We start from the raw sequence: 114,077 nt of genomic DNA on the forward strand, positions 1-114,077 counted from the left end.
AATTTAAGAAATGAAGGGAAGAAGAAAGATCTCAAGATCCGAGGATCAGATGGTATGCTTATGCAAGAGAACAGGATGTATGTGCCTAATAATGAGGAACTGAAGAAAGAAATCTTGGATGAAGCACATTGTTCGGCTTATGCTATGCACCCAGGAGGAACTAAAATGTATCATACCATTCGACCATTCTATTATTGGCCGGGTATGAAGAGGGAGATTGCGGAGTATGTTAGTAGGTGTATTGTTTGCCAGCAGGTTAAGGCTGAAAGAAAGAAGCCGTTTGGGAGATTGCAACCACTTCCCGTTCCCCAGTGGAAATGGGAGAATATAACGATGGATTTTGTATAAGCTGCCACGTACACGAAATGGTTTTGATGGCATTTGGGTGGTTGTAGATCGACTTACCAAATCAGCACATTTTATTCCAGTAAGGGAGAAGTATTCTTTAAATAAGTTGGCTCAGTTATTCATATCGAAGGTTGTAAAGTATCATGGTGTCCCAGTGAATATTATTTCTGATCGAGATCCAAGATTTACTTCTAAGTTTTGGATAGCTTTTCAAGAAGCTTTGGGTACTAGATTGCTTTACAGTACAGCTTATCATCCACAGACAGATGGTCAGTCAGAGAGAACTATTCAGACACTCGAGGATATGTTGAGATCCTCTGTGATGCAATTTGGTGATTCTTGGCATGATCGTTTGGATTTGATGGAGTTTGCCTACAATAATAGTTTTCATTCGAGTATTGGAATGTCTCCATTTGAAGCACTTTATGGTAAAGCTTGTCGTACGCCATTATGTTGGTCAGAGGTCGGTGAAAGAATACTTGAAGGGCCAGAGATTGTGGATGAGACTACTCAGAATATTCAGATAATTAAATCTAACCTGAAAGTGGCCCAGGATAGACAAAAGAGCCTAGCGGATCGACATACCACGGACAGAATGTATAATGTGGGCGACTATGTTTTTCTGAAATTATCGCCTTGGAGAGGTGTGGTTCGCTTTGGGAAGAAAGGAAAGCTAAGTCCCAGGTACATTGGACCTTATGAGATCACTGAGAGGATTGGTGAAGTTGCTTACAGGTTGGAGCTACCTCCAGAGTTGTCTAAGGTACATAATGTGTTCCATGTCTCGATGCTTCGGCATTATGTGTCAGATCCTTCACATGTGATTCCTCCTCAACCATTGGAAATTAATCCGGATTTGACGTATGATGAGGAACCAGTGACTATACTGGATTGGAAAGATAAGACTTTGAGGAATAAGACCGTGAGCTTGGTAAAAGTATTGTGGAGAAACCATTCAGCTGAAGAAGCTACATGGGAAACAGAAGAACGAATGAGAGTTATGTATCCGAGGTTATTCTATGACTTTTGATGTTCTGGTTAGTGATTGGAATTTCGGGGACGAAATTCTATAAGGAGGGGAGATTGTCACAGCCCGTCCCAGAATTACTAAATACCGAGGACGTGAAATTACAAAAACGCCCTTAAACGGGATTAAGGTGCGTAAATTTGGTATTTGTTTTACACTAAGATCTTAAACTAGGGTTTAGATTTACATTTGTTTGGTCTAATAATTTTGTATTGGACTTAGGTGGGATCCCCACCTCCTGAAATCCTTCCCCAAAACCCGTAGGTTGTCTCTCTCCCTCTTTCTTCCTCATCTCTCCCTCAGAAACACTCTCTCTCTCTTACTCTCGAACTCTCTCAAGCTCTCGGACAAACACCAAGAACAACCACAAACGTGCACCAACGTCCAATCTAAGATCATCTTCGTGATCTTGGGAACTTCACGAGCACGGGGGTATAAGTTTCAGGTAAGTTTCATTTCTGAAATCCTAGTTTCAAAACACCCCGTGTAATGGCACTGTTCACGAACTTAATTTTGGTTGTGTTTTAGGTTAAACAAAGATCACCACGAGTCTTAGGAAGTCCTAAGGAGGCTCGGAGTGCCTCGTTTGAACAAAATGGACGTCGGGATCGTCGGGTTCGAGTTTGGCCGAAATTGAGGAATTTTGGAAGGTATGATCTAGTTGTTTTTAGGCCCTAAAACCCTTCCAACGTGATAGTACTTGTTAAATGCTTCATTTTGGTATAAAATGCGAAGAAATTGGTTGAAAAACGAAGGAGAATAGTAGATTTGAAATTTTTCCAGAAACCGGCGAACAGTCGCCGGCGACCGGTGACTCGCCGGAGAAGACAGGGAATCTTCCGTCAAGTTTGACGGAATATTCCGACGCCGTTAGTTAACTTTAACGGAAACCGTTAGTTTTTAACGGAATATACTAGGATTTGACGGAATATTCTCTAACGCCGTTCACTGTAGCCGTCAGTGTGCATGTCACGTGGCCGCGCGTAGGTCCGTGCCACGTCAGGCGCGTGGGGGCGCGTGAGGACTCCAAAAATTATTTTAAAAATTTGGGGATGATCCTGAGGTTGTGTAGGTCACTGTGGTATATTCATATACCCAATTTGAGCATCGTATGAAGAATTAATTACCTAGTTTGGTTTAGGTGCGTTAAATGTGCGTTAAATGATTGTTTTAAGTTATTTCACTTCTAGGTGGAACTTTTAACGAGGACGAGCACATCCAGGGGCGTCAAGGGGGTTACGACCCGGCGACATACCAGTGAGTGGGCATTTGTTTTTATATATACCTATATACTCGATTTCCCCAGAAATCAAATTTAAATGAAAAGTATATTGAAATGAAATGAAATATGATGTGATTGCCATGCATAGAATATTATGGATATTATGAACTGTCGTATGATGCATATATGTATGATGGTGCTGTGGAAGCACAGGTAAGTATTTAATTAATATTATGATGATGATGATGATATATTGAGCTCATATCCTGCACCATGGTTTAGTGCTTATAGTATTCACCGCATCGCACGCTCGCCTTGGATCCAAGTAGATGCTGGTCGTACAGTCCATGCGGAGTGGGTACGACGGGCCAGTCGTAGAGTGTTAGTGAGATTATGACTGGTGGGTGACCTTAGGTTATTGTATACAGATGATTGATGAGAGAAGCACTAGAGCGAATATTACCATGAGTCGTTCAAACTACATTAGGTAGTTCCGACTTATGTGCAGAAGGCCGGACAGGTCACGCGGAGTGACTCCGGCAGAGAGTGAGATTGATAGATGTTGAGCTCTAGGTTCAATCGTTCAGGGCTATTAGAGGGCCTACGATTGATTATTTCTTTTACCTGATTATATTATGTTAATGCATTCATACTAAACTGTTGAAATTGGCATGGTACATTCTTTATTGAATCTGTCATAAGATTGATGATTGAGACAGTTGAGATATATATGCTATATACTATTTTTCTGGGAAAGTATACAGGTTTTCCAAAAAGGGGTTATAATTGTGGATTTATGAAATGATTTGGAAAAGATTGATTTTCGCCCACTCACGTTTTCTGTTTTTCGCCCCTCCAGGTTCTAGTTGATAGTTGAGGCGTTGGTGGCCTACGAGGACTGCTTCGGCGTTCTGACAGACTAAATAAATGTAGGATTCACCCGAGGGTGTTGTAAAATAGTTATGTTCCTACTTGACTGCACCTAGATGCTTATGCTCTGTTTATGTGTGTTTAGTACACTCTTATGCACATAGAATGCTAGGTTGTAAATAACTGCAATTAGTGGTTTTTGTTGACTCGTATTTTATTATTAAATCGTTTCCGCTTGCGTTATGGTTACGTCACACTCACGTGACGGCCAGCACGTCCTAGTCTTCGGGTTAGGGTGTGTCACTCCACATTTTGTTGATTACACCCCAGGTTTTCATCCTTATTTTTACTACTCTATTGATTAAAACCTTATTACTTTTTAATTTTTGATTAAGGTCCTTTGTATTAATAATATAATTAATTATTTCAATAATAAAATATTTTTTATTTCTAAATATATTCATTTAATATTAAAAATGTTACAATTAGTATATTTATATTTATGACTAAATTTTTTATCATATATTTTTATTTTTAGTTTGTACCCATTTTTAATTTGCAACCCTTTTTTAATTTGTACCAATTTTCCTTTCAATTTTAATTTGTACCCATATATTAATTTCTTTTTGTGCCCATATTTTTTAAAGTTTTATTTGTATTGTACCCATATTTTTTTATTTATTTGTACCCATTTATTTTTGCTAAATGTACCCATTTTGAAGAATGTACCCATGTTTTGATACAATAATTTTTTGGTTATTTTTTATGAATGTACCCATGTTTACACACACACACACAAAATAGTATATTTATATTTTAATATTTTTAATCCCACAAATTATGTTTTTTATTTAAAATCTCATTACTATAAACAACTATAAATTTTAATTTTTAATTTAAAAAATATAGTAAAGTACATAGAAATAAATTATCAATTAATTTTAGGGACTTGGATCAAAAATTGAAAACCAACAAAGTTTTAGTCAAAGATTATTCATAACTAGGGACCGCATCCAAAGTTAATATTAAATAACTCATATATCTTGATATAAAATGACTGTTGAAGCCCTAAATAGTACACTCCCTAAGTTCTTTTAACTGCAAAACCTAATAATAATTCAAGAACATGTTGAGATTTTTTTTGTTTTCAAAGAGTTCAAATTTGAAAACATTTTTTGTAAATTCCGATATCACTTGTTTAAAGAAAATTTTCATAAGCTGGGGATGTAATCGCGATCGCAATCGCTAAGGTTGCAAGGAACCATGAGATTTTAATATATTGATGTTGATACATGCATAATCATTATGAATCAGAAACTGATTCTATTAGGCAATTAATAATGTATGGAAGAGAGAGTTTCATTTCTCTTTTTTTCTTTTTCTTTTTTTTATCAGTTGAAGGAAGAGACTTCAAGAAGAGAAAAGCTAGCTGAAGTTTGAAATCCGAAAGCAAAATAGGATAACAATGTAAGAGGTCAAGCAAGAACCAAACAAAAACAGGTAAATTATACAAATAGCAGTATACTAGAAGCGGCGTATTTTATTTCTTGGAATTCGACAAACAGAAGCAATTCTTTCTAAGACTGGATAAATCTCCCAACAAGGCAGCAACCACCTTTATTTCCTTATGTGGGGTGTAAGGGTAGTGAAGGAAATTAAGTAGGATGTATTAAGAGAATTTTTAATTTAAAAATTAAATATGGGGTGTTTTCAGTACATGGAGAATAATCAACAAAAATAGGGTGTTAAAATGCCATTCGAGTGTGGTAACTCTGGATTGGATGTTTATGAATACTTATTACGTTCACTTGTCTAGACACTCCCCCCCCCCCCCCCCCAACCCCCAGTCCAGGTATTGCTCTATATCTTCAGAAGAAACGATATGAAGGTACTTACCACCCAACTAGTTAATCGAAGAGTATGGTTAGGAAGATCAAATTTTTGAAACCAAACTAGTGATACATCATTTGATTTGCAAATTTAGTTTAAAATTTTGGTTTCTCTTGCTTATAGCTCCGTATCGTAGCGCAAGAAGCACTTGTTTTTTATCATTCCGTATATAATTTCAATATTCACATATTAGTGAGCCCTAAAACACCACTGCATCAACTACAAAGCTACCAAAAATGCCCAAAGTCTTGGCAACATCCAAAGCTTTGTAGACACTAATTCTAGGTTTATAAAAAAACCAAAACATCAAAGGCATGAATTCTTTTTAAGTCATTAACAAGGGAACATATTAGTAAGCTGGAAAGCAAAGCGCCGACGCCAGTGCCAAAGAACACGTATCTGTTACCTCCCCCAGCAAACATATTAGTGAGCACTACAAAAATAGAAATGATAATGAGTTCAATTCTCATTTTAAAGAAACGCGTCATAAATTTATTTCACCAAATATCTTATACTTATCGGTTATGAGTTATGACTCAAGACCTCTACTAAAAAGTGTTACTTTAATCAACATTTCCTCTCGCCTACACATAGAGAATAATTCAGTTGAGGATTCAAACTTGTGACGTCATTAATATTAGGAAGAGAAGCCACTTAATACTACGGTTTAGTGGTATTCCTCTTTACTTGTAAGTGAGAGGTCTTAGGTTCTATTATTACCAAAAGCGAATTTGAATCACATTATTGCTAGTTCATTGTGAGACTAAGCTCACTCTCTCCCCTTAGTGTAGATAATATCACTTGCTTGAAAAATAAAAAAAGATATTAAAAAAAAACATTAGGAAGAAAAGTATCACTAAATAAATAACTAGTTAGGAATAATAATTAATTCGAACTTCGATTTACATGGCATAAAACTACTGCCAATTGATAATTAACAACTTATGTGTATGACATTAACAGGTGTCGACAAAATCACATTTTCCAACCTGTTGGTATCACAAAGGTAATGACAGGATGCAAGGGAGGATGTATGTAAATAAAATAATATATACACATAGTAATTTACACGAAAATCTGGATTCACATTTTTTATGGATACAAAACAGATGACAGTATCAAGTGTAAAAGAATTAATATATAACAATATTTTCCTGATCCTCCTATGTGGACTGACATGGTGTTGATGGATGGTTATCATAGTGTGTATCAATAAGAAAATAATCCAAGTTTAATTTTTAATTAAAAGAATTAATCTGCAAAACAAATAAATACATGTAATGACAATGGTAAGACGGCATTAACAATAAGAAGGGATTTTAACTCAAACTTCAAGTGAAATGATACTATGATAGGCGTGTTGCCATGTCACGCCGTGCGTCCCTCCCAAATCAAGGTTTATGAGCTCGGAAAATGTTTTCATCCTTCATAACGATTCTGCCATGTCGTTCCTTGACGGCTTGAACCCTGCCAACCGAGGATTTGTTTGCTCATGTTTCCTGGAGCACCAAAATAACAACTTTAGACGTCAACTCTTTAGAGAATAATTGCATTAAGAAACTACTTCTCACGTTAACAATTCCCCTCAAGTCAGTGCATAGATATCACACATGCCAAACTTGATGATTGAGTCATCAAACTTCCTACTACACACGGCATGAGTAAGAACATCTGCCAATTGTTCTTCAGAGTTCACAAATGGTATTGACACAATCTTCTTCTCAAGTTTCTCTTTAATAAAATGCCTATCAACCTCCACATGCTTCGTCCTATCATGTTGCACTGAATTGTTTGCCATATTCCCTTGCAGACTTGTTATCACAATATAGTTTCATAGTCTCCTTCGGTTTGAACCCAAGTCCCCAAAGAACCTTCTGTAACCACAAAATCACATATTCCTTGTGCCAAAGCTTCAGCGGACAATCGCGATACCACTTTCTGTTTCTTGCTACGCCATGTGACTAAATTCCCTCCAACAAAAGTGAAACAATTAGATGTAGAACGCATGTCGATTACATCACCTGTCTAATCCACATCAGTAAATCCTTCAATTCTTAGATGTCCATGTCTTCCATACAAAATCCCTTTACCAGGTGCAGACTTCAAATATGCTAAAATACGCATGACAGCAACCATGTGATCTACACTTGGTGAGTGCATAAATTAACTCACAACACTTACCGCATAAAGCAATATCAGGATGAGTATGAGCCAAATAAATCAGCCTCCCTACAAGTCTTTGACATCTCCCTTTATCAACCGGTTTCTGATCCGGATACATGCCTAAATGATGCTTTTCCACAATAGGAGTATCCACAGGCTTACACCCCAGCATACCTATTTCCTTTAACAAATCCAAAACATATTTACACTGAGACAAGAAAAAACCTTTAGTTGAACAGGCAACTTCAACCCTAAGGAAATACTTCAAATCACCCAAGTTCTTCATCTCAAATTCTGCCGTAAGATTCTCTTGCAATTTCACAACTTCGTCGAAGTCATCTCCAGTGATAATCATGTCATCTACATAGATAGTCAGAGCAACTACTTTATTCAATCTCTGCTTCACAAATAACGTGTGATCGGAATGGCTTTGATGATATCCATTCCTCTTCATGACTTGAGTGAACCTATCAAACCATTCACGAGGTGGCTGTTTGAGCCCATACAGTGATTTTCGCAATCTATATAGTCCTGTTTTTCCCACCGGCATCATACCCAGAAGGAAAATCCATGTATACTTCTTCCTATAGATTTCCATAAAGGAAAACATTTTTCACATCAAACTGTTTTAGTGGCTAGTCCATATTTGCAGCTAAAGAAATAAGAACACGTATCATTTTGGCTATGGGGGAAAATATTTCTTGATAATCCACACCATACATCTAAGTATATCCTTTCGCCACTAATCTTGCTTTGTATATATCAATCTATTTGTTAGCTTTGTATTTAATTATGAACACCCAACGACATCCAACAAGCTTCTTCCCATTGGGCAACTTCATTACCTCCCAGGTCTTATTTTTCTACAATGCTAACATCTTCTCATCCATCGCTTTCACCCACTTTGGATCTTTCGAGGCTTCATCCACTCAGGTAGGGATTTCAATGGACTCCATATTATTCACCAAGGCTTAATGTTCAAGTGCAAGATTCATGCATGATACATAGTTAGCTATTGGATACTTCACTTTCCCTTCTGGAGAAAACCTGTTAAGAGGCACACCTCGATTTTGTCTTGGTGGAAACTTATACGTACTTACAATATTATTTGGATTAGTTGCATAATCATCTAAAATACTTACCTTAGGTATATTCAGATAAGATGTATTGGACAGCACTGTAGATCTAGAGAGAGGGTAATACATTGCTAAGCTCGGTATTGGATTCGGTTGTAACAAACTGTTCATGACTGTTCTCAGCATGAATCTGTTGAACTAAACTACCACTGTCAGTTGTTTCTTGCTGTTGTTAGGCATCACTGCTTTCGGCAGCAACTTGTCAAAACTCCCATATTCTATTCTCGGCAGAAACCTACTGGAACTCTTCCATGATGTTCTTGGCAGCAACTCTATTGACTCCCCCTGCATCCACAACCCCCCTATATCCAAACAATAAAGATCACCCATAATATTACTCTCTCATTGGTGATCTGAAGTCGAGTCGAGTGGAGCATAAAAATATTTAGATTTTGAAAATGTAACATCAATAGCACATACATATGGCAGGTGTCATGATGATAACACTTATACCCTTTCTGATGAGTGGAAAAACCAACAAATACACACCTAAGTGCACACAGACCAAGTTTAATTCGATGAATCGTTTGAATATGAACATACGCTACACACCCAAACACTCGAGTAGTGAGAGTATTCATGTCGACACTACCGGAGCATGTTGGGTGAGTACTTGAAGAGGTGTCTGAAAACCAACAACTCGGGATGGCATACGGTTGATTACATAAACTGCATAAGTGACTACTTCAGGCCAAAAACACTCAGGAACGGAAGCACCAATGAGCAAGACACGAATAGTTTCAAGAATATGGCAATTTTTCCTCTCCGTCATACCATTTTGTTGTGGAGTGTGAGGACACGTTGTTTCATGAATAGTTCCTTGAGTACGAAGAAATTCAGACACCTCAAAATTAATATATTCACCTCTATTATCAAAGCAAAAAACTTTAATAACTGATGAATAATGGGTCTGAATCATTTGAGAAAAAAACCGAACCACCATACTAACATCACTCTTATTTTTCAACACATACGACCAGGTCATACAAGTGCAATCATCAACGAACGTAACAAACCATTTAATTCCAAAAGAAATACTAACAGGGAATGGTCCCCAGACATCAGAATGCACAAGATCAAACGGAAACAATCTTGTATTCATACTTGGAGGAAACGAAGCACGATGCCTTTTAGCAAGAATACATACTTCACACTGTAAGTATAATTCATTTATTTCACAAAATAAACTAGGCAACACAGGTGGCCCAACTGGCGATGCATTAACCAAACTTCTTGCAAATTAATAACACGAGACGCTCGAACCGCATTAGCACTTCCATGAATGACGTCATCCATATAATACAGTCCCTCTCTCTTAGTGCCACGCCTAATTATCTCTTTAGTCTGAATATCTTGAAGTAGACAAAAGGACAGATGCATTAGTACAACACAATCCAACTGCTCAGTAACTTATGGTATAGATAATAGATGATGAGATAAGGATGGAACAAATAAACAGTGATGCAACAAAAGAAAAGATATGAGACACAATGTTTCCGCTCCAACAACCGGAGCATTAGTATCATTGGCAGTAGCTATGCACTTTCTATAAGATGTTATCATATATTGAAACAAAGTCTTATCGTAAGTCATATGACCAGTTGCACCAAAGTCGAGAATCCAACATGTATGATGATCAGTATTGAAGGCTAAAAGAACACGTCCACAATACATGCATTAGACGATGATTCACTAGTACAAGTCAATAGAGACTGGCTCGGATCACTAGAGAGCAGCTCGGCTTCCTTAGTACTTCTCGGTGTAGCAGCAGCCAAGGATGCACGTCCTCTGCTTGTTCCATTATTTGCACGCTCTTTTGCTCGCAAGCATTTCCGGAAACCATTCAAGTACTCCATGCTTCGCAAAACATGTATCCTCAGTGTGGCAGGTTTGACCACAGACAGTACACTTCAAATCATCTTTATTTTCTTTAGTAAAGGGACGAGAATTTATAGATGAATTTGAAGACCCATTGGAACAAAAACCCGCAGATGGCTAAGAAACCATAGCCACCGTAGGTACCCCTCCTTGGCTGATTGCGTTACTCTCACCCATCATGGTGGCATGGCGTTCTACCTCACACATAACCACATAGAACACCTCTTCAACAGATGGTAAAGGTTGAGTTCGTAGAACATCACTACGAACCTTATCAAAGATATCATCTAGACCTACTAGAAAAGCATAAACCCGATCCAGTTGAATCTCTTCTCGAAGTGTCTTCAAATTATGAGCACACTTCATCTTAATTGGCCTGCGTTGATCTAACTCCTGCCACACGTCAGCGTAGTAAAGACTAATGGGACGTTCGTCCTGACGAAGTCGGAATGACTTAACCTTCAGTTCATAAATATATGAGATGTTAGAGCCATCGTAATATGTTCGAGCAACCGCTTCCTATACTTCTTTGGTCGTGCAAATGTGAATGAAAAATCCCATGATAGTAGGATCCATAGAATTAATCAACCACCATTTCACAATTGCATTGCCCCGTCTCCCACATCTTATACTCAGCACTGCCTTCATTCAGTTCCTTGATACTTTCTGTCACGAACCTCTTCTTACCGCATCCAGTGATATGCATCTCCAACACTTTGGACCAAAGGGGATAGTTTGATCCATTGGGTTTGACAGCACTCGACGTAGCAGAAGCATCATTCTGAATTACCATAAAGTTGAGGACAGATTGACTAGTTGAACCAGTGATTCCACCCCCAAGTTTCTGTTTTGAGCCTCCCTCATTGTTGTTCACCATTGTTGTATTGCAGCAAACTCACGGTAGCACAGCAGCACACTCACGACAACACAACACGAACAGCTAACACAGTTCTTGCAAACACAACAGCAACACGATGAAAAAGTTTACAGTTAAGGTTACGGCAAACCAAGCTCGAATGCCAAATAGAATTATATGGCTGAATTACTTCATGTTATTCACAAGATTAACAATATATATACACGATCCTTGTTTCACAAGGAAACATAAAAGGACACAAAATATATCTTTCCTAATAAAGGACACCTAAAATATTTACATAAACTTTACATCTTTAATTAAGACTTACGTTAACAGTAAATACATATGAAGAATCGATACCTTGTTCTGAACAATGACTAAAATATCGATAATATCGACGAAATATCGCTAATATTATCGTTTTTCAGAGAGACCGATATTTTCCCTCGTATCCCTCTAATTATCGTCAAAATATCACGATATTATCGATAATATCGCGATATATTCGATATTATCGAAATAGTCGTCGTGGCTCCGTCGTCGGAAAGGCAACCGAGGCTGCGTCATCTCAGCTGCCCAGATCTCTCTCTGCAATCTAGGCTCAGACCCAAGATCTGCGCCTCAACGACGTCGATTCTGCCACCGTTGTCAAAGTCACGGCGAAAGAGGTCGCGGAACGGATCGCAGTTGTAAATCCAGAACCCGTGGTTTGTCCGAACGGTGAAGCAAGCGTGGTCTTGGTTGAAGCAGATGTGGAGCAGAGACGGAGGCGAGCGCGGCACCGGCGGGGCAGGTTCCGGGGGGAAAAGGAGAATGGGTGGTTGTTGTAGAGGTTGAGGTTGGGGTTTGGGGGTGATTGGGGGTCGTGGTGGTCATTGCTGAAGTCAACGACAGAGGTGGGGTTGTTGTCGGTGGGATCGGTGAGGAAGGCGGAGGCGGAGATGAAAGAGTGCGAAGAGAGAGAGAGAGAGAGAGAGAGAGTGTGTGTGTGTGTGTGTGTGTGTGAGTGAGTGAGAGCAGAGATGTGAGAGTGCGAAGAATATGTGGTGGTTGTGCAAGTTGAGGACTCAAAAAATTAGGTAATGTGAGATAGCAGATGAGGTTGACGTTTTGGATGGTTTAAAAATTGAAAACCATGGACTCTGAGATGGTTTTAATCATGAAAACCACCCAAGGTGGATGGGTGATGGGAAAGAGCAAGGTGAGGTGGACAGTTTATAAAGTGGAATATATATATATATATATATATATATATATATATATATATATATATATTGTGTGTGTGTGTGTATCTTATATAAATTATAAATTATTGTTTTCGATCACAATTTTACATAATTTAAGAGCATCTTCAATATAAATTTTAAATAAAACCCCCACAACCATATAATTCTTAAATAAAAAAAATTAAAGGGTAATAAGTCACTCATATATCTTACCATGCAATGTATAAAGTATAAAATATTGTACTAATTCATTATATATAAATGATTATGGTGTGTTTAAACTTATTTTATTAATTGCTACATATTTTCTACACTCACAATGATTGCTAGCTCGCTATATAATATAAAAATTTCCAAGTTTTTCTTACAATTTCCGTGGTTTTTATTCAATTTTTATCGATATCGATAATATCCCGATATTTCCATCGAAATTTCCGTATTTTTGAACTACCGATATTTCCAATATCATCGATATTTTATACCTGGTTCTGAACTGCCTTTTTATTGTGAATTTCATGACTCTTGGAAGACGATGGATAAAACGTTTCCCCATATGAGATGGGCATATTCTGGATGATCAACAAAAGGATTTCTATTGTGTTGATAAAACTTGTATACTCTTTCATTTCTCAACTGCTCTTCTCTTGAAGGTGGATCAGTATCATTCCACTTTAAAAATGTAGAAAGCAGTCCCATCTCACCGGTTGTCGCTGCATGCGCCCAAAATGTTCACGCTATCAAGATCCATGCTCAAAACAGTTATGAATTCTTGATTATATACTACAATATATGCATGCAAGTACGAACTAACAAAACCAAATATATATTGAATTCCTGCCCCACGTTTAGCCGCAAGGGCTCTTAATTCTCATATAAAATGGATTGTGTTTACATGGCTACAGAGATGCAACACTAAAATCATTTGATCTCAAACTAGTCAAAGATTATTTTTTTCCAATTATACTTACAAATTTTTGGAATCTGAAAGGCGGAGAGCTGGGCCAATGTACATCAGTGTCCTTGAAACATCTCCTCTATGCTTGAAGAAATAAATCAAGTTACAGCTCAAAAATCAAAGGTTCAGTCTTCAATGCCAAGCTAGAACTAGAAGCCTAGAACCTCAGTCAAACACTCATTTTGATCAAGGAGACAACGGATCCATACCTCAAACGGAACTACATCATTTGGCAATTCTCGTATCAATACGAACTCCGAATATCAAAAACAATCTTACACAATTGAGGGACAATAACAGAAGTAAGAGTAATGTAACAAGATATATATTTTATATGAGAGTATCATAATACTATAATCCTTGCTACCCTGAATAGACTTCCTCTTAATGTAACCAGATATATTTATATGACGGTCCCAGAATACTAGAATCCTTGCAACCATTGATAAGCCTCCTTTCAAGCGTAAACTCCTAATTGAGGGTACCAGAATACTATAATCCTTGCTACCATGAATATGCCTCCTCTCAACCCTTAACTGCTAAGGCATGCATGTCTAGAACATCCAAATTTAAGACTTGTGTGGCACATGTTGCGCAGTATTATAGATTAATACCCTGTTTGGTACCAGTACCACTGCTACCACTGCTTTTGGTATTTTCAGAATTTTCTTCTACTTGTGAAAGGACCTGCATAACTTCAACAAACCCAAATATGTGGGTTTTACTTTTGATTCTGCTTCCTAAGTTTCATCCTGCAATATTATTATTTGTGTTTTTCTAAATCTCTTATGGTTTTAACAACTTTAATTAGATTAAAGTTTATGATTTATATTTAAGTGCTGGGATAGGAACATGATAAGAGTTATGATGTGCCAAAATATAGCTAAAATACCTGTTTAGGTGATGCCCATATTTCCTTGTCAGTTTCCGTGTCCAAAACGTCTTTGTTTGCTGGCTTCAAATATTTAGCTGAGTTACCAGTGCATTCTCCATAGTATTTGTTCCCCCTGGTTGAATTGACTGTAGGAAACTGCAACTATTTTACACCAAAATACAGGAGCTCTGATTTTCACATACATACAGGCGGTGGCCCATCTTATCTGCTGGTTGTGTATATCTGTCAAAGACATTTAACATTTAACCCATAAGAACGAGGCCATAGAACCTCCCCTAGAAAACAGATGCATTAACATTTAATTTCTTCCAAACAGAAAAATGGAAAATAGACTTGGAGATTGATATATTTTGCAGAGCAAAAAATAAGCAACTGTAGTATAATAAGGATCACGCGTAGAAAGAAAAGCAACTTGAAAGAAGGCTATAAACATGTAAATTTCGTTGCATGCAAATGATGCATCACAAAGCTTAACATGGCATATGACTCATCACAAATGGACAAGTCATCAATGACATGTGGTACAAATCAAGCAAAGCAAGCTCAAAAACATTCCTAAAATTCAACAAAGGTGAAGAAATATCCTTAAAATCGGCAAGGGGTCCAAATTGCCCTCAAAACCGGAAAAAAAGCTAAAGTATCTTCACAAAACAAGCAAGAATTGAAGACCCTATAATTCGGCCAAGCAAGGGAAAGTGGTTGAAACAAAACACAAATCAAATCCAAATCCACCCAAAGGCATGGCTTTGGAAGTCTATAAATACAAGGTCCCAGGACAAACAAAAGGTCAACAATTTCTACATTCAAAGGCCGAAATTCTCACATTTATAAGAACCACTGCCAAATCTTTGAAGACTAATACGCTGCCAAAGCTCTCTTCAAAGAAAGCACAACCAAAGCCGAAGCTTTCTTTCGATCAAAGCCGAAGCACTCTCTTGAAAAATTAATAAGCACTCGTGCTGATTCCTTCAAGACTTTGTTGCAAGCTTAAAACTTGTAACGATGTTTGATTCAAGATCAACTCGTCAAAACCCTTGAATCAACATCACATTTGCTGCATGTCATACACAAACCTTGAGGTGAAGACTATCCATGCATTGTTTCAAGCTCCAAACTTGAACCAAATCGTTCAATCGTTCGTTCGAGATCAAGTCATCGCGACCCTTGGATCAACAATCTACGCATCTACATCAAATTTGAAGACTGAATCAGAGGAAAATTGTAAACAGAGATTGTAATCTTACAAATTCATCAATACAAATCTACTTTGTACACGTGTTCTCGTTTCATTCGTTACAAAATTTTCGTGTTTACAAATTTGGCACACCCAATGGGACATCTCTGCCTCTTATCTTTGTCTTCAAATCCGCAAGAAGCACAAATGGCATTAAGAAAGGATCAAGTTGTTCCCGCAACTAACGTGAAGAACAAGAACATCCTTGCGGCAAGTGGTGGCACTTTGGGTGTCACAACCCGAAGCAAGGCAAAAGCTCTTTCTACCCTGCCTTCCACTCTGCCAAATGAGTAAGAGCACCCGAGGCACAAGCCCGGGATCACCCTGGTCTCGTTAAGAGCGCCAACGGAAGAAAGCCTGAAAAGGCACTCTAAGTCGTTGACTTCTGATGTCTACTCAAGCAGTAGCTCGTATCCTGTAGCCATGCAAGACATGACTATTGGTGCGACTTCAATCAATGAGCAACTAGCACAAATAAGTGAAGCAATCACAAGGCTGACAAAGACCGTGGAAGAAAATGACTTACAGATTGCTACACACGTCAATCGTCTAAAGGTGTAGCATGATGAGAAAGCTGACCCAAAGGTTGATCCACCAAAAAAAGAAACCGACAAAGAAGATGAGCCTCTGGTGGAGAAAGCCAAAGAGAAGCTAGAGGTGGACCGAGCTACCATGCTCATGGGATCTCTCTCTATCCAACAACTGCAAGAGATTGTCACAAGCACCATTAAGGCGCAGTACGAAGGGAGCTTACATGATTCAATGATGTACTCAAAGCCATACTCTAAAAGGATTGACTCCTTGAGGATGCCAAGGGGTTATTAGCCGCTCAAATTCATGCAATTCGATGGAAAGGGCAATCCTAAGCAACATATTGCTCATTTCATTGAAACCTGCAACAATGTTGGGACGAAGGGAGACTACCTCGTCAAACAGCTCGTGCGGTCGCTAAAAGGTAACGTTTTTTACTGGTACACCAACCTCGAGCATGAGTCCATCAATAGCTGGGATCAGCTTGAAAGGGAATTCCTCAATCGCTTATACAACACCCGCCGCACCGTAAGCATGCTAGAGCTGACAAGTATGAAGCAGTGGAAAGATGAACCTGTCGTTAACTACATCAATAAATGGCATTCATTAAGACTAGATTACAAAGATCGGCTTTCTAAAACCTCCATGATTGAGATGTGCGTTTAAGGCATGCACTGAGGGCTACATTACATCCTTCATGGCATAAAACCAAGAACTTTTGAAGAATTGGCAACTCGATCCCATGAAATGGAGTTGAGTATTGCCAATCATGGGAAGAAAAAGTCGATCACCGACTTCAAAAAGGATAAGGTGTTCGCTCTAAAGATAGGACAAGACTGGGAAAAGCCCGCCAATGAAGCTTTTGTCATCTATACTACCCCTACTAAGACCTCAACCGCACCCCGTTAAGATTTCCTCTAAAAGCAAAACAAATGAGATGAAATGTAAGCCTTCTTACACCCAAGATAGGTACAAAAACACCTTGAGGGAACTGGAGTAGAAGACGTACCCTTTTCTTGACTCTGACGTGGCTGTAATGCTAGACGACTTGCTGGAAAAGAAGGTAATTGAGTTACCTGAATGCAAGCACCCTGAAGAGATGAATCGCGTTAACGATCCTAGGTGCAGCAAGTATCATCGTATCGTGAGTCATCATGTTGGCACGTGTTTCATCCTTAAGGAGTTCATTATGAAGCTAATACAACAAGGGCAAATTGAACTCGACCTAGAAAATACAACCGCAACACACACTACCACGATTGTGTTTGGATCCTTCGATCTCGTGCCTCTTCAAGTGACACTTGACCACTCACGTCCATGTTCAAGCTACACGGCACCTTTTACACAACCATCGCTTGGGGCAAGCGACCAAAATGCACCTACCGACGATGAAGAATGGTGGACATTGGTGACCTACAAAAAGACAAGGAAGCCATGACCACAAGCCACACGGCCAAAGGTGAAACAAGGGAGAAAGCACCACCACCTTAACAATAGGAAGCTCAAAATGAGCGTGAGAATTGCTAAGCCAACGTACGTAAAGGAACTTATGGAGTAAGAGCCACGCATTCTCGTCTCCTTGCACGAGTACTTCCTAAAGAACTTTTTCCAACAGTGCATTACCGCTACTTGTCACATGGTTAAAGTGGAGATAGAGGAACCCTCAAAAGGCAAAGTTATTGCCATCGAGGAAGAAAAGACCCTCATGTTCAAAGAAAGCATGCCGGCACACTTTAGCATCAATGAAGCATTGCTATTACCCAAGGAGATGTGAAAAGCACTAGTAGTGGTCTTGGCAAGTCCCGATGACCACGAAGTGCAAGTAAGCAAGGACGAATGCTTAAAACTTCGGCCACATGAGTATGCCAAGTGTTGTGCCGTCCATGATGCAATCAACTTCACTGACGAAGATTTGCTGCTGGGATCAAAGCCTCACAATCGTCCTCTCTTCATCTCTGGGATTGTAAGGAGCACAAAGTCAACCGCATGCTACATTGGATAGTGGATCGGCTATAAACATCATGCCAAAGTCAACAATGACCATAATCGGCATCAAGGTGGATGAACTATCCCTGAGCTGCCACCTAATCCAGGGTTTTAACCAATGAGGACAATGAGCGATGGGCATAATCCGAGTAGAGATGACCATTGGCGAACTCAAATCAAGCACGCTATTCCATGTGATTGATGTAAGAACTTCCTACAGCTTACTCTTAAGAAGGCATTGGATCCACAAGAATGGAGTGGTGTCATCCACCCTTCATCAATGATTGAAGTTCTATTGAGAATGAGTAAAGGTGATACAAGGCGACACCAAGCCCTTCACTGAAGTCGAATCACACTTTGCGGACGCCAAGTTCTACATGGATGAAGACATGGTGCCCGAAGCTCTTCCAAAAGAAATCAAATCCACAGGCAAAGCCGTACCTAAGAAACAAGAGTGGCAAGTCGTGCCCAAGAAACAAGAAGAGGAAACTGTGCCATCTTCAAGCAAAAACAACGATGAGCCTGCTAAGCCCGCAACAACCAAAGGAAGTGTGACGCCCTCAAAAAGATCAAACACACCCCGTCTTTTGATACATCCCCGTGTCAAGAAGAAAGAATGGGTAATCCCCATTCGAAACTGGAACAAGCAAAGCTGACATACAATTGCACAAGGACGATGTAAAGCTGCTCAAGACAAATGCATTTATACCTCTGATATAGCTAAGCGATGCTAAAATTTCAAAACCACCACAAGGTTTCGTAAAACCCCTGCCAAAGGGGGTGAAACCAAGCACTCTTCCACCTAAGAGAATCGAATAAGGTTTAGACCCAAACACTTACAAACTCATGTCAAAAGCTAGGTACGATTTCGCCTCCTCTTCAAACACCGTCAACGACAAATAACGTGACCTCACCGAAACTCAAAAGAATTTGAAGGAGCATGATTAAGAAGTTGACAACAACAAAGTTTGACTTGGCTTCACACTAAATACACCCGTGAAGATTTCAAGCAAAGCAAAAAATGTTAGCGCTCAACACATCAACGTGAGCGTTGAACAAAATTAAGAAGAGCCTAAACCCGCCCCTCAAACATCAGTCTTTAATAGGCTGAATCGTTCAAAACCCAGAATTTTGGCACTTGATCGTATTGGTGGTGAAGATCAAACTTCCATCTTCAAGCAACTTAACACACTAGCACCCCAAAGCTCTGTTTTTGAAAGGTTGTCAAAACCTAAGAAACAAAGCAACACAGCTTTCCTCCACGACTGTTGACCTTGGAAAGACTTGAAGAAAACAAGCAGCCTTCTAGAAAGAGGAAGACAACACCAAAAGGAGAAATGCTCGACAGTCTAGCAGCAAATGACAACATTTGATGCTCGATTCTTTCAAGGATGAAACGCTAAGCAACCTTGGAAGTTGACACAAAAGGACAACTGGCCCAAGATGATGGCACTGAACAGGAGGTCCAAGACATCTTCCACATCACAATCCAAAAAGACAAAAAAAATGAAATCCCAGAGGAAAACGGCACTACCACTCCATCACAGCTCGAGGATGAGTGGGCAAGCTATGGTTAATGATCTCAAGAAGCTCAACTTAGGCATAAGCAAGGAACTTAAACCTATTTTCGTAAGTGTACTACTAAGTGTGGACGAGATCAAGGAGCACTACCAACTGGAAATGCCCGACCTTGACCCTACCATTGTCGTGCATCGTCTTGTAGTCAAGCCTAGAACGTGACTGATAAAGCAAAGTTAAACCCGAGCTCATCCCATAAATTGAGGCCGAGATTGACAAGCTAATCGAAGCAGGCTTCATTCGAGAAGTGCAATACCCTATATGGATCTCCAACATCGTCATTGTCCTTAAGAAATTTGAACAACTAAATGTTTGCATAGATTTTTGCGACCTCAACAATGCTTGCCTGAAGGATGACTTTCCCATGCCAATCATCGAAATCATGGTGGACGCAACCACTAGCCATGAGGCACTATCATTCATGGACAGCTCCAATGGGTACAATCAAATCCGCATGGCTCCCGAAAATAAGGAACTAATAGCCTTACGCACTCCAAAAGGTATCTAATGCTACAAGATAATGCCCTTTGGCTTAAAGAACGATGGGGCTACATATCAACGCGTAATCTAAAAGAGCTTCAATGATATGCTACACAAAAACATAGTTGTAAAGACCAAAAAGAGATCCAATCACTTGAAGGATTTACTAATGGTGTTCAACAAACTACGGCACTACAATCTCAAAATGAACCCATTGATGTGTGCATTTGGCGTCACTTCTGGGAAGTTCTTCGACTTTATTGTCAAGCACCGTGGCATTGAAGTAGACCAATCGAAGATCAAGGTCATCCAAAGCATACCCGAACCAAGGAACATACACAAGCTGAAAAGTTTACAAGGGCGGCTAGCCTTCATCAAACGCTTCATCTCCAACATCGTTGGACGCTGTCAACCTTTCAATCAACTTATGAAGAATGACACTTCGTTCATATGGGATGACGCATGTCGCAATACCTTTGAGAGCATAAAAAGGTATCTGGCAAGCCCACCTATCTTAGGAGCTCATGTGCCTAAAAAGCCGCTCATCTCATCCTATACATTGCCGCACAAAAGGGTTTCGTTTGAGCATTCTTGGCACAAAAAATGAAGACCAAAAGGAAAAAGCACTCTACTACCTAAGTAGAACTCTCACTGGTGCCGAGTTCAACTACTTACCAATCGAGAAGATGTGTCTTGCCATAGTCTTCACCGTCCAAAAGCTAAGACACTACATGCATGCTTACATCATCCACTTAGTTGCTAAAGATGACCCAGTCAAGTACGTTATATCCAAACCCATTTTGATAAGGTGACTAGCTAAATGGGCGTTACTTCTCAACAATATGAGATCATCTACGTCCTAGCTAAAGTCGTCAAGGGACAAGCCCTAGCATATTTTCTTGCTGACCATCCAATCCCAACCGATTGGAAAATCTCAGACGACTTGCTTGACGAAAAGGTGTTCTACATCGACATCTTCCCGACATGGACAATGTTTTTCGACAGATCCGCATGAATGGACGGAGCAAAGGCAAGAGTAGTATTCATGTCGCCACAAAGATAAGTACTAGCCTATTCCTTTCGACTAAGCGAGCTATACTCCAACAACATCGCTAAGTACCAAACACTGATCATTAGGCTCCAAATGGCGATCGACATGGAAATCACAACGCTAGAAGTGTATGGCGACTCCAAGCTCATAATCAATCAACTCTTGACTGAATATAAAGTGAGGAAAGATGATCTCGTCCCATACTTTCGGCTAGTAACTCAATTTCTACAAAAGTTCGAGGTCGTGACACTAGAATATATGCTAAGAAAAGAAAATCACATGGTGGATTGGCCTTAAGTATGACGCTGGGAGAAGACGAAGTTGTGGACATGCCAGTTTTCCAAAGATGGGTGATCTCGCTCGTCATTAAAATACTACTGTATGATACAAACGTCATCTCAGTACTTCCAGTCGACACTAAAGAGTGGAGACAACCACTGATTAACTACTTTGAACATGGAAAGCTTCTAGACAATCCTAGACACTGCTCTAAAATACATCGACGAGCACCTCGTTTCCTTTACTACACAGAAACACTATATTGATGCTCTTTTGAAGAAGTACTTCTGACATGTCTAGGTGAGGAAGAAGCCAATCAAGCCATGGAAGAAGCATACTCAGGCGTATGCGGGGTGTATCAGTCTGGACCAAAGCTACATTTCTAGCTCAAAAGAATGGGTTACTACTGGCCAAGCATAGTGAAAGATCGTCTGGAGTATACCAAAAGGTGCCAAGCCTGCCAATTCCACACCAACTTCATACATTAACCACCTGAGCCATTACACCCTACAGTTGTTTCATGGTCGTTTGATGCATGGTGATTGGACGACATAAGATCAATCACACCAAAGTCATCTGCAGGAAAAGCTTACATCCTAACTGCAACAGATTACTTCTCCAAGTCGACTGAAGCCATACCCCTAAGAGAAGTCAAGAAGGAAATTGTTGTCCATTTCATCAAAAAGCATATCATCCATCGATATGGTGTGCCTCACTAAATCATCATCGACAATAGAAAACAGTTCTCCAACTGACTCATGGAGGAGCTTTGCAAGAAATACAAATTCAAGCAGCACAAGTCTTCCATGTATCATGCTCCGGCCAACGGTCTTGCGGAAGCATTCAACAAAATGATGTGCAACATCCTAAATAAGGTAATCGGCCGAACAAAGAAAAACTAGCACGAAAGAATAAGCGAAGCAATTTGGGCATATAGGATGACACATATAACTCCTACCCAAGCTACGCCTTATTCTCTCGTATATGGCGTGGAAGCTATTCTGCAGCTCGAAAGTCAAATCCCCTCACTAAAGATAGCTATACAGGAAGGCTTGACTAAATAGGAAAATGCAAAGCTACGACTTCAAGAGTTGGAAGCACTCGATGAAATGAGGCTCGAAGCTCAACAACACTTGGAATGTTACCAAGCACGGCTATCAAAGGCATTCAACAAGAAAGTCAGCCCAAGATCTTTCCAAACTGGAGATCTTGTCTTGCCATTACGAATGCCCATCATCACAACTCACAAAACAAAAAAGCAAGTTCACATCAAAGTGGGATGGACCTTACGTAATACAAAAGGTCTACACCAACGGCGCTTACTTAATCATGGTGAAAGACGGATTAAAGATCGGCCCCATCAATGACAGGTTCTTAAAGCGCTGCTACCCCTAAACTAAACACTCAATGTTCCTCGCCTGCATAAGCCTAAACTACACACGGCACAATGTTCCTCACCTACATGAGCCTAATCTGCACACGGCACAATGCTCCTTATTCACACGAGCTTAAAAGGCAACACTCAATACTTCTTGTTTGCACGAGCTTAAAAGGCAACACTCAATGCTCCTCACCTTCATGAGCCTAAACTGCACACGGCACAATGCTTCTTGTTCGCACAAGCTTAAAAGGCGACACTTAACTCTTCTGGCCCACAAGAGCGTAAACTGTGTACAGCAAAATCATCATCAAAACCATCAAAAACTAATCCATCGTTCCTTTGAACTACGTCATGACTTGATCTTTCCTCAACCAAGGGTACATAAGCAACTTGAAACTTCAAAACTTCAAGTATAGTCACATCACCAACAAAAAAAAATGCAAATACTTTGAAGAATAAGGAGCAAATTCAAAATGTGAATACCTTATTTCTTTAAAGGAAGAAGTCGGCTCCAAAGCCTTATTACAAAAAAAAAGGCTTAAAGTACAAAAAACGAACGACACTACTTGAAAGCTATGTCCCTAAAACTACGATGACGATCTTCAAGCAAGCTTTCCAAAGTCTTCAAAGTCTCCACATTGGTGGTAGACAAGATAGGCAACTCCAAAGCTATGCCTTTATCTTGCTCTAGTCGTGAAATCTCTTCTTGATGCTGAGAAAGTGTAGCTTCTTGCTCCAAGAGAACACCCTGAAGTCGTGATGCTTCGACTTCCAACTATTCTCGTTCTCGCACCAACGCTTCTAGAAGCGCCTGGACAGAAGCCAAAGAAGTCCATGTGGCTTGATAACCTTCCGAAACGGCTTGCTGCAAAGACCGAACCTGGGCAATTGATAAGTCTATTACCGCAAGTTGCTGAGCTTTAACCTCTAGATTCAATTTCTTCAAGGAAATAGCATACAAAGAAGAATATTCAATTGAGGTAGCCATAAGCTTGGCAATCTTGACTCTCAAAAATGAGGAATCAACATTAAGGTTGTCAATTGTAGAAACAAGCTTCAACAAGTCTTCCTTGAGCAATGCAAGGTCCTCAAAATGGCACTTTGAAATCTTCTTTTTAATATGGCTCTTGAAGACAATTTTCACTCAAGATCAAGACATCTTCAAGCCACTCCCAGTAAAACTCAGCAAAGACGACTTCTCCAATAATCGACAAGGTATTATTCCAAGTCATAGCTTTGCTATGGATGCGATCGCCAAGAAGCTCAAAGGAAGCCGGTGGATTGTCACGAACATGGTGCAAAGGATTCAAGATAAGAATCCTCGATGTACATGCCTTTTTCTTCGTATTTAGTCGACCAAAATTTGTCACTGCCCAAGATACTTCAGAAGACCACGACTTGACATGCATTAAGTTATCTTTCCCAAAAACAACAATCACCTTAGGGCCAATCAAACGGCGCACAAAGCTTCAACGTCGTTCCCCTATCTTGCGAATCATTTTCCTTTGCAAGAATGGTGATGGTATTACTCTTAAAGCACTTGAAAAATACCATTGCTACAACAAAACAAACAAGGCAATATAAGCATAAGAGTGGGGTGACAAGAAGAAAAAAAAATTGCTTCACTAAAGCAAACGACATGCGAGACAAACCTTGTGAGCGTTGAATGATGACGATGACAAAGAAACAACAACAAAAAGAAATCAATCACAAAAGTTTGAGCAGCATAGCAAAGAAGGCAACTACAAGACGATCCTTCAAAGCACGCTATAGTAGCAAAGAAAACCAAAATGCTACGTAATCACACTACGCAACCCCACAGTGATTACACAAACAGTTTCTTGCACTGCACAACAACATCACCACTGAGGGAAAACTGTGACCAAAAGGCACTACATAGCGTAACCCCACTACAGTCTTTTGCACAGCACCACGCGATAAAAAGTGATGCACTGTAATAAGCTTCAAGCAATTATAACTCACGGCAGTAAGCAGAGTCAATGTGCACAACAAGGATGTGTTGTGACAAGAACACACACCCAATTGTCCTATAAATAAGGGTCAATTGCTTCCTAATGCTATAAAGAGAATACATACCAAATAAAAAAAAGGAAAATCAAAAGAATGAAGCACATTCCAGCTGCAAGAATGAAGCAAATTCCAAGCAAAAAAAGGGCGAGCTGATTTCGGCACAAAGAAAAGAAAAAAAATGCTATTTTTGCAACAAAATCAGCAAAGAGAAGAAAATGAAACAAAGAAATAAGGAAAAAGCTTTAAAATTTCTAAAACATCAAAGGAAAGTACCTTTCCTTGCCAAAATACAAAAGGGAATCCCTCCAAGGCAAGGACAAGTCTTCAAGTTTCCCAAACCAAGAGGGAAAACACCCCCTTGGCCGAAAAAATGGAAAGGAAAAGGGAAAAAAAAATGCAAATCCTACTTATCCAAGGACAAGCATTAAATCTTTCCAAAACCTTGAAGGAATCACTAAAGCTTTCCAACATCTTGAAGGAAATCACCCTCATTACCAAAATTGAAGGAGATTCCTACCTAAGGGAGGAAAAGCATTTTTTCCCATACCCACAAGGAAAAAATTCAAGTCCCAAAATACACCAAATGTATTTTGTCAAAAATTATGGAAAATCAATACACACAATAAGTATGTGCTGATTTATCCATTTTCGAATTTTCTTTCAAGATCAAGCCATTTCGGCCCTTGAAGAAATTCATCATTTCAATTCAAGAAATACACCTCAACGGCCCTTGAAGGAATGTTTTCGTTCAAGAAATGCTCCTCTACGGCCCTTGAAAAAGCAAACTAATTCAAGACCAAGTCTCGAAGACCCTTGAGTTAGAACATTCGCATTGCAGGACTCAAGGTTCTAAAAGTCGCTAGGCGCTAGTCGGGCGGCGGGCTGGGGCCTAGCGCCTAGGCGGCTAGGCGGGCGCCTAGGCGGACTAGGCGGTTTAAGTAAATCTATCATATTTCAAGTAAATAAGTGTCTGCTTCTACTTGAAATATATATAATTTCATCATAAACTACAAAATAGAATGCATATATATCATGAAGTATTGGAACATAATGAAAACATGTGAAATAAGGATATAATGTTTGTTCATTCAAGTATGCAACAAGTCTCTTACAATTTATTGGAAAAAAAACAAAATGCAAAATGAAAGTTATGTATTTTCTATCTAAGTGAGTTGCAACCTAGGCGGGTCTAGGCGGGTGCCTAGGCGGGCTAGGCGGGTGCCTAGGTGGTCTAGGCGGTGGGCTGGGGCCTAGGCATTAATCGGGGCGGTGGGCTGGGGCCTAGCGCCTAGGCGGGGATTTTTAGAACAGTGGCAGGACTTCAAAACAAGTTTCCTTCACGTGACAAGCACATGCCTAAACGCGCTTTGAAGTGGGGGCATTTGTAGACATGTAAATTTTGTTGCATGCAAATTATGCATCACAAAGCTCCAAGTGATATATGATTCATCACAAATGGAAAGGTCATCAATGACATGTGGCACAAATCAAGCAAAGGCAACTCAAAAGCATTCCTAAAATTCGGCAAAGGGGAAGAAATATCCTTAAAATCGACAAGGGGTCCAAATTGCCCTCAAAACAAAAAAGAAAAAAGCATTGTCACAAAATAGGCAAGAAAGCCCTATAATTCGGCCAAGCAAGGGAAAGTGCCTAAAAGAAGTCATAAATCAAAGCCAAATCTACCCAAAGGCATGGCTTTGGAAGTCTATAAATATAAGGTCCCAGGACAAACAAAGGGTCGACAATTTCTACATTCAAAGGCCAAAATTCTCACATTGAGAAGAACCACTGACAAATCTTTGAAGACTAATACGCTGCCAAAGCTTTCTTCAAAGAATGCACAACCAAAGCCGAAGCTTTCTTTCGACCAAAGTCGAAGCACTCCCTTGAAGAATTAACAAGCACTCGTGCTAATTCCTTCAAGACTTTGTTGCATGCTCAAAACTTGTAACGATGTTCGATTCAAGATCAAGTCATCAAGACCCTTGAATCAATGAAATCCCACATCAACATCACCTTTGCCATAGCTCATACATAAATTTTGAAGTGAAGACTATCCATGCATTGTTTCAAGCTCAAAACTTGAAGCAAATCGTTCAATCGTTCGTCTGAGATAAAGTCACCGCGACCCTTGGATCAACAACCTACGCATCTACATCAAATTTGAAGACTGAATCAGAGGAAAATTGTAAACAAAGATTGTAACCCTACAAATTCATCAATACAAATCTACTTTGTACACGTGTTCTCGTTTCATTCGTTACAGAATTTTCATGTTTACAAAGGTTGCCAAAGAGAAACACTGCAAAACGTACAATAACTTCATTTCATTTGAATATGTCAATATGTCCACCTATACAGAAGATGTAACCAGTATCTAGACAGAAATTTTGAGCCAAAAATTGTGCTACTTAAACTTCATTCAGTTAGAGTAGTCAATGTCACATATATAAGTCGTTATACCTTCACTAATGTTCTTTATTTGATGTTGAAACATTTAAAACAATAAATATATGAAGTTTCTAAGTATATCTGTCTTAGAAACACGAATATCATGGAAGAGTGAACTACCAAATGTAGAGCTGCAGAAAAACTATTACCCTAACTACAAACCATTAGAATGCAAGAAACTAACATCAAAGTCATACAGTTGTAGAAAGTCTAGTTGATTAACTCACTATTCCATCTTTCAGGTTTTCTAGCTAACTTGGGTGCAACCCTCAAGGAGTAAATTTCAACTATGCATAAAAATGTCCATAGGTGAATTGTTAAAAGATGCAGGGTAAGTTTGATAGAACAAAAAACAATGCAAGAATCATTATTTAGCACATACATTCCTAATGAAGCTTCTGAGTTATCAACATATGAAGCATCAAGAATCTTGAGAGCATTCCACGCCTATTTCCATAGAAATTGACAATCTAGAATCATAATAAATTTATTAAAATGTAGCAGTACGGCAGAAGCGTGCGTGTGATTCAAGATATGACAATTGTAAACCATATAACAAGCTTCGCAGCCATGTAAGTTCGCAACATGTCCCCATCAAAACGAGTAATTGACCTTTGATTGAATAAAGCCAGTAGCTTTAACAGCTTCTGTAAATTTTGCAAACCATTGACACTTTGGATATGTGAAAACCACGCCAGCGGAAGATCACTTACACAAAAGGTGTTAACAGCTAGATACTACTGGCTTACCATGAGAAAAGACGCTTTGGATTGCACCCAAACTTGAGAGAAATGCCAAAGGTACGCATCCATGAACTATGAACATGCATATGAACTTAGCACTTTAATTGGGGCATGGCCTTTCATGCAATTGGTCATTGATCTTGTCATTCTATTAAAGAAAGCTCAAGGAACAAAGACTATATAATAGTGGCAACATACTATTTCTCCCACAGGATAGGCATAACCTCTGTCTAGAATCACAAGGCGGCGGTCAAGTTCTTCGTTTAGAAGAACATCATCTGTCGTTTCAAAATTTCCTACACCATACTCATAATCTAGAATCAACTAAGTGGAAGCTTTAAACTTTGACCCTGAGTACGATTACTTCTATCTCGGACTAGTGTGCTAAGTCAAGTACGCTCAACGACACCATGTGTCTAAACAGGTCCGAAAAAGACATCCTGACTAGGAAATCCTCAAAAGGAGTTTTATTCCAAAAGAACTTTGATATCCAAAAATATGCCTTAGCCAAGTCAACTAAATGTAGTCTGATTGGAAACACTCAGGTCCGATGCATAGGGTCTGGCAAAAGGATTCCAAAGGTGTTTCCGACCCATTTGCAGGCAACCAATTCTTTAATGAACTTTCGTTTAAGATTCACAAGGACGAACACATAATTTAGAATAGGAAGGAAACCCCTTTCTTGGCGACACAGTGCGACAATAAAAATCCTCATTCTGAGGGCAAGGTTAACAAACAAATAAACAACATATTAATTAAAGAGAAAATGACATATCCATTGAAATGCCGGAGGCCATTCCGAACAAATTTCTTCCCTTTCTAATCCTTCATTTGACAAATGCACTATGGCAAGTTCAGAGTAAAAGATTTTTATAGGCTTAGTACCCAGTGTCAGAGTAAGGTGATATTTTGATTATTGCAGTGAAAATCTTTACAAGTACCAAGTTTGAGAGGTGATGTTTCTCCGAATCAATGTTACCTAAGGGCTTTGCCCCGGCCCTACAAGCTTGCTCGTGTTTCACTTTGTTACTCATTACTCCGAAGCTAGATTACTTTGAAAAAATTAGTCGAATTAAAGTTTCATTTTGCCATTAAGAAGTAAACGATTAAAAGTTTCAAGTGCTTTATTCTAACAGGATCAATGACTTGAATAAAGTGGAATTTAATACAAAGGTGTAAACACATGTTTATTTCCAAAGTCCCATGAATAGGGCAAAAAGAGTAGAATTCTTAAGGAGAGACAATGCCCTTACCCCTGGCACAAAAAATTTCCTAAGGGTGCTACTTTCTACCAAGCAGTGGTGCTTATTATCCAGCTCGTTCGGACTTACCTTGAGAGAACACCAAGAGGGATCTAATAAAGAAGGACCTTCTCAAGAATTTCAACACTATGCTCAAGTTGAACCCATATGCGAAAATTGTGAGGAGTATATTGTTTTTGGTTATGGAGCAAAGTGTGGAAGCCTTAAGGGTAGAAAGGTCTATTATTGAAACGTTACAGTTCATCCCTGTTTCACTTAATATTTTTTGACAAAGGTAAACAAGGATGTGGCAAGTTGACACACCCCGACCCTAGGAGGTCAGAGCACGCTAGCAGTCACCGTGAGGTGACGTAACCATAAAGGCTAAGTGATGTGAAAAAGTGAATAAATTAAAACTAAACTAGAACTAATTTAAATTAAACAGTGAAAGAGTGTGCAGTCGTGGGAAAAACCCACTACAATTATTCAGAGCATAATAGACAGTAAGACTACAATGAAGTAGTCAAAGTAGCTAAAGTATACTTATTACACAACAGTGGATAAATTCATACTTCTAAACAGAGATAATGTCAAAACTGTCGAAGGTTCCTTGAACGCCACAAAGAGTACAGTTGTCCTGGAGGGGCGAAAAACAAAGTTGAGTGGGTCAGCAATACAACGTTTGTAAGAAAATTTTTATTTTCGAACATACTAATCCCTCACTGTAAAACAAGTATAGTTTTCTTAAAATATACTACGTAAGTATGTAAAGAACAGTATAACAACAATATAACTAGAAATATGCCAAGTCATGATATATCAAATGCCGCAGTTATACAATCATGTGATAATCAAGTATAATTAAGTCTTCATCCATCTAAGCTGACAAACGAGTTCGTACAAATAAATTTTGACACAAATATGACTGGGTGTAATCAATACGCTCTAGTACTACGATCACATGAAAGTTGGTGCAGAAGCACGGTCACATATGAGTCGCAGTTGCTTAATGCAATATGAATGATAGGACTAACACTAACTTGGATCCAAAGTGAGCAAACGGTGAGGATGTAAACATACACGTAAGGATTGGCCCTGGCCTTGGGGCGAGCACTAACACCGGGGTGCAACAAGATGAGCATGTACAAGTATGTATGAATGTCATAACAATAATATCCCAACCATATAGCAGCATTTATCACATTTAATATCACAATAACGATACGACAATATAAGCGTAAAAATGAAGTAAATACGCATTTATGGAAACTATAATTATGTATAGGTATAAAACAAACTGCCCACTCACAAATACGTCATCAGATTGTAGCCCCCAAGCCTTGCCTGACCCCTCAAGTCCTTGAGATACATTTCTTCTATATTTGAAATAATTATATTTAAATTAATTAAACACATACACAGAAACTTAAATAAAACCATCATAGTTTGCTCAAACCTAAGGTTTAAATATATGAAATCAATCTACTCGATGTCACGGACCTACACAAATTTTTAGAATAATTTTTGGACGCCGGATGTGCCGCCACGCTCAGGCAAAGCTGACGGAGGTCTAATGGCCGTTAGGAATATTTAGTGGAATATTCTGTTAAATCCTTAACAGAAGTTAACAATGTTACCTAACACCGTTAGAATATTCCATAAGGGTTGATGGAATATTTCATTGCCTTCTTCAGTGGTCCTCACCCGTCGCTGCCGTCTGGTTCGCCGGTTTCTGGGAAATTTTCAAACCTTCATATCTTCTTCATTTCTCAACCATTTTTTACAAAATTTATATGGAAATGAAGCTTATGAAGAGTAGAATCGCGTTATACCTTTTTGGAGTCCAAAAAATGGACGGAGATGGCCTGACAAGCCTCGAAAGGTACAGCTAAAACTCAACTCTTCAAAACCTCGTGTTTTTTACGTCAATTCCTCACCAAAACTAGTCTAGGAGTCTTAGGGAGTTGTAAGAGAGCTTCCCCGTACTTCAAAACTTCTCGACTCGGCCTGAAAATGTTGAACTCAAACTCACTGAGTTCGGACCTTTCGAGTTGGTGAGTCAAACCTTAACCAAATCATGATTTGGTTGCATGGCTATGCTCGTGGTGGTGAAGGGAACACAATGGGGTATTTTCAAGTCGTGTTTATGAAGTTTAATCGTCGAGTTTGCTTGTTGCAGAGAGAATGAGAGTTCGGGGAGAGAGAGTGTAGAGAGAGTTCTAAGTTTCTGATTGGTGACTTGTGTGAGTGTGAAGCTCACTAATTGGTTATGTAAAGGAAGGAAGAATCTAATTGGGTGGTGAGGAAAGAAACCAGGAAAAGGAATAGAGGAGGGTGATTTGTGAAAAGTGATTGGTTGATTGTGTGAGGTAGATGGAACACGGATCCCCTTTTTGTGGGATTGAATGACTATCAGAGTTTGTACAACCCTTAATGTATAAAGTCAGATTGCTTTAAATGTTTCAAACACTGTAAATCCATACGCGTGTGTACAAAATACCCGTTATTAATGTACTTTAACGAAGCGTAACTTTAACGTTGCAAGTCTGATTCGAGTCTAACGCGCGCTCACGAGTTCATATTGACGAGTACAATTTAATTACGATAGCGATAATAATAATTTAAGAACAATTAAACATGTCCACGTCACTTGCCAACAAGGGCAAAAAGTCACTTCACATACTCGGAGAGAAATTACATAGAAAATTAGGAACGGGTCGTCACACAAGTTCCTTGGCTACGTATCCTAATCATGTAAGGCTCAAAGTGGAGGTTGGGTATGAAAATTGAGGGACGGAATAAACAAAGGGGATCCATGTTGAAACTCAAAAGAAGGGACTTGGAAAAATAAAGTCAAGTCTAAGGTATTTAAAGAAGAGCTGCTGAGTAATCTCATCGTCAAATTTAGAAAGCCTCACTTAAAGATTTGCGTGTATGAAAGTCGAAGCTACTCGGAGATGCAAAGAGCCATCTCTTGTTATTTCATGCACAAGCAACATGAAGTCCCTCATCATTACTATCTATGTGCCACAATTCTCAAGGTTGCACGTCTGAATTTGGAATGTCAAAAGTGACGTGGGTTACGAAGTCGAGATGCCATGTCTTAGAAAAGTTTGAAACAGCACATATTCCAATTTACTCTGAAAGACATGGTCTTTGGATAACTATCAATTCTCAAGAAAAACAAGTCATTTTTAGATACATAATTATGGACAATTGTGAGACCATGATTTTTTAGGGTCAGAATAAGGCAAATCAGAATACAAATACTTCGAATGTCTGGTCATGAACTCAACAACTTCACCAGCAGAGTTGCTCAGACGGAGCATCGACGCCACCATCATCTTGTTTCAAAGCATTCGGCGAAGTCCGACGACTTTGCTGAGATTGACCATGTTTGTTCTGCAAGACACGAGAACCTAATCCAAAAAGGAATCAACAGGTTTCTATGTTCTTGGAGTCCTTACAATCTAAGAATTGGTATGCTCCACAAGTAATCATGCTCCTAAGAGGAAGTCGTATCTACTTTCTTGATATCATCTCGGATCCCTTCGGTTTAATATGGATTTCATATCCTAACAGGTTTCTATCTTAGCTAGTATGAATACACCCTTCTAAGGTTGATCTTTGGTAGCACAATTATTACTCACTTATACACTTGTTTACAGCTCGAGTCTTATAATATTGCTTACTAACTTGACTATCAGAGAGTCTTTGGCCCGCGCATACTACCGGTTATTTGTTCTTTTACAGGTAAACAGATTTATACATCTTCCACCATATATGGCGGTGCGTGAATTTGATTTCAACAGTCACCAATGGGAAGCACCGGAGAAAGAAAAATATAACATATCCAAAATTGGAGCAACTTCCGACGACTCTAAAATTTGCCTATACAACCTCCACTACATCCCAATATTGCAGATGCTTTAAGAGTACTATTTTCTTTAGAACTATTTTCGTGACGATTCAGATGGATAGACTCAAGAACACAATGTTGTCAGACTCTACTAACCAAGAAAATCTTTTGCCACGGGAAAAATTCATGAAATCCTAGACAAATATAATAATAATGATCAATATATAAATGAAATCCTAGACAATAAAGATAAGGACTGCTTCAAGTTTTTGTCCTCATATGTGCAACACAAATGGCTCACACTTTCACTAGAACTACTTCAACTTTAGGTTCCTACGGATTATTGCGAATCGATTTATTATTTGATGCAAAATAAGAATTTTGTTTTTTTAGAGCACTTCTTAAGAAGGTAGTAATTGGGTAGCAAAATTAGATTTGCTACGACACATAAGAAAACGCATTTGAAACGAAGGTAGCAATCCAATTAATAAATTAAAGAATTAACAACTAACCTTGTATATTTCTAACGCCAGTTGCTACTTTTCAAGTTAGCAAATTGATCTGCAATATATTTTAATAAGAAAATATTGTTTATAAAGAGTTGGAAATTAAAATATGGGCTCTAGAAGATTTTAACCTGAAAAAGAATTGAAGAGTTAATTGAAGTGTGAGTCGAAGAGAAAAAACTGTAAAACAGTATAAAAGTGTCAATGCGTTAGCAAATGATACATTTAAAAGAAATTTTGCTATGCCTTCATATAAAAGTTAATTAGTCATATAAAAGTTAATTAGTCAAAACAACTCCAACGATGAAGATTATTTAAAAATGCGCGCCCAACAAACCACAAGAACTTTAAGGGCTCGTGTAACATTTGTGATAAAAAGAAGCTTGCTATATATTCAGATCAAAAAGCAAAAACAAAAGAAACTACCAAGACTCCCGTATCACAAAAAGTGCACGTGTCATTTCGTTAACCCTGATTGTCTGGAATATCTATCCCTCTGCTCGTGTGTCTAGTCTAATGTCTTCCAGCGTTTCACACCCCCATCCCTTCTACTAATATAAAATAGAAAACGGAAAATTACAATTTCACACCAAAAAAAAAAAATAAATAAATATTTTGGAAGGTAGTGGACTGGCTTACCTTCAGTTCTCTCTACTTTCTAAGTTTTGGCGCCTTCCGAGTAACTTTATAAAAAAAATAAAAAAATAAAAAAACCTGAAAAAAGCTAGCAAATGGGCGGTGTAGTAGTGGGGGTGGGAATAGTAGTACGCTCCGTCCGTATTGCCGGTCGCGAGAGAGAAGAAACCCAGGCCAGCCACCTGGCCACAAGCTTGAGCTGTCGTTGTTGTTGTTGTTCCTGTTGGCTCTCATTGCCCCCCGTCGCTCTGTTCGAACCACCACAGCTCCATGATCTCCTCTTCCCATCAATCCCTCCGGGCCCTCCTCCTGCCGCGGGCCCCGCACTCGCCTGCTGCCCATTACTATTCTCATTCTGCTGCGCCCGCTGACGTGTCAAGCCCTCGCTCATTATCATTTCCGACCGTAGATACAGAAGATCCGACGGCAGTACGTCGCTCCATCTCTGCTGGAGCCCACCGGGACCAGACCCCGACCCGGTAGGGGACACGATGATCCGGTGCTCCAACCTCGTCCTGTCTTGGCCCAACAGGAGTCCATCTTTTCTGGGTCGGTCGAAGCATCCGACGGTGGCCGGCTCGCTCTTCATTCGGATTGCTGTCCAGCTGTCCAGCGACCTCCGAAACGACCACGTTTGGGCTTGATGATGCCCCGGTCTGTGTTCTCCGGCGAACGAGTGCCGCCCCGAAATCCGACGAAAAACCGGGTCGTTCTCGATCTCCAAAACGACATCGCTATTCTTCGGATGCAAGAGCTTTGCGGCGTCCTCGACTAAGAGGACGTCTTCGGGGTCGACCCGGTACCGGCAGAGGGGGCAGGTGGAGTGGGCGTCGAGCCACGTATCGACGCACTCGACGTGGAACGCGTGTTTGCATTTTGGCAGGAGACGGAGGACCTCGGTTTGGTCGAACCGGGTCAGGCAGACCGCGCACTCGAGCCCGTCCTTATGGCCGCGAAGGGACCTGAAGCGGAACACTGGTAGGGACTCGACGACGGAGCGGTCAATGCCTGAGTTTTTACGTGGGGCGGGTCCGGTGGGTCCGGAATTGGAGTTAGAGCCGACGATAACTAGAGCACCGCGCTTGCAGTGCTTGGCGTAGAGGAGAATAAGGAAGACGACTGAGAAGACGGTGGTGAGAACGGCGACGATTATGGCTATGCTCGGCCGGAGAGAGGAGGATCTGGTGGGGCCCGCGTTGTTGGGTTGAGGAGGATGGGGCGGTGAGGGAGATGGGTTGACAGAGCTGGCAATGTCGCCGAAGCCGGGGGTGGAGAGATGGGAATCTGCTGCTGCTGCGTGTGGGTGCGCGCGAGTGGTTTTGATGAGAAAAGAGAGGAGGAGGGTGGGGAGGAGGAGGAGGAAGAAGGTGGCGGGGGTGGTGGGCTTGAGAAAAAGAAAGAGGAGGCCCATTTTTCTGTAATTTTTTTTTATTGTGTATGAGGCGGGAGTGGCACCAGGAGGCGGAGGGAGGGAAGAATCTTGGCGGCGTGAGGGCGAGAGAGTTTGTAGTTTGTAGTTTTGTAGGCGCAAAAGGAGGAGGGGCTTCTTTCTTGAGGTTCTTGCCCAAACATACAAACAAAATTAAACCAAAAAATTGCATCTGTCGGTATCTATATCTCCATCATTTCCAACTAAAACTATATCATCATTAATGCATTTATTTCATTTTCCTCTCGTTAGATAATGCTAGAGATATTAAAATTTGAGTAATACTAAGGATATTCAATTTGTAGACTAAACTTTATACATTGAATGACATGGAAGTTGATGATTGAATTATTACTTAATCGTTGATAAACGTGCTCACTTTTTATTGATAACACCTCATTTGATTTGCTAATTTAGTATATGTTTATACCATATTTAAGGCCTCGTATTTAGATCTCGTACAAATACTCAGGGGACTTAAATGTAATTATGTGATAAAGGAAGGGGCAAATACTCAGGGGACTTAAATGTAATTATTTGATTTGCTAATTTAGTATACAAATGTAATCTCCTTAGCATTACTCTTAAAATTTCAGGAGTAATGCTAGAGAGATTAAATTTGTATATTAAATTTTGTAAAATAAATAACATGGAAGTTAATGATTAGTTTTGTCACATCCCTGCCCGGGGTCCACCACATCCCGAGCCCAGGCCCGCTCCACCACCGTAGAACGATATTGTCCGCCTTGGGCTTACCATTCCCTCACGGTTTTGTTTTTGGGAACTCACGAGCAACTTCCCAGTGGGTCACCCATCCTGGGAGTGCTCTGACCTCCTTCTCGCTTAACTTCGGAGTTCCTACGGAATCCGAAGCCAATGAGCTCCTAAAAAGCCTCGTGTTAGGTAGGGATGAAAATATACATTTAAGGATCACTTCCCTGGACGATGTGGGATGTTACAAATAAAAAAACACAAGTACGTTAGTCGACCTTAGTTAATAATCCAATCATCGATATAACCACATCATTTGGTTTGCAATTTAGTTTAAAAATTTTGATCTCTCAAGTATTACCCTTTCTTTTTATGAAATTTGATATTAGGAGACGAATTAGAACATAAATTCTCTTCATCATTGCAACTACAAATATTTTAAAGGGACTTTTAAAGATAAGGACTTGTCAAAGACGACTTTTTAAAATGCAATCAGAAAGGCTTTCAATATCTAAAAAATCCTTCATTTTAATGCATCATGACACATTACTTATAATACAACCACAAGTTTACCACTATTTATGCCATTTTTATTGTCTACCATCTAACATCCACCATCAAAGTTTGAAAAATATAATCGTATATTCATTATCAACCATAAAAGTAACCTCCATCTTCATTGTCTAAAAAATGCCATCTTTACGTCTATAACTACCTACCTCTTGTTTTTTTGTTTTTTGTTTTTATTTTTAATATTTATTCAAATTTGATATCGTGTGGAGGATGAACTAATTTAGGTCTAATAGTTTCGGTACGGTCAATTAGATATGTAATATAGTTTAGGTCCGATAGATTCGGTATAATCAATTTTGTACGATTTGTATTTTTTATTTTTCAGTTCACTAGTCCGATAAATTAGGTCCAATACATTATGTCCGATAAATTAAATACATTATATAGTTTAGGTCCGATAGATTCAGCATAATCAATTTGGTACGATTTGTATTTTTTTATGTTTTAGTCCATTAGGTCAGACTCAGTACTGTAAATTTGGTATAGTTCGTATTTTTTATGTTTAAGTCCATAAGGTCCAATCAATTTGGTACGGTTTGCATTTTTTACGTTTTTGTTCATTAGGTCCGGTAATTTTTGCATTATTCATTCGTTAGGCCTTATACATTAGTTATGATTTACAAAATGCTTTTCAAATTTTTTGTGTTTGATCCCTTAAAAGGAAATATATGCAAACTAAAAATACAATAAATTCATGAAAAAGTAATTAAATCTGACATGAAATATATAATTTGACATGTAATATATAACTTGACATGGACACAAGTCAAATGACTATTTTTAGTTTTTCATCTTACATACGGTATTATTAAAAACATGATTTTTTTAGCGATTAAAATGAAGTTTTTTATATTTTAAATTATAGTAATTTTTTTTCATTTTATGATGTAATAAATGTACAGATAACACTTTACCACAATATAGGAAAATACTTATACCTATGCAATTTGGTACTAGTTCGATCCCACCAATTCTCCTCTTTCCTAACTATCAACTATCTAACCCACTAACGCTATTATTTTTCCTATAACAAATGATGTGACATGTTTTTCTTTTGGGTCTACATGATGTGATGATGTTTGTTTAGGTAAGTTTGCAACAAATATGGATTCATTTATTTCTAACAAATAAGATGTGCTCACCATGAATCATGATAAGTATATAATACACCGAATTTATCCGATTTATGATCTTTTGTTTCGTTTTCCCTTTAATTTTTTAATATGAATCTACGAATTTTGAATTCAGTCACCTTCAAACGAAGCAAGGATAAAAATGTTACTACTACTAGACGAAATAGTCTTAGAAGCATTATTGAATCTTGATTTCAACCAGCTAGGGTTTAGGAAGATTTGCATTATTATAGCCATCGTTGCATTATTGTTCCTTAATTGGTTAGACAAAGACCTTACAGAAGAAGGAATAAATAAATAAATAAGAACGAGGACAAGAACGGAACAACAACAGCACTAAGCCAATAAGAATGGCTAGTTTTGATGTGGAAGATAGGATGTACTGTGGGCGAAGGAAATTCAACCCCGCGTGCGTCCAATGAAGTATATACCTAAACGAATCCAATCAATCACAATGATACGAAAGAGGAGATGGAACGAGTTTACAGTTAGGCAGCGTTCATGTTTAATAACATGTTGTCACATATAAATTTTGTATTCACGTGACAATGCGTTATTAGACTGAAACGCTATAATAATAGCGAATTCATTTTATATTGCTCATGTGATGTGAGCATTACACTGTATAAGAACAAGAAAACACTATAAAACGACACCATGGTGTAACAGAACACGTGATAGATGCTTGGGACTGAACTCAACAACGAACAGCGCACAAGGTTGGTACCCCGCTGTACCTGCGCCCTTCTTCTGGTTGATGATGGAATGTATTGGACTGGACTGCCAGGACTGGTCTAATTGTCCGTGTCTCGTGCGTTATTTCATGTTTGCTGCCAGGACTGGACTAACATAAGAAATTTTGTGAACTTTTGGTTACATATGAATCCAATTTCCAAACCAGCAATTTACCTTTTGAAACGGTGGTTTGCTTAAAAGCTATTTTATCTGAGCTCATCCACTACACAAGTAGTACAAGCTGCAGACATCTCCGTTCAAGATCCACCGTGCTTAAGTTAAAATTCAACTTTATCCCTTACAAATAACGATATCAATATTCTTGTAAAATATAGGATAAAAGAGGAGAATCTGACGGAAATTTATAAAAGAGTGCATTAAATGTGATGGAGCCTAATTTTTTACGATTTTAGTGGTAATTAGGGTGGTGCCTGTACAATGTTGTGGATTTTAAAATCATATAGAACATGTAGAAACTTTTAAGATATATACACATAAAAAATCTGTATACATATACAAGGTTTTAAAAGACGCTAGATGCTCAACTTAGTACTACAGTCTAGTGACACTTGTAATTGAGAAGTCTTAGGTTCAATTCTTGCCAAATAGGAGTTTAAACCACATTATTGGTAACCTATTGTGAGGCTAAGACTACGCGGTTAGGCGGAGACTAGGCCCTAGCGCCTAGACGGTTAGGCAGATACTAGGCGGACTAGGCATATTTAAGTAAATTCATTATATATTGTACAAATAAGTGTTATTTATATTTAAAAAAAAACATAATTGTATCGGGATATATAAATAAATAAATAAAATGATATATAAATTATAAAGTATTAAAACATATTGAAAATATAGAGAACAATCATAAAATGAGTGTTCATTCAAGCATCCAACAAATGTCTTACATTTTATTGACAAAATAAAATGCAAAATGATTATCAGTTTTTTGTCTAAGTGAGGGTTGCGACCTATGCGGGTTTAGGCACACCTTTTTGTTTTTTTTTTAAACGCCTAGGGACTAATTGAGATAGTGGCCAGCCGCCTAACTCCTAGGCAACGGTAGGCAGAGATTTTTAAAACAATGTACATATATGTAGAAATCTATTTAGACCAACTCTGTTAAAACCTTTAGCCCAAAAATTTAAGGCCAGAAATAGTTTTTTTCCTACAATGTTTTTGGCTTAAAATTTTAGCATGAAATTACTATAGAATGATTTTAGCCTAGTCGTTTTCGGTAATTTTTTTTTTTAAATAAAATTTATGTAGGTTATTCTATTTGTTTTTATGAACATTTAAACCTAAAATTATTTAAATTTTGATAAGTAATGAAAAACTAGTAAACTACCTCATTCATACACATATGAGTATACAAGTTCCAATTTTAATAACATGTTTATTGATACAAATTAGTATGAAATAAAAAGTTATAGCTCGTTTGAAAGTTCTTTTAAAATGACTAAAATCATTTTTAGTGAAAATATTTTTGGGTTTCCAAAGCACTTCAAGTGTTTTTCCAAAATTTATTGCATTTTTATTGAGGATTGGTTCCAAAAGCTTTTCATCAAAAGAGCTTTTAGCTATTCTAAAAGTACTTCCAAACGAGTGGCTCCAACTCATGTCTTCTATGAATCAAACAATATGTGAGTCTCACCTTAAATTCAGTAATATATTACCTTCAAGATCAAGAATTTAATCAACTAAAAATGGATAATCCGGTTCCCACTCCTTACTGCCTATATTCCTAACTTACGCAATTCGCCCATTCATTTATTCCTCAAATTTAAATAAGTAAACACGTTAATCCGTAGTTGAATACATACAAAACTAGGAATTAAATTAATTAGGATGCTAATTGGTCTCATACCTATTTAATACCCTTACTTATTGATGACTTATCTGATTTTGTGAATTCTACCATTCAACGTAAGTACAGACTCGTTTGAAAATACTTTTAAAATGATTGAAAACGTTTTTAATGCAAAAATATTTTTTGGAATCAAACCTTAATAAAAAGAGAAACCTTAGTAAAAAGACAAAAAAAAAAAATTAAAAAAAAAAACACGAAAATGAAAAATATTTTCTATAAAAACGTATTCCCAAAAAAATAAAAATTTCCCGACTGATAAATAGCAGCCCAATCTCAAGCAAAACAAGCCCATTCGTATTGAGCCAACTGTTAAAGCCTTTTGTTTCCTTTTCTCTTCTTTTGTCATTTTAATTTGTTTATTTAAATTATTTATGAAAAAATAGAAAAAGAGATAATAAAGAAGAAGGAAAGCCCCCTTATTGATTCAAGTAATTAACCCTCGGGCCTCGACGTCGCGATTCAGAAAGAAGGTGAGAAAGAGGCGAAGAGGGTTCGAAGCTGCTCAGCTGATCGTGAATTCGGCGGAAATTCCCCCAAATTGATTCAAGTAATTGGCTTTCCTTCCTCTAGGTTGTTCTTTGTAACCCTAACCCTAACCCTAGTCTCCAAATCCGCTGGCAGGGCAAATTATGAGTCTTTTTATTCTGTTTGTCGTTAATGTTGATAATGTTATGCTTATTTGAAACGCTGGTGTCGATAATTAAAGGTTTGAATTTTGCAGAAGCGTAGGCGTGGATGGAGGTACAGACATGCGGGAAACCAATTGACTCATTGCTCGAGAGGGTGCTTTGTATGAACATTCTATCTTCCGACTACTTCAAGGAGCTTTACCGGTTAAAGACGTACCATGAAGTCATTGATGAAATTTACAACCAAGTAGACCATGTCGAGCCATGGATGACCGGGAATTGCCGCGGTCCGTCCACTGCCTTCTGTCTGCTGTACAAGTTCTTCACCATGAAGCTCACCGTTAAGCAAATGCACGGTCTTTTAAAGCACGAGGATTCGCCTTACATAAGAGCGGTATGTATGTTAATCTGACATTATATACTCAACTTTATGTGTTGTTTTGAATTTGGAGATGACCGTGTTTCTCATTAATATGTTATGTGCTATATTTTTTCTTAATGGATAATCAGCTTACTTTTATTTGATTTTCAGGTGGGGTTCCTCTACTTGAGATATGCTGCAGACCCAAAGACTTTGTGGAATTGGGTTGAACCCTATATTAAAGATGATGAGGTAATGATAGATTATGTATTTCGGTTTTCAAGTTTCTTACCTTTTTATCATAGCTACGGAACTACTTTGAGACATTATCAAATGTGCCTGGCATGGACTTCTTTTATGTTATCGAATCATGTCGTCTTCAAAAGACTCTGGTGAAAGTAATAAAAACGGGCATGTGGTGTGTTGTTTATCCTGGAATGTTGCCACAAAGTAAAAATATTAGCTAATAGCTAATTTGAAGCGTGAACAAAAATTTATTTCACTCTGTAAATGGTTTCAGAGTTCATTTCAAGATTATACTTTTTGGCTTGGTGGGTATAATTTTGTAGTAGTCAAGGCTTGTCCATGGGGAAAGATGTTTCTCTCTGGGAAAAACAGAGGATTTCCTAACAAAGGGCAAACTCTGGTATTTGACGAAGATGTTTCTGTCATTAGATTGGATATACTGTTTGATATAGAAGGCATATATGATAATATAAAATATTAGGAGATGTTATATTTAACGCTTCATTTCTGTGAACCAACGAAAATATAAGTCATCTACAAATTTGGGTTCTCTTCCTTTTGGAACCTATGTTTACAGTTTACCAACTCTGAGTTTTGAATGATTCTTTGGCTCTTCTGCACGAATAGGGTTCTCAACATCCTTGCAAGTTTGTACAACAAAAAAAATGGATTATAAATTTTAAAGATTCTGGTCAAAGTCCTATGGTTCTTATAAGAGTTGTCCTTTGGTTCTTAAAATTCAAAAGCTGAAAATCACATTATTATTTTTTTCTTCCAATTTTGATGGATTGGAAACTCTTGAATTGTTAGCTGTTATATACCAATGATTGTGCTCTTCACAAAACATACTAACCATTTACTTGTGTCTCAATTTTCTTGGCATGAATTTGTGGTAGTGGCGGAGTTGCTATTACATGGAGTAGGTTCCTTTATCGGATGCTTTGTGTGTAAGTGTTAAATACGTTTCACTTGCAAATTTGAGACACAGGCGCTTCTTCAACTTAGTGAAGTAGTTCAATATGCTTTCGTTATGCCTTTGGCTGAAATGAAGTGATGTTAACCTACGTAGAAAATGTTACTAATTTAGATCCATGTAGTAAAGTTGTATGTGCTTGTGAAGTTCTTTTGAACTATCTTGGCCCGTGTTTTCTTAAGGTCTAGCTATTTATTGGCATAGATGGTCACACATATAGAGGGCGTTGGACATAAATTGCATTCGACACCAACTATTAGAATATAATATTAATCGTGTTCTGACACCTGTATGTCAGTATTTTCATAAGTTACAATATTACCATTGGATTTTCATCCAATGGGTAATAAAAAAAGGTTTAGAACAGTCATATTAGCCATCATTGGTTGAAAGGGTCTTATAAACATTCTAAGCAATGTTCTAAAAAGCAGTCTAGGCGGTAGGCGGCGGTGCTCCGCCGTGATTAACCCGAAATCGTTCATTAAATCGGCAAGGACATTAAGCGGTGTAAGGCGGCCGCCTGGGCGGGCTAGGCGTGCTCGACGGACGCTGGGCGGGCTGGTTTGGGCACAGCCTAGGAAAAAAATCTTCTGTCGCATGACTCACAACCTTCTTGTCTCCCCGAGTCTCGCCGTCTGCCTCTCTGTTTGCTTGTAGAAGGTATGTCTGCAATTGCAGAGATGGGTGCGGCGGCAGGTTGTAGAAGATGAGTTTGTAATTGCAGAGAGGTGCGACTGCTTTAGTTAGGGTTTTAGGCAATTAGTAACATTTTGCTTTAGCTAGCAATTGTTAGGTTTATTTAAACAACTAAGTCGGTGAAAGATTAATTAAAAAAAGAATGCAGGGCCAACCTTTTATTTTATTGAGAGGCCCAACAATATGGGCTTACAAAATGATACAACTTTGGAACTTTACATATACACTCATATTTAACATATATGGCTAGATATATTCTTTATTTTTATTTTTTTTTAAAATAACATAGTATCAATGTTTATTTATATATATTATGTAGTAAATTTAATTAATTTATATGATGTATTACTTAAATTTGCCTAGTCCGCCTAGGCCCTGCCTAGCCACCTAGGCGCTAGGCCGCAGCCCGCCGCCCGCCGCCCGACTAGCACCAAACGTTTTTTAGAACCTTGATTCTAAGTGGTAAGTGTCTAAGCCCTACTGATTAGGAGATAACTTTTATTAAAGTTTCTTTTCCAAATTTGTTGACTTGGCTTTGTCTCGATTCATACATTGACATGTAAGGATACATCTGGACATAATAAATTACACTGCCAAAGAGGGGTGTCACTGTTAAAGAGTTGGTGTAAATGGCTCTCTTTAACATTGAAAATTAGTTCACCAGAGGATCTGCAGTTAATGGTCAGAGTTGCCCATAGGATCCACAGTTGAGTGCATCATGGATTGGATATCTTGAATACTTTTTATTGTTCTCTTATGTTATTTTTTGTCACAAAGTCATTTGTATAACTCTTTGTATCCTGTGAATACCATCTGTTTCCACCTAATCTCATCTGTGTATAGTTCTGATATATTTCCCACCGATGCAACTTCTATGACAATGGTCACTTGTTTTTATTTTGTATTGTTATGTTAGCATATTGATTTTGCTCTCCCTTAGTTATTCATTTATGTGTTGGCTTTGGTTTCAGGAATTCTCTCCTGGTTCCAATGGACGGATGACAACTATGGGTGTATATGTGCGCGATTTGATGCTTGGGCAGGTTAGTTTCGTTGAAGAATGCACTATATTTGAATTTTTTTTGGTGAAAACAATTGTGTTCTCCATCTCTCTTCTCCCTCCCGTTCTCCCTCACTCTGGGGATCTGTTATGCCAGTTGTAATAGTCACAACAAAGCCACAGCCTAAGTATTTATTCTGTATGCATTTGCAACTGTACCATATCTAGAATGCTGATGTATCTAATTCTACTGCATACATGTCTAGCATTTAACCAGCCAAAAATACCATAACTTATTAATTTAGTCTGCCAACTGGGAGCTCTTTGTTCTCCAAGATATGCCTATTATCTCCCTCCAAAATCATGTTTCGATCAATTTTATCTGATTATTAGTTGGATAAGTTTATGCACTTTTTAACTGGAGAGGATATCTATAACAAAGTACACTAATGATAGTGATCCTTTTTTTTTTTTTTTCTAATGAAAGATAAAAGTCATGACTGGTGAGATTCGTGTACACCATATAGCAGAAATGTTGAACAAGTACCCTAAATATGAAGCTAGCTTCGCATTTAAACCAAGAATCAAGCTACAGTTTCTTTTGTTATCAAGTGACGGTACAGTTATTTACTTGTGTAGCGTGAGAGGGCTCTATGCACCTGCTTTTCGCTTCAAGAGTTCATCTGCTGAGATGCCACACCTAGTACTAAAGTGGGTAGGAGAAAGTTCACCAGCTAAAGTTGTTTGGAGTTATTGTCTAATAGAAAATAGTGGTTGACTAGAAAAAAGAAATGTACTTTCAATGTGTTTTTAATACACTTACGCACTCATATAGACTAGAAAGCATTGTGTAAAATACTTAGGGTTGGTTTGGTATTGCTGTGCTTTGAAAAAAAGCTGCTGTGAGAATAAGAGGCTATGTTGTGAGAATAAAGGGCTGTGAAATAAATCAGCAGAGTGTTTGGTAAACTTTTTTGTAAAAGTGCTTTTGGAAAAAAAAGCAGTCTGATAGTGGGCCTTTTCATTAAAGGAGCACTGTAGCTCCGTGTGCTTTGAAAAAAAGCCAGTTTTCCAAAACTGCAAATAGCAGCTTCAGCTTTTTCCTTTGATTTCAGCTTATTCTCATAGCAACTTCCAAAATAAGCCATTTTTTTCAGTTTACCAAACACCTAAAATCCTCACAGCTTTTTTTCATGGGTGCTTTTTTTTTTAAGCACCTCACTCCCAAACCACCCCTTAGTGATGCTTCTAGGACAGTAATTTAAAATCTTCTGTCTAATGCTCCGCCGATGCAGTCCTTTACAGTCACATCTACTGGTTTTCCAGATCACAGTGCGATTAAGGTCTGAATACATGTTCTTCTTGGAGTCTTGAAGCATGGTCTCAGAGTGCTACTATATAAGGTCTAAATTTAACACGTGAAAACAATACCATTTCTTCTGAATTTGAATTTCACCATGCTGAAATTGTCCAAGAGTGTTATGAATTGTTTGTTGGTTGGTGTTCAAAGCCGAAGTTAGATGATGATATATTTGCTTTGCGATTACAATATATGTAAATTTATATACATCGGTAGTTTCTGTAACTGATCATAGTTAATTTTTCACATTTTCTGTATAGTTTTTGATGCAGCTTATTTAGACAGCAATTGCTCTTAACATGCAGCACTATAAATACTGTTTTGCTGTCCACTTAACACTTTTCATTGCTATAGTTGCTAAAGTGATTAAACTTTGTTGTGCTATTGCAGTACTATTTTGATACCCTTTTCCCCCGCATCCCTGTTCCTGTTATGCGGCAGATTGTTGCTAATCTTGAGAAGATGAAACTCCCCACCAAACTATCTGGTATTACTGGAGAGGCTACCCGCCATGGATCTGATGACACAGCTCGTCGCCCACCTTCTGTGAAAGCCGCTCTTTCAGTTTCCTTTGGTCAACGTGCTCCGCATCGTGCTTCAACAAGGGACTCTTCACCTGTTCGTCGTACCTTACCGCCACCACCTTTTGACAAAGCCAGTAGTGATGATCAAACGACCCGTCGCAGTCAGAGCCGTGAATATTCTGACAGAGAATATTCAGACAGGGACAGGGGAAGGGACCGGGATCGCAATCGGGATAGGGACAGTGATCGGGATCGAGAAAGATACAAGGAACGAGAGCGGGACCGAGACAGAGCAAGGGATAGAGTTAGGGATAAGGAAAGAGAGCGAGAGAGAGATAGAGAAGGAAGTTGTGATTATGATCGGAGGTCCAAATATGGAGAGAGAGAAAGCCGAAGGGATCCATATGAGAGTAGCCGTGATGGCGGTAGGCATTCCCGTAGGAGTAGGAGTAGGAGTAGGAGTAGGAGTAGGAGTCGGAGTCGCAGTCGCAGTAGAAGCAGGAGTAGAAGTGGGAGCTTGCAAGCGGGCACCACACGTGATTGGAGCCAACAGAGAGATGTAACCAAGGATAGAACATGTGCATCTAGCAACCTGGCAAAACTTAGGGATCTTTATGGGGATGTAAGTGACCAAAAAGGTGATACCGGTATGGAGAGGATTCCCAGGGGAGATGGTGGTGGTGAAGAGGTGATTAGACTAGGCGGTTCTCGTTGGAAATAGCGCGGGGAGATTCTTGTCTTGGACCTGCTATCGGATCGGATGTGTCATTTGAGTCTTGTGGGCCGGACGGATACTGTTTTGATGATCATGAGCAAGGCAGAAAATGTTATGTTCCCAGGTGTTGTCTTTCGTTGCTCCATGTATACTAGACATTATTCGGAACTCGAGTCTTACAACTGATCCTCATGCGTTGGTTGTTGGGCATAATGTTAACTTTGTAACAGTAGTATGTAATGACTCAATTTTCAGTATCGTTTAAAGTCTCTGAAATTTTGTTTGTGTTAAAACATAGCCTACTTATCTGTCGGCAATTGACAAAGCCTGTAGGTCCCACCGCTGAGTGGACCGTCCTATTACTTTATCGCCTGCTTATCTGTCGAGATCGAGAATGAAAACCCACCATAAAAGAAAAGAAAGAGTTGAGTTTGACTGGTGCATTCTGCTCTAGGGAAGGCTTTATTCATGCACTCACAATTCTGTGTACCTCCCTAACAACTCCCCTCTTCATCTCAATCCCCACTCCAAGCCCCCAGATCACACATTACTACAATTCTCACTCCCTCTCAAATCTACACATGTCTTCACCTCTACCCGCTCAGCCACATCCCTTCTTTGCTGGTACGCTATTACTTACTCCTGTGCGATAATATTCTTTCATCCCACACTTCTCACTCTCTCTCAAATCTACAAATATCTCGACTGCTCTACATTTCACGGTTTGACAACGTAACTTAACGCAGTTTCCATCCACTCATCAAAATCTGATTTGGGTTTGTGAATTTTGCTTGGCAGATGGGGTTCAAGCAGCTACAGAGCACCTACTCACTGTGGACAATGGAGAAGCCCATGGCGACGTGAAATTCCGGATACGAAATCTGGCCAAGAAATCAGACACCACAGGAGCTTCCATACTCAATGGGTTGACCTTGGACATACCTAAGGGCGTCATCATGGGGGTCATTGGCCCCAGCGGCAGCGGCAAGTCCACGCTGCTCCGAGCTCTCAACCGCCTCTGGGAGCCCCCGTCCGGGACTGTCTTCTTGGACGGCCATGATATTCTGGACACGGACGTCCTCAGCCTCCGCCGCAAGGTCGGCATGCTCTTCCAGCTTCCTGTTCTTTTTGAAGGTAACCCATTTGATCATATGCCCCAACTAGCACTTTCTCTCTCTCTCTCTCTCACATATCAGATCAGAACATATCAGTTGCCAAATTGCTTTGCCAAATTAGGGAATTGATAACTTGTAACATGTGCTACACAGGTTGCTTAATTTATACGGTATTGACTTGGTTGCTAATTGATTGTGTTTTAGGTTGCTATATCCACCATTCCTCTTTCCCCTAAAGTATCTTGGTGTGTTCAGGGGGGACTCATATTTTTGGTCATTGTAATAGAGATTTATGGTGTGATTATAATATGATTAGAGAGTGATTATAATATGAAAACCGTGGTGGGTTGGATTAGTTATAAAGTATTTATGCATCTTTGTCACTGTTGATGTGAGCATTCTAATTATGGGCTTTTTATATTCTCTACTCTGGAGTTCACTAGAAAGTTTCGGAACAAAAATAAAACAAATTCCATGGTTCTCCGAATATGCCGAAGTTTTTACCCATTAGATTTTCATTTAAATATACAACAATGAAGATGTAATAGTTACAAATACTCTGAGACACCCTAAAATATTCTTTTCCCTTTAAGTTTATTGAGCCCGTTGCTGACTTTTCCTTTGGGGTGGGGTGGTTCATATCCAAAGCTTACTCTCTCACATTTAAAATTTAATACCCAATCAATTACTTTTAGGTATTGGCCTACCATGACCTAATTCTATAATAGCAGTGATTAAACCTACTTGTCCTATTGCTTGGATGGTGTTTTCCTTTTTTATTATTGAGGGTGACGGAATTCAAATACAAGACCTCTTCTAACATTGTGCAAGGAAAATACCACTAGAGTAATCGCTCGCTAGTTGGTTATTCTCTTTGTCTAAACTACGAAAAAGGGATTAACATGCCTGCACATGTTCAGAACAAGACCACTTTAGAAAATATCAAATTTGGATGATTGTAATGTCAATTATCCCCCTCTTTTGCCTCCTTTCTCTCAACAATCAAGATTAAAAGAATTTGATCTTGTGCATTTCAAATGCTGTTTGATATTTGTATTTGAATTTCTGGTATCAAGTCTACCTGGAAAGAATTTGGAGTGCAGTAGTATATGAATATCCGGAAATTCTCCCCCACACATTTTTTTTTTTTTTTTTTCGCGAGTAAACAGTTGAGATAACTCCGCCGTGTAAGTTTATCTTACATTGCCGGTCCCAAGCCCGGATAAAGGAGGAGGGGGAGGGCGTCAGGTAGTCGACAGCCGGCACTCCATGATCACGTCGAATCCTTATGAATATGAATCCAGAACGAAATCGCGCTAAAGCTAGGGCGTCACCCGTAAGTGGCGCGCTGTGTGGCCTGAGCACAATGATAAGTGAGCAAGGGTCGCTGTATCTCCATCGGCACCCGGATACAGTGTTAAATGAGCAAGGGGGCTATAGAAACTTCTTTTCGAACGACTCCACTCAAAGTTGTTTGAGAGCATATGCTCCTATCAACTTTACACGGGACACACAAAAGAAGTACTTTGATCCTATTAGACGGGGAAGGGTGAAGAAGCTAGGACAGAAGGGTAGAGTTCAAGAGAGCAAAATGCGTTTAGGAACGTGGAATATAGGAACCTTGACGGGAAAATCTATGGAAGTAGTAGAAGTTATGGTGAGGAGAAGGATAAATATTATGTGCCTACAAGAAACTAAGTGGGTTGGTCGTAAGGCAAAGGATCTAGAAAACTCAGGGTTTAAATTATGGTATTCGGGCACAAATAGAACGAGAAACGGTGTTGGCATCATCGTGGACAAGACCTTGACACAAGATGTTGTAGATGTCAAGAGGGTAGGAGACAGAATCATGGCAATCAAGATTGTAATAGGACAAGAACTTATCAATGTGATTAGTGCGTACGCACCTCAAGTAGGGTTGGATACGAGTTCGAAGGAGAAATTTTGGGAAGACCTTGGAGACTTGGTGCAAGGAATTGCTCAGACGGAGAAGTTATTTATAGGAGGAGATTTAAATGGACACGTGGGCAGGGAGACAGGCAACTATGGAGGTTTTCATGGTGGCCATGGTTTTGGGGAGAGAAACGAGGATGGGGAAGCTATCTTGGATTTTGCAATGGCATATGATCTCTTCTTAGCCAACACCTTCTTTAAGAAGAGAGAAGAACATGTGATCACCTACAAGAGTGGGTCGTCAAAAACACAAATAGATTTTCTTCTAATGAGGAAAGAGGATCGTATAACTTGTAAGGATTGCAAAGTTATACCAGGAGAGAGCGTGACTAATCAACATCGCTTGTTGGTGATGGATGTACATATCAAAAGAGTGAGAAAAAAGAACAAGACTTGGAAGTGCCCAAGGACTAGATGGTGGAATCTAAAAGAAGAAAAACAAGTCATTTTCAAAGAGAAAGTAATCACCCAGTGTGTGTGGGATAGAGAGGGGGAAGCTAACCAAATGTGGGATTCCATGGCTAGTTGTATCCGAAAAGTAGCAAAAGAGGTATTAGGAGAGTCCAAGGGCTTTGCCCCACACCAAAAGGAATCTTGGTGGTGGAATGAGGAGGTACAAGCAAAGGTGAAGGCTAAGAAGGAATGTTGTAAAGCCTTATACAAGGATAGGACCGATGAAAATGGTGAAAGGTATAGAAAGGCGAAGCAAGAGGCGAAGAAAGCTGTGAGAGAAGCTAAGTTAGCGGCTTATGACGATATGTATAAGCGACTAGATACCAAAGAAGGAGAGTTGGATATCTATAAACTAGCTAGAGCAAGGGAAAAGAAGACAAAGGACCTAAACCAAGTGAGGTGCATCAAGGATGAGGATGGAAAGGTTCTTGCTACAGAGAACGCGGTTAAAGACAGATGGAAAGGTTATTTCCATAATCTTTTCAATGAAGGACATGAAAGGAGTGCTTCTTTAGGGGAGTTGAGTAACTCAGAAGAGTGTAGAAACTACTCTTTTTATCGTAGAATCCGGAAGGAAGAAGTGGGTGTAGCTTTGAAGAAGATGAAGCTTAGAAAAGCAGTAGGCCCAGACGATATACCAATCGAAGTGTGGAAAGTTTTGGGAGAGACAGGTATAACATGGCTCACTGACCTTTTCAATAGGATTTTGAAAACGAAGAAGATGCCGAATGAGTGGCGAATGAGCACTTTGGTGCCTATCTACAAGAATAAGGGCGATGTACAAAATTGCATGAACTATAGGGGAATTAAGCTAATGAGTCATACAATGAAGCTCTGGGAGAGAGTCATTGAGCATAGATTGAGGCAAGAGACACGGGTTTCGGACAACCAATTCGGGTTCATGCCAGGGCGCTCAACCATGGAGGCAATCTATCTCTTACGAAGATTGATGGAAAGATATAGAGATGGGAAAAAGGATTTACACATGGTCTTTATAGATTTGGAAAAAGCGTATGATAGGGTCCCAAGAGACATTCTTTGGAGGATTTTAGAGAAGAAAGGAGTACGAGTAGCATATATCCAAGCTATACAGGATATGTATGAAGGAGCAAAGACTGCCGTAAGAACTCATGAAGGACAAACCGAAAGCTTTCCCATAACTGTAGGATTACATCAAGGCTCATCCTTAAGTCCTTACCTTTTTGCGTTGGTAATGGATGAGTTAACAGGACATATTCAAGGTGATATTCCTTGGTGTATGCTTTTCGCAGACGATATAGTGTTGATAGATGAAACTCAGGAAGGGGTAAATGCAAAGCTTAACCTTTGGAGAGAAGTGTTGGAATCTAAAGGTCTTCGCCTAAGCCGATCAAAGACAGAATATATGGAGTGCAAGTTCAGTGCAAATGGAGGCCAAAACGAGTTAGGGGTGAGGATCGGAGATCAAGAAATACCAAAGAGCGACCGTTTTCGTTACCTAGGATCTATCTTGCAAAAGAACGGAGAATTAGATGGAGATCTCAACCATAGAATACAAGCTGGATGGATGAAGTGGAAGAGTGCATCCGGCGTGTTGTGTGACCGCCGTATGCCACTGAAGCTCAAGGGAAAATTTTATAGGACGGCAATAAGGCCGGCGATGCTGTATGGCACAGAATGTTGGGCGGTGAAGCATCAACGTACACAAAATGGGTGTAGCGGAGATGAGGATGCTTCGTTGGATGTGTGGGCACACGAGAAAGGATAAGATTAGGAATGAGGATATCCGGGGTAAAGTAGGAGTAGCCGAAATTGAAGGAAAGATGAGAGAAAATCGGTTACGGTGGTTTGGACATGTGCAAAGAAGGCCTACTGACGCTCCGATTAGAAGATGCGACTATGGGACAGAGGTTCAGGGCCGAAGGGGCAGAGGAAGACCTAGGAAAACTTTGGAAGAGACCCTAAGAAAAGACTTAGAGTACTTGGATCTAACGGAGGACATGACACAGGACAGAACACAATGGCGTTCTAAGATTCATATAGCCGATCCCACTCAGTGACTTGGATTTTCCAAGTCTCCAACCGAGAAGTTTTCCTCACTCGGGAAATTAAGGGAACACTACCTCAACCTATATGCTCCACTCACAAAGCTTCAACATACAAGCTTCAACAAAAGAAAATTCAAAGAACTTAGCGAAGAAGGCTTTGGTGTATTTAACACAATACGTTGAAATGAAGGAAAGCTTATTTATTGATATTCCCGATAAGTTACAAATATGTACATATACTTGAGTCAAAATAAACAAACAAGAGGGAGCCTTCACAAAGGTTGCTTAGGAGAAGTCTCAGCAGTCGGTAGAGCCCCAGAAAGAGAAGGCACCGGAGGGGGATCATTCGGAGCCTCAATACTGGACAAAACCCTAGAAGGAGGAGGCATCAGAGATTGATCATTTGGAGCCTCATTACACGGTACAGCCCCAGAAGACGAAGGCAATAAATGCCTTTGGAACAAACCCACAAATCTCTGATGATCAAGTAAAACCTGACCATCAGATTCCTTCATCTGGTCAAGCTTCCTCTTCATGTTTGTAGCATAGTCATGCGCGAGCCGGTGCAACTGTTTATTCTCATGCTTGAGCCCTCTAATCTCCTGTTTGAGACTCATCACTTCAGCCGCCAATGATTCAACTTGGCGGGTTCGAGCAAATAGGCGTTGGGCCATATTAGACACAGAACCTGCACACTGAACACTGAGAGCCAGAGAATCCTTAACAGACAACTCATCAGACCGTTTGGAAAGTAGTCTGTTATCTTTGGGAGTGAGAAGGTTCCTGGCCACTACCGCAGCGGTCATATCATTCTTCATCACGGAATCCCCAACGGTAAGAGGACCAGTAGGGGAGACGAAGGATGGGCGCCATATGTTGTCTGGAGAAGGCGGGGCTGCCTCTTCAACAAGGTTCAAGTCAAAACGACGGTCGGAGGGGCCAGACATTTTCAAAGGTGTTGAAGAGAGAAGAGGTCGGACAAATCAAGATCTTAGAAGTGCAAGAATGGAGCTTCTACTGGTGGATATTCAAGTGTGCTTTGGAACTTAATGTCAGCCCCTATAAAAATCTGCACTCAACGAAGCTTCAGAAATCGAAGAGGCGTCTGCTCAGAAATCGAAGAGGCGTTTGCTTTCTCAAAAGCTGGGCTGCTCAGAGACCACGAGGGTCGATCTCAGAAATCGAAGAGGTGTTTGCTTTCTCAAAAGCTGGGCTGCTCAAAGACCACAAAGGCTGATCTCAGAAATCGAAGAGGCTTGCTTTCTCAAAAGCTGGGCTGCTCAGAGACCACGAGGGCCGATTTCAGAAATCGAAGAGGCACCTACTTTTCCAGCCTTGTCAGCACCTGTCACACGCACACTCAGCTTTGCGGAAATTATGGGCATTCTGTTGAAGATTTCTGGCGAAGTAGAAAGCACATGAATCGTACTGTTCAATCACCCACTTCCCACACGCAACAGTAGCTCATGGGTACCACAGATAACTTTGCCAAAGTTCTCTGACAAAGTTGAGACACGTGAAGCTTGCAGCTCCCACTACATCGCTCTGACCAAGAAGGGTAAAAGAATTGCAAAGAAACAACACTAACAAAGTTTAGACACATAAATTTTGAAGGTCTAGCTACCATATTATTACCCACAAGGGTAAAGGAACAGTACCACTGCTGGATAATTGGAAAGTCCCGGTGTGTCAACCTCTGTGCTTCGTGGCAAGGTAGACTAGCAAACATGCCCAACCTTTACTCACATTCGAGAAAACACTCCTAACAAGATTGCTTGCTCCAAAATCGAAGAGGCACCGCCCTCCGAATCTCGAGAGCCAGACTCCCAATATGATTACTTTCTCAAAAATCGAAGAGAGGGTAAAGGAACAGTACCACTGCTGGATAATTGGAAAGTCCCTGTGTGTCAACCTTTGTGCTTCGTGGCAAGGTAGACTAGCAAACATGCCCAACCTTTACTCACATTCGAGAAAACACTCCCAACAAGATTGCTTGCTCCAAAATCGAAGAGGCACCGCCCTCCGAATCTCGAGAGCCAGACTCCCAACATGATTACTTTCTCAAAATCGATGAGAGGGTAAAGGAACAGTACCACTGCTGGATAATTGGAAAGTCCCTGTGTGTCAACCTCTGTGCTTCGTGGCAAGGTAGACTAGCAAACATGCCCAACCTTTACTCACATTCGAGAAAACACTCCCAACAAGATTGCTTGCTCCAAAATCGAAGAGGCACGGCCCTCCGAATCTCGAGAGCCAGACTCCCAACATGATTACTTTCTCAAAAATTGAAGAGACACCACTCTCCGAATCTCGAGAGCCAGACCCCCAGCAGGATTGCTTTCTCAAAAATCGAAGAGGCATCGTTCTCCGAATCTCGAGAGCCAGACCCCCGACAGGTCTGTAATCTTCACACGCAACATCAGCTTTCCAGATACCACAAACCACTTTTTCAAAGTGCTCTGACAGAGTTAAAACATGTGAAGCTGGCAGCTCCCACTACGGTGCTATAACCAAGCAGGGTAAAGGAATAGCATTATTACTTGATGTTAGGGAGACTCCTATATATGTCGACTTCCATCCCTAACGGACAGGCAGACCTGCAAAAATGCTCAACCCTTTCTCTTATCTGAGAGGGCACTCCCAACAAAGCCTTTCGAAATATTCAGCTTTCTTTCCCCCCGATAATACCTCTGTAAACAAGCTATAGTAGAGCAAGAATATCTCATATCATCAGGGTTAAAAGCAAGAGTATCCCATATCATGCTTTTTCCCTGTCTTTTCCTTTGGCCTTGTTCTTACCTGCAAGACAAGGAGAAAGAGAGCAATCAGTCAGCACTTGGAATCAAGCTTCCAGCCAGGAACTGACTGCCTGGAACCCCTTACCTGATTACTTACCTGGCATTGCTCTCGAGTACTCATCTTCAACATCTTATGCTTCCAGGGAAGATACCGCATCTGCCTGAGGAACAGATAGGGCAAGTGAGAAGGATACAAGGAAGCATGTGGAGACAAGCGTAACAGCACACGTGCCGATACATCCACTACTCTATCAAAAGCAAAAGTATCCCATATCAGCAGGGTCGAACGTACTCTAGATTTGATGGACTTGTTTTGACCCTCAAATTCTTCAGTCGGCCTTATACTCTGGAGGAAACCAGAAAACCCTCCAGCCCAGTTCAAGAATAAGCCTGTGGAAAGTTACTTCTTCAAAAGCAAAAGTATCCCATATCATCTCTCCTCATTTTTCTTCTCTTTATCCTTCATGCTGCCTGCAAGATAGGGAGAATGTGAACAATCAGCCGGAACTCTGATTGCTTACCTTGTCTGTCACCTCTTTCAGCAGATCCCCCAACTCGGCGACTTGGGGGACTCCTACTACATGGTTTGTATCTCGCTTGACCAAGCATGAAACTACAAGTAAGCTTCAAGTGAAATTGATACATTACCTTGTGCATCTCCACCAGTTACAGATACCACCCCTGGATGGAGGAAGAGTACTTCCGGAGAAGATGCCACATCTACCTATGAGACAGATAAGGCAAGTCAAGACGATACCACACTCCGGTACTTAGAAGTTTCGTGGCTACGAGATCATTCTCCCACAATATTTCCTAATGTCATTTGTACTAAATCATTCACTTGTACTCACTCAAGGAGAGCTTGAACCTATGTACTTGTGTAAACCCTTCACAATTAATGAGAACTCCTCTATTCCGTGGACGTAGCCAATCTGGGTGAACCACGTACATCTTGTGTTTGCTTTCCTATCTCTATCCATTTATATACTTATCCACACTAATGACCGGAGCAATCTAGCGAAGATCACAAAAAGTGACCGTTTTCGCTACCTAGGATCTATCTTGCAAGAGAACGGAGAATTAGATGGAGATCTCAACCATAGAATACAAGCTGGATGGATGAAGTGTAAGAGTGCATCCGGCGTGTTGTGTGACCGTCGTAGGCCACTGAAACTCAAGGAAAATTTTATAGGACGGCAATAAGGCCAGCGATGTTGTATGGCACAGAATGTTGGGCGGTGAAGCATCAACGTACACAAAATGGGTGTAGCGGAGATGAGGATGCTTCGTGGGATGGATGGGCACACGAGAAAGGATAAAATTGGGAATTAGGATATCCGAGGTAAAGTAGGAGTAGACAAAATTGAAGGAAATATGAGAGAAAATCGGTTCCGGTGGTTTGGACATGTGCAAAGAAGGTCTACTGACGCTCCGGTTCGAAAATGTGACTACGGGACAGAGGTTCGGGGCCGAAGGAGTAGAGGAAGACCTAGGAAAACTTTGGAAGAGACTCTAAGAAAAGACTTGAATACTTGGATCTAACGGAGGACATGACACAAATGAGCGCAATGGCGTTCTAGGATTCATATAGCCGACCCCACTTAGTGGGAAAAGGCTTTGTTGTTGTTGTTGTTGTTGAGTAAACAGTTGAGATACCATTCTTTTTTTACTTTGATGCACAGGAGAGCAAAGCTCTACCAATATGTACTTGTGTATCTGTTTTCGATTGCAAATTAAGAATTGAGATCAATTCATTCTTCAGGCACAGTTGCAGACAATATACGTTATGGTCCTCAACTGAAGGGGAGGAAGCTTAGTGACGAGGACGTTCACAAGTTGCTAAACCTTGTAGACCTTGATTCATTCTTTGCCACCAAGACTGGTTCTGAAATGTCTGTGGGTCAATCCCAAAGAGTGGCACTTGCTAGGACCCTAGCCAATTCTCCTGAGGTAAAAACCCGTACATGATACCAGCAACTCCTTTTTATGTGAAAATACTTGACTCTCTACATTCAAGAAGTCATTCCTTCTCACAAACAAAATCACTGTTTGATACTTATCCAGACATTCCTCCGTTCATGATCTTAATGAGTTCATATGACATTTAAGGGGTCATTCTTTCGTGCAGACAAATTCCAGTTTGACATAGCATTTTTCTTATTGTGATCGTAATAAGTTACTTTTGCATATATCGGAATATGATTTAATGGTTAAAAAGGATGACTCCTTACATGTACCAAGCCAAACAATGTTCCTTTTTGTTACGTATGGCATTGTTGGTAATGTGTTGTATTATACTTTTGGGAAGGTTTTGCTGCTGGATGAGCCGACAAGTGCGTTGGATCCAATATCTACAGAGCACATAGAAGGTGCTTTAGTGAAGCTGAAGCAGAAACAGGGGATGACCATTGTAATGGTCTCTCACAGCATCAAACAAATCCAGAGGATTGCTGACATTGTTTGCCTCCTTGTGGATGGGGAGATCGTTGAAGTTCTCAAACCAGACCAACTCTCTCAAGCCAACCATCCCATGGCACTACGGTTCCTTCAGCTCAGCTCTTAAGTTCTCTCTCTCTCTCTCTCTCTCTCTCTCTAGATTGATTTGGGAATTTATATTGTTGTGTGCACAATATTTGCTTAGCATTTGCTTGATGATGCCTTCTGGAAAAGAAGAAACTTTTGCTAGTAACTACTCTGATATTTGTATTGGTTACAGTGATTCATATACATTTGAGAGGGGCCTAAGAACTATATTTACAGAATTTGTATTCCAACTCACATTTCTTTCTCTACTCCCGCATCACCATATATACACCACCATTACATATACACCACACATATACTTACACACACATATATAAACACTAATGTTTGGCTTTCTCTACTGAGCAAGTTTCCAATCTGACCAAAACTGGGGACTTTGCATGTCTTCGCTTCTTATTTGGCTTTGTTGTTGTCGTGGGTGATGACACGACAACCTCTTCGTGTTGCGCTTTGCTGAGCATGTTCCACATAATCTGTACATCTTCATATCCACACATTTGTACATCATCCTGAAGCTTTAGCAGACCACCTATTCCACCACCACGCTCGCCACCAACACCCCCTGCAACACCACCACCTGCTCATAAAGACAATGCAGCAGATATTCCTAATCCATAATTCACCTTACATTTTCTCTAGTAAAACGTCAAGAAAACTGTTATTAGTACTTTAAAAAGGTCGCAGCTGTAATGCACTCCTTGATGCAATTTCTATTCAACAAATAGTGCACGATGACTTTTCTGGAGTGCTAATAAAAGCTACGTAGAAATATAAATTCCTTTTCCATGGCTACAATAATCTGAGCCCACAAAGCCCAATTGCCATGAAAGGGTAGCAAGACTATATATGGCATTCGAATTTGATGGAGTACCAAAATGGCATGTTAACATAACAGTGGGAAAGAAAGCCAAGGGGAAAATTAGATGAAGTAGGTAGAGGGAAGAGGAAGAAGAACAAACCCAGAGATCTACGAAGTTTGAGGGTGGCAGAGAGAGCAATCAATGCCTTCCTTAACTTGTGCAGCCAATCCATCTTCAAGGTCCCAGCGCAGGTCAGCCCTGCCCTTCCACCAGACTCCACACTCACTCAGTCTCAACTCTCAACAACAACAGATCATCCTATCCTATCCTATCCTATCCTAGAGAGAGAGAGAGAGAGAGAGAGAGAGAGAGCAGATAAGTGGGTAATTGCCAAGTGGATTTCTGAATTTATACACAAACTATGAAGAAGAAGAAGAAATGGATTTGAATTTGGATTTGGAGAGAGAGGTGATGAGCGAGCTTGCGGCAAGAGAGGCACCGAATCCCCAAAACACGTTTCTTGATGAGCGTGCCAGGCGTCCATCTTCCAAGCCGCTCCATCAGCCACGACCCCCTTTTTAATTCCCTTCCTTCATTGTCTTCACTCTTGTTCTTCTCTCTCTCTCTCTCTCTCTCTCTCTCTCTACATTTCCCGTTCCAAGACCACTCTCAATACTCATCACAATCGGTTACTCTCTCGACTGACTGACTGATTGACTGAGTGGAATGCCTTGAAGTTGTTGGATTTGACTCCCTCGTTTTTGTTCATTGTTTGTTGAGAAATGCTAAGAGCCTCTCTTAAAGTAAGATTCTACGGGACTCTGGAGTCTTTGTGGACTTATTATTTTTTTATAATTCATCGTCAATTCTTGTGCTAACATTATAAAATATTATGCTAAAAGTACAAAGTAACAGAGAATTTACAAAGAATTTACAAAGTACACCATCGTCATCATATTATATACCTTTTTGATTCAGTTACATTCTTCCCTTCTGTTTACCATTCACTCTTTCTTTCATTCTTACGGTCCACCTCACTCTTCTAGTCAAAGTTCTTCCTAATATAAACTCTTCGAAAAAAAAGAAAACTAATAAAAAGGGATTGAAAACTTTGAGTTTTAATGATAAGGACAAAATAAAGGGTAAAGTGAATTGTAATATATTTGACTTTTTAGTGTAAAAATGTAGTTTTTCGTTAAAGTGAACAATACCGTGGACTTTTCGTTAAAACTCCCTTGAAAAACTTCATATGAGTCACTTAGCTTTTGCTTGTAAATAAGAAATGTTAAATTGAAATCTCATAAGACGGCAAATTCGATACAAAATTATTACATATGTAAAAACATCGTTATGTTAAAAAAAAATATTCTAATTGAACACACAACTACATAATTCATTAAAAATTTGTGGAGAAACGTATTATGGTTTTGTAAAATTATTAATTAGAAATGTGATTGTGTAAACTTAAAGTAGAATTCCTACAGGTTTTGGAGATCAAATCCTTATAGGTTTATATTACTTGCAAGACAAGAAAACCTATCATAATTAGTATAAATAAAGGTGCAAGGCCAAGGTGTGAGGACATAATTCTCATACACCTGAGTCGTTTTCTCTCTGGTGTCGCTTTCCTCTCACACACTTTTAAAATTAGTTTTACTACACGTTATCAGTAAGACGTGTCACTACGAGAATGAGAGGACCCCAAGGCAGACCTTGCGAAAGCTTTTCACCATCTTCATCAACATCCAAGTAGCCCTAAACTGCTAATTTATTTGATTTTAATTTAATTTATGCATTTCTCGGTGAAGTGGAGTGTTCTATGGTCGTTTACTCACAAGTGTCATTTAGAGTTCGGCATTCAAACAGTCGTACGACATTCACCATAAAATAGAACTTGGCTACTGAAAAAATCAGTAGCAGCTCCTGCTGCTCACCAATCACAGATGGACACGTGTCCAATCTGTGATTAAAAAATCAATCATTTGGACACGTGTCCATATGTAATTGGTGAGCAGCAAGAGTTGCTGTTGATTTTTTAGCAGCCAAGTTCTGTTCTTCAGCATAAAGACGCTCATTTTCTTTGAGTATCTTTGTTGCTAATATAGATTAGGTGCACTTATATTTTCACAACTATAGTTGAAGAGGGTGAATTTGGTGCAGAAGGTTGAACTTTGTAGCAGGAGGCATAACCTTGTGTTCAAGTTTTAGAACCCAAGGTCAAGAGTGTTCCTTCCTCGGCTGAAGTCGCTCAGTGTAGAAGTCATTAACGTGGTTCATCGTCACACCACCGCATCCATCATATTCCCCCGACCGAGCTCGATAGTGAATTAGGACAACATAAAACTGTAAACTAAATTCAAACAATACAATATCAACATTAAAAAGCACCACACCAACAAAATTCACAAGAAAATACCCACTAATCAAACCGATCAACCATATGGGGACCACTAAAAGTGTGAACAAACTCTAAAAATAAAGAAGATTCGATCTATTCACCACATTATTATGGCTTCCCATTTTTTCAATATATTTCTGGCATCGCAAGCCACCACAGTGCCCTTGTAAACAAAGCCAAAACATGCCTGACAATCTTCTAACTTAATCGAAACCAATTCATGCTATTGAACCTCACGGAAAAGAAATCCCCAATTTTTTTTCAACCCTAGGTCGTACACTGCCTCAGAAAGCAAAGCAGAATTAGAAGAAGAGATAGAAAGGTGAAGGAATTAGGTCATACAATAAGTGATGAAGGTGATTTTACGAGATTGCCCACGAGAGTGCACGTGACCATTTTTAACATTGATTTAGACGAACACCGACGGAAAAACGACATTGATTCGCATGGTTAATATTGAAGAACTAAACATCAATTTTCATATCATTTGTAATAAAGGGTAGAGGCAATACTGAGGAGACTAAATTTATAGACAAAATTTACAAACTAAATGAAGTATCACCATATAAATGAGCACGTTTATCAATGCTTAAATAATATAATCATCAACTTTCATATCATTTAGTTTACAAAGTTTGTCCCTGGAATTTAGAAACGTAAAGAATGAGAGAGGATCCTCGCAGGATCATCCAATCACATTCCTTCTTCGTACATCGTGTGACCAATTTTCGTCAGGTACTGTTTATATTCAATTTTAAATAAAAAATTTACAAGAATTATTGACCGCCCTATATAAGATGAACGAATGTGATTTGAGGATCTCTAAGATCCTCACAAGGAAAATCCGACGAAGATACTCATTCGTAAATAATTATTTGGGACAGAAATCCTATGTGCCATGTCACCATCCTACTAATGGGCCTACAAACTGGACGAAAGCTGTTGAAATAGGCATACGCAGTCGCCGGCCCATTCCCAACTCTTCCTCCTTTTGTATCCCAAGATTCCCAGCTCTAGGGTTCGTTAAGTTTCACCGCTCAGTCCCTTCACCCTTCACCCTCCGCCCTTCCTTGCTATTTTTGCGTACATCTCACAATCTGAAACCACCGAACAAACCTCAAAAATGGAGGCAGACACGGCGGTGGAAACAGGCCTCTCCCTGATAAAGCAACTGGCTTCGTGCGATAAAAGCAGCCGAGACAGAGCCCTCAGGGTTCTGCTCAAAACATGGCTGCCGGCGCAACTCAACGTCCAAGACGACCACATGAGGAAGCTCTGGAAAGGCCTTTTCTACTGCCTGTGGCACTCCGACAAGGTCCCGGTCCAAACCCAGCTCATCGATCGGCTCTCCGCTCTGGTCCTCAGCCTCCACCTCCCGCTCTCCCTCCACTACTTCTCGGTGTTCTTGCTCACCATGCGCCGCGAGTGGCCCGGCATCGACGCCCTGAGGTTAGACAAGTTCTACTTATCGATTCGCAGATTTATGACTAGTTTCTTTACTTTGATGAGAAATAATTTGTGGGATTTGGAGCTTGTGAAACGTCTGATGGGTGTGTTGGAGGAGAGGACTTTTTTTGCGGATGATAAGTGTTTGGGGAATGGGGTTAATTACCACATTGCCTCTGTTTTTCTAGAAGAGCTTAGGCCGTTTCTTCCGCTTAAGGCTGATGTTCTTGAGGTTCTGTTAGTGGGTTTTATTCGGGTTTCAGCTCAAGTGCCCGATAAGGTGTTGTTGGGGAAGATTAAGAGTAATATGTTCGATGTGCTGCTCGGGGCGGGGAAGAGGCTGTTGGAGGTTAAGAAGTCGGGGGAGGATGTAGATTTGGGTGATGAGGTTGTTGTCTTCGGGACAATTGCGCTGAAAATGGGGTTTGCGGGCAAGTTTTATGAATCAGGGTCTTCACCTGAGTGCTGCCAGGGTAATAGGAAAGTGTTGTTTGGCTTGCACGAGGGGTTTATGAAGTTGGAGAAAGAGTTGGAATCTTCTGGGATTGAGATTTCATTTCCTGATGTTGTTTATCAGGACGATGAGGAAGTGCCGAATTTGGTTCCCCTTGATAGTGAGGAGATGGACGTAAGTAAATCAGAGCCTGCTGATGTTGTCATGGCCAATGGGTCTGCTGGAAAGCATTTGAAGAAGTGCAAGAAGAATGAGAAGGGCACTGGTGGTGCTGATACAAAGGCAGAGAAGAAAAAGAAGAAGAAAAAGAAGAGTAAGGAGAATGGGAGTTTTGATTCAGACTCTGAAAAGAGCTCTACAGACAGGGAGAATGGGAACGGAGCTACATATGGTGAGAATTCAGATGATCATCAGGTCACTGATGCCGATGCTTTTAAACTTGAGGATAATGTGATATCGAACCTGCAGATGCAGTTTGAGAAGATTGCTGCTGAAGCCGGCTTGGATGACGATGTTCCAAGCGCCTGTGATTTGCCTACAGTTTCAGATAAGGGCCCTATCTCTAAGAAGAGAAAGAGAATGAAGAAATCTGTTGAAAAAGAAGCCGAGGGTGGCACCAATGCAAAGAGTGGAGAGAAGAGTGCAAAGAAGGTAAAGTTTTCCATGAAAAACAATTTGGTGTGGAAGCCCCAGAGCCCTTTACCTCCGCAAGATTTAAGACTACCTCCTTCTGCTACGCCTAGAGGAAGTGCACTCAAGAAAGGAGTACCTCCAGGTCCGATTAGGGAAATGCCTTCGCCTACTAAGAAGGTGAAAATGGTAAGAGTTGTTGCTGTCAAGAAGGCACGGAAGGCTGTCAAACGTATAAAGAAGTTGAAATCTCGTCCTACTTAGAAGATATCTTTTTGTATGATATCTTTTTGCTGGAATTTCTTTTTCTGTGTTTGTTTTTTCATACACAAACATTTGCCCCATATGTGCTCTTTCTTGTTGCCTATGCTCTATTGGGTTTATTCATAAAGTTAATTCTGACAATGATATTGGCTTATTCGTAAAATTGATTGAAATGATGCATTGGCACAGATGCCCTTTGTTTGCTACTTTGTTACTAACTGTTCGAGAACACACTTCCTCTAATGTTGTATAGTTCTATACTCTAGGAATCATCTATGGATGTTATGCTCGTCAAATGTATTTTTAATTAATTTCTTACTTTTCAAAACTAGATGTTTGTGATATTTTGCTCTATTGTTATTTGATTTTAGTTGCCTCCCCTTCGTCTGTGTAGATTTATATTTGGTTGCTAGCAAAGACCTTTGGAACTAGGATAGCAGCCCGACCATGGTTAGTTTGCAGCATATTGTGCTTTTATTTTACTTAATTTTTGTACTTCTTTCGGTGTTAGATGTGATACAAATTCCAACTTATTCACCAAGGGAGATGTAGCTTATTAGTGTCATGCATGTTAGAAGCATATTAGTGTCATGCATATATAGAAAGCTTGAGATTGAGTAAGAATGTCTATGTTTCTCTTGAAGCGACTTTGCCTTGGGGTTTTAAGAGGAGTGTAATACGGAGTGACAAAAATCTATGTTCAAAAGTGTGAGGTCGGAGAAGAATCAAGTGCAAATCCAAGAATATTGATTCATTGAACTCTTTGCTTTTTAGACCATGGTCATAGGTCTATCATCTTTCAAACTGCTTATACCTTGTTACCAGTGCATTCTGTTCTTGCTTCGTAAGTATCGTCCTGTTTTCACTTTTGGGAGAAACACCCCTCGACGTTATCTGTGTACAAATTTTGGTTCTTGTTTTGATGAGGTTCCTCCTAGCTAAAGTAAGAACATGTTCCTCACAAAAATGCCGAATCATCTGTGCAAATTTGTGCTTGAAGGTAGCAGGCGCCTGCATTGTGTTTGTTCATGTGATGTTAAAGCATAATTTTGAATGCTGTGATGATATTCTCTCTTTTGTTAACAATGAATTATTGCCAGTATCGCATCTTTACGTTCTTAAAAGGTTGGGTAAGAAGCTTCCATAGCGACACCTTGCATGTATTTTATTGCAATTAATTAGTGTATAAATTAAATGTAGTTAGATTAAACCGCATTGGCCTTGGTTCTTTCTCCAGTTCACAGAAGGTGGTGGTGCTCTAACATTTTCGTTTTTGAAACAAGTCGTCGTTGTGGAGCATTCATGCCCCATGAATCCATTTCTTGAAGCTTTGAATTCTTCATTTGTAAAACTTTTGTTATTATCAATTCAACCCGCATTCTTCCATTTCACAGTATGTGTAGAGAAAAACTTATGCATGATAACGCATTATTAGATTGGGACGTCATGATGATAACCTGTTGCGGTTCCATGAAGATCATTTTTCTCCAGTAGGAGCGGCAACCTTCCAAACTAGGTGATCAAACATCTCAGCTTCAGGCTTACTTGTGACATCCGAAACTGTCTCTTTTGGTTGTTGCCTAACAAAGTTAGATTGCTTGTGTGCTTAATTATACTCAAATCATAGCTCAAATGCTTTTTCTCCAAGAGAGTCTCTTGGAAGTGCTCGTATCTTAAATATTAACTGCTATAAACGCAGACATTAGCCAGTCGATTCTCCACCGTTCATGTCACAAACACTTCATCTGTCTATTTATTGGTCATGTGGCAGCGTTACAATTACTCCCTAATACAAAAAATATATAAAACATAGAGCATATATCTCAATCTTTTTACGTGGAATGGAGGAAATCGATGAAATTCATGCAGCAGAGCACTCAGGAGGAAATCCTTGCGGGAAGCGCTTGGTATCTCTGCAGTAGTTGTAAATCATGTAGTTCTTCTGAACCCATTTGATTCTCTCTTGCCCTGTGGAATCGAGTGACTGAGTTAACCAGCTCGACTCGTTCGGGGACTTTGAAGGACAACGGGAAGTGCCTGAAGACCAAGTGCAAGCTTGGGCGTTGAAGTTTCTGTAGGAGGCTGTGAAGGGGGCTTTGCTCCAATCCGTTTTCACAAGTCCGCCGCGTGTGGCCCAATCGTCTGCATTCCATAGGCTTGAGTATATCCACATGCCTTGGTCCTTTGGGAAAGAGACTCCCTTAGATTCTAAGTTCTTGAACTCTCTAATGGGTGTTCCATCTACTGAGAAGCTATTCAACAAAGAACAAAAAAAAAGTTTAGTATACATCATGCAAAAAATGAATAAAACTACATGCATGGGCTATCAGCCATGCTCTCTTTACGACTTTTGTGTTGGACTGTAAATTTAGACCACACGTTCATCAAAGAACTCAATCCAATCAATGGTTTAGATGTACAATTTGATGACAACATTAAATAGTAGAAAATTGTTTTCATGCTACGTATAGGTACCATATTTACTGGCTGTATCACTAATCATGTCTTTAGTTGTAAAAATGAGGATTCGTTAACACATAACTAAATATCTTTTGAATCTTATTTAGTGAGACATGTGATCAGTAATATGGTGCCTATAAGTAAAAAAAATAATAGAGAGAGGGAGGGAGCCTAATTTTACATGATGGTTTGAGGGTTCCACAAGATGGAGTAGGTATGGAAGTCTTTGGTGGGATCAAACCAAAGGTAGAACTGTTGCTCCCTATTCCCCTTCCCTTGTGTGAAAATATTTGTGTGCAGAATATAAGGGTCTCCACTTAGGTTGCCTAGAAACTCGAAGTCTATTTCGTCATGAGTAGAACCCAATGATGACAGCTGCAAAATCAACAAATACATAAAAATATTAGACCCGCAGTTGCCTGCATGATATAAATATGATGTATGAAAAACCAGAATAATTCACATAAATTAAGTTGCTAAGTAAGTTATACAGGATGAAGTATCGTATATAAATACTCACATAGTAAGCTGTAACGGTGCCAGCAGAGTTACCAGGCACAAGCTTTATCTGCATATCAATTTTTCCGAACAAGTACTGATTCTTCGACCGAAACCCCGACCCTGATGTCTTGTCCAGGGACAGCGTAAGACTCTGCCCGTTGTCGAGTATTTTTGCCCGACCATCGCCCCATGTTATGTCAAAATCTTGGTTGAAGTTTCCGGCCGACGTCGTCACCAAAACATTGAACACCAGAAGTACTAGAACAAGGAATATCTTAGTCATGGTTTGGTTTGTCAAATAGGAGAAATGGGGTAAAGCAAAGAGAGAAAGGTGTTCGGTGAAAATGCATGGGAATGGCAAGGGGTATATATACTAGTTTGATGGGTGCCGGGAGAGTGTGGGAGAAGTAGGCTAGTACGCGTATAGCTATTAGGCAATGGAAAGGATTGAATCAGTGGTGTGGTGGTGAAGTCGTTGGGGAATATGCATGCGTTTGCTTAAGAGATTTGGGTTGACTTGGCTCGGCTGGGTGTACATAGGAGATCAGTGGGGACCCTTAGACAGCTAATAAAGATGATGTGTCCATTTTGTCCAAGTTTCTTTACGTTCTTTCTCCAATTGCATGGATGGCCTTGGGAAATTGGGAAAATGATCTTTCTATTTCACGCGGTTGTGAAGTAATGGAAGGCAAAGGCATTGGGAGAAGGTTCAAACTTCAAACCCCATGTACATAATATCACAGCTGTTTAGTCCTATTAGTTTTTGGATATAAAAGATAAAATATTACAAAAATACTTTTACAGCAGATCGTTAATTCACTTATACATGCTATTTATTCATTTACAACAAGTCATAATTTAATATCGAATTCACTACATTATATGTATCGTCATCAAGTATATTTGAGTCGAAAGTGAGATTTTCTACAATCTAACGAGACCAAGTGACTCTAGACTAGCTAGTCATGTATGTCACAACTGTTGATTCTTTGTAGGTTAGATATAATTAAATGGTCTCGTGATACCAAGTCTTCCCTCTTAATTATCATTCATGCTCCCCAAACCAGAAAAAAAAATTATTAAACTTTGGTGTGGACTTCAACTTTAGTAATTAATTGGTGATAGAAAGTGAAGGATTTACTAGTACTATTCTGCTAATCGTTTCACTTGTCATAGATATATATTAACTTTGATTGACTATTTTTGGCAATAGATACAATCCCACGTCTACAAATGTCAAATATGGATCAGATTTAATTTGTATTTGAATCTGAAAATGAGTAATTAGAAGGATATAAATTCCTTCTAAGTTTTCAATTTTAGTTTACGATCAAAATAACAAAGCCTATTACATTAACAAATAAAATATGAGACAAAAATACGATCCACTAATACAAACGTTTATATTCTAGGTTAACAATGACTGATGTTATGTCATTAAAAAATAAAGCACAAATCACTATAAGGTAAATAAATAAATAAAAGACAGTACCATATCCATTCATTTACAAATAACGTATCTTGAACATATAAACTCAACGATTGGAATCATTCAATTTCTTAATAATTATTTGAAGACACTTCTACAAAAATCATTCGAATTGAAAATCGTTTAGTCATATCCAAACGTATCAAATACATGAAAGGATCATCATAAATATGTTACTTGGTATCTACACTGTTGATTTGTTCTATCCATTTCAATAACTAAATGATCTCCAATTCAATGATTTTTTGTAGGAATGATATGTAAATTAAAATTAAGAAATTGAATAGTTCCTATTATTAAATTTGAACATTATTTGCATTGGATGAATGAGCACATTAATATAATACGTACGCAACCACACATACTATACGTGAATTACCAAGTAGGCTTCATATAAAAGCATACCTAACCTTTTATGAATAAGTTGCGTTGAAGTAGTTCTTGTAGATTAGTTAAGGTATTGAAGGTAAAAGTCAAGATAATTGGTTATTAGTAAGTAGTTCGTGTCTGTACGTAAAATTGAAGGGCTTTTCTCGAACTTCGTGTATTGTATGTGGGAAGTCTTAAAACATGACGCACCATTATTTGAATTGTAGATGGAATAGTATGCATGGCTCCTCCTTCTCAATCGTCATGCCTCAGCCAGGCAGGAGGCAGCCAGGAATTTTTTTTATTGTGACCGGAACACGAATAGTACATCATGTGTTTCTATATAAGTGGTGGAAAATTTTACTTTTTAAGTTATTAACTTTTTAACACGCACATTACACCATTTATATAATAACACATGGTTTACTACCTTGTATGCCGATCACACTGAAAAATCTTCTCAGCCAAGGAAGGTAGGTTATGTAACATAAATGTCAATTTCTCCAAACAAACGAAGTCTTATGGTCGTCACCAGTCAAACGTTGCTTTCATGCAAAGCTGTTTCCATATGGACTTATGGGATAGGCCTATAAAATAAAAGATAGAATTTTATTCCTTTGTCTATAAAACCTAAAATATTCTTTTTCTCTAAGATTGATAAAAACTACAGTAAGAAAAATAGAAAGACAAAAAAAATAAAGCAATGACGTTTCTACTTGCATACATCGAGGGAAGTGGTTTTTTTATACATTGTTTTTTACTTTTTACATACTTTTCTTTATTTGTGGTATCAAACTGAATAAATCAAATAGAATCAACGATAATAATTAAATATGGGTGTTTAAGATACTAAAATGGACGTTAAATTATCATTTCTCTATATTTGAGGCAAGTTCTAATTTCCAACGTTTTGAGCTTAAAATTCAGCACATAAAAACTTCTTGTTTTGGGGACACTCTTCTGTGGGATTTTTCATAACCTCACCGTACGTTTTCATTAAATAAAACAGGGTAAAGTAGTTAGAAGTTGGAGACCAAATTCTATGTGTTAGTGGTTTTTTCACACATAACCGGAAAAAGGAAGCGCTTCTTTTTAATAATTCTTAAGAGCTTTCGTTAGATGATATTTGGTTAACGAACTTTGAGTGCACAGTTAACTACTCACTCATTCATATATTGGTTTGGAAAGAGAAGTATCATTAGTGTTTGGTCGCCCTTTCTGTTATCTCCAAGTTATTGTGAATGCATTGTTTTAGTTACATTGAAGAGTATTGAACTCTGAACTTAACTCCTACTCATCACTATTGTAAATGGTTCCTAAACCAAGCCATCATCCGTTGGTTCCCTATAACGACTCTGAACATGAAGGGGTGGGCGTGGACCGGTTTGATTCGGTTTGACACCAAAAATATAATTAAATCAACTAGTATTCAAGAGTTTGGTTTGGTTCAATTTTGATCAATACCATCATTTAAACCAAACGAAATCCAAACCATTGTTAATCGGTTTGATTTGGTTTGGTTTAGTCGGTTTGAGCCTATTCAACACATAAATAAAAAAAGGGAAAATTTGAAAGAGGTCAAATTTTATAGCTCATCTTTTGAAATAGGTCCAATTTTTAGTGACTTTTGAATTTTGAAATAGGTCCAATTTTTAGTCCAATTGGACCCATATCAAAAGACCCCATAAAAAAATGTTCACGATTTCAAGAGTTTGAATCTTCTAAACATCCACACATCTTATGCATTCCAATTTGATTGAAAGATTAAGTATTTTGGGACATTAAATGTTTACCAAGTCAAATAGAACTAAGTTTCAATTAAATAAAATCTCGTACTAGTAAACGATTTATTAATTACAACCTCACATAAGCACAAGATACATATATATCTCCTAATTGTTTATAGTGATTACAACTAATAATATGTTAAGACTTATAATATGTGTATGGTAATACCTCTAAATAACCTATAATAAGTTCGTATGTAAAATAAATATATTAATAATTAAAATATACATGGTCGGTTCGGTTTGATTTTTGGTTAGTTTCAAAAGCATCAACCTGAACCAATCCAAAAGTAAATCGGTTCAATTTGATTTTTAAATTGTTTGACCTTTTTCTTGGTCAAAATCAAACCAAACCGACCAATATGGTTCGAATTGATCGGTTTGGTAAGTTTGATGCGCAGCCCTAAGTTAAACTACGCTAGTACGTCGATGATTGAACCCCTTATGTATGGTTCAAATTGCCAAATCCTTCATCACCTATAATTGTCTATTGCTTGCTTTGTTTGTTCAGCAAACCCCAAAACTTTCAAACCTCCACCACTAGTGTTGCGTGGTGATTAGTCTTTCTTAATCCCTAGTTCAATCATTAAGGTCAAGATAATAAGATAGAATAGAAGCCACGTCATGTTTGACATGATTAGGTTGTTTATATTGCGGGTATCATGATCGAAAGATTTATTTAAGAGACCCAATTATCCTTGTAACACATTTTAAATTGAGTGAATAAAACGCATGTTAATCTGTGATCAAATGGATGCTGAAATGCCTTTATGAGTCTTTCCGGCCTCCGAAAATGATGGATAACCGTGATTTGTTACCAATCTGTGGTCAGATGGAGGCTGAAATGCCTTTATGAGTCTTTCTGACCTCCGAAAATAATGAATAACCGTGATTTGCTACCAATTTTTCTTCCTTTTATAGAAATAAAAAATAAAAAATAAAAGACATGTTAATCCAGTCCTAATAAAAAAACATAAGTCCTCGCCAAATGTTGCTTTCTTGATCAACCTCGGCCAGAGCGTAGAGGTTACAAGTTGCACATAATTGCTATTGTCAATTGGAAACCAAATGATTGAATTGGAAGTGAGCCAATAGATTTCTAAATGGTTCATTGAAACTATTTGCAATAATATGAGACCTCATTCGTCTGACTCCGAACACCAATCCCACTGGCAATATTAGTGGAGGATTCACTAACTGGTGCATTAATATGGAACCGGATCCCCTCCTGAGCTCAGGAGGCTGAGCAAATCACACGGGCCGTTGAAATTTGATCCAACAGCTGTAATTATTATAACTTTCAGAGAGGTCTCCTGTTTGTAACCGTTTGATCAAATTTCAACGGCCCAGATCTTTTGCTCAAGAGGCTTAGCCTCCTAAGTTCATGAGGGGATTTGGTTCCCATAAACATATATGTGTAAAGTCCACACGACACACACACACACATCTTTTTCAACATACTTTAATCCTTCTAAGAAATTAACTCTCTACATGGATATCATCTTCCTATGCCTATTCATGTTTGGATTTCAAATCACCAAAAGCACTTCTGTGTTGGACAGAAAAAAAAAAAAAAACAGAAGTACTTTTGGGGGAAAAACATTTGAAATACTTTATGAAAGAACCACCATTTGTGTAAATTTTTCAAGAAGCACTTTTAAGTGCTTTTCCAAGAAACACTTAATGTGCTTCTAAAAAAGTGCTATTAATGGGGTAAAAAAAGCACTTGAAGTGCTTTCTGAAAGGAACACCATTTGTGTGATTTTTACAAGAAGCATTTCAAATGCCTTTTCAGAAAGCACCTCAATGTGCTTCTAATGGAAGCGCTTTTACTGAAAGAGTTTCTAAACACAAGTGCTTGTACTAGAAATTGAATATTCATGCCAAACAATTCCAACAATCACACATTTGATAATAGTGTAAAGAGATCCAAAATCTACCTACAATGCAGCTCATAGGAACATTGTTCATCTACTCAAAGCAATCCGCAAACTTGACATTCTTTTTAATGAAGCAAACATGATGAGAACTTCAGTGCCTCCAAAATAGGGGCTTTTCAAGCATCTTGACATATGAGTTACGACATTATCTTCGTAACTACCTGCACAGTTTCACCTTTTTTTCTTTTTTCATCGTCCGCTTTTCTTATTGCTCATCCATCATTTTGGTGCCACCAAACAAGTTGGTAGAACTAATTTGCATTCCAAATCACTCGTGTTGAAATCGAGCAAGAAAGAAGAAGAAGAAAATTTGATGCGATGAATTACTCAAATAAACATTGGGAACTAATATTGGGACTCTGTCTACGAAAAGCTTAAACATTACAAGCAACATGGCCAATCAATATAACTCGAGGACCCAACACGTTTGATGAAGGACAATCAGATGGGATAGGAATACAGAAGATATCCAGACTGACTTCCCGTCCTTGGCATCACAACAAAGGTGTATCGGAATCACTCCAACAGTGGAAATAGAAAAATTCCGGCATCACACCGAAGGTGCCTTGGAATCACTCCAAGGTTCGTGCCTCACACACAAGCAAGAAATCAAATTTTTCTTGCACTAACAATGATCTTAAAAGAAAAACAAAGTAGCCCTTCTTATAGGTAATTGGCACATGAATCTGGAAAGATCCACATCAATATACTTAGGAATTCTAAAGATTCATTTATGACACCAAATACATTAATATTGTAACGTGGCAAGACTCAAAGATAATGAACTTGCAGACTCTGTGTAGACAAGAAAGACTTAGAATTTTGAACTTGGCTAGGTTTGATGCATCGCTCGTCCAAGAGGAATATCTGTAAACCTGTTGCTTGAACCTAACAAGATGCTATGGATACAGAACCACTCATGAAACTGCTCAGAAATTGCTCTCTGAATGTTTCCTTCCGCCCCCACTCTTCTCTATTCTTGTTCTGGATCATGACACAGCAAAAATTTAAACTAAACCCACAATAATGACATAGCAATTTGACCCTACTGAGGAATTGAACTTCTGGAGTGGATAACCTATAAACTTTTGCCCTGTAATCTGCAGTGATCTCATAGCTAAGAACCCGCTCACTAGCACCAATGATAAATGCAAAAACTCTTTACGATTGGGCCACATCTATATGCACACAAACACAAAAGACACATCCATTCTCTCAGAAGCAGCAGCCTCGACGATTACGTAGTTTGTTAAGTTTACAATAATATGCAAGTATTCACTCAACAGTAATATCTCTGCACACAAAAACTTCACACAATAAGAACTTACATTGATTACCCAACCTTCATTTCTTTCACAAGTTTGTTCCCTCTATTTTCATCAATGTATAATATTTGCTACCATTCATAGACCTATTTTGTTTCATACGCATTCTCGTTTCAACAAAAAGAGCTCGTTCTTACTATTCATATGTATTATAATTGCAAAAGAAAAGCTCGTACCACAACAACAACAAAACCTTAGTAAGGTCGGCATTGAATCCTAGAATGCCAATAGAAATAATGTTTTCTCAATGTTCTTCAAGCTTCAACATGTCTAAGCTTCAATCAAACTAGTTATATTATTATGTATTGAGAAAATAACCATCCAGAGGTTAAGAGTTAAGACTTTCATCAATAATGAGCTAGGGAAGAAAACAGCAAACTGCACAAGTTTACTGTGAACACAGGTTTTACAGAAACACACATCGGTTCAGCAAACATTTACCTGACAATAAGAATGTTCCCATAAGGTTCATTCAACCAAATAGGTATAAGAGATCAAATATCTAACGTATTCCAGCTGGACGGAAGTCCAATTTCCAAGTTCCCTCCACAATGCTACATTAACTCGATAAACATAAAACCCAAACCTAAAAACCACAAAGGAAACACAAAGAAAACCTGAAGACCATATGCATTGGCATTTAGCTTTGCCTTTGTTCACATCATCCAAGCAAACAAATTGCACAATGCAGTTTAAAATAAATAGACAAGTGGCAATGGGAAAAGAACAGTCGGCACATTCGGCCTGAGCTAAATTATAAAGAAGGGGGGGGGGGGGGGGGGGGAGAGCAGCTCTTTTTATTTACTCATAATGTAGGTACTGAGTATTTCCCCTACACATCTCATGCAACAAGATAATGAGTATAAGTTCATTATTAATCCAGATTATAAGTACACGTAAAAAGCAAACTCTTCCTCTATTAAGAACAATCAGTATATATAATAAGCACATCTAAAAAAATAATAAAAATAAACAAAACACATTACAACAAAAACATTAAAAATTAAGAAGGGATCTGTACATGTGAAGTTGGACGCAGAAGAAATAGAGTAATGGAATGCTGCTGCTACACCGGTGGAATGTTGGAGAAGGAGAAGCCCTTGTACCCTTTATACGCATAGTAAGCAATCCGCGTGTAATAGAAGCCCGGAAGAAACAAGATCCCACCAAGTATCGCAAAAAATAACCCTGAAATTATTGGAAAAAAAAAAAACCCACCACAAATTAAGAAAAAATTGAATAAAAGGGGTTTTACGTTTAGGGTTTGTGGGTAGATTACCGTGGGCTTTGTCGCCGCCGACATGGTTGTAGGCCATGAGGATGCCGATTACAAGACCGAGAGTGCCGGTGACGAGGAGGGCGAGGGCGAGGGCGATCTCTTTGATGGGAGGCTTGTTGCTGACTGTGTAGGAGTCCTCCATCATCATGTCCTCGTCTGTAATGGAAAACGCGTGATCGACGTACGCCATGGCTGATTGGATTGAGCTGTGAAAACTGGGTTAGGGTTTGTTTGGAATTCGAATTTGGGATTTTAGCTGAATTTTGGGTTTTAGTTTTGTGAAAATTCTAAAGATTGAAGCTTTGGAGTTTTGGTAATGGTCAAAAGAGGACAAGGGTCAGAGTCGGAGGAGGATTGAGGAAGACGAAGATGTGATGGACACGGCGATTTGTGTGGTGCTGCCACGTGACATGTACGGAGTATTACGTCAGGTGTTACGTTTTCTCTTTCTTTATATTTCAATCGGTAAATCGTCAAAATGGTCCCTGAAATTTGCATAACTCATCATTTTGATCCTTGAGATTCCAAATCAATAAAAGTGGTCCCTGACATTGTCCCTCATCCATCATTTTGGTCATTCTGTTAAAAACTCTGTTAAGTGTCCTAGAGCTTTTGGCCGGAAGTTTGGGCAATTTTCAAAGTTTCGTAACTCAATCGTTTCTTACCCAAATTCGACCACTAATATATCAAAATGAAGATAGTAAAGTGCAGAATAAGATTATACCTATTTCGAAGCCCAATGGTTCCCAGAGACGGCCGAAAAATAGCCTCAAAGTTGACTAGTCCGAGTGAAAACTTGAAAACTCGCCGGAAACTAGGTAAACTTTAAACGTTAATAACTTCTTCAATACTTAACGAAATCAAGTGATTCAAAAACAAAAATCACACTTATCAACAAGATGAAGAGAATGGTACATTTTCGATGGCTAACTCGCAGTGGTTTGGCCAGAAAACGACTCGAAAGTGGCTAACTGGATACCAAGACAGCCACTTTCGAGCCATTGTCTGGCCAAACCATGGCGAGTTAGTAGTAAAAAAAGATACCATTCTCTTTGTCTCGTCGAGAAGTATGATTTTCGTTTTTGAATCACTTGATTTAGTTGAGTATTGAAGAAGTTATGAACGTTTAAAGTTTACCCAGTTTTCGGCGAGTTTTCAAGTTTTCACTCGAACCAGTCAATTTTGAGGTTGTTTTCTGGCAATCATTAGGCTTCTAAATAGGTATAATCTTATTCTACACTTTCTTATTTTCATTTTGATATATTATGGGTCGAATTTGGTTAATAAACGATTGAGTTACGAAGCTTTGAAAATTGCCCAAACTTCCGGCCAAGAACTCCAGGACACTTAACGGAAGGACCAAAATGATGGATGGTGGACAATCTCAGGGACCACTTTTATCGATTTGGAATCTCATGGACCAAAGTGATGAGTTATGCAAATTTCAGGGACCATTTTGGCTATTTACCCTTTTTCGGTAGATCACATGTTGTATGATACGTTACATAAGTTAATCTCGTGTCACGTACACACACAGCGGATCTTTACTTTGCTTCAATTGGAAGTTCCTATTAACACATGAGTTTTAGTAAACATCTTCACCCAATGCAAGTGGCCCTTTATACAGTAGTGAAAAGATATTGAGTTCTTACATGATGGCGTGGATTTGAACTCGTCGATAGTTAATCTAACAAAATCCATCGTTTAACAAATAACAATACAAGTTATGTCACTTAGTACTACGGTCTAGTGATATTCCTCTTTACATGTAAGTGAGAGGTCTTAGGTTTGATTCTCGTCAATGGCGAATTTGAACAACATTATTACTGGTCCATTGTGAGGCTAAGCCCACCCATTTCCCTTAGTGTAGATAATATCGTATGTTGCAAAAAAAAAATAATACAAGTTATAATTGTCCACGACACATTAATGTTTTCACAATATTCATAGAGGAAAAGGCTCTCACAACTGAAGTAGTAGCAATCGGTAGAATTAAATGTAATTAGCAATACACATGATTATATACTCTACTCATCCACGTCTCCACTTTTGCAAGACTGCCAATTCTTTTCAATTGAGAAAATTCACTACTTGAATGCATATCAAAATATAATTCCCAAGTTGATCTTGAAATGCCAAGGGTTGACAAGTGAAAAATTCATTCGGATAAAACTTAGCACAAACAAATTAGCTTTTGTTTATCAAAATCTAATAGAGCTATTTTATCTAGCAATCAGAGTGCATGTATGAAAGACAACTCTAACCTTCGAATGAGCAGCATTCAAGTTATCCATGGATGTTCGCTGGAGTTTGGAGGGTCAATTGACCCCCTTGCTCCTTAATGGGTCCGCCCCTATGTTCAATGGAATTTCTTTTTATGATTCATAAGTTCAATCATGTTTTTCCTATAGTTTTGTTTCAACATTCATGCTTTTAGTGATTTGAATAAATTGTTAGAGTGGTATAATTTCGACGGAGTAGCTTTCTTGATATTTTGTCATCATAGGTACGAAGCCCCAATAAAGAATAGGACAATGAGTTCTTTTGCCGATGGTACCAATAAATAGCACCACTGTAGTGAGCCCCATTTTCGAAGCCTACATTGTCAGGCAGAATGACCAGCACTGCTCTCCAAGACTGATCAGTTTTGGAAGAGTAGATGTTGATCCTGATCAGCTGCTGCGACGATGCCCTCGACTCTTCAGTAACAAAAATGAGATTGTAAAAGGCTGACTTCAGTGGATCAAAAGCCAAGTTGATCAGACTCGCAAGTCCTTTTTGTTGCTTTCACACTTGGGTGTTGAGACACCAACTCTCAAATAACTCAATTTGCACGAAAATTCACTACTCAACAGAGTCCACTGGTGGAAGAATGTACTAATTAGCATTTCAACTCTTGTACACCATGGACAATCCATTATGGTAACCATGGACATCTATGGTAAAACACATACAATGCATATTATTGTTTACGGTAATTACATATACACGCATAACCGCAACCACAGTTAATATAAAGCATGACACGCCTTACAGATAAGAGCAAACTGGAGACGTCAAATGATTAATGTAAGACATGACGTTTCCTACAGAATAAGAACAAAATTGTCAAATGCTACAGGAAATGAAACGAGTTTATGAAGACAGTGTGCTGCCATTGGAAGCTATCAGAAGTGGTATTCTCCTTTTTGGAGACATACAATCTAGCAACTAGAAATTGTCCAAATTTACATTGGAGGAACGATTCGTACCCTCCAGTAAGTGCCCCTAACCACCAATTTTCTGCTCCTAGTTCGCTTCAACATAAACAATCATATGTGGATCATGTTCAAGCCTTAGGCCAAAAAGTTGATTCATTGTTGGGTCAAATTGTTGAGGAAAATAAAGAAATCGAGAGTCAACTTTCGGATCAACTAATTTTCTATTAGTTAATGAAAAAGGAAGGTTCCTGCAAACACTCGAGCTAATTCTAAAGGCGATAGTGCAAGCGAGGCCGAAGTTAAGCATGCTAAGTATGTGGTTATTCTTAGGAGTGGTAATATAATTGAGGCAACACTTTCACGGTTTCACCTAAGGAAGTTGAGAAAACTAAGAGTAATGATAAACATGACAAGGTCAAAGAATCTGAAAAAATGATAAGGAATATGCTCTGTTAGACGCTATTAAATAGGTTCCTGCTAATGCCAATTTTTTAACTGACTTATGCACTTATAGAAGAAAGCGTCATGTGAAGAAAAATTGCTTTTTTAGGTTATATGGAATCAAATACAATGCTAAGATTTTAGAAAATTTAATGACAACTTCAACGTGAATTCGATTCCAACTCCTTTTCCCCGTCCCAACCCTTCTTCAATTTAATCCCTCTCATTCTAATTACAGATTAGTAAACAAACTATAAGACACATGTCAAGTTAAGTGACGGGTATTTTATTGGATCAATTGAGATCCAACCGCGTCACCCTTTCAGTCTCGACAAGCTCTTTTTTTTTCCTCTAGTTTATGCTCCTGAAATCTCAACAATATTGTCAGATAGATCTATCACTTTAAATCGGCGGCTGAATCACGAGTCCCTAACGAGTTACGGGTGAATTCTTCTGATTTCGATGTATGAGAGTAGCACGACTCAATTTGTTGCCAAGAGTACAATTTAGGCCAAATTAAGGTGGCAGCAATGGTAACCAACTAGTGAGAGTATGAATCTCATATCGTCACAAAAATGACACAATTCGGCTTCTCATCCAAGTATTACAGCTACTTGGTTTCACATACTCATTTGCTTTCACATATCAGTCAACCCCCTCCTGATCCAGGCAGTATAATCACAACCGCTGTGCTGCTGAATGGAGTATGGCCAATTCTAAGGCTGACACTAAACCTGCTGGAGAGATCACTGTCTTGGCGTTGGTGCTTTCGCCCTACGTGAGAGTTTTAAATCTAATGTCAACGGCACAAACTACATAAGTTGTTAAATCACACAAACTGCTTAACTCACCACTTACCAGTTCAGTAGTTCTTTACTCTGTTTGGAAGAAAGGAAAAGAAGATGTGAGCCATACCATGTCTTCATCTCTTCCAGTCTATCCTCACTTCTTAAGCCTTCTTCCTTACTCCGCAAATTATATGACCTCCCTAAATTAATATTGGCTGCATATGCTGTAATTATTCCAGATTTTATAAAACAAAAGACATAACTTTCTCATATTAAAAGCCACAATCACATGCATACCTTCATCACGTTCATGCAGAACTTCATTGCATAGAGCATTTTCACGAATTGCCAAGTTTAATCAATATTGTGAACCTTGATTCGGTAACCTGACTGATTGCATCAATAACAGTTGGCTGGGAGTACAACGATTTTCAGGTGCACAATGCTGGTTTCTCTTCTGTCCCCGACTTCGACATGTATTGGTTGATTGATTGTTTCCATATGCTACTACTCTTTGAGTTCTTTGACCTTAACTGGGATGAAGACCCTGTCCAGAGACTTGTTTTCTTATCGAATGGGCAAGTTCTGCTTGAACTCTCGTCTGCACCACCAGATGCATAAAGAGAGGAACCCCATTCTGATTTGACCTTACCTGGTTCTACATTTCTCTCAAATTGATTTTCTTACTGAGGCAAACAATTGAAAGCTGTTCATCAACAGAGGGGAACCTCTTCCTATACCTCGATCCAACTATATCCTGTATTTTTTGGCACACCTCTTTCTATCATTTCCCTCCTTACCTTTGTAGCACCTTCCCAACTACCTCCTTCAGAGTACACCTTCGACAACAGTACATAAGGTGCATCATTTTCTGAAACCAACTGAACTAACTTCTTAGCAGTCCATTCTGCCAACTCTGTGTTCCCATGTATCCTACAACCGCTAAGCAAGGATCTCAGTACAGCAGGCCAAGGAGTATAAGGCATCACTTCAATCATTTGTCTAGCATCTTCAAGGTATCTGTGTCGTGAAAGCAGATCAACCATGCAACCATAAACATCCCGAGATACTGGTTCCATCTTGTAATCTGAGTTCATTAACTCAAACAAAGAACGACCTTGATCAACCCAACCCACATGACTACAAGCTGCTATAGCAGACACAAATGTGGCTTGGCTGGGCTTTAGATTTGCCAACCGAATTTTCTCAAAGATATCCATCGCTTCCTCGGCCAGACCATGATGAGCACAAGCCATGATCATAGCATTATATATAACCACGTCATCAGATCCAAGTGACTGGATAAAGGTCATCCTTGAATTTCCAATATCCCCGCATTTTGCATACGCATCTATAACTGCACTAACAACAAAGACTTGCATGAGGAATCCCATTTTGATGACAATGGAATGGACAGCTTTAGCTAACTGATAGCTTGCAGTATCGGCACAACTATTTAGAATGCTTCCCAAAATAAATTCATCAGGCTTCCCACCAACTTCTCTCAGAGAGTTGAAAATCTTTATAGCTTCAAAAAAATGTCCCTGATGCACCAGAGCAGATATCATAGTTCCCCAAGATATCAAATCTAGTCTCTCAAACCCTTTAAGAAACTCAAAGGAATCATCCAGTAGTCCAAATCTAACATAGCACTTAATTAATGAGCTACAAACATATCCATGGAAGGAGATGCCGGACTTGACAATTGCACCATGAATTTGTCTAGTCATATATTGGTGTTCATCATTATAGCAAGCTTCCAGTATGATGGAGAACGTGACTTCACTTGCTTCGACTCCCAAGTCCCATAAATTACAAAAGATCTGCATGGCTTCTGTATAACAATAGTTTGAATTATACCCAGAAATCAACTCATTCCAATAAGTTATGTTTTTGTAAAGTATGCCACCAAAAAACAAGTGTGCCATGTCCATAGCCCCACATCTAGAAAACATATTGATTATTGAGCATCTGACATTAGGTTCATTCCAGAACCCATATTGTAATGCAAGGCAGAAAAACTGACGCCCAAGGTTAAGATCAAGTAGCTCACTGCATTGCCTAAACAAGATTGAGAACGTAATATGGTTCGGCTTCATGTTTTCTAGCATGAACTCATGGACTAAGTTTGCAATTTCTCTTGCATTCTTGCCTTCAAAGAAGACCCCAAATGCGGTGTTCCACGATATGACATCTTTCGTTTGTATCCTATTGAAAACTTGCAAAGCCAAATCTATCCTACCATTTCTAGAGTACATATCCATAAGAGCATTCATGACTGAAGTACTTAATTTCAGCTCACTTTGGATGATCAATCCGTGAAGTTGCTTCCCAAAATCCAAATTTCTGACAACAGAGCAACCCTTTAGAGCATTAACAAAGGTGAACTGGTCCATGCTTATACCTTTGCATACCATCAAACATACAACTTTCAATGCTTCAAATCCATAGCCACATTGCCTGTAACCTCCAATCATAGCATTCCAACCAGCAGTATCAAGATTGCTTATAGACTCAAACACCCCCTTCGCCGATTCAATATCCTCCAACTTAGCATACATATTCAAAACAGAACCACCCACATAGCAGTTCTGTTCAATCCCAGTTTTCAATGCAAAACAATGAACACTCATGCCGAATTCATATGCTTCGATACTAGCACACGCTGCACACCCCTTGAGAACGCTACCAACAGTGAATTCATTCGGCCTCAACCCACTTCTTACCAGTTCCAAATAAACCTCCAAGCCCAATTCAAACTGACCGTCTTGGACGGCAGCCGAAATCATCAAAGTCCAAGTGACGAGGTTTCTCTCAGGCATTTCATCAAACAGTTTGAACGCATCATCCATAACCCCACATTTTGAGTACATTTTGATCAAATTATTGAATAAAAAAAAGTCATTAGTGAATCCCAACTTGATGACACGGGAGTGGATTTGGGTACCAAGAGAAGCTGACTTCAAATTCTCAGAGAGGGAAAGAGCAGCGGCAATGGCAGTTGGGTTTTCACCCATCACGAAATTGGAGGATGAAGTGCAGGATTTTGAACTGTAGAGTTTGGAGATTGCATGAAAGTGTCCGAGTGAAGGGCAGAGGCTGCCTTTTGAAAGTTTGAAGGTGAATAATCCCTTTGCCCACATTGCAGGTTGAAGTTGTGCCTTTTGGGAAAACGGGGAAAATCTTTTGAATTGTATTGGGTTTGTTTCAAAACTTTTTCAAATTGAGGTGTAGGAGTCTCTCATTTCTTTTTCTCATTCATTTCCCTCCCTCTTTCTCACATTTTGCTTTTTGTCTTTTTCTTCTCTATAAAAATATCAATATAAGATGTCAACCTAGTCTGATTGTAACCGTTCAAATATGAGGGAAGAGAGATTAGGAGAAGGAAAGAATCCTCCTCCGTGTAAATTATTGGGGATTTTTTATAAATAAAATAATTGCACAGAAAAGACTACACAAACAAGCGGATGAGGATCTTCTTTGGATCCTTTTTGTGGGGCTCCTAGGAATCCTTACATCATAGCTGTTCATCGTACATATTACGGTCAATTTTCGTTAGATACTATTTGTATTCAATTTTCAATGAAAAATTTAAAATGATTTTTAACCGCACGATGCACGATAAACAATTACAATGTAAGGATCCTAAAATCCCCACAATTTGGATCTAGATGGGATCCAAATCCCAAACAAGTAGCGGCCATCAGAACTAGGGGTAGGTTTGGTACAGTTGCCATACCAAAATTCTTGTGCCAATTACCACACCAAACTTTTGGTATAACAAAATCTATTATAATTACCATACTAAACTTTCGTTATGCTGAATTTCAATATGCTAAACAGTTTAGTTGACATGGCATGATATTGGTAATTATCGCTTTGTTTTGGGCCAGTTTATGGGTCAAAATTTGACTTTTTTTAATTCAAGTTTTTTCTATCTTTTATGGCTTTATCTCATATCTTGTGACCTAAATTGAAAAACCTAAATAGAATCTCCGCACTAAGAAACCACAAGCAGCAAGCACACCAACACCAATCCACATAGAGAGTGAGAGTGTCGAAGCAATGAGAGGCAATGAAGGATATTTTTTCTAAACATAATTGAAATATTATAGAATTACATATATATATATATTATATTATATAACACATGTTTATATTTTTTGGTACAGTACGGTAATATCATCGGTAATGGTATCGAATACCAATACCGTACTAAAAAAATTTCAGTTTGGTATAATACCGTGCCCTTACCAATTAGCACAAAAAATTTGGCAGAAAATCGGTATGGTACAGTCAAGGTATAAAATATCGATGATATCAGAAATATCGGTAGTAAAAAAACATGGAAGTTTCGATGGAAATATCCGGATATTATCGATGTCGATAAAAATTGAATAAAAACCACGGAAATTGTAAGAAAAACTTGAAAATTTTTATTGAAATTTTGCAGGATGTTTATTTAGTCAATTATCTATTAGTTTATCACAAAAAAAATTGGAAGGAAATGCATTGCATGATGGATTTAACTGATTTAAGTTGATTATATAGCGAGCTGACAAACATTGTGAGTGTAGAAAATATGTAGTAATTAATGAAAGAAGTTTAAACACACCATAATCATTTATATATAATAAATTAGTACAATATTTTACACTTTATACATTGCATGGTAAGATACATGAGTGACTTAGTAACACATAGAGTTCCTATCAAGGTCTAAAATATCGATGATATCGAAAATATCAGTAGTCCAAAAACACGGAAATTTCAATGGAATTATTGGGATAATATCGATATTTTAGACCTTGAGTACGGTTGACAATTCGGTTAACATGATAATTTGACAATAAAATTCACCCCTAACCCAGAACAACACAAGGCAGAGACAACAACGGTCCACCAATGTAGCAACAAAAGAGGGAAAGAGTACGCACCCAATGTAACGCTATAAGACCCTTTAAAATTTTAGTTGTCAATGTCATTTGTATCCCTTAAGTATATTAGATGCCGCTTCCATTTACCATGCTGCTGCGCAACACTGAATTATACTTGCAGTAGCACCCAATCACTAAGGTTTTCCTAGGGGTGGTTCGGTATGGGATACCAAACTGAAACTCGTGTCCCGATTCTCAAACCGAAATTTTTGGGAATCTCAAATTCAATACTGATCCCAAACCAATTTTTCGGGAATCCAGAAATAATTTCGGGATTTCGGGACAAATCGGGAATCCCAAAATGATTTTGGGCTTTTGGGCTTTTGGACTAAAATTTGACATATTATGTTTTGGGCTAAAATTCAACCTTTTATATTGGGCTGCCAATCTGTAGTAGACTAAATTTTCTTAATAAATTTCATAGGCCATTGTAAGTTACAAGTATACAACCAAACCAATATGTTGCAATAAAAATAAATTTAATCTGTAACTTACAATTTAATCTGTGCACAGATTAAATTTCATGGAGGACATGAGCATCAAAATTCTCATTAGTCATTAACGTGCATTTCACTCCTCCTTCCCCTCCTTATCTGTCCTAGTCATTTACAATGCCAAATGCCAAACGCCAAACTTTTTCGTGTTTCCCATGCACACACAGACACAAATATATACATTCACACCAGGAAGGATAAATCATACACAATTTATAGCAACGGTTGAGATTAAATCTCAACATAATCCAACGGCTATTAAAATTCTAAATATATATTTAAAAATTAAATAATATATATATATATATATTTTTTAGTTCGGTTTGGGATTACCGAAATCCCAAAAACTTGAGACCGATTCTCGTACCGAAATTTCGGGATCGGTTCGGTATTGGGTACCAAAATTTTTGGGAATTTTGGTTTGGGATTTTTTCAGTTCAGTTTCGGGATTTTTTCGGTTTGATTTGGGATTTTTGGGATTTTTTTCCAGCCCTAGGTTTTCCCATCTTATCCATTCACTCATATTCTTCCTCAACTGTCGTTCATGTCGGAAATTAGAGGCTCTCTAATTTGGAGGCTTTTGGAGAATCATTCAAGCAACCAAATTTAAGATTTCCCGGAGGTAACAACATGTAGATGGATTAGCATACAACTTCATTAAATTGTTGATGAAAATTCAATTAAAAAATGATCATTAACAAAATGATACATACTTATTGAGAATATATGTTTGTTTCTTAAAAACAAAATGACACGTTATAGTTGCAGTTGCATGACAATCAAATGTGAAATAAGTATTAACTATATATAAGAAGATTAGCAATTCCTTCTCGTCCATCATCTATCTCTTGCCTATAAGTAAAATTTTCATCAACAATCTCTTCATCTCTATTATCTTCCTCATGTCTAGGCAGAAATAGCTTATCATCATCATCATCATAAGGTTGAAACTCTTGATCTGTCAGATAACGATTCCTAATAAATTGTGTAAGATCATTGAAACAATCAACAATTTGTACCTGTTTTTCAAAAGGGAAGTTATGTATGTGACGAATCATTGTCCATCTATTTTTCCGAACACCAAATTTTTTTACTGTCGTCCATCTTAGAGATGAATGCCTTTGGTTAAATATCTCTTTTTCCCACTTGGCAAACTTTCATTTTGAAATTCAGAAAGATGATATCATTCACCCAAAATGACAATATTTGGCCTATTATATGTCACTTCTCTTTAAGCAATACAACCGCCAAATAAACTTCAATTGCCAAAATTTGCATAAGCAAGGGAACTTTAACAAAAAGCCCCGTTATTGTTCACTTTAATGAAAAACCACATTTTTGCACTAAAAAATCAATCATGGTACTATTTACTTTACACTTTATTTTGTCCTTATCGTTAAAACTCAAAGTTTTTAAAGCCATTTTCAATAGTTTTCCTTAAGTAAAGTAATATTGTTTGTATAAACAATCGATCACACGCCATATTGTCATCATAATAACTAGCAGAGAGCACACACTTTGTGTATGTGAACAATTTCTCTTAATAAGTGCATTTTTTTAATATTATATACTTACTATTTTGTCCTCCTTATGTAAATATTGTGTATCAAACGTGAGGGTAAAACAGGAAAAGTAAGTATAAAAAAGAGGGTAAAATAGGAAAAATTGGGATATGGTTGCCATTTTATCAAAAGGTACAAAATTACTATTTTGCCCTCACTTTGTCAATAGTGTGTAACATCCCACATCGCCCAGGGGAGTGGATCCTCTAAGCCTTATATGTATATTCTCATCTCTACCTAGCACGAGGCCTTTGGGAGCTCACTGGCTTCGGGTTCCATCGGAACTCTGAAGTTAAGCGAGTTCGCGCGAGAGCAATCCCATGATGGATGACCCACTGGGAAGTTCTCATGTGAGTTCCCAAAAACAAAATTGTGAGGGCGTGGTCGAGGCCTAAAGCGAACAATATCGTGTTACGATAGAGTCGAGCCCGGGATGTGGTGGGGGCCCAGGTCGGGATGTGACAATTTGGTATCAGAGTTAATCCCTAGCCGAAAGTGTGCCGACGAGGACGTCGAGCCCATAAGAGGGATGGATTGTAACATCCCACATCGCCTAAAGGAGTGGATCCTCTAAGCCCTATATGTATATTCCAATCTCTACCTAGCACAAAGCCTTGGGAGCTCACCGGCTTTAAGTTCCATCGGAACTCCGAAGTTAAGCGAGTTTGCGTGAGAGTAATCTCATGATGGGTGACCTACTGGGAAGTTCTCATGTGAGTTCCTAGAAACAAAACCGTGACGGCGTGGTCGGGGCCAAAAGCAGACAATATCGTGCTACGGTGGAGTCGAGCCCAGGATGTGGTGGGGGCCCGGCTTAGGATGTGACAATTTGGTATCAGAGCTAATCACTGGCCGAAAGTGTGCCGATGAGGACTTCGGGCCCCTAAAGGGGATGGATTGTAACATCCCACATCGCCTAGGGGAGTGCATTCTTTAAGCCTTATTTGTATATTCTCATCTCTACCTAGCACGAGGCATTTTAGGAGCTCATTGGCTTCGGGTTCCATCGGAACTCCGAAGTTAAGCGAGTTCGCACGAGAGCAATCCCATGATGGGTGACATTTTGGGAAGTTCTCGTTTGAGTTCCCAGAAACAAAATTGTGAGGGCGTGGTTGGGGCCCAAAACGGACAATATCATGCTATGGTGGAGTCGAACTCGGGATGTGGTGGGGGATCAGGTCGGGATGTGACAATTTGGTATCAGAGCTAATCCCTAGCTGAAAGTGTGCGGATAAGGACGTCGGGCCCCTAAGGGAGGCGGATTGTAACATCTCACATTGCCTAGGGGAGTGGATCCTCTAAGCCATATATGTATATTCCCATCTATACTTAGCACGAGGCCTTTTGGGAGCTCACTGGCTTCAGGTTTCATCGAAACTCCTAAGTTAAACGAGTTTATGCAAGAGCAATCCCATGATGGGTGACCCACTAAGAAGGACTCACGTGAGTTCCTAGAAACAAAACCGTGAGGGTGTGGTAGGGGCCCAAAGCAGACAATATTGTGCTACGTTGGAGTTAAGCCCGGGATGTGGTAGGGGCCCCAGTTGGGATGTGACAATTTGGTATTAGAGCCAATTCTTGGCCGGAAGTGTGCCGACGAGGACGTTGGGCCTCTAAGGGGAGTCGATTGTAACATCTCACATCGTCTAGGGGAATGGATCCTCTAAGACTTATATGTATATTCCCATCTCTACCTAGCACGAGGCCTTTTGGGAGCTCACTGGCTTCGGGTTCCATCAGAACTCTAAAGTTAAGTGAGTTCGAGCGAGAGCAATCCCATGATGGGTGACCTACTAGAAAGTTCTCGTTTGAGTTCCCAGAAACAAAACTGTGAGGGCGTGGTCGGGGCCCAAAACGGACAATATTGTGCTACGGTGAAGTCGAGCCTGGGATGTGGTGGGGGCCCGGGTCGGGATGTGACAATTTGGTATCAGAGCTAATCCTTAGCCGGAAGTGTGCGGACAAGGACGTCGGGCCCCTAAAGGGGGTGGATTGTAACATCCCACATTGCCTAGGGGAGTGGATCCTCTAAGCCTTATATGTATATTCTCATCTATACTTAGCACGAGGCCTTTTGGGAGCTCACTGGCTTCGGGTTTCATCGAAACTCCGAAGTTAAGTGAGTTTGGGCGAGAGCAATCCCATGATGGGTGACCCACTGGGAAGTTCTCATGTGAGTTCCCAGAAACAAAATCGTGAGGGTGTGGTAGGGGCCCAAAGCAGACAATATTATGCTACAGTGGAGTCGAGCCCAGGATGTGGTGGGGGCCCGGGTTAGGATATGACAATTTGGTATCAGAGCCAATCCTTAGCCGGAAGTGTGTCGACGAGGACGTCGAGCCTCTAAGGGGAGTGGATTGTAACATCTCACGTCGTCCAAGGGAGTGGATCCTCTAAGACTTATATGTATATTCCCATCTCTACCTAGCACGAGGCCTTTTGGGAGCTCACTGGCTTCGGGTTCCATCGGAACTCCAAAGTTAAGTGAGTTCGCGCGAGAGCAATCCCATGATTGGTGACCTATTGGGAAGTTCTCGTGTGAGTTCCCAAAAATAAAATTATGAGGGTATGGTCGGGGCCCAAAGCAGACAATATATTGCTACGATGGAGTCGAGCACCGGATGTGGTGGGGGCCCAGGTGGGGATGTGACAATTTGGTATTAGCGCCAATCCCTGGCTAGAAGTGCGCCGACGAGGATGTCGAGCCCCTAAGGAGGGTGGATTGTAACATCCCACATCGCCCATGGGAGTGGATCCTCTAAGACTTATATGTATATTCATATCTCTACCTAGCACGAGGCCTTTTGGGAGCTCACTGGCTTCGGGTTCCATCAGAATTTCGAAGTTAAGCGAGTTCGTGCGAGAGCAATCCCATAATAGGTGGCCCATTGGGAAGTTTTCGTGTGAGTTCCCAGAAACAAAAATGTTAGAGCGTGGTCGGGGCCTAAAGCGAACAATATCGTGCTACAGTGGAGTCGAGCCCAGGATGTGGTGGGGAGCCGGGTCGGTATGTGACAATTTGGTATTAGAGCCAATCCCTGTCTGGAAGTATGCCGACGAGGACGTCAGACCCCTAATAGGGGTGGATTGTAACATCCCATATCACCCAGGAGAGTGGATCCTTTAATCCTTATATGTATATTCTCATCTTTACCTAGCACGAGGCCTTTTGGGAGCTCACTGGCTTCAGGTTCCATCTGAACTCTGAAGTTAAGCGAGTTCGCACGAGAGCAATTCCGTGATGGGTGACCCATTGGGAAGTTCTCATGTGAGTTCCCAGAAACAAAACCGTGAGGGTGTGGTTGGGCCCAAAGTGGACAATATCGTGCTATGGTGGAGTCGAGCTCCGGATGTGGTAGGGGCTCGGGTCAGGATGTGATAAATGTGTATCAAAAGTGAGGGCAAAATAAGAAAAAAAAATTATGAGGGCGTGGTCGGGGCCCAAAGCGGACAATATAGTGCTACGGTGGAGTCGAGCTCTGGATGTGATGAGGGCCTGGGTCGGGATGTGACAAGTGTGTATCAAAAGAGAGGGCAAAATAAAAAAATAAAAAAATAGTGGCAAAAAGTTGACAATGAGGGTTCTTTTAATAATAGTATAAATTATGCAATAATATCTCAAATTTCTTCAATCATATCTCATATAATAAATAATAAATCAAAATCTAACTAGGGCATAGACCTCTAATCTAATCAATTTCATAATACATCAATATTTAACTATGGTCAACTCGATAGGACCCAAATTACGGAAAATCTCAAATATATATATGTTGTAGGCCTATTTGATTGAATGATCTAGGGTTTAGAGAAAGAGAGGGGCCGTCCATAATTAAAGAGAAGAGAGATTGATTTAATTGTGAGCTGTGTTTGATTCACCACATTGTGCCTTTATTTATAGTAGTAGGACAAGTAAAAACCTTTCCCTTTAGGATTACAACATTTAATAAGTAATCTACTCCTAGTAGGAATATAAGATATTTTCCCATATCTCCTATGATTTACACAATCACATTCCTATTTTAAATATGACTGCAACACTCCCATTGAGATTAGATTTTCAGCAGATAAGGTAAAATAGTTGATGAAGTCATCGGCATAACGGGTGATCGCGAATCTCAAATTTAAGTGAAGTATGCATTTGTAGTAAAATTCACAAAACCTCGCTATGGTAAAACCCAAGGCATGGGGAAATCCCATAGACTAAGGAGAAAAGTGAGAAGTATGCATAATGTCTAAAATGAACGTCAAATTGGACGAAGGTAGTGAACTCATCGGAGTATGATCATCCTAGGATGGGTGCCTCATTAAAACCTCGTTAGGTAGCAAAAACCCAGTGGGAAAAAATGCTCCTAATTGTAGGGAAAAAGAGTACATTAAGATCATGTGACTATGCTTCTAGATACTCCCCCTGAGTTAGACAAAACTTCTAAATAAGACAACTACAAGCGATTCACTCAGATAATTTACGCATACCGATTCCTTGGACGAGCTTCTGAGTAGACTTGGGCAACGAGTTGGTGAAAAGATCGGCCAGGTTGTCCTGGGAATGAATTTGGTTGACTTCAATGTTTTGATGTTGTTGCTGCTGGTGTGAGTAAAAGAACTTCGGCGCAATGTGCTTGGTGTTGTCTCCCTTGATGTATCCCTTCTTCAACTACTCGATACATGCTGCATTGTCTTCAAAGATTGTCATAGGAAGGTTAACGACTGATGTAAGATTATTAGTGCTTCGAATGTGTCCCATAACGTTTCTCAGCTGAAAAGCACTCACGTGATGCTTCATGTAGGGTGAGAATCTCAACATGGTTAGACGAAGTTGCAACTAGCGTTTGTTTGGTAGACCTCCAAGATATAGCGGTGTCTCTAATGGTAAAGACATAACCCATTTGAGAATGTGCTCTATGTGGGTCAGACATATATCATCATTTGCGTAACCAACAAGGCAAGAATCAATCCGAGTACCATAGGGGGTGGCAACACTTAGAGATTCACGGGTATAGAACAAGCCCAAATCCGTAGTACCCTTAAGGTATCGGAAAATATCTTTAACACCATTCCAGTGTCTGCGTGTGGATGCATTGCTGTATCTAGCCAATAAATTCACAATGAATGAGATGTTAGGTCTAGTGCACTGAGCCAAGTACAATAAAGCCCTAATTGCACTTAGGTAAGGAACTTTAAGTTCCAAAATCTCTTCCTCATCCTTATTTGGATGGAAAGGATCTCGTTTAGCATCTAGAGTCTGAACGACCATGGGTGCACTCGAAAGCTTGCTTTATCCTCATTAAAACGACGCAACACCTTTTGGGTGTAGTTCGATTGATGTACTAGGATTCCATCCGAACAATGCTCGATCTCTAGGCCGAGGCAATATAAAGTTTTCCCAAGATCTTTCATCTCAAATTCCAATTTCAAGTGTGCAACAATTTCCTCAAGCTCTGCGGGAGTCCCAATAAGATTCATGTCATCGACATAAACTGCAACGATTGCAAATCTAGAATGTGACTTCTTTATGAACACGCATGGGCATAGTTCGTTGTTTACATAACCCTGACTTGTCAAATATTCACTCAGACAGTTATACCACATCAGCCCGGATTGTTTCAATCTGTAGAGTGACATCCTCAACCTAATTGAAAGAGTGTTCCATGGTCTAAAACTATTTGAGCCAGTCAATGGAAGTCCTTCTGAAACTTTCATGTATATTTTCGTATCTAAATCCCCATAGAGATACGCGGTTACCACATCCATAAGCTGCATATTCAGTTTTTCAAAAACTACCAAACTGATTAGGTAGCTGAACGTTATAACGTCTATTACGAGGGAATACGTCTCCTCATAATCAATCCCAGAGCGCTAAGAGAAACCTTGTGCTACGAGGCGTGCTTTATATCGCACTATTTGATTCTTCTCATTACGCTTCCTCAAGAAAACCCAAGTGTAGCCAACAGGCTTCACGTGTGGTGGTGTAGGACCAATAGGTACAAATACCTTACATTTTACGAGCGAATCGAGTTCGACTTGGATTGCTTGTTTCCAGTTTGACTAATCGGTTCTACGTCGGCATTCATCGATGGAACGTGGTTCAATGTCATCGTTAAGCATGATGTTAGTAGCTACTGAGTACGAGAATGCATCGTCGACGATCATCTTATTCCTATTCCAAACCTCATCCAATACTGTGTAGCGGACAGAAATCTCACGATTCCTGGGAGGCCAGCATGTTTCATCTGAAGCATCACTGTAATCTAGAATAACCTCATGCGTTGGAACAAATGAGTGAGCGATGGTCGGATTCAATGGTCACTAGTTGGTGCCAGTTTCCTCTTCCGGGGTTGTGAATCCTTTGAACCAAGGGGTCTGCCACGCTTCAGGGTCGAAGCAGGTGATTGGCTAGCAACCAATGTACCTTTTCGCGTAGAGGGTGCAGCCTCTCCACCTTCGGGGATGGTCCGACCTTCCCAGGCAGGTTGTTAACGTACGTGGGGTACATCTATCCTTGCAGGTGTGTTTGCAACCGGTATATGTGATCTTGTCACCTTTGCTAGATCATTAAAAGCATCTGGCATGCATTGAGCAATGCTCTGAAGATCTATAATTCGTCGCACCTCAGTTTCAGACTGGGCAGTGCGGGGATCTAAATGAGACATAGTGGGAGCATACCAAGACAATTCGCGGCGTTCTACGGGAACGTTAGCATGCTTATCTCCCCTTAACGGCGGGAAGATTATCTCATCAAAGTGACAATTCGCAAAACGTGTGGTAGAGAGATCTCCTGTCAAGGGTTCTAAGTATTAAATAATTAATGGCAAATCATAACCGACATAGATTCCCATTTTTCTTTGAGGACCCATTTTGGTACGTAGTGGCGACACTATTAGCACATAAATGGCCCACCCGAACACCCATAAATGCAAGACGTCAAGCTCGTATCCAGTGACCATCTGTAACGGTGAATGTGGTTGGGTATTGGTGGGCCTTAGGCGAACCAACATAGCTGCATGCAATATGGCATGGCCCTAGGCAGATACCAGCAATCTGGTTCTCATAACCAAAGTCCGAGCTACCAATTGAATGTGCTTTATGAAAGCTTTTTCCAGGTCGTTTTGGGTGTGAACATGGGGCACAAGATGTTCCACATCAATCCCTACTAACATGCAATAATCATCAAAAGTCTGTGACGTAAACACTCCAGCATTATCCAATCGAATCAACTTGATCAAATAATCAAGGTGGTGAGCCCTTAGCTTAATGATATGAGCTAGAAGTTAGCAAACATGTGACCATCATGTTAATGCATCAACCAACACCATAAAGTATCTAAATGGTTCACAGGTTGGTTGGATAGGTCCACAAATGTCCCCTTGAATCCTCTAAAGAAATTGAAAGGGGTCGTGAATAATCTTTGTATATGAGGGTTGAGTATTCAACTTCCCTAAAGAACACGTTTTGCATGGTGGAACTCCAACATAGGGATGTAACTTATGCCTGTGTGAAGATTTGAGGATACGGCACATTATGTTACGCCTAGAATGTCTCAAACGGTCATGCCAAAGCAACAAAGTGTCCTGAAACTCAGGCATAGGGCCTTCCACACTGTGGGCTTCTATGCCGCGAATGGTTGTGATGTACAACCCACTTGGCAAGCGTTCCAACTTCTCGTGAATATGCTTCTGGCCATATTCATACGAAGTGATATAAAGAAATTCAGAATCATAATCTTCAGTGGTTTCAAGATGATATTGATTATCTCGAATATCTCTTCCGGAACGTGGAGAATAGAGTGCATCCTTAATGGTCAAAATTGTACCATTAGACAACATGATACGTGCATTTCCGTATCCTTCAATCAGGTTGGATGAGCCTGAAAGAGCTGTCAAATGAGCTTTCTTGGGTATGAAGTTAGTAAAATTGTGTCTTTCACGCAAGATGGTGTGCGTGGTTGCACTATCTGCTAGACAACTAACTTCCCCACTAGACATACCTAGAAATAAATTGATTGAATTGGTCACATGCATAAATATAAGTCCATTCATTCAATTAAGCAATTCGAGAAAATAATATCCAATCAAATAACAATCCATAATTCAAAACAAACCAAAACCAAACAAATTATTCCAAATACTTAGAAAAATTGTTCAAAATTAAATCATAAACCTAGCAAAATAGGGGGTAGGGCTGGCCATTCCTAGTGGGTTCGGCCACTAGGGGTAAACACCCTTAAAACATGTCTAATTTATTCATCCATAGGTGATGACGCCTCCTGAAAATCTGATATCTCCATTGATGTAGTTGCATCTTCCAGATGATCCACATGTACAAAGTTAGACTCATGACGAGAATGATACTTGGTAATAGCCTTAGGGGAAGCTCGGCATATACGTGACTAATGATCCTTTGATCCACAATGATAGCACATATCCAATTCAATAGAAGCGGGCTGAACGGGAGCTTTGCCCTTGTTCTTGAAGTTTGAGGCCTTAGGGGCTAATGGTGGACGTTGCTGGGTCACATTTCATCCCGTGGTTGGACTTGCCACCCATTGCCACGGCCATGACGATTCTTTCTTCATTTATGGTTGCTAAAATAGGTCGCATGCGCTTCAGGCGCGGCATTCGAGCCAGTGGGTCGAGCTTGATGATTCTTCAATAAACGTTGGTTCTGCTTTTCAGCAAGAAGTAAAACAGAGATCAAATCCGAAAACTTGGTGAATTTATGTGCCCTATATTGTTGCTGCATGACAATATCGGTGGCATGGAAGGTCGAATAGGTTTTCTCTAGGAGATCTGGTTCGATTAGTTCCAATTTGCAGAATTTCAACAAAGAATGGATTCTACAAACTTCGAAGTTGTATTCATTCATGGACTTAAAGTCCTGGAAGCGAACATGCTGCTAGTCATGTCTTGCTTCAGGCAAGTATATGTCTTTCTGATGATCGAAACGGTCGGCCAAAGCAAGCCAGAGGGTGCGTGGGTCCTCCTCGGTGAGATACTCAGTCTGCAATGCATCATGGATGTGTCTTCGAATGAAGATCATTGCAATAGCCTTCTAAGCTTCGTCAATAGGTTTATCAGTGATAAGTGCCTCGATGGTGGCTCTAATGCCCTTTATAATGAGATAGAGCTTCATGTCTTGAGCCCATTTCAGATAGTTTCTTCCAGAGACTTCTAGAGTGGAAAAATCAAGCTTGTTCAAGTTCGACATGTCCCTAAAATAAAGGGAAAAATGTGAGTAGTCATATGATAAGCCATAGACATATATCGTAGAACATACAGGTTTTATAGACATGTATTGGTTTAATTTATGCATGAAAACTACAGGTTTCATGTGATGTGTTTTGAATGAAAACTTCAGACTTCAGGTTTCAAAGGCACTAATTTTGAAACTACAGGTTCAATTTAGTTTTATGAACAATTAGTTCATAATGAAAGGTTCTTGCAAGAAACACAGAATGCAATATACTAATTTGAATATAGTGCATTTGAGGTTTTTCGGGAACTCAAGTGTGAGAGCTTCGTTACTACGAAAGTATGTGACGGTTCAAAGTATAAAAATAAATTATTGAATCATTAATGTCCAAAAGTGATCTTCAGGTAATAATTTTGGATTCATTATCAAATTAATGGATTGCAGGTCACTTTTAATTAATTCAATAAATCGGGCCATACGGGGTCGATTGTAGAAGCTAAATAATATTATTGGATCGAAAATATAGCCCCAAAAATATTTAGGCTTGGTGCCGTGGGTTAAGGGCACAGGTTGGGTGCCTTAAGTAGAAGGCATGGCCTAAAAAAACCTTGGGTTGGTTGCAGGAAAGCAGCCCACGGTGGCTGCAGGCCACGAGCCTGGGTGTGGGTGGCATAGGGAGGCCCAGAGAAAACTTGGGCCTTGGTCTTTGGCCCGAGAAGCTAAACCTAGCCTCAATGGGCTAGCTATATGTGCGCGGGACAGGGCTGCTACAAAGCCTAGCAACCATAGGGTTGTGACATGCAGATTGTGGGTCGATGGCAATAGGGAAGGGCTGCAGGCCCGTGCAACATGGAACCCAATCCAAGGCTTGGTTTTGTCCGAGAGAGTAGCAAACCCAACAGGGGCTGCGCAGGTAGTCCAAGGGCATCAGGGTGATGCCATCCCACGGTAAGACCAAAATATACCCAATATTTCGAACCTAGGGTTAGGAAACCCATATTTGCTTCTAATTTAATTTTATATAGTTTGACTCACAAATTCCACATAATTGCGATGCATGAAACAAATATATATATTGACAATATATGAACATATACAATATATATATATATATATATATATATATATATATATATATATATTGAAAGGAAAATATAAACATAGAGGGGTTCATGCATCATGTGGAATGTTTTCATGCTTCGTGGACGTTTCAAATATCTTCTTTTATTTTAAGCATACCTGATTAGCAGAAAACGAATAAGCCTTTGAATTTGGTGGATGATAGTCTCCTCCTACGATGCGTCAATTCCTCAGCTTCTAGCAAGAGCGTGCTGATAACGTGTTATAAGCCTATTTGATTTAATTGTGGGGTGTGTTTGATTCACCTCATTGTGCCTTTATTTATAGTAGTAGGATAGGTAAAAACTTTTCCCTGTAAGATTACAACACTTAATAGGTAATCTACTCTTAATAGGAATATAAGATACTTTCTCATATCTCATAGGATTTACACAATCACATTCCTATTCTAAATATGACTGTAACAATATATATATATATATATATATATATATATATATATATATATATGAGTCAATTACATTTCACCCTCCTTAGGTTTGGGGTCGATTTCAATTTCTTACAACATCTTTAAAACATTTCAATTTTATACATTTACTTATCATTTCATTTCAATTTCATACAACCGTTAAAAAATCTGTTAAGTTAACCGTTAAGTGATGACGTGGCAAATATGAGGTCCCCATTTGTGCTGACGTGGCTACCACATTTGTTTCACATGGCTAAACACTTAATAAAAAATTTAAAATATTAAAATAATTAATTAAAGAAAAATATAAAATTAAAAAATTAAAAAAAATTAAAAACAAAAAACAAAAAATAAAACCCAAAAGACCCTTTCGTCTTACCCACCCCTTCTCCCCAGCGGAGCTCATCCCCCATCACCCACCCCCTTCTCCCATCCCCTATCCCCCATCAACCATCCTCTTCTCCTATCCCTCATCACCCGAGCCTCCCCCACAACCTTCAATCACCATCTTCCTCCATATCCGTCAATCTCCATCCCAAAAACCAAAAACTGAAAAAGTTCCAAATTTTCCCACACTCAACGAACACAAAGAAATCCAAACATTTCCTACCCATTTTCTTTCAATTTCCCCCTAACCAAACACACCATGTTATATTTCGAAAGAATATGCAAAGCCTACCCATTCAATTTCACACCCTGTTACGTTCGGCTTGATCCTTTCATAGTGTACGTAGGTAGTCTAGTCTTATTACTAGATACAGCTAGAAAAAAAAAATAAAATTAAAATTAAAAATTAAAAAAAAAAAACCACTTTCATGAAATCAAGGGATGAACTACGTTTGTCTTGATCCCTTCACAGGGTACGTAGGCAATCTGATCCCCAAAATTAGATGCAGCCATAACTCATCAAAAATTACATTTTTTTTTCTCTCCAATGAATCAGCATTTGTTTGAACTCTTTGCATACGAGAGTTTAAGCTGAATGACAAGGCATAGGTGATTTTCACTTATGTAGAGCTAAAAAAAAAACAAGAAAAAAATGAGCCTAATGCATTAAAAACAATAATTGATATGCATACTTGATTACAGAGAGCTAAGTCCAAATAACAAACTGTATCTGCTCATGGGTACTGACAACATCTATACTTGGCTAAAATATTGAAAGCAACATATGTTTGAAAAATGGTGCAATTATGTTTTAAGGTAGCATGCAGTGTAAAAACCTGTAATCATGAAGGGAAGGTAGGCTGTGCTTTCGATCCTACTTCAACCAAGTGATTATAAAATCTACAAAGGGAAATATGATAAATAAAAAAAAAAAACATAAAAAATCTTCATGTCTCTCTGTCTTTTTGCAAAGAAAGAAGCATCAACTATCCTTTGTTCCAAACTTCCAAGATTTTTTCTTTGCTAATAAGAGGAGAAAACTGAGTATAAAACTAAAAAAGAAAGCTTAAGCCAAAAGATACAAAAGGACGCTTTTATCACGTCAAAAATAAATAGAGAGGTAAATGTGGTTTCCTCTTCTATATATAAAAGTGATGACAAGCATTCTGAAGTTGAACACGGAGGAGCAAAGAAGCAGCCAAAATGAAAACTGGTGTCTCCATCAGCTTCACTTTCATCATAATATAGGCCTGAAATAAGTCACCTTGATTCTGACCAACCTTTATAGCACCATCTTCCAGAGTAAAATCAAGATGATCAGAGTTCACTTTGGAAGAGAGAAACCAAGTGGGAGGATCACTGAAAGAAAAATTATAGTTAAGTGAAGCCAATGGAGAAGAACGCATGTACTCTAGACCCTTAGCAAACTCTTTCCCGACCTTGTCAACAGCTCCCTGGGTACAAATTTGGCCATCTGCATTTATTCCCTGAAATATATAATGCATGATTGGTCAAAACCTCAATATACGACGTGGTCATATTAGGCCTTATACGCTCAAAACAATTTCACACATAAGGCTTGAGGGGGCAATCTGTTGAACAAAAAAAATAACATATGAAAAAATAGAGTCCATACAAATTGGGTCAAACTACAAGGTAAAACAAAAATGTTGTTTGTACCATACTTGACCAATCCCGAAACTACGGAGCACCGGTCAACGTTATACCGTCAAGGACCCAGAAGAATTTCCCTCTAACCAGGAGGCCAATCACAACGCGACACGTGTCGACATCAAAAGCCAATCACAACACGACACGTGTCAATGTCAGAATGAAACTAAAAACTCCCTTCTATAAATAGAGATCGTTCTCTCACAATATTTCCTAATGTCATTTGTACTAAATCATTCACTAGTACTCAGTAAAGGAGAGCTTGAACCTATGTACTTGTGTAAACCCTTCACAATTAATGAGAACTCCTCTACTCCGTGGACGTAGCCAATCTGGGTGAACCACGTACATCTTGTGTTTGCTTCCCTGTCCCTATACATTTACATACTTATCCACACTAATGACCAGAACAATCTAGCGAAGGTCACAAACTTAGCACTTTTTGTTGTACCAAAGTCCACACTGATTTTGTGCATCAACAAATGTAATCCAGCCCAAAAGATGAGGATAGGCTTTACATACAAATACATCCAGGAATAAACAAAAATAAAATAAATAAAAATATTTATATTTTTTTCCTACCAAAGGGGGGAAGTAACGTGCAAAAAACAGGCGCTCCCCATTTTCTGCAACAAAAAGAAACGTGGAGTCAGAAAGGGGGGTTAACAGAAAGTGGCAGGAGGTCATGGCCTCCATCTCCCCCCACGTAACAAATTCTAGAGCCTTCTTGGGATGCCTATAAATAGGCATCAGCTACAGCAAGAGGGGGGACAGAAAAAGAAGAAGAGACTCTGCAGAAATTGAGAGACGACGGTGAAGAACGGACGACAAAGAAGAATAAAGCAAGAAAGCAAGGGGAAAACCAACAAAGCATTCAAAAGGTAAAAATCCATTTTTTAAAATTTTTCTTCGTTTGGTATCTCTCGGTCTCGCAGGGAATAAATAAGCAATTTGCTTCTCCAACCTATCCAATTCCCCAATGTCCTCCCAAATTGTAGCCCAACAAACCGCAATGAAACCACCACATCTCTCTTCTGCTGCGGCGATATACAATGGAGAACAATGGAGATTTCAGCAAAACGCACCGATTGGATTCAACCCAATTTCAAAAAGAAAGAAACCAGTTGCATGGGTGCCCAAAGAAGTTTTTGCATGGAAGGATATCACCTACCCATCGTCCCCAGTGATGGTTCGAGGTTCGTCGATAACGCGATGATGGTTACAAATAAGGCAACAAAATGGGTGCCCAAAGAAGTTTTTGCATGGAAAGACATCACCTACCCATCGTGCCCAGGGATGGTTCGAGGTTCGTCGATGACGCGAGGATGGTTATAAATAAGGCAACATTGACATATGCACACCAGCAACCACCGGGGACCGTTGTCCAGGTTGTTGCCGACTTCCTCAAGGTCCAAACAACCGCAACTATCCCTCCCTGCCTAGTGATGATACTCCGCTCCCATTCAAATTCCCACGAGTACAACAATCGTACAACCTATACCCACAGCAGTAACACCAGCCACGTCCTTGCTCCTTGCCAGCATGAGCTAAAACTGCATAAGGCATCAAAAGCTCCAATGGCTTAAAGTCCTCGCCTGCAAGAGTCTAAACTGCACAAGGCATTAAACGCTCCAATGGCGCAAAGTCCTCACCCGCATGAGCTAAAACTGCACAAGGCATCAAATCCAAACAAGTATCAAGCATACAAGGAACTACTAGTGACTTGATCCCTCAACGAGGGTACGCAAGCAATCTAGGGCTCTACTTAGATGCAGTCACAAAATCAAATAAACACTCAAATCCTCAAGTTACGATTTATTCATATTAGAATCAAAGGGTATTTCTTTCCCAAAAGAAAGGTTGTAATTAATAGGTGCGTAGCCTAGAATGGGTCGAACTCAAACTAATAAAACCCTCTTCGAAAAAATGAACGAGGGTGAAATTGTGTCGAGTGAATTATTTGTTTACATATCGTGTACAATTTTTGCTCAACAGGTAGTACTTGAATCCATGATCTAATATTTTTGGTGTACTGAGTTAGTCTCATACTTTGTTCTTGGCCAAAAGTGGCCTTAATCTTATAATTTCCATGAATTTTATGTGTTTTGGTCGAATTAGGATGGAACTCATGTGTATTTTTTGTGATCTGTTGAGATGTCTTCTTTGTTGTGAAAATAATCATGATAATGCTTATCATTCTCGCAATCAATTTCCTCGGAAAAACGCTTCCAACAAGCATGATTACTATTATGAAACTTCCCACATAAACACTTTGCAACCCTTGACATCTTTTACTCCAGCTGCATCATCCCTTAAACCACCACTGACCCGATATAATCAAGTCCTATCTCTTTTTAATTCATCTTCATCGTCCATCAAGCCTCCATCATCTTTGTCCAAACCACCGGAGGTTTCTTCAATCAATACATTTTCATCATCCCCTAAATCACGACAATCTTGTTCTATTGATTCGTATTCAACATCCCTTAAAACCCCAACATCTTCATCTAAGCTTCCCCAATCCACTTTTGGTAATTCATCTTCATCACCCCTCAAACTCCCAACATCGTCATTCAAATCATCCCAATCTTTCTCCAGTTCATCAACTAGCCCTCATATACCTTTGTCGTCATCATTTACGTTATATACTAAAACATCTAAATTCATCTCGTCCTCTAAGCCACCTCAAGCTTCATCTAGGCCCCATTCATCATCCCTAAAGCCTTCAACATCTTCTTCCAAACTATCTTCATCTTCCGCTAGACCACTCGTGTCCTCTTGTAAGCTCCCTCCTGTCTTTAAGCCCGGGCTATGCCCAGCATTCTGAAATGCAATAAATAAAAAGACAAAAAGAACTATGTATGGATTGAAAAGGTTACATCACCCATATACACCATTCCCATAGATATCAAGGATTTGATCAAGAACGACATTGTGCCCAAGGTTCTAAACCAGCCTTTGTGTGTAACAACATATAAGGATTACTTTGCTGCTCTGTTATATGCTGAAGAGTTCTACTTTGAGGTATGAATGAGTGTTTCCCTTTTGCAGTATCTTACTGGTTATATGCAATTTCAATTTCAATTCCAATTCCAATTAGCATTGTGCATTTCAGTATTTTATGAGCATTTACCCTAGTGCGTTATTGTTAAATTGTAGAATCTTGTGACAGATAAAACACTGTTATTTTCTCAATCTTGTATGCTTGTATTTGAATCAGAAATGGGCTCGCTTTCATTTGTATTAGTTGAATTTGAAGACGATTTTTATGTTTCCAACAAACATGACGTCAGCTTCTCTTTCAATATAATCTGTTTTTAAAAGAGCTCTCTCCTAAGACCAACTCCAATAGTGGGCTAAAAGTCAAATTACCCTCCAAAATTTCCCCTCAAACCCAATCCAACCCAAGGGGAAAATTTGGGCTAAATGCTAAATGCTAAACCAAGGCCAGATTCCTCCCAAAATTTAGCCCAGAAATCGGAATTTAAATTTTTCAATATTTATCGGAATTTAAATTTTTTTAGATTAAAATGTTCATAAAATTAATTTATGATAGTCTACATATTTATTTTTTTTTAAAATTAATGTAACAAAAAAAATAGTCTAAGTTCATTCTTTAATAATCCAGGGCTCAAAATTTAGGGTAGAACGGTTGGAGCAAAAAAGTTGTTACTTGCCTAAAAGCGAAAATTTTCTTGCTAAAATATTTGCCTTTTAGCCCAACCATTGGAGATGGTCTAAGAGCATTCCATCTACCCCAGTGCTGCTTTCTACGTGTTTTGAACTTGATCCAGATCAGTTTTCAGTAGTTCGTCATATTTTAAGCATTAAGGGCTCACCGCCTTACCTAGTATCAGGACGAAGAGCTAGAGTGGTAAAAAAAAGTATTGCGGTCTAGTGGTATTCCTCTTCACTTGTAAGTGAAAGGTCTCTAGTTCAATTCTTACCAAAGGCAAATTTGAACCATAATATTGCTGGTCCATTGGGAGGCTAACCCTAACCCCTTCCACCTTAGTTTAGATAATATAGTTTGTTCAGAAGAAAAAAAAAACCCCAAAAAATTTAGAAGAACAACACGTCGATTTTTCTCAAGAAAGACAAGATTGCCCTTATTAAATGGGCATTGCTCTCAAATACTATTAGGCGCAGCTTACCAGCCCTGAACGTCCAAGCATATGACTATGACAGCTCAAGGCTCCACTGCTCATGGGTTGGAAAAGTTAAAGGCATTAACGATATGATTAATTACTAAATCATATCTTTAATATATTCCCAATTACAATCAACTCTATCAAGTATGGAAGCCCTACCACAATCAATCACGGATACTTCCATCGTCATCCCAATATATTAGCTCCTAATTAATATCTTGTCAATATTTTTTCCTCATTCATCCAACGGAGGATACCTTGGCCGATAGGATGTCGTCGTGTGTAGGGCAAAACTCTAACCCTACGGCCGGCCACTTCTCCTATAAATATCATCATCTCCGCCAATTTTGGTAACCTTTTTTTCCATGCTTACAAGTCCTAAACACTCACTCTTTTCAGAGATATTAATTTAGACATCGGAGATCTATTCGCCAAACTCCCTCCACCCTCCCCCCACCTCGTGGGCGCGTGAGCATTTGGTTTTTTATCAAAGGTGTTAATTGTTTTGTAGGTACAAATTCGTCAAGACTGAAGACAGCAGATTTTTGTTACCACAAATTGGTGCTTTCGTTGAGAGCTTGATTCAAATACTCAAATAAGGCTCTCGCAATTATTTTAGAATTTTCTGTTACGTTGAATTTCTCGTACGCTCCTTGTTACTGAAATTTTTCCTAGAAAAATATTTAATTATTCCCTGGAGAGAGGATACAATGGTAGAAAATTCTAAAACCACGACGAATAGAACGCCCTACATTCAAGGATTTAGACCAAAGAATAAAGACCAAGACGTGGCTCCACATTGACTGTCCTCGAGGCGGAACACGACGGCAAGAGGAGCCCACCGCTGCAGAGCACCACCATCACCACGGTTACTACCCAATAGCAACCACGTGGCCATCAGACAACAGCCCATGCTGCCTTTGTAGCTGCAACCAACAGGCAAAAAGCTTAGGATCAGTAGGTTGTATGCCCAAGGCACGAGGCCCATGCTGTGGCAGCTCTTGCTATTGGCTAGGCGGCTGAAGACCAAGTCGAGGGGTAAAAATGAGCAATAGCAGTCCACGGGCCATAAGCCCAACTCGTTGTAGGAGTAGCCCAAGCCTAAGAGGGGCTGGCACAAACCCAGCGCTTGACCTAGTAGCTAATCAGGCGGGTTAGCCTACATGGTGACCCATTCCACTACCTAGAGTGATCCCAAATCGATTCAGCATATCCAGATTCAGGCCATTGGATTAACAACTGAGCAAGGATATTTTCACCCCGTTTTTCTACAGGTTTACCTCTTTCGGGCTCAAGTTTTGCACCTACAGCTTACTTACTACACTTCCATCACTCATGGAGATGCCCATCATCGAAACTCTTCCACCCTAAATGGTGATCAACACTTGTCCTGGCACGCCGCTGACTTAACCACCACCCTCGAACAGCAAACAACTTTACTGAATTAGCTCTTGGATCACATGGAGGCACATCGCACCCCAAACAAGGTGTCCAGAAGCAGGACAAGGGCAAGTGATCGTGACTTTCTAACGACATCCTGGCAAGTGGTTGTTCAATCCACCATGAAACGAGTGTTTTGGCATTGTACATCCTCGGCTTAGCCCTTGGGAAAACTTATCTCCTGCCTACGTGTGCAGAGAAGCATTCATTCCCAACTCAGCTCATCAGTCAGTGTGCACTCACAGGTGGGTCGACTCTTTAACGAGCATTATGAACATTCCAAGCAAAACGTCCATTCGCGGCTAAGCCCGCGAGGATTACCTCCTATCAAGCACAGGAGTAGGAAACACGATGGCCAGAGAGAAACACAAAAGTAGTCTGGCTCAAGTTCAACTAGCAACCTACGTCAACAGCTACAATAAGCAGCTCGCTCATAACCAGAGACGAGCCACATGCACCACAGCCATGGCATAGACGACCTGGATAAACGATAAAGCAACGCATACCATGTGAGAACCTGTATTTTGAAAATATATTTTACTACAAATATTATTTACAAGATTAATTTTGATTTTCAATTATATATTTTATTTCAACTTATGTTTTATTTTGTTTCAACTTAATATATATAATATGTACATATACATTAACCTATACATTTTAAATGTATGGTTTTCTTTCCAACCATTCTCCTATCTTTCATTAGATTGTGCTAGAAGTGCTTGATAAGCACTTTAGTTGTTGACTAATGGAAGCTATAACTTGAACATGGCTTCAATTAGCCTTAGGTGGCTGCCCCGTATCATTTCTTCCTTATTTGGTTGACACCTTGCATGCCACCATTGTCTGGCCGCCAAACCAACCAATTAGAGGTCATTGTTGGCCGCTTCACTCTTGTATAAATAGGGGCTTTCCCACTCCATTCTTTTACAACATGCAAAGGATGGTTGATTGTGCATGCTAAGGTTACATGCTTGTGCATGCACTTTACGTAGATTATATATATATATATATATATATATACACGGAGAGAGATAGAAAGAGAGAAAAAGATAGAGAGCTTAGATATAAAAGAGAGTGAAAGAAATACAGGGTGTTAGGAGTTTGTTCGTGGAGCTTGGCACTTCGGTTGGAACATAAAGTTAGGCTATAGCTTCGGAACTAAGATAGGGAGTTTCTTTGGGAACTTATCACCATTGGAGTATTTGTCTTGTTTAAGCTTTGTGAAATAGGTGTTATACTTGATATATTTCTATAATTGATATAATTGTGGATATTGGAAGATGATTTATTTACTGTTATTGTTGATAATGTGGATATTGTGGTAAGTTGATTATATGCATATATCAGTGCATATTGGAGTGGATGGTTTTTGTTGGTTATTCAAGATTGAGATATGAAATGGACCCTATCTTTTATGTGGTTGAGTTCGACTTTCATAGGGATTAGCAAGGGTGGCAAAAGTGAAATTATAAGAATGGTACCCTAAACCCTAAACCTTTGGGGACTCTGGTGACCGAGAGAAGAACCTGACGACAAAAAAAAAAGGTATTTGGGATGATTGAGTTACGGGGGTTAGGTTGTATACTAGAGCATTCGGACCACCACTGCTGTGAAACCCCGCCCAAAATTTAATGTATTTTCATAATTAATGGACTTATGAAATTACCAAATTGCCCTTGAGGCATAGTTGTTGACTTTCGTTGATCGTGTCGTCGAAACACGTAGTTTTAATTTAATTAAGTTATTTGTATCGTACCCATCGCCACGAACGCGTAAGCGCGAACGCATTCGAATTTGGAGTTATAACGAAGATTTTACGTTTCGAATATTTTCGTACTTTGTCTTTAATGGCATTGTTATGTGTGCCACATGGGGCCCATTTCTTTTTTTGGTTCCCCCTGGCCCCTTTTTCGTTTTTTCCTTTGGACTCGTGAGTCCCCGATCCCTTTTCTAAAAATATCAAACTATCTCTCTCCCTCACTTCACACTCTCTCTCTTTGTCTCTAACTTTTTCCCCTCTTACCCAAGCCCTCTCTCTACAACTCTCCCTCTCCTCTCTAAAACACACACATAGAGCAACCCCAAACCACAACCACGTGAGCAAAGAAGCTTCGGAAACCCCGTAACAAGTCGAGGAACCCTCTAACAACGTTGTCATTATTAATCGTCTTCCCCGCCATGTTTCATGATTTTCGATGTTGGTAACCTTCTAGAAACTCTTGGGATGTGTTTTAAGTATAGATCGAAGCTTGTTTTAAGTTGTACATACGTGTTAATCGTAGAAAATAGCTCGGAGTAGCTTTTCCAAATTTTCTAGTGAGCACTGCCACTTTTGAGGCGTTTTCCTGCTAAACTATGGCGAGTTAGCCATCATGATAGGTACCATTCTCTTCATCTAATTGAGTACTATAACTTTGATTTTTGAATCACTTGATTTGGTTGAGTAACGAAGAAGTTATGAGCATTTGAAAACTAGACTAGAAATCGGCCAATCTTGACCTGAAAATGGGTCGGATCCAACCCATAACCCTAGCCGGCCCAATAAGCCCTAAAGCCTAGACCCAAGAAAGACCCATTAAGCCCAAACCCAAACCCAAATCCAAACCCCAAACCCAAACCTAAGCCTAAACCTAGAAACTAACCCATTGACTTTGACCCAGACCTATTGACCGTTGACTTCCTGTCAATGTTGACCGTTGACTTTGATCGTTTACCATTGAACCGTTAATGTTGACTTTTTGTTGACTTTTTTTGGGTTTCGGTCAAGACCCCACCTAGGCTAATTTCAACATCCTGGATCCATTTTTTAAGTCTGTTTACCCAAATTCAATCGTTTTAGTAAAGTTTTATTAATTTGACACTTTATGTGCTTAGGTGCGTTTATTAGCGGCAATTCCGTTCTTCCTATTTCGCACGGCTCTTCGACGACGGAGTATCTGTGAGTGGACCCATTCTAAAAAGCATATTTTACTATTAGAAATGCATACATGAAAAACATGATTTAATGGTTACGTTTTATGACTAAATTAGATTTACACTTTATGATTATCATGCTTCACTGAGAATATTTTGAAATATCATACTTTATCAAATTTATGCTCTTGGTATATATATGATGGATGACTATATATTATTTATAAACATGTTTTTACACTCTTTGTAGTATATATGATGGATGACTATATACTATGATGATGTTTTGAGATATAGGTACTTATGTTGGAAAGATTATATTCAATGTTTTTGTGCTTATCTAGTGATCATTGTTCTGCGTACGGGTGATGATACTTAAATTGGCTTCGGCCGGGCGTTCGTAGATGGCTTCGGCAGAGAGATACTTATATTGGCTTCGGCCGGGAGTTGGTAGATGGCTTCGGCCGGAAGATACTTATATATGATACCACTAGTTAGCATACTATATGATATATGTTCTATGAAAGATTTTATGGCATGCTAGGGTTTTCGGAAAACCTATTACATATTATACTATGGAGTTTTCATAAAACTTTAGGGGTTGGTTAGTACGTTGATGAATAATTGTTTCAGTATTATATATATATATATATATATATATATATATATATATATCAACTTGGTCAACTCATATTTGTTTTACGCCCCCTCAAGACATAGGAATAAGGCATATGATCCGAGCTACGAGGCATTCCCCTACCAATGACATCGTGCCATCCTTTCTGCTTTGACATCATTGTAATAGCATCTTCTGCTTGTATTCTGAATTAGATGTATGCTCTGAACATGTCATGCATTATCACTATCATTATCATTGTTAGCAGTTGAATATTATCATATTATTTTATAAGGTTTATGTTGGAATATTACATCACGTAGTTCGCGCGAAATTTACATGCATGTTTCACATGTTCTCAGCATATGCATTCATTAAATGGCTTGCGTCACCCTCCGGTATTGGCTAGCATGTGGCCATCCCGATGTCCCCAGACATCGGGATCGAGGTGTGTCAGCTGCAGTGGTAAAATGCATGGTATGGGACATGCAGGTCGGTGTGTTTTATTATATAAATTAACAAGTTGGGTAATTGAAGTTAAGATGCATTCATGATAAATCATTTACATTTGATAACATGTTATAATTGATTTATGTGAGCATGACACATGGTTTAGCCTTGAGAATTATCCTTGATAAGATTTATGTCCCTACTGAGATGTGGTTTCGCTTTCCCTATACATTTTATACCTTGCAAGTTCTGTACGAGATTAACGAAGGGTAATTAAGGTGAGGTTGTGTTAGACAAGAGATTTTAAGGATTGTATTTATTTATGGACACCTTGTAAAGATTTTGGAGTTATTTATAGAAGAGAAGTTTCATTTTTATTTTTATTTTTACTTTTACCTGCGTGTTGGGTGCAGGGTCATATTTTTCTGCTGACCTCGGTTCCGGGGTGTGACAAACCAGCAGGTCAACACTAGGCAACCTAAGGCTCCGCTACCCCAGCATAGGCAAATCAAGGATGAAGTACAAAGACTCGTAGTGGAGCAATTACATAGATTCCAGGGCATTGAAACCACCTACGAAGCCTTTCGGATAGACGTGGCCAACATGAGAATGTCACCATTCACAGACGAGATTGAGCAGACGAAATCACTGCGCAAGTTTAACCTACCACATTTCACCCTTTTTAAGGAAAATGAAGATCCAGAGAGGCACCTAAAACACTAACGAAGCATTTTAATTCTTTACAAGAACAACAATGCCCTCATATGCAAGATTTTTGCCACAACCAGGACCAAACATAAGACTGGTTTCACACCCTACCACCGAGCTTAATCTGGAGCTTCAACGAACTTCCTTTGTTTTTAACCAAAGAATATTTGTCCTACTACTCGATCAAGAAGAAGTCTGACCACCCTTTCAATATGAAGAAATATCTTAAAGAGTCAGTCTGCATGTACATGAAAAGGTTTAAGGTGGAGAAAGCTAAGATCGTTGGATGTGACGATACCATAGCCATCTCAAAAGCTAAGATCATTGGATGCGACGATACCATAGCCAACTTTACATTCAGGTAGAAACTCCCAGCAAATCACCCTGACTTTGGAGAGCTCTACATTTAGATTATTATGCTTTCGTAAAAAAACACTCACTTTGGAATGAAGCCAAGCATGCCCAGCAAGTACCTAAGCAATCGCAAAAAGACTCAAAGGCAGCTCAAAAAAACACAAACGAGAAACAACTCAACAACAAAAGCAGGCCTGGAACCAAGCGCAGGGACCGATCCCTGGCGAAATGAGGCTTGATGTCGAAGACATACACCAAGTTCTTAGTCCCAATCCATCGCGAACTCAAGAATAAACCATGATTCAAACCTGCCACCGTTATCGAATGAGGACACCTCCAAGTTAGATTAGTCAAAGTATTGTGTAATCCACAAAGGTCTAAGACACATAATCAACAACTACTGCAATTAGAAGCAGTACCTCGAGGGATTGGTAAAGGAAGGCAGATACGACAAGTATGTCGAAAAGCTAACAGCCTAACCAAGGCGAGATACAGACACCAAAGCCGAACCCCCAGACAAGAAAATCTGAATCAACGGAATCTTCGCCAATCTGAGCATCTGGGGACAACCAACAAATCCTTGAAAAGAAAGACCCAGCAAGCGAGACCGATCAAACGATTACCTATATATTTTTCTTGTTTATAATAACGATTCATTGATTGACTTTCTTTAATTACTTATTAGGAGATAATATTGAACATAGTCACTTGGTATTATTACTCGGATAATACCTACGTTTCACTTTTTTAGGATGAATTCATTCTAAGGGTGGGCATGGCCAGGTCGGGTCCAAATTTTGATGAACCAAACCAGGCTTGTTTGAAAATGAAATAGGGCAAGACGGATCCTAATATTTAAAAAACAGAACTGGACCTAACTCAAACCATATTAAATGGGCTGGTTCTTACCAATCGACGAGTCCCTTTTTTTTTTCTAATTTACAATTTTTTTTTCTTTCTATTGACATATCACATAATTTCAATTTTCAACAACATATCTTCCCTTATGAAAGCAATTAGAGCACAACAGTACATCAACATAAAGCACAAGATACCAATCAACGAAAATAAGAACTTGATGTTGTATGATGAAAGAAAACCAATCAACTGTAGCAGAGAATAAGAATTTGATTATATAATTTAGGGAGTTCTAAAAAAAAAGACTTTTCACTGTTCATTCTTAATCAAAATGACATTTTATGTATGAAATGTCTATAATGGGTCAAGCTCTTTTCTTTATTTACTCTTATGCCATTATTTCATTATTGTAGCAAGGTCCACAATGATGTTGACATTTTTGTCTGATTACAATACATTATTTTGATGATGTTATTCAACTTATGCTACTTTTGCTAATTTGCTGCTAGTTTTTTATGCTTCCATCATGTTGTCGATGTTATGCAGCTCTTCTTCTGTCAAATTGTTCCAGTACTGTTCATCGCATTCTACTAGTTCTGCATCCCTTTCTCTATCTTCTTTCACCTTGTAATACATATCTTCTGTTTCTCCTTTGAAATTTTAAGGCTTCCAATATGGCTGATGGCGGGCTTTTGACTTGCTATAAATATGCATTTCATCTTCTTCTGCTACTAATATCATATCATACCTAAAATCTTCAAACTCATCTAAGGCAAACATTTGGATCCCTCGGAATTTTAGAATATTTTTGTATGAAGGAGTCCACCTATGTGAAGAGATAGAAGATAGTCTAAAGGACTCTTCATTATTCATGGCTATATGCCTAGCTTTCTCCTTATGCATATGTACATACCAATCTGGAGGACTACTAATAAAACTTATGCAAATTTCTTTCCACTTTTCTAGATAATCTTCTGCTACTTTTATAAGTTTTTCAGGAAATGATTCTAGTTTGGAAATACGGTTAATGAATATTTTATCACGATAGCCAAACTCGAATAGTAAGGTCGGGGTAACTTCTATCACATTATGCTTTTTCTGATGCTCATAACTAAAATGCCATGATCTAAAATCTCTCATGTTAATCCTGACCACAGCTATGTTAATCTCTGGTTTACAAATACAATTCTTTGTACTATCACAAAGACATGGTGGATACATCTTTGTAATAATATTCATCCCTGGTTTTGGATCAAAGATGGACTAATACAAAGCACATTGTAATTGTAATTGTAATTGTAACTTCTTCATGGACTGTGATATTATGCTCAGGATCTCATTTTGCATATCTAGTGGCATTATTCTTAATTTTGCTTTTGAAATTTCTTCTAATAAAATATCATCTAATATTAAGTCTGAAGATATATTCCTAAGAAAACTTTCATATTTTTCTTATTTTTCTTTGTCACTCAGAATCTAATGCTGCTCATTATTTTGATGTTGCTCCATTTCAATGTCTTCTTCTAAGAGCTCAATCTTAATTCCTTCTATGAGTTCATTAGTCTCTTGTTCTATGGGTTCAATAACCTCTTTTCCTTTATTCTTATGCTGATCAATTTCTAAACCTATTTTCAATTTTCTTTTCAAGGTGTCACTTGTCTTTTGCTACATTCTAAGAGATTGGAGTTCATGGTTCATTTTGGTAAACTTACCAAGTAATGACTCATGGTCCCTAGAGAGGACTTAAAGGTTGTGCTCAAGAAAATGAATATGATGTTGGCTTTGATGAAAATTAAAATTAAAACTATCAAACTCTTGTTCCAATACTCTAATTAATTTTTCATGACCTAACCTCATGCTTGGCTGCTTGATTTGGATATTCCAAAAATTATCTAAGAGAACCTGTTATCTATCAGAAAGCCCCGGTACCCTTGACCAATACCTCAGAGTTGAATTTCTGATTCCTTCAACAATATTGTCATTAAAGTTGAAAGTAGGTACTGGTGGTGATACTGGTCTGCTTATACTATTTTGGAATCCACTGAATGGTGGAAGTTGATGGTGCATCATTATGCTACTAAAAGGCACTCTTCTGCATTATGGTCTTGTGCTATTTGAGGATGATGGTCCACGATATTTCATTCTTGTTCAACAAATTAATCTTGATAAGATATCGGCTAATGTATTGTCATTACCTTTTATATGTTCAAAAATTGGTTTAAAACCATTTCCTGTAATTGAATCAACAAAATTAACCTATCTTTGGACTGCCTATTTATTAGCATGTATCTTGTTATAATGAGAAACTATATTTTGACAATCTATTCTAATCGTAAATATTTCATTATGTAAAAATAAAGAAAATGCTTCAAGTGAATTAATTATACCTAAAATTTTTAAATCTGTTGATGGTAATCTTGACTGTACATCACTAAATTTTCCTAATGAATATCTACAAACTTGTTCGTCAGACTTTGGTGACTCCTTATGCTTTTTCTGGTGTAGTATACTTGCCCATCCTAATGATGAAGCATCTGTTTCAACTATCTTGTAACTATCATCTAATGGTAATGTTAATGGCTTAAGTTTAGTAATTTCTTCTTTTATATTTTGAACTAATTTAATATCTTCACTATTAAAATATTTTTATCCTATTTTGCTAGTTTTACTATATAATACTGCTATTTTTCTTCCTAAATCAGGGATAAAATTTCTTACATAATTTAACAATCCTAAAAATACTTGTAGCTATTTTTATCTTCTAATTTATATGGAAATTCTAAAACCTTTTTAGCTATATGATCTTGTAATTGTATTGTACCTAACTTGATATACATTCCTAAAAATTCTATATCTTGCTTTTCTAATGCTATTTTATTTTTGCTAATCACAATTTGATTATTGATAAATTCTTGTAAAA

General features: G+C 39.1%; 9 protein-coding genes and 1 pseudogene across 17 annotated transcripts in view; 4 read left to right on the top strand and 6 right to left on the bottom strand.

Moving 5' to 3' along the window:
- The window catches only part of LOC126595572 (uncharacterized), a 9,637-nt gene extending 5,863 nt beyond the window's left edge, over window positions 1-3,774 (top strand). For 2 of the 4 annotated variants that reach the window (XM_050261850.1, XM_050261849.1), the window contains 2 exons: window positions 2,566-2,632; window positions 3,457-3,774. In XM_050261850.1, the coding sequence (XP_050117807.1) occupies window positions 2,566-2,632; window positions 3,457-3,463 (74 nt within the window). In that variant the 3' untranslated portion in view covers window positions 3,464-3,774. The remainder of the gene's footprint in view (window positions 1-2,565; window positions 2,633-3,456) is intronic. The other 2 variants (XR_007613609.1, XM_050261851.1) reach the window with 1 other exon arrangement.
- A 7,677-nt stretch (window positions 3,775-11,451) lies between these two features.
- On the bottom strand, window positions 11,452-28,283 carry LOC126595377 (uncharacterized; annotated as a pseudogene).
- A 5,902-nt stretch (window positions 28,284-34,185) lies between these two features.
- Window positions 34,186-36,030, bottom strand: LOC126595189 (RING-H2 finger protein ATL43-like). Its single transcript, XM_050261567.1, has one exon. It carries the CDS (start codon window positions 35,865-35,867, stop codon window positions 34,545-34,547), a length of 1,323 nt encoding a protein of 440 aa, XP_050117524.1. The 5' UTR covers window positions 35,868-36,030; the 3' UTR covers window positions 34,186-34,544.
- Window positions 36,031-41,283: 5,253 nt separating this feature from the next.
- LOC126596194 (pre-mRNA splicing factor SR-like 1) lies at window positions 41,284-47,704 on the top strand. Of its 4 annotated transcripts, XR_007613908.1 has the most exons (6): window positions 41,284-41,454; window positions 41,629-41,930; window positions 42,069-42,149; window positions 43,040-43,090; window positions 44,784-44,855; window positions 46,563-46,639. XR_007613908.1 is itself a non-coding variant. In XM_050262706.1 (5 exons), exons 2-5 carry the CDS (start codon window positions 41,643-41,645, stop codon window positions 47,415-47,417), a joined length of 1,296 nt encoding a protein of 431 aa, XP_050118663.1. In that variant the 5' UTR covers window positions 41,287-41,454; window positions 41,629-41,642; the 3' UTR covers window positions 47,418-47,704. The 4 variants fall into 4 exon arrangements, 3 of the variants coding, with proteins under 3 accessions (XP_050118663.1, XP_050118664.1, XP_050118665.1); XM_050262706.1 differs by lacking the exon at window positions 43,040-43,090 and having other exon boundaries at window positions 41,287-41,454; window positions 46,563-47,704; XM_050262707.1 differs by lacking the exon at window positions 43,040-43,090 and having other exon boundaries at window positions 41,293-41,477; window positions 46,563-47,704.
- A 134-nt stretch (window positions 47,705-47,838) lies between these two features.
- On the top strand, window positions 47,839-58,531 carry LOC126596196 (ABC transporter I family member 17-like). The gene is made up of 4 exons (XM_050262709.1): window positions 47,839-48,035; window positions 48,210-48,545; window positions 57,520-57,707; window positions 58,066-58,531. Exons 1-4 carry the CDS (start codon window positions 47,993-47,995, stop codon window positions 58,318-58,320), a joined length of 822 nt encoding a protein of 273 aa, XP_050118666.1. The 5' UTR covers window positions 47,839-47,992; the 3' UTR covers window positions 58,321-58,531.
- Window positions 58,367-59,715, bottom strand: LOC126596197 (uncharacterized). Its single transcript, XM_050262710.1, has 2 exons — window positions 59,261-59,715; window positions 58,367-58,878 (listed from the first exon to the last, which is right to left on the bottom strand). The coding sequence occupies exons 1-2, from the start codon at window positions 59,331-59,333 to the stop codon at window positions 58,622-58,624; spliced, it is 330 nt and encodes a 109-aa protein (XP_050118667.1). The 5' UTR covers window positions 59,334-59,715; the 3' UTR covers window positions 58,367-58,621.
- A 2,746-nt stretch (window positions 59,716-62,461) lies between these two features.
- On the top strand, window positions 62,462-64,499 carry LOC126596163 (uncharacterized). Its single transcript, XM_050262673.1, has one exon. It carries the CDS (start codon window positions 62,623-62,625, stop codon window positions 64,291-64,293), a length of 1,671 nt encoding a protein of 556 aa, XP_050118630.1. The 5' UTR covers window positions 62,462-62,622; the 3' UTR covers window positions 64,294-64,499.
- Window positions 64,500-66,021: 1,522 nt separating this feature from the next.
- On the bottom strand, window positions 66,022-67,610 carry LOC126596164 (probable xyloglucan endotransglucosylase/hydrolase protein 23). Its single transcript, XM_050262674.1, has 3 exons — window positions 67,274-67,610; window positions 66,935-67,128; window positions 66,022-66,545 (listed from the first exon to the last, which is right to left on the bottom strand). Exons 1-3 carry the CDS (start codon window positions 67,535-67,537, stop codon window positions 66,155-66,157), a joined length of 849 nt encoding a protein of 282 aa, XP_050118631.1. The 5' UTR covers window positions 67,538-67,610; the 3' UTR covers window positions 66,022-66,154.
- A 7,401-nt stretch (window positions 67,611-75,011) lies between these two features.
- LOC126596165 (uncharacterized) lies at window positions 75,012-75,787 on the bottom strand. The gene is made up of 2 exons (XM_050262675.1): window positions 75,444-75,787; window positions 75,012-75,352 (listed from the first exon to the last, which is right to left on the bottom strand). The coding sequence occupies exons 1-2, from the start codon at window positions 75,631-75,633 to the stop codon at window positions 75,231-75,233; spliced, it is 312 nt and encodes a 103-aa protein (XP_050118632.1). The 5' UTR covers window positions 75,634-75,787; the 3' UTR covers window positions 75,012-75,230.
- Window positions 75,788-79,284: 3,497 nt separating this feature from the next.
- On the bottom strand, window positions 79,285-83,165 carry LOC126595508 (pentatricopeptide repeat-containing protein At3g09040, mitochondrial-like). 3 transcript variants are annotated; one of them, XM_050261782.1, is made up of 3 exons: window positions 80,170-83,165; window positions 80,000-80,072; window positions 79,285-79,877 (listed from the first exon to the last, which is right to left on the bottom strand). In XM_050261782.1, the coding sequence occupies exon 1, from the start codon at window positions 83,013-83,015 to the stop codon at window positions 80,607-80,609; it is 2,409 nt and encodes an 802-aa protein (XP_050117739.1). In that variant the 5' UTR covers window positions 83,016-83,165; the 3' UTR covers window positions 79,285-79,877; window positions 80,000-80,072; window positions 80,170-80,606. The 3 variants fall into 3 exon arrangements, with proteins under 3 accessions (XP_050117739.1, XP_050117737.1, XP_050117738.1); XM_050261780.1 differs by having other exon boundaries at window positions 79,285-79,858; window positions 79,943-80,072; XM_050261781.1 differs by having other exon boundaries at window positions 79,285-79,858; window positions 79,943-80,087.
- Window positions 83,166-114,077: the final 30,912 nt, after the last annotated feature.

This window comes from Malus sylvestris, chromosome 13, assembly GCF_916048215.2.
Source record: "Malus sylvestris chromosome 13, drMalSylv7.2, whole genome shotgun sequence".
NCBI classification, from domain to species: Eukaryota; Viridiplantae; Streptophyta; class Magnoliopsida; order Rosales; family Rosaceae; genus Malus; species Malus sylvestris.

Excerpts from the sequence above, each read along its gene's own strand:
- LOC126596163 (XM_050262673.1), top strand. The coding sequence starts at position 62,623 with ATGGAGGCAGACACGGCGGTGGAAACAGGCCTCTCCCTGATAAAGCAA.
- LOC126596165 (XM_050262675.1), bottom strand. The coding sequence starts at position 75,633 with ATGGCGTACGTCGATCACGCGTTTTCCATTACAGACGAGGACATGATG. Across the intron at positions 75,353-75,443 it reads CGGCGGCGACAAAGCCCACG|GGTTATTTTTTGCGATACTT; the intron begins GTAATCTACCCA and ends CAATAATTTCAG.
- LOC126596164 (XM_050262674.1), bottom strand. The coding sequence starts at position 67,537 with ATGACTAAGATATTCCTTGTTCTAGTACTTCTGGTGTTCAATGTTTTG. Across the intron at positions 67,129-67,273 it reads GCACCGTTACAGCTTACTAT|CTGTCATCATTGGGTTCTAC; the intron begins GTGAGTATTTAT and ends TTGATTTTGCAG. Across the intron at positions 66,546-66,934 it reads TGGAACCCTCAAACCATCAT|CTTCTCAGTAGATGGAACAC; the intron begins GTAAAATTAGGC and ends TTTGTTGAATAG.
- LOC126595508 (XM_050261782.1), bottom strand. The coding sequence starts at position 83,015 with ATGTGGGCAAAGGGATTATTCACCTTCAAACTTTCAAAAGGCAGCCTC.
- LOC126596194 (XM_050262706.1), top strand. The coding sequence starts at position 41,643 with ATGGAGGTACAGACATGCGGGAAACCAATTGACTCATTGCTCGAGAGG. Across the intron at positions 41,931-42,068 it reads ATTCGCCTTACATAAGAGCG|GTGGGGTTCCTCTACTTGAG; the intron begins GTATGTATGTTA and ends TTTGATTTTCAG. Across the intron at positions 44,856-46,562 it reads GCGATTTGATGCTTGGGCAG|TACTATTTTGATACCCTTTT; the intron begins GTTAGTTTCGTT and ends GTGCTATTGCAG.
- LOC126596197 (XM_050262710.1), bottom strand. The coding sequence starts at position 59,333 with ATGGATTGGCTGCACAAGTTAAGGAAGGCATTGATTGCTCTCTCTGCC. Across the intron at positions 58,879-59,260 it reads CAAACTTCGTAGATCTCTGG|GTGGTGGTGTTGCAGGGGGT; the intron begins GTTTGTTCTTCT and ends CTTTATGAGCAG.
- LOC126595189 (XM_050261567.1), bottom strand. The coding sequence starts at position 35,867 with ATGGGCCTCCTCTTTCTTTTTCTCAAGCCCACCACCCCCGCCACCTTC.
- LOC126596196 (XM_050262709.1), top strand. The coding sequence starts at position 47,993 with ATGTCTTCACCTCTACCCGCTCAGCCACATCCCTTCTTTGCTG. Across the intron at positions 48,036-48,209 it reads GCCACATCCCTTCTTTGCTG|ATGGGGTTCAAGCAGCTACA; the intron begins GTACGCTATTAC and ends TTTGCTTGGCAG. Across the intron at positions 57,708-58,065 it reads CCCTAGCCAATTCTCCTGAG|GTTTTGCTGCTGGATGAGCC; the intron begins GTAAAAACCCGT and ends ACTTTTGGGAAG.